At 37.5% G+C, this 124,847-nt stretch overlaps 2 protein-coding genes across 19 annotated transcripts; one reads left to right on the top strand and one right to left on the bottom strand.

The window, feature by feature from the left end:
• Nucleotides 1-13,210: 13,210 nt before the first annotated feature.
• On the bottom strand, nucleotides 13,211-22,169 carry LOC147369935 (uncharacterized). 3 transcript variants are annotated; one of them, XM_086412957.1, is made up of 4 exons: nucleotides 21,938-22,169; nucleotides 21,483-21,804; nucleotides 17,624-17,778; nucleotides 13,211-13,468 (listed from the first exon to the last, which is right to left on the bottom strand). In XM_086412957.1, exons 1-4 carry the CDS (start codon nucleotides 22,035-22,037, stop codon nucleotides 13,452-13,454), a joined length of 594 nt encoding a protein of 197 aa, XP_086269083.1. In that variant the 5' UTR covers nucleotides 22,038-22,169; the 3' UTR covers nucleotides 13,211-13,451. The 3 variants fall into 3 exon arrangements, with proteins under 3 accessions (XP_086269083.1, XP_086269082.1, XP_086269084.1); XM_086412956.1 differs by lacking the exon at nucleotides 13,211-13,468 and having other exon boundaries at nucleotides 17,423-17,778; XM_086412958.1 differs by lacking the exons at nucleotides 13,211-13,468; nucleotides 17,624-17,778 and adding an exon at nucleotides 20,983-21,145 and having other exon boundaries at nucleotides 21,549-21,804.
• On the top strand, nucleotides 21,655-96,866 carry TMEM161B (transmembrane protein 161B). Of its 16 annotated transcripts, XM_086412945.1 has the most exons (13): nucleotides 21,655-21,794; nucleotides 46,121-46,224; nucleotides 57,004-57,069; nucleotides 60,748-60,831; nucleotides 62,926-63,023; nucleotides 66,466-66,622; nucleotides 85,567-85,718; nucleotides 86,141-86,201; nucleotides 86,704-86,844; nucleotides 89,542-89,655; nucleotides 92,871-93,045; nucleotides 94,297-94,393; nucleotides 95,574-96,866. In XM_086412945.1, the coding sequence occupies exons 6-13, from the start codon at nucleotides 66,576-66,578 to the stop codon at nucleotides 95,849-95,851; spliced, it is 1,065 nt and encodes a 354-aa protein (XP_086269071.1). In that variant the 5' UTR covers nucleotides 21,655-21,794; nucleotides 46,121-46,224; nucleotides 57,004-57,069; nucleotides 60,748-60,831; nucleotides 62,926-63,023; nucleotides 66,466-66,575; the 3' UTR covers nucleotides 95,852-96,866. The 16 variants fall into 16 exon arrangements, 13 of the variants coding, with proteins under 13 accessions (XP_086269071.1, XP_086269073.1, XP_086269070.1 ...); XM_086412954.1 differs by lacking the exon at nucleotides 94,297-94,393 and having other exon boundaries at nucleotides 21,658-21,794; XR_015168116.1 differs by lacking the exon at nucleotides 57,004-57,069 and having other exon boundaries at nucleotides 21,661-21,794; nucleotides 86,704-86,904.
• The last annotated feature ends 27,981 nt before the right edge of the window (nucleotides 96,867-124,847 follow it).

Below are 124,847 nucleotides of genomic sequence, written 5' to 3'. Positions count from 1 at the left end.
TGTGGTGTTAATATGCATTTTCCTACTGGCCAATGATGTTGAACTACAATAATGTCTTACAGAAAGTTTTGCATTTTTATAATTTTTTTTAAACATCTAAACTAATTCTCATAGGAAAGTGTGATGTATTTCAAGTGATAAGAGGCTGATATAAAGTAAATCTGGAAAAATCAGTCAAATGTAATTACCCCAATGCAGAATCAAAACAATTTAAAACTCAAAAGGAACATGGAGATAATTTAGTCAAACTTCTCCATTTTACAGAGAACTGTCCCAGAAAGGTTAAATGACTTCTCACACAGTTGGAATTTTACCAAAAGCCACACTTCTGATACTTGAATCTCTTCCATAATGTCCAGTCAAGTAGGTGACAATGTATGCTTGAATCCTGCAAGTGACTGGAAATTCACTCATTTTTTGCCCCACTCCGTTAGTAAGTGTTTCTTGACATTGAGCTGAAATGGCCTATAAACAAATAAAGAAGTTTGTTCCTTTTTGACATTGACCTGAAATGGCTCACTATAGCTCTTGTCAGTGGGTCTAGTTTCATCCTCTGAGACATTCCTAAGGAAGTATGAACCCTTTTCCTTATGACAGTACTTCAGGTACTTGAAGACAGCCATCATGCTCTCACACATAAACTCCAGGCCAAACATTCACATTTTCCTCCAGTCCTTCTTAGATGAGCTTGTTTACCAACCTTGCTTGTGTGGAAACTGGTCCTAGATCTCCTAGGGTGAAAAATACTGAACAAAACGTTTCTAGTCACACAGCCAGAATTATATAGGCATTTTCCAATTATATGAATTCGCTACAGGACTTAATAAATTTTTCTTGCTTTTCACTTAGTGTATTTCCTTCCATCATTAGAAATATTTGTAAGTGTAGTTTTAAAATTTTAGGCTAAATATTTTTATTTTTAAACGGTTTCTTTTTTGGATGTGTTACATTCATAGGGCACAAAATTCAAAAACTTAAGGAGGTTTATGGGCTTCTCAGGTGGTGCTAGTGGTAAAGAACTCATTTGCCAGTGCAGGAGACATAAAAGATGCAGATTCAATCCCTGGGTCTGGAAGATCCCCTGGAGGAGGGCATGACAATGTACTCCAGCGTTCTTGCCTGGAGAATCCCATGGACAGAGGAGCCTGGTGGGCTACAGTCCATAGGGTCACAAAGAGTTGGACACGACTGAAGCGACTTAACACACAAGAAGGTTTGCAATGAAAAGTCATGATCCCTAGCCTCCTAGTTGAATATAATGTAATATTGATATTATATAAAACAACATAATATCAATATTATATTCTCATAAGACACATGATTCTAATTATGACATTCCATTTTAAGACTATACATTAAAATTTTTTATCTTAATTTTTTATTAATATTATTGTGGGCTTCCTTATGTATATATTTCATATTATTTCTTAAAGTAGACTCCTAGAAGAAAATAGCTGCATTACATAGTATGACTTGTCTTACTATAACTTTCCACAGAGTTGCCATTTTATATACTTAAAATGTTTATAAATGTACACCAGCAGTTTATGTGTCCATTTCACCACACCTTTACAAGCATGGAATGCTATCATTTATTGATTTTTTCAAATTTGTTGTCCTGATTTGCTTTTAATTGAGAATGAATTTTTTAATGTTTTTATATCTCTATTGACTTCCTAGTGGTAAACATATCCTAGTGATAAAGAACCTGCCTGCCAATGCAGGAAACATAAGACATGCAGGTTTGATAATTGGGTTGGGAAAATCCCTAGCAGTAGGAAATGGCAACCCACTCCAGTATTCTTGCCTGGAGAATCCCATGGACAGAGAAGCCTGGTGGGCTACAGTCCATTGGTTCACAAAAAGTCACGCACGACGGAAGCGACTCAGCATGCATGCACACATTTCTATTGGCTATTTGTATTTCCTCCTTAGGGTATTTAAGTCATCGCTAATTTTTAGAAGATAAACTTGTATGAGCTAGAATGAGTATCAGCCCATTGATACTTAAAAAATACTGTTTCGTCCATCGTATTAAACTATTAGATGTGTTTTACAGGTGCTAATGCCAGTCTATCCCAAACAATTAAATGTAGTTAACTTAAAAACTTTTTTTCCTAAATATCAGGCCTGACAATGCACATTTATATTGTAATATATCTTATCTCTTTACAAGTCTGTTTCGCCTACCAGATTTCAAACTAGTGTAATCCGAGGGCAATACCCTAATCAGCTTTCTAAAGCCTGATGGAGACATATACAAAGAATAGACGTTCCCTAAATGTATTTACTTGGCTGTACTGGATCTTAGCTGTGGCATGCAGGATCTTTAGTTGCAGCCATGCGGGATCTTTCAGTTGTAGCATGTGAACTCTCAGTTATGGCATGTGGGATCTGGTTCCTCGGCCAGGGATCGAACCTGGGCCCTCTGTATGGGAGCACTGAGTCTTAGCTACTGGACAGCTTAGCCATTGAGTCTTAGCCACTTCACACACTAGAAGTCCCAGATGTTTCCTAATTTTATGATATCTAAATGAGTAAATTAACTTAAAATTTTTCTATTAGTTTGCTGGGTCTGTATGGTTACAGATTCCCCCAATTTTTAAAATTCTAATTATGACTATCTAGAATTTAGCCCAGAGTCAACATCAAGCTGTTCTAAAGTTTGTTAAATCCCCTACCCTTCCCAACTTTGAATCGGATAAAAATTTGATAAGTATGGGTTTTCTCAAGTCAGTGAAATACAGTGTTGAGCCATAAAGGGACAGTAGTTCTATACTGAAAACCTCTGAGAGGCTGAGTGCCTCCAGGAGTCAGTGCCCTTTGGGTATTAGCCACTATCTGAAGGCGCTATCTTGTAGCCCTGCTTCCTCCCCAATTTACTTGTGAGTTTATGATGAAAAATGTCAATAATGCTTGTTGGGTACAGATAAATATTGTGTACTGCATTTTATTGGTGCACGGGTCTAGAAACCCTGTCAGGAAGAAAATAAAATTAGAGAAAGTCTGGTTGATAAACCCATACTGTGTTTGATTGACTGTGGCTTTCTCTTATGGGCTTCCCTGATAGCTCAGTTGGTAAAGAATCCACCTATGATGTAGGAGACCCCAGTTTGATTCCTGGGTCAGGAAGATCCACTGGAGAAGGGATAGGCTACCCACTCCAGTATTCTATTCTTGGGCTTCCCCTGTGGTTCAGCTAGTAAAGAATCCACCTGCAATGAGGGAGACCTGGGTTCAGTTCCTGGGTTGGGAAGATCCCCTGGAGAAGGGAAAGGCTATCCACTTCAGTATTCTGGCCTTTGCGATCCCATGGACTGCATAGTCCATGGGATCGCAAAGAGTTGGACAAGTCTGACTCAGCGACTTTCACTTTCACTTTTTTCTCTTATAGATGCTCCTGGAGCATCCTGTTAATTCCTTCTAGATTCTTGCCTAAGATCAGAGTACTCCTGGTGGAGGGTTAGAGGTGTTAGAGACTCTCAACTGAATGAATAAAATCCCAATCAGGTCAAGATTGAAGGCAGGGTTTCCAAATGAAGTGGATTTCCATTCTATATCCCTGGAACTCCTTTAGTTGTCCATGATCTTTTCTCTATTTCTGAGGGTTTGAGACTGCCAGCGACTATTGAAAAGTACCTTTTCCTATGAATAGTTTGTACATGATTATGAAAAGTATTGGCATACAGACAGCTGTAATTCCTGCAACAGATCAAGAGAGTGGGAAGCATTTGTCAGTCCAACAAACTGTCTGAGGACATGAAATACTCTTTGAATATTAGAATATTCTGCCACATGGTTTTCTGGTTCTATTCAAGCATGGTAACCCTGTCAGGTCTCTTCCAAACTCTGACACACACTGTCAAAGCAGACTGTGGGATCTGTGATTTGCTAACTCCATCCTGCCTCATGTATTTCCTCCAAGGAGTCCGTTAGACCTTCACCCTCCAGCATCCATTTCACAACCCTCTATTCCCTCCAATCCAGGGAAGACTAATATTGAGATTCCCTTTAAACTCTTTGTATTAACTTCATAGGGTTGCTGTACCAGATTACCACACACTGATGGCTTAAAACCATAGAAACGTATTCTCTTACCGTTCTGAGGCCAGAAATCTGAAACTAAAGCGTCAGCAGGGATGCACTTTTGGAGGACTTAGAAGAGAATCTGCTTTTTGCCCCTCCCAGTGCCTGGGAGGCGCCAGCACTTTTTCACTTGTGGCTGTGTTACTCCCATCTCAGCCTCGCTGTCACATGGCCGCCTCTTCCCTGTGTCTCCTCTTCAGTCTGTCACATAAAGATGCTTGTCATTGAAGTTACAGCCGATCAGACAGTCCAGGGTGACTGATCTCTTCATCTCCAGATCCTTAACTTAATTACATCTGCAAAGACCCTTTTTCTAAATAAGGTAACATTCACACCGTTCCAGGGCTTGAGACATGGGCATTATCTTTTTGGGTGCTACTATTCAACCCACTGGAGAAGGCAATGGCACCCCACTCCAGTACTCTTGCCTGGGAAATCCCATGGACGGAGGAGCCTGGTAGGCTGCAATCCATGGGGTCTCGAAGAGTCGGACACGACTGAGGGACTTCACTTTCACTTTCATGCATTGGAGAAGGAAATGGCAACCCATTCCAGTGTTCTTGCCTGGAGAATCCCAGGGACAGGGGAGCCTGGTGGGCTGCCATCTATGGGGTCGCACAGAGTCGGACATGATTAAAGTGACTTAGCAGCAGCAGCAGCATTCAACCCACTACATCTTGCTTAAGGATACAATTTTTTTCTTCTTAAGTTTTACCTCTGGAAGTTTTGAGGAAATTCAAGAAATCTGTTCTTTCTTCATCACCTTAGCTTTGAAGACTGTGCCTTCACATTGTGCTCTTCTTTGGAAAATTCAATCTACTCCTTTGTTTCAGCTTTTTTTTTTTTTTTTTTTTTGATTCCCTCTTCCCTGGGCAAATGAATATTACACTAACGGGAAGAAACAGCCCCCCAAATTCCAGGTTTTAGATTTCCACGTGTCACCCTTAAAGCAGACATTTGCCCATGTCATTCTAGCAATATTCTGTTTTCCATAATTCCTCAAAGATGGGAAAAATTCTCAGGTCTTATTTGTACCCCTCGCCCTTCCATCCCCCAAATCTGCAGTACAAGCACTTCATATTAGATGATGGATTCTAAATTGGCACTGTTAGGTACTTTCTTACGATTCCTTCTGTTTGGGAAGAGTACTGTTTCCTGTCACTATGTATACTACTCTTTTGAGTAATATTAGTAAGTTCCTATTTACTTGAGTCACTACTAGGAGCCTGGCTCAGTGTTTTGAATGCATTACTTCCATTACTCAGAACAATCCTATGAGAAAGAAATACTTTTCTCCATTTTACAGATGGGGACAAGGAGACCCAGGTTAATATAACTGAGTATTGAAACAGAAAATTATATCCAAGTTTGCCTGACCTCACAAATACACAGAGTTTTTTCTACTATGTCAACCTGCTTCTCAAGTTTCCTTTGTAGAGAATGAAGAAAACAATATTTAGGAAGTCTGCTTTCTCTCTCAGCTCTAACCTTACAACAGAAGCTGTAAGCGGGCTTTCCCTTTCTTGATCTTCTGCCTTTGAATAGAATTTTAAAAAGCCCCTTCTTTGCCTTCTCTTAGCAATTTTTTTTTTGTTTGTTTTGCAAGTCTCACTTCATTTGGGAGCTTCAGGTTTCTTGACACTATATTTTAAGGCCCATGTTACCTTCTTATAATTATCCTTGGTATGTGGTTGTTCACTCCCAAGGTTTCTGTCACTTCCAATTAGCCAAACAATTCTTCCTTGTTGGTCAGAATTAGGCTCCCCAGTTGTTCTGCTGGGACATCAAATCATGAGAAAGGCAAATCAAAAAGTTGTCAGATGTTTTGCTTTTAGGCAATGAAACTTTCAGGTATCCAGCTATTTGAATTTTCTTTTGGATTGTTGCATTGCTGCAGGTATTGACAAATAGTATACTGTAGGGTATGGTGGTGTCAATAATGAATTCTTTATGAATAACTGCACGTGGCAGTACATGTTTGGAATCACTGTTGAACCTCTTAAATAAAACACTCTAAAGCAGTTCTGAGATTCCCATTGTCTGTGTGTATACCTAGTCATTCTAACATATTCCCCATTCAAGTTCATCACATAGAGAAATATTATTTTATTTCTAGTAAACTAGTTCTTGTATCTCATTTTGAGTGTAATCCCAAACCAGAAAGTGAGAGGCTAAGGAATATGACCTCTCTGAAGTAAAACAGATGTCAGCAAGTCTATGAATTGAGGTCTTAAACAGAGTTCTGTGAATTTTGATGACAAAAATATTATAACTTAATTTTTGCACACCTCTAAGTGAAATTTAGCATTTCTTTCAATTGTGAACATAAGCAACAAACCAGTGTTATCAGAAGTAACAATGATTTTTTTTACCAATAAAAATCACAAATATTTCCCCATTGCATTACTATAGCTGTAAACATCTCAAGAAGTAATTAACATTCAGTACTTTAAAATTGGGTATTATTTGACCCTCTGCTAGATTTTGTTTTTCAATGTGTTAATAAAGAAGCACATTTACAGGACATTTTTGTTGAATAACTTGATTACTATATTTTATATGATTGGGCAGAAGCATAGCAGCTGCGACAGAGAAGCTCTATACAGTCAGCAAAAACAAACTGGGAGCTGACTGTGGCTCAGATCATGAACTCCTTATTGCCAAATTCAGACTGAAATTGAAGAAAGTGGAGAAAACCACTACACCATTCAGGTATGACCTAAATCAAATCCCTTATGACTATACAGTGGAAGTGAGAAAGATTTAAGGGACTAGATCTGACAGACAGAGTGCCTGATGAACTATGGACGGAGATTCATGACATTGTACAGGAGACAGTAATCAAGACCATCCCCAAGAAAAAGAAATCAAAAAAAGCAAAATAGCTGTCTGAGGAGGCCTTACAAATAGCTGTGAAAAGAAGAGAAGCAAAAAGCAAAGGAGAAAAGGAAAGATATACCCATTTGAATGCAGAGTTCCAAAGAATAGCAAGGAGAGATAAGAAAGGCTTCCTCAGGATCAGTGCAAAGAAACAGAGGAAAACAATAGAGTGGGAAAGACTACAGAGATCTTCAAGATAATTAGAGATACCAAGGGAGCATTTCATGCAAAGATGGGCTCAATAAAGGACAGAAATGGTATGGACCTAACAGAAGCAGAAGATATTAAGAAGAGGTGGCAAGAATACACAGAAGAACTGTACAAAAAAGATCTTCATGACCCAGATAATCACAATGGTGTGATCATTCTCCTAGAGCCAGACATCCTGGAATGTGAAGTCAAGTGGGCCTTAGAAAGCATCACTACAAACAAAGCTAGTGGAGGTGATGGAATTCCAGTTGAGCTACTTCAAATCCTGGAAGATGATGCCATAAAAGAGCTGCACTCAATATGCCAGCAAATTTGGAAAACTCAGCAGTGGCCACAGGACTGGAAAAGGTCAGTTTTCACTCCAATCCCAAAGAAAGGCAATGCCAAAGATTGCTCAAACTTCTGCACAATTGCACTCATCTCAAATGCTAGTAAAGTAATACTCAAAATTCTCCAAGCCAGCCTTCAGCAATATGTGAACTGTGAACTTCCAGATGTTCAAGGTGGTTTTAGAAAAGGCAGAGGAACCAGAGATCAAATTGCCAATATCCATTGGATCATCAAGAAAGCAAGAGAGTTCCAGAAAAACATCTATTTCTGCTTTATTGACTATGCCAAAGCCTTTGACTGTATGGATCACAGTAAACTGTGGAAAATTCTGAAAGAGATGGGAATACCAGACCACCTGACCTGCCTCTTGAGAAACCTATACGCAGGTCAGGAAGCAACAGTTAGAACTGGACATGGAACAACAGACTGGTTCCAAATAGGAAAAGGGGTACGTCAAGGCTGTATATTGCCACACTGCTTATTTAACTTATATGCAGAGTACATCATGAGAAACGCTGGACTGGAAGAAGCACAAGCTGGAATCAAGATTGCCGGGAGAAATATCAATAACCTCAGATATGCAGATGACACCACCCTTATGGCAGAAAGTGATGAAGAACTAAAGAGCCTCTTGATGAAAGTGAAAGAGGAGAGTGAAAAAGTTGGCTTAAAGCTCAACATTCAGAAAACTAAGATCATGGCATCCAGTCCCATCACTTCATGGGAAATAGATGGGGAAACAGTGGAAACAGTGTCAGACTTTATTTTTCTGGGCTCCAAAATTACTGCAGATGGTGACTGCAGCCATGAAATTAAAAGACGCTTACTCCTTGGAAGGAAAGTTATGACCAACCTAGACAGCATATTCAAAAGCAGAGACATTACTTTGCCAACAAAGGTCCATCTAGTAAAGGCTATGGTTTTTCTGATAGTCATGTATGGATGTGAGAGTTGGACTATAAAGAAAGCTGAGTACCAAAGAATTGATGCTTTTGAACTGTGGTGTTGGAAAAGACTCTTGAGAGTCCCTTGGACTGCAAGGAGATCCAACCAGTGCATTCTAAAGGAGATCAGTCCTGGGTGTTCATTGGAAGGACTGATGTTGAAGCTGAAGCTCCAATACTTTGGCCACCTCATGCCAAGAGCTGACTCATTGGAAAAGACCCTGATGCTGGGAAAGATTGAGGGAAGGAGGAGAAGGGGACAACAGAGGATGAGATGGCTGGATGGCATCACCAACTCAATCGACATGGTTTTGGGTGAACTCCCAGAGTTAGTGATGGACAGGGAGGCCTGGAGTGCTGGGGTTCATGGGGTCACAAAGAGTCGGACACGACTGAGCGACTGAACTGAACTGAACTGAACTTATACTATAAGGAAGAATTATACAATACCCTCCATCTAGGTGAAAGGGAAAAAAGATATTTTAAAAATGATGAACATATATTTTATTTTCCAAACTAGGACACTTTTGAGAGTGAAAGAGGGCTATTAGTTATTACACCAGGAAAATAGGCAAACAGGTCTGTTATGAGTAAATCAGCATGTATAATCACACTACTTCTATATTCCTTGTATCCCCCTGCCTTAGTCCATTCCTTTCTTTCTGTAGCAAGAGACGATCACTACCTTGATTTTGTGGTTATCATTCTGTTGCTTTATAGATTTACTTCTTATGCTAGTACTCAGAATATTATTTACTTTTATGGATTCTTTCATTTATAGAAGTGAAAGCCTACTGTACTATTCTTTTGTGAGTTGCTTTTTTATTCAACACTGTTAGACAGTCATCCATGTCCATGGATTTGTGATACATTTTCCTCACTGTTGTAGTCTACTGTATATGTAGTATATGTAACCACTCTACTACTGATAGACAGTTGGGTTGTTTCCATTTTTTACTGTTATAATACTGTTAGGAATTTTCTTGCTCATATACCCTGATACACATTTCTCCTGAGTCATAAAAAACACTTGTTTTTTAAATGTTTACTGGATAATGCCAAATTGTTTTCCAAATGGATATACCAATTTGTTCTCCAACCAGTAATGTATAAGTGTTCTGTTAATATTGTCAGACTTTAAAATTTTTATGTGGTGGGTGTGAAATAATAATGAGCATGTGGCTGAGCATGTCTTCAGGTTTCCTCCTTTATGAGTTATGTTTATAGTGTGGTAGTTAAGAGCATTATCTATTTTTTTAAAATTTACATTGTAATAATTCTTTACACAATTTGAGTATTAATTCCTTTCCTAGTAATATGGGTTATAAAGATAACAAAGCCTATGTCTTGTCTTCTACTCTACTTAGGATGTCTTAAAATGTTTTTTTATTGTGGAAAACTTTAAGCATATATAATAGTATAAAAGTATGTAGAACAATCATCTCTGATTTATCTACCACCCTGCATCAATAGTTATCAACTGATAACCAATTCAGCTTCATTTATACTACTACTCACTTTCTCTCTAACATTTTAAAGTATATCCCAAATATTATACTGTTATATCTCTAAATATTTCCATATACATCTCTAAAAAATAGGGATCTTTAAAAATTACTATAACACAAAAAATTTACAATACTTCCCTAGTATCATCTAGTATTCACTAAGCCTCCAAATTTCCAGTTATCTTAAGTGTGTGTGTGTGTGTGTGTGTGTGTGTTTTAAACTTTGTTTGAATCATGATCCAGATAAAGTCCTGTGGTAGCAGGCTTCGAAAATGGTACCCAATGATTCCTTCAATGTAGAAGGCATGGTGGCTTCTGTCTCTTTCTTTTGGATTTCTTGCTTAATGGGGAGCCAGGCTGTTCTGTGGAGAGGTATATGGTGAGAAACTGAGGCATTTTGCCAAATAACTAATAAAGAACTGAAGCATCCTACCAATGAGAATAAGCCATTGTGGACATCTAGCATTATTTAAGCCATTAAATGATTGTTGCCCCAGCTGACAGCTGGACTGTTACATCATAAGAGACAGTGAGCCAGAACCACTCAGCTAAGCCACTCCTGGATTTCTGACCCTCAGACACTGTATGAGACAGAAATGTTTTTTGCTTTAAAAGTTATGTTTTGTGGATAGTTTGGCTATAAAGTGATACAAAACTAACAAAGATTTGGGTACCTGAAAGTGAAGTTCCGACATAACAAAAACCTAAGATATAATAGTGACTGGGACTTCTATGGTTCGATGGTTAAGACTGTGCTTCCACTGCAAGGGACATAGGTTTGATCCCTGGTTGGAGAAATATGATCCTGCATGCCATTGGTGGAGATGAAAAAAAAAGGGAGTGGATTTAAAGTACAGTGGGCAAAAGGTGGAGGGACTTGGAAAGCATTAGTGAAAGTTTGAAGAGGTTTGAAGAAATTATTTATAAGTGCATAATAACTTTGAGGAGGCTGCAGATGAGGTCTTAACAAATTAAAAAAATCTTATTGGAAATTAGAGCAAAGTGGCAGAAGGTTTAGCAGATTTGTCATCTGTGGTTATGTGCAAAATAGAAAATATGCCTAATGAACAGGGTGACTTGGTTAAGGCAATTTCCAGCCAGAGTAGTGTTTAAGATGTTACTTGGTTTTTCATTGTTGCTTTTAGTAAAATGTGAGAGGGGAGAGATAAGTTAAAGGAAGACCGTTAAACAAAAAGGAGCCAGAACTTTGGGGATTTGAAGATTCCCAGTCTCTGTAGGTGACAAATGATGTTAAAATTAGTAAATGGCTCAGAACAAGAACAAATGCAAAGCACTAACAGGAAAATATGAAGTTGGGGATGTAGTTTTAAAGCCCTTTAAGAGCTCAGAAAGATCTAGTGTGGGGCTTCAGTGTTTTATTCAACATAAAGAGTGTGCCTGACAAAATCTCTCAAATTACAGGGCTTCTAAGAATTTTAAGGGTGTGGTGCATCAAAAGCCCAAAGTAGAGAAGGGTTTATATGGAAGATATTTACGGGCATTGTTTTGTCTAATGGCGAGAATTCAAATAAAATTCACAGAAGATCCACAATGTTTATAAAGGGATTATATCAGCAGAATATAATGTTTTAAAAGAGACTTTTAAAAGAGAACTATATTAGTAGGCTGTTTGCCAGCCTGAACTGGAAAGGATAGAGCACCAAATTAAGAGACTTTCGGACATACAAGCTTCTACAGGCACACAAGTATATAGCTGTAACTATGGAAAACCGAGGATAATTCAGTGGGTGGATCTGAGGACCAGAAAGTAGTTAAGAGCCCTGAAGATTTACTCTGACATTTTGAATCTTAATCAGGAAACTGCCAACCTGTTCCCCGGTGGATTTCAGAATTTCTGTGAATCTGTGGACCTAACTTCTGCACCTAACTTCCCTCCTTTTAAACACACATCTGTAGTGGTTACCCTATTTTATGTTAAGTTGTGGAGGCAGATACTGTGTGTCTTATTCCCTGATGGCTCAGATGGTAAAGAATCTGCCTGTAATGCAGGAGACTTGGGTTCGATCCCTGGGTCAGGAAGATCCCCTGGAGAAGGCAGTCTACTCCAGTATTCTTGCCTGGAGAATCCCATGGACAGAGGAGCCTTGGCGGGCTAGTCCATGGGGTTGCAAAGAGCTGGATATGACTAAGGAACTAACACTTTCACTTTCAGATCAAAAGGAACTCTAAAGATCAGTGTTTAATGAAGTGTACCTGAAAATCCTCATCCACACCTAGACTTTACCTTTCTAGACTTTGAGTTAATGCTGTCATAGGATGAAAGTTTGGGGGAGCTCTGGTGGAGGTTGAGTGTATTTGGCATACTGGAAGAATGTGACTCTTTGGAGGTCAAATTTGGTAGACAGCTTCTAGGTAGGCATGCTGTTGCATAATTTCCTCCCACACTGTTTCAGGGATCATCTGACAAGAATGGTACACCATTCTGAGTGATTTTTAGCTTGTCTTGGATCACTCTCTCTTGGATTACTTGCTTTGGGGACGGCCAGGTGCCATATTATAAGAACACTCAGGTAGCCTTGTGAATGAACCATCTTGGAGGTGAATCCTCTATGAACAGTCTTCAGAAGACTGCAGCCCAGTTAACAGCTTGACTGCAAACTCATGAGACCCTGGGTCATGAGACCCAGCTAAACCACTCCTGGCTTCCTAATCCTCAGACTCTGTGATACATCTTTTCAGTTTTAAGCTGTTAAATCTTGGGGTAACTTGGTACACAGCAATAGTTAACTAACACAAGTTCACACATTGCTTCATATGTCTTTTAGGGTGTGTCTCTTTTAATCTACATTTTTTTTCCATCTTCTCTCCCTCTGGCAACATATTTGTTGAAGTTAGTTTGTCCCATGACTTCTATAGATGAAATTTTTCTGATTGCACATTCACTGTGTTTAACATTCTCTGTATTTCCTAATGATCAGGTTTGATTTTTCTGGGCAAAAATTCTTAATAGGTGATGGTGTGTTTTTCCATTAAGAGGGTTATAGTTTCTTTATTTGTCACGTTAGTAGCTGTTGATATATTGATACAATGAATAAACCTGTTTATTCATTAGGAATCTTAAAATGTTATAATTTTATTATTCATTCTTCACTTATTAATATATTTATGTAGAAAAACTTCCCTTCATTTACTATTTGCTTACCTGTGGTACAGTTCATATAGGAAAGATAGGACAAATAATTGACTTTTTAAAAATTTGTTTTCAAAATAATGAATGATTCTATAACATCCTTCAATGTTGACCAATTAGATGCTTTTTGTTGGTTTTATTATTAAGAACTCATGAATTTGAGGACATTAGATAATTACAGATATTCCAATCCACTGCATTTGGTATGTTCCAGTGTGCACTCGAGGGGATTTCAGGATTCCTATAAACCTGCGTGTCCTTATTGATACTCATTCATTCCATCTCTGGCCAGAGGAATGCTTTTCAGTTGGCTCCTGAATCATTTGATGTGATCCTGGTAGACTATGACAGTTTCCTTCCTAAATAGAACAACAAAATGTTTCAGGCTCATTGTGTACATTTCCTATACCTAACTGAAATTAACTACTACTCCAAGGGCTTATGAGGTCTTCTGAACAGAGTTTTAAAAATGTTCAGTTCAGTTCAGTTGCTCTGTTGTGTCCGACTCTTTGCGACCCCATGAATCGCAGCACACCAGGCCTCCCTGTCCATCACCATCTCCCAGATTTCACTCAAACTCACGTCCATCGAGTCGGTGATGCCATCCAGCCATCTCATCCTCTGTCATCCCCTTTTCCTCCTGCCCCCAATCCCTCCCAGCATCAGAGTCTTTTCCAATGAGTCAACTCTTCGCATGAGGTAGCCAAAGTACTGGAGTTTCAGCTTTAGCATCAGTCCTTCCAAAGAACACCCAGGACTGATCTCCTTTAGAATGGACTGGTTGGATCTCCTTGCAGTGCAAGGGACTCTCAAGAGTCTTCTCCAACACCACAGTTCAAAAGCATCAATTCTTCAGCGCTCAGCTTTCTTCACAGTCCAACTCTCACATCCATACATGACCACTGGAAAAACCATAGCCTTGACTAAACGGACCTTTGTTGGCAAAGTAATGTATCTGAATGTAATTTTTTAAAATAGATTTTGCATTTACCTAGTATAAAGGCACGGCTTTTGAACTGTGGTGTTAGAGAAGACTCTTGAGAGTCCCTTGGACTGCAATATCAAACCAGTCAATCCTAAAGAAAATCAGTCCTGAATATTCATTGGAAGGACTGATGCTGAAGCTGAAACTCCAATACTTTGGCCACCTGATGAGAAGAACTGACTCATTGGAAAAGACACTGATGCTGGGAAAGATTGAAGGTGTGAGGAGAAGGGGACGACAGAGGATGAGATGGTTTGATGCCATCACATACTCAAAGGACATGAGTTTGAGTAAACTCTGGGAGTTAGCGATGGACAGGGAAGCCTGGCGTGCTGCAGTCCATGGGGTCACAAAGAGTTGGACATGACTCAGCGACTGAAGGGCATGGTGCTTTCCTGGTGGCTCAGTGGTAAAGAACCCACATGCCAATGCAGGAGATGGTTTGATCTCTGGGTTGGGAAGATCCCTTGAAGAAGAAAATGGCAAGCCATCCAAAATTCTTGCCTGGGAAATTCCATGGACAGAGGAGCGTGGCAGGCTGCAGTCCATGGAGTCAGACACGACTTAGCGACTGAGCACATACACACACACCACAAGGGCATACAGATATCTCACCATCTTGTCTTCTAAAGGTTTAATAGGTTTTCTTTTCACATTTAAATCTTTTAACTCACCTGGAACCGACTTTTTCTGTATAGTGTTAAGTGTGTGCACATGCTCAGTCGTGTCTGACACTTTGGGACCCCATGGACTGTAGCCTGTCAGGCTCCTCTGTCCATGGGATTATCCAGGCTAGAATAAAGGAGCGGGTTGCCATTTCCTCCTCCAAGGATCTTCCTGACCCATAGACTGAAGCCATACTTTCTATGTCTCTTGCATTGGCAGGCAGATTCTTTTCCACTGATTCTTTGTTGTGCTTTACAGATACTATGTTTTTTTTTCTTTTTTTTACAAATGGAAGGTTTGTGTCAATGTTGCATTGAGCAAGTCTCTTGGTACCATTATTCCAAAAGCATTTGCTCACTTCATGTCTGTGTGTCAAATTTGAGAATTCTCAAAATATTTCAAACCCTCCACCAGCCAAATGATTACAACTCACTGAAGACTCAGATGAAGATTAGCATTTTTTGGCAATAGAGTATTTTTAAAGGGATAGTAATATTCCTTTAAATATTAATAATGCTTATTAATATTATGACTAAATATAAACAATAATCTAAGGACTGTAGATTATTTTTTAAGACATAATGCTATTTCACACTTAATAGAGTACAGTGTAAACATAAATTTTAAGCCACTGAGAAACAAATAATGTGACTCATTTTATTGTGGTATTTGCTTTATTGCGACCTGGAACCGAACCCACAATATCTTCAAGGTATACCTGTGGTCCTTCTTCTGAGAACTCAAAAAGCTGGACAAAATATAAAACACATATCTGAAGGCATCAGAGAGAGCTAATGAGGTAGTAGAAAATCCAGAGAAAGAAAATCCCAGAGTTGTTGAACCCAGCATTTATAATAGCTTATCTGGGGTACCTGCTGATTCTTGAGAAGATGGTTGAGAAGCTGAACAGAGCTTCTGATTAAATCAGTGAGTTAGACAAAGACTGGATTTCAGAGACTGCCCTGGTTAACTCTACAGGCTTCAAGTTTCGATCTCAAACGTCTATACTGAGGCAAAAGTTTGAACTAGAAGCAGACCTTCCAATCGTCTAACCACACTAGGGTGATTCTGGATTACTAGTAGCCAGAACCTCTGCCAGGAGACATAAATCCTTCCTATCAACATCCTAAACCTCAAAGTATAGTTTCCTTCACTAGTTCTGGCATTTAAACAAAAATAACATAAAATAAATTAACAAAACTTTATAAACAAAAAGATATAAAATAAACAAAAATACATAAAAGTAAATAAGATAATATGATAACACACTCAATGAAGAAATAAGAAGTTTCCGGTAACAGCAGATCCCAATGCCACTCAACGTGAGTTTTAAAGTAGTTATGCTTAATATGTTTGAGAAAATAAAAGACCAGAATGAGATAGATTACTGGATAGCTAACAGGAAAACTATAAAACAGAACCAAAGAGAAATGCTTGAACTGATAACAACCAAAAACATAATAACTGAAGTCAATGTTTCAATAAATTAAGTTTAATAGTTTAGAGACTATTAGAGAAGAATGAAATGACAGGTAAGAATTATCTAAAATGAACCACAGCGACAAATAAGTGGAACATAAGGGATAAATTGAAATGATCGAATATATTATACATTTAAGTGGAGTACCAGAAGGGGAGAGGGCAAAGAAGTAGGGCAGAAACAATAACCGATGAGAGCTGAGAACTTTCCAAAGCAGGAAAGACATGAGACCCCAGTTTCAAAAAGCACTACAAACTCAAAAAGAAAACAAATTCTATTTTAAAAAAATACAAAAACATTTGCTGCTAAGTCACTTCAGTTGTGTCCGACTCGGTGGGACCCCATAGACAGCAGCCCACCAGGCTCCCCCATCCCTGGGATTCTCCAGGCAAGAACACTGGAGTGGGTTGCCATTTCCTTCTCCTGCATGAAAGTGAAAAGTGAAAGTGAAGTCGCTCAGTCATGTCCGACTCTTCACGACGCCATGGAATGCAGCCCACCAGGCTCCTCCACCCATGGGATTTTCCAGGCAAGAGTACTGGAGTGGGGTGCCATCGCCTTCTCCGACAAAAACGTTTAGTTACATTGTAATAAAACTGCTTCAATTTTAAGATGGACATCTTATAAACAGCCAAAGGGAAAAAGATTAAAGGGGCAAAAATAAAACCAACATTATTTCTCAAAAAATTTTTTTGGAAGCCAAAAGCAATGGAATATATCTTTGAAATGATAAAATACAGTAGCTGCTAATTCAGCAAAAATGTTATTTGAAAATGAGGTGAAATAAATAAGTTTCAGGATACAAAAACGGAATTTGTTTCCAGCCCATGTACAAAGGAGATACTAAAACTTGTTCTTCAGGAAGAAGAAATAAGATGCCAGATAGAAGCTTAGAAACTCAAGGAGTCATAAAGTACAACAAAGTAAATATTTGAGTAAATATAAACACATATTAATCATATAATGCCTTAAGGAAATATATATTAAGTAGACACAATGTATATAACATGCAGTGAGGCAGTAAATGATGTGTTCTTGAGTCCTTACATTGTCTAGGAAGATGTGTCATATAAATTACTAAATAATACATAAGCTTATGGTGTGGAAGAAATGGAATAACAAAAGATAATCTAAAAGGCGGCAAAAAAAGGAGAAACTCAATAAAAGAGAGATGGGACAAATAGCAAATAATGATACATTTAATTCCATGTATATTAATAGTATTGCATATAAGTCAACTAAACCCTTTAATTACAAAAATATTATCAAATTAGATTTAAAAAATAAATTTGTGCATATAACGCAAGTAAAAATGTAAAAACACTTAGAATAAAATCTAAATTATGGTTGCTTTCAATTGCTTTTAACTTTGCTCTTTCCTACCTGCAAACTTACTCTTCTTGTAGTCACTATGCTTCAACCAGGCAGGCCTTTTTTTGATCCCTAAGATATTCCAAGATAGTTCATGCCTCTGGGTTTTGCATTTTTGTCCCCTCTGCAAGCATTTGTTTCCCCAATTTCTGCAAAGCTGGATTCTCCTGTCAAATAGAAGTTTAAATAACACTCTTTTAGAGGTTTTCTTTAGTCACCTATTCTAAATTATTCACCCATTTTAACTCCCTACCTAGCACGATCTTATTGGAGAAGGCAATGGCACCCACTCCAGTACTCTTGCCGGGAAAATCCCATGGATGGAGGAGCCTGGTGGGCTGCCGTCCATGGGGTCGCTAAGAGTCAGACACGACTGAGCAACTTCACTTTCACTTTTGTGCATTGGAGAAGGAAATGGCAACCCACTCCAGTGTTCTTGCCTGGAGAATCCCAGGGACGGGGGAGCCTGGTGGGCTGCCATCTATGGGGTCACACAGAGTCGGACACAACTGAAGTGACTTAGCAGCAGCAGCACAATCTTATAGTTTATTTATGGTCTATTATCACTAAAATGTAGTAGGGAACATGTCTGCTCTATTTACCACAGTTTCCCCAAGTCTAGAACAGTGACTGGGACACAGTAGATACTCAATAAATATTTAAAGAATGAATAAAATCAGTTTAGGTTTTAAACCTTTCTTACAGTTTTATTCGTCTTGGTGGTGGCTGTTCAAAGAGTGAAAGTGTTAGTCACTCAGTCGTGTCCGACTCTCTGCGACCCCATGAACCAGAGCCTGTCAGGCTCCTCTGTCCATGGAATTTTCCAGGCAAGAGTACTGGAGTGGGTTGCCATTTACTTCTCCAGGGAATCTTCCTGACCCAGGAATCGAACCTCAAGTCTCCTGCATTGCAGGCGGATTCTTCACCGTCTGAGCCACCAGGGAAGCCCCTGGCTGTTTAAAGACTTTCCTGATCCCAAAAGTACCAAATGATATCAAGATGCCATTTATGTATGGTAGTGACCCCTGAAAGTACACGCTATGTAATGTGTAAAATTTGTAGGAGTTTTTCCACCAGTAAGTCAGACACGTAGTATAGTCTTAGATATAACTATAATAACAAGTAAATAAAAGCTTCAAAGGAAGGCTACTGAACTACTAAAAAGTTGCAATACACTTCTGAAGAACATGTTTGTTTGTATGTTTTTCCCACATTAGAAAGGTGAGAGTAATATAGGTGAATGTTATAAAACATAAGTTTTTTATGGGGGGAGGGGGCGAGGCCCCTTTCATCCACTCCTAAGTAAAAAATTGAATTAAAAAAAATTACCTTCTTATAGTTGTTTTAGAGTGGTTATTCCAGTAATGATGATTTATATATTTTGGTTACTTCCTTTTTTACTCTTTGTTTTATACTCAGTTTTTCACATCAAAGCAATCACACCGGTCACATTTTCCATTAGAAAGACTAGCTTAATGGCTTTTAAAAAATAGCTAGATAATACACCACTAAGTGCATATGACAGAACTGACCAATCTCTTAATTGTTAAAGATTGTTCCTACTTTTAAAAAATCATGATTAGTATTCCTACAACTAACATTTTTGTTCATAAATCATTTTAAGCGCAGTTTAACTGAAGTGATTTTGGTCTACAACATTCATTTAAATGGTATTTCTCAAGGGGAAGAGGGTGGGCAACACAAAACGGTCCCAGGCATTTATCTCTAATTAGGAAAACAGTATATGTTGCGGGGAGGTGTGGAGATTACAAAGGCACTGACTGCATAAGCGTAAGTCATTACATTTATTAAAGAAAAAGCAGCAGAAATTTCTTACAGGAGCTAATCTGGAAAACATTTTGCAAAGAGTATGGAGCTGGACTTTGAAAAAAGGATAGGTCTTAATGTTTGGAAATGTTCCAGACAGGTGGAGGTGTTGAAGGAGGAGATAACTATTTGTTGGTGTTCTTAAATATCGGAGAATAGTCCTTACTCAGGACAACTCATCACAAAGCCTGAATAGTGAGCAACTTTGATTTTTTATCAAAGATTGGACTCCTAACTTCCTTGCCAGAAATGACCAAATTTCTTCTTAATCTCCATCATCCACATCTTTGTTCCTCTTTCATCCTTCCCTTTTTTGTTCCTCTGTCAAAGACTCATCTATTTTAAGTAACGGAAGTAGGTAAATTCCTCTTCTCCAAGGCTTGCAACCTTACACAACATTATAACTGTTGCAACCTTAAAACATGCATGCCTTTTAATCTTATAAAAAAAAACACTGCTTGTAACAGATTTTTCACACTAAGAGAATTAGGAACATTCAAGGATATTAACTAAGAGTTATTTATCAACTTGCTCTACACCAAATAAGGAACATAGAGTCACATGATCTATTAAAAATGATTAGCAGATAATGAATAATGACTGTGATTTTCTTTCCTGGTTTTATTCTGGCAGCAATAAATTCCACCCTAATAATTTCAGTCTTATTGCCACATAGGAGGTGATGCTTTGTGAACCTCAACGAGGCTGCCAGGTCTAGCACAGTAAAACTCACGGCGTCAGAAATGAGAGTAAGACTTCATGGGATGTGTTGTCAGTGATAGACTTATAGCCATTTCCCTTTCCCTCCCTAAGGATAGCAGCTGCTTTCCACAGACACCCCAGTCGACAGACTCCAATTCCTCTCTCCCACAGTTACCATCTGCAGATCCCCAGGGGCTTGTCTGTTTACAACCTTGTCCCAAACAGCAGAAGAGGAACCCTCCGAGAAGTTCTGGATTCATCCTCAATAGGACCTGTTTCACAAAATATTTCCCAGCCACCTCCACCTGTTTCCAATGTTAGTACTTAGGATTTCTATATCTTGTCACACTATACATTCCCCAATAAATAAAACTTAAAGTGAAAACTAATATAAAGCAACTGCCCTGTGCATGTTTCTTTCAGATGGCTCAGAACTCTCAAGATTCCCAGGATCTTTCGACCATGTTTAGGTTGGGTATCATGTTCTTCAGGGACTTTGGTAAGAGGGTGAAACTTAACGTCTCTAACTACCCTTGCCAACCCAACTTTGAGTTCTTCTGAAGCCTCCTAGATTCCTGTTCCAATTCCAGCTTTTCCAACAAAACTAGACCCTAAGGCAAAAAGACATCCCATAGATGAAACTGCAGATACAGTCAGGACTTAAGCAAGGACCCCTAAGTGGTGAGATGAATTTCTGGGTTAACAGTACTCCTCTGTAAGTCTGTCACTAACCAAACAAAAGGAGAGAGTTGACAGGTACACTTAACAACACAACATTTTGAAGGTATATGGAAGTTGTCTTTGGGGGAGGGGGGAACACAATATTACATGGAATTCGAAAGTTTGGTGATGGATATTTTTTAATCTAAAAGGAAATCGTCCATATTGGAATATATTAAATAGGCAGAATTCTCTTGCCAGTTTCTCTGCTCTTGGTAGATGTAGTTCTGACTTCGGCTGGTATCTGAACAGTGCAGAAACGTCTCACGATCAAATTCCACTGCCCTGAGGAAGGATAGAGATGGAGGACCCACAAAGCAGAGAGCAGAGTCGACGCAGAGACGGGTCTGTAAGGATTCGGAGTCTCCCAGAAGGGACGGCCAGAAAAATGAGAAGGTAGAAAGAGAAAGAAAGGGCGTGGCTGAGCTAAGGCACTTTCCACGTCGTCTCAGCAAGAGCGCGGCTTAACCGGGGTTTTCTTCCGAGCGAAATCCGGTGGGTCTGGAGTCGACTCTCCCCGTGTCCACGAACCTGTATCTCCATCACCTACTAGGGCCCACACCACCCAATCTACGTCCGGATCCTCGCAGGCGCCGCACAAGCGCGCCGCCCACCCACCTACCTGCGCTGCGCCTGCGCCTCCCCCAACCCCGTGCTCTCAAGGTCAGCACCGCCCCCGGTCTCTAACCTAGCACCCACGGAAGTGGCAATAGAGGACGTCCTGCGTCGCCTCACATCTGCGTGGCGTGGGGTCGCCGGCGTTCGGCAGAGGGGAGGGACTTCCTGTCCCGCCGAGCAGAACTTCCGGCCGAGCCGGAAGATTCTCTCCCTCGCGGTGTCGAGTGGCTCCCGGCTGCAGGGTTGGGAGGGGAGGTCCAGGACGACCCCGGTGTACTCCTGGGCGTCGGGTCCACGATCTTTCCTTGGCGCCATGGTGAGTCCTCCTGTGAGGGCTAGAGTGAGAGCAGTGCGGGGGAAGACGGGGCCAGGAGGTTCTGTGCAGGGAAGCCGGCCGGGTGGCCAGCTGAGGATGGAGCGGGCGGGAGCAATGAGATGAGCGGTAGGGCAGGACCTTACCACCTTCCCCGGGGCGCTGGGGCCCCCGAGGAAGCGACGTCAGCCCAGCCCAGCCGCTGGATCTGTCCAGGAGTTCGAAATAGGTGGTCAGAATATTCATGGCCCCGTTCACTGTGGACGGCCGTGGGGTCAGGTGGTCCCAGGGTTGACCTTGCCCGGTTGATCACCTCCTCCCTCCTCTCAGCTGTAGGGCAGTGGCCAAGAACTTCAGATCTCAGAAATCCTCCTGGCCTTTCCGGGTGGACCCAATACCTCCCCTTCTTATAAAGGATCAACACGTGTCACTAAAGAAACGGCCAAGTCAGTTTATCTTTCAGACTTGGCCCTTGGGAAATTGGAAAAGGTCTCAAAGATAAAAAAAGGTCTGGACTGAATAAGGAGGGTCTTGATTGGAAAGGAATGTTGCAGGGGCGTGGGCGAGGGAACTGTTGGAGTAGGGAGAGTACCCTGACCATAAGATCTGTAAGAGCCTCAAATATTAGGCAAAAGGGGTTTTCTTTTATGAGGAGGAGGAAACAAGGCTAGAAAGAACTGAGTGTGGGGAAGTGAGATGAAAGGGTAGTATGATTGGACTGTATATCAGAGAAAGTTTTACCCCCTAGACCAGACTTCTGAGGAAAAACTGTTGGAGGTGTATCCTGTTTCAGAGTTTGGGTAATATCTTGCTCCAGTTGCTCTATGGGGACAAGCGGTTCAGCTAGTCATTTTTAAAGCAAAGAATGGTAATTTGCAGGTGCTATGTCTGGCCTTGTTACAGGGCTTCCCAAGTGGCTCAGTGGTAAAAGAATCTTCTTGGCAGTGCAGGGAATGCAGGTTGGATCCCTAGGTCAGGAAGATCCCCTGGAGGAGGAAATGGCAACCCACTCCAGTATTGCCTGGAAAATCACATGTATAGAGGAGCCCTGTGGGTTCTAGTCCGTGGAACCGCAAAGACTCAAATGCCACGGAGCACACAGGCAGCCAATTCCTGCATCTTGCTTCCCTAAGTCTTATGGAGACTGTTGGTTCTTTGCAGTAAGCTGTTACCAGAAAGGTGGCGGTGGAAGGATTTCTTAACCTCTGTTGTTTTTCAGTATCACAGGGGTCGGGTTCAAAATTGTCAAGTTACTTCAAATCCTCGTCTGGAGGACGTTCTGCCTTGGAATTTGGAGTTTGCCGTATTTTTTTTCAGGGTCAAATGTTGACACTGTTCAGTTGTGTATGATAATTCACTTTTGAATGACTTACAGAAATGTAATGGATTGTGAAACAAAGGAACTTCAAAATAATGTGGTTCCTAATTATATCAGCCAACCTCTTGACTCTTGAGGCAGTAGTGGGTGTGTATTCTTTAAACCTCAGTGAATAGTATAATTTGTAATTATTAAGAGTTTTTTCTTCCCTTTGTACAGTGAAATTAGACAAAGATAAGGAACAGAAGGACTAGAATGACCCAAAGATAATGACTAGCCTAACCACCTTCCTCTCTCTCCCCAACCCCCAATTTTACAGAGGGAAAAATCTGAGGTTTAGAAAGAGGCAGTGATTTACCTAAAGTAGCAGTAGTTTGGCACTTTTTCATTTTTTAACATATCAAGTAGGTAGTACTTAGAATCTTTTGTCAGTATGTTTGGCCAAATCACAGAATGGAAAGCAGAGCCTTTTTTATTTTACATCTTGATTTTTTTGTTTTAATCAATATAAACTCATGATCCAGATCAAAAATACTGAGTATTGACTCGTAATTTTTTTTTTATGTTGTGAAAATGAATTGTTGTTGTTCACTCGCCTCATATGTCCAACTCTTTGTGACCCCCATGGACTGCAGCATACTAGGTCTCTCTGTCCTTCACCATCTCTCAAAGTTTGCCCAAGTTCATGTTGATTGCATCGGTGATGCCATCCAGCCGTCTCATCCTCTGATAGCCTCTTCTCTTGCCCTCAGTCTTAGCATCAGGGCCTTTTCCAGTCAGCTATTCACATGAAATGACCAAAATACTGGAGTTTCAACTTCAGCATCAGTCCTTCCAATGAGTATTCAAGGTTGATCTCTCTTAAGATTGACTGATTTGATCTCCTTTCTGTCCAAGGGACTCTCAGGACCCTTCTTCCAACACCATAGTTTGAAGGCATCAGTTCTTCAGTGTTCCACTTTCTTTACAGTCCAGCTCTCACAACTGAACCTGACCGTTAGGAGACCATAGCCTTGGCTGTATGGACCTTTTTTGGCAGAGTAATGCCTCTGCTTTTCAACACACTGTCTAGGCGAATAGGCCTGTTGCAGCTTTCTTGCCAAGAAGCAAACATCTTCCGACTGCATGGCCGCAGTTAGCATCCGCAGTGATTTTAGAGCCCAAGAAGAGTAAATCTGTCACTAGGAGTAGTGTGTAGTGTAGTAGTAAGTAGTGTTAGTCTCTCAGCCATGTCCAACTCTTTGCAACCCCATAGACTGGCCTGCCAGGGTCCTCTGTCTAAGAGATTCTCCAGGCAAGAGTGCTAAAGTGGGTTGCCATTCCCTTCTCCAGAGGATCTTCCCGACCCAGAGATTGAACCCCGGTCTGCTGCATTCTGGGCAGATTCTTTACTGTCTGAGCTACAGAGAAGTCCTGTAATCTGTCATTGCTTCCACCTTTTCCCCTTCTATTTGCCATGAAGTAATGGGGCCAGATGCCATGATCTTAGTTTTTTTAATGTTTAGTTTTAAGCTGGCTCTTTCACTCTCCTTCACCCTCATCAAGAGGCTCTTTAGTTGCTGTTCACTTTCTGCCATTAGGGTGGTATCATCCATATATCTGAGGTTGTTGATGTTTCTCCTGCCTATCTTAATTCCAGCTTGTAACTCACTAATCATGATGTGTTCTGCTGCTGCTGCTAAGTCGCTTCAGTCATGTCCGACTCTGTGCAATCCCATAGACGGCAGCTCACCAGGCTCCCCTGTCCCTGGGATTCTCCAGGCAAGAGTACTGGAGTGGGTTGCCATTTCCTTCTCCAATGCAGGAAAGTGAAAAGTGAAAGTGAAGTCGCTCAGTCGCGTCCGACTCTTAGCGACCCCATGGACTGCAGCCCACCAGGCTCCTCTGTCCATGGGATTTTCCAGGCAAGAGTACTGGAGTGGGGTGCCATCAGCGTATAGATTAACCAAGCAGCTGACAGCAGACAGCCCCATCGTACTCCTTTATCAGTCTTGAACCAGTCAGTTGTTCTATATAGCGTTCTGACTTGCTTCTTGACCCGCATACAGGTTTCTCAGGAGACAGGTAAGATGGTCTGGTATTCCCATCTCTTTAAGAGCTTTCCACAGTTCTTTATGATCCACGCAGTCAATGGCTTTGGCGTGGTCGATAAAACAGAGGTAGATGTTTTTCTGAAATTCTCTAGCTTTCTCTGTGATCCAGTGAATGTTGGAATTTGATCTCTGGTTCCTCTTCCTTTTCTAAACCCAGCTTGGGTATCTGGAAGTTCTTGGTTTGCATAATGGTGAAGAGTCCATAGAAAATTTACTAAAGGAATGAAGCTATGTTTTTACTATACTTTTTGAATATTACAGACCAACTTTAATTAAATAGATTTTTACACCATTTAGGTTGATTGTGGGGGAAAAGTAGATCAAACTAGAATTGTAGGAATCCTCATGGCTTATTTTATGTATGTAGCATCCTGTTGTAACTTTACTGCTGGGATTCTGCTCAGTATGTTGGTTGTTTAAAAAAAAAGTTGTGAATCTCTGCCTTAATTGGAGTTAATGAGAGTTTTCTTTTTGGGAAATGGAGAAGGCTGTTGGGAAGAGATAATGTTTTAAAAGTTACAAATACATGACTAACACAGGGGAAAGAAATTCTGATGGGGGGATGGACACACATAATAGGTGGCTTCAACTGAGTTTTGAAAAGTTAAATTAGGACATTCAGTTCAGTTCAGTTACTCAGTCGTGTCTGACTCTTTGTGACTCCATGAACCATAGCACTCCAGGCCTCCTTGCTGCTGCTGCTGCTAAGTCGATTCAGTCGTGTCCAACTCTGTTCGATGCCATAGATGGCAGCCCACCAGGCTCCCCCGTCCCTGGGATTCTCCAGGCAAGAAGAACACTGGAGTGGGTTGCCATTTCCTTCTCCAGTGCATGAAAGTGAGAAGTGAAAGTGAAGTCGCTCAGACGTGTCTGACTCTTAGCGACCCCATGGACTGCAGCCCACCAGGCTCCTCCGTCCACCGTCCATGGGATTCTCCAGGCAAGAACACTGGAGTGGGGTGCCATTACCTTCTCCGGCCTTCTCCCTATCTATCACCAACTCCCAGAGTTTACCCAAACTCATGTCCATTGAGTCAGTGATGCCATCCAACCATCTCATCCTCTGTCGTCTCCTCCTCCTGCCCTCAATCTTTCCCAGCAACAGGGTCTTTTCCAATGAGTCAGCTCTTCACATCAGGTGACCAAAGTATTGGAGTTTCAGCTTCAACATCAGTCCTTCCAATGAACAGCCAGGACTATTCTCCTTTAGGATGGACTGGTTGAATCTCCTTGCTGTCCAAGGGACTCTCAAGAGTCTTCTCCAACACTACAGTTCAAAAGCGTCAATTCTTTTGTGCTCAGCTTTCTTTATAGTCCAACTCTCACATCCATACATGACTACCAGAAAAACCATAGCCTTGACTAGACAGACCTTTGTTGGCAAAGTAATGTCTCTGCTTTTTAATATGCTGTCTAGGTTGGTCATAACTTTCCTTCCAAGGAGTAAGGACACTAATTCTTAATAATTAGGACACTAATTCTCAATTTAAGTTCACATAGGATTCACCTGTGATGCTTGATAAAAATGCTTATCTGGGCTGCCTTATTGAGGGAGTGGAGTCTCATAATTTAATTTTTAATGAGTTTTACAATTAAGTCTCAAACTTGTGGTCCTGAAAGCACTTTGAAGGAACTCTAATGCAGCCATTAGAAACTTTGATAGGGATATTGAGGTTTTTGTGCTGAGTGATAATCATACGTGTGGTTTGTTGATGTGTTAGATTACTTTAATGGGTTTTGGATTGTTGAACTAGCCTCAAATACTTGGAATAAATTCCACTTTGTTGCAGTGTATAATTCTTCTCATACATTGTGGATTTTGATTTCTTGGTATTTTGTTTAGGGTTTTTGCATCTATGTTCATGAGAGATATTGGTCTGTAGCTTTTTGTTTTTCCTTGTAATCCTTTGCTTGATTTTGGTATTGGGGTACTGCTCTTAGAATGAGTTAGGAAGTGTTCTCTCTGCTTCTATCCTCTGATGAAAGAGATCGTAGAGACTTGGTATAATTTCTTCCTTAAATGTTTGATAAAAGCAGCAGTGTACCCTACTGGGCCTGATGCTTTTTGTTTAGGAAGGTTATTATTGATTTAGTTTCTTAGTAGATATAGGCCTGTTCACATTGTCTATTTCTTGTATAAGTTTGGACAAATTGTATCTTTCAGAAATTGGTTCATTTCATCTAGGTTATAAAATTTGTGAGCATAAACTTGTTCATAGTGCTTCTTTATTATCCTTTTAAATATCTTTGGATCTATAGTGATATCCCCCCTGTCATTTCTGATATTAATAATTTATGTCCTCTGTTTTTTCCTTACTTGATAGGGCTAGAAATTTACTGATTTTATAGATCTTTTCAAAGAACCAACTTTTGGTTTCATTGATTTTTCTCTGTTGATTTCTTCTTTTCAGTTCCATTGAAGATAATTCATACTATTTCTTTTCTTTTGCGTACTTTGGATCTAATTTGCCCTTTTTCTTGCTTCATAAGGTGATGCCTTAAGTGATTTAAAATCCCTTCTAATACATGTATTCAGTGCTATAAATTTCCCTTTAAGCACAGCTTTTGCTGCATCCCATAAAATTTGATAAGTTGTATTTTCATTTTCATTTAGTTCATATATTTTCTCTTGATTTCTTCTTTGATTCATGTGTTACCTAGAAATGTGTTGTTGGGGCTCTGTTGTGTTTTGAGATTTTCTAGTTATTTTCTCTTATTGGAGCAGACATTGTATGATTTCTATCCTTTTACATTTGTTAAATGTTTTATGGCTCAGAATGTGCAATTTGAAGGGTGGTTTCTGGTCAGGTTTCATCAGTTTGCCACATGGTGGCAGAGATTTGGGTCTCTTCTCAATTCTCCGACTTTTCCTCCACTTCACTCCTTTCCAAAAGAGGCTTAGTTCAAATAATAGTAGATACTGTTCTCTTGATTAGCATTTAGTTGGTTGAAGGTTGATTCTTGAGACTGATTTATGCTTTGGTCTCTGTCCACTTTTTAGATAATTTGTTTGCTCTGGGATAAAAACTTAAAGCAAATATAGTTGATTTTAGAAACTCAGAACATATTCTAAAGTGTTCGTTTTTTAAGAGAGAATTTATTATTTTCCTGTTATGGTTTTTGAACACCAACTTGCCCTGTTCTTGTTTACTCACTCAGTCATGTCTGACTCTTTGCAACCCCATGGACTGCAGCACACCAGGCTTTCCTGTCTTTCGTCCTCTCCCAAGCTTGCTCAAGCTCATATCCTTCAAGTCGGTGATGCCATCCAACCATCTCGTCCACTGTCGTCCCCTTCTCCTCCTGCCTTCAATCTTTCCCAGCATCAGGGTCTCTTCTAATGAGTTAGGTCTTCGCTTCAGGTGGCCAAAGTATTGGAGTTTCAGTTTCAGCATCAGTCCTTCCAATGATTATTCAGGACTGATTTCCTTTAAGATTGACTGGTTTGATCTTGCAGTCCAAGGAACTCTCAAAAGTCTTCTCCAGCACTACAGTTCAAAAGCATCAATTCTTCAGTGCTCAGCCTTCTTTGTGGTCCAACTCTCACATCCATGCATGACTACTGGAAAAACTATAGCTAGAGGAACTTTGAAGAAATAAACCTGATTTGTAAATTTCGCTGCTACTCTTTGTATACTACCTACTCTTGAGTTACAGGAAAAGAAAATTTCTAAAGTCCCGGTAAAATGAACATTCTCTTGGTTTTAACTGAAATGATTGTCCCTTTTGTTTCACCAAACACTTAAAATTCATGCTCTTACCTCAAAAGTATTTGTTTAATCATTCCTTCATTGTCTGTTAAGCAGTATCTGTATGTCACATGCTGTTCCTGGCAACAGAGACATAACTTTATAAAACAGAGACTTTCTTGTCTTTATGGATCTTAGGTTATATTGAGAGTCTGATGATAATCAGTTGAGATATAATGTTCGTTAGCCGTGGTAAATACAATAAGAAAAGATAGAACAGAGTTAAGGGAATGATCGGGGTGGTGATTTTAGATAGGGCCTTCAGGGAAAGCACAGTGAGAAGGTGGCACTGGGACACCTTTGAGTTCAATATACCTGCTGTCTTTGAAAATCTGTTTATGATTGCACCCAAAGAAGTGTTGTAGTATTAGGTACAAAGTTCATAGTGTCTTTAACTATAGTGTGAATCTTTCAGTAAAGTCATGTATGATTACCTTTCCATATAGTGAACAGAAAAATGATAGAAATGTGTTTTTAAATATCTTACGTTAGTAGGTGATACTACATTTTACTTAATAGATTGCGTTTTTTATGCCACATACTTTTAGTCTTTTACATTATTACAGATCTTGAGAGAATACAACTTGTTCACTCATAAGTATTCTGAGCTTACAGAGTATCTTTTACTTACATTAAATAGACTTAGTAATTCTGTTGTTAGATTAAATATATTTTGTGTTTTGACCATAAACAAAAGATTTAGAAAAACCTGAAATAATTTCAGCTTTTGATACTTCAGTATTGAAGTTCAGAGTCTTGATAGCTGATTATAGTGTTTTATTTATTTTTTAAAAGTTGTGTTAAAACCAACTGCTCAAACATTCATATCTTTAAAAGTGACTTTGGGAAGAGTACAATAAGTGTATGGCATTGAAAGTCTACTTGAACCAGAACTAAATGACCTCTATAGTTTGTTTCAAGGTCTGTGACTCTCAATATGTGGATTTGTGAATATTATTGATGTACTTTTAGTTGAATGTACATTGAGGGGATCAAGGAGGGAATATTCAATTTGTATGGAGTTTAAGAAGGATTTAACAAAGGATTGATTAGTCTTGGTCTTTAAGTGTGAGTAGAAGTATGTTTGAAGAAGGCAATGGCACCCCACTCCAGTACTCTTGCCTGGAAAATCCCATGGATGGAGGACCCTGGTGGGCCGAAGTCCATGGGGTCGCTAAGAGTTGGACAGGACTGAGCGACTTCACTTTCACTTTTCACTTTTATGCATTGGAGAAGGAAATGGCAACCCACTCCAGTGTTCTTGCCTGGAGAATCCCAGGAACGGAGGAGCCTGGTGGGCTTCTGTCTATTGGGGTCGCACAGAGTCGGACACGACTGAAGCGACTTAGCAGCAGCAGAAGTATGTTGGGTGGATAAGAAAGTGAATTTTAAGTACTTTTCCTTAATAGCAGTAGTAGCTACATTTATTTAGAGTTAATATTTATCTGCTCTACTTAACTAAACACTTATGAAGTAATCACTCTTGGGCTCCTACTATTTTTTTTAATCTCTATATTTTACCTACTTTTTTTTTTTAACCTCTGTTTTACAGATACAGAAATGGAGGCACAGTGAGATTAGAGTAGCTCACCCAAAATTGTATATCCAGCGGTGGTGAAATTTGACTTCTAAATCAGGCTATTTGACCACTGTACTGTTGTGCCAATTTTACTGTTTACCTTTGATAAATTTTAGCTTAATGAAAGGATTGAATTTCAAAAACATTCTCCTATAGAAGTAATACTATAATTAGTAATTATATTTCTAGAAAATCCTTCTAACCTATTTACTATCCAGTATCACATCTCATGGTATGAGAGAAATTAATTATTACTGTCATGAAAGCTGTAATGATTGGCATTTCTAACTCAGATGCTAAATACATCTGACTCTGCTGTAGTAAGTCACAATGAGGATTCCTTCATATTCCTTTTACCTTAACTGGCACTCCTTCACACTAGAGCATGAATTTCCCTTAGGCCTGGGGATGAACTTCCAGTAACACTGATAAAGTGAGGAACAATTAGAGAACTGGGGATAAGGACCTTTGGTGAATTGGGATTTCTTCAGTGTAAGCCTGCAGTGTTTCTTCCAGGTGTATCTCGTGTGTCACAGCCCACTTTTCCTGAGGGCTCTCAGGACTGGCTTGCTCCTTTTCTTTTCACTTGGATTACCTGCTGCTTACACCTAGAACTGGGTTTCCCCCTGGAGTTGCAGAGGAGAACGTAGTCTTGTAGAGTATCTTGCCTTCCTTCCCAGACGTTCAGCACGCTCTAGTAAACGTTTTTATTGCTAGTAGAATTTGCAGAAGTCACCTCCCCATGTAACTCCGGACTAACCATAAACTAGTTAGCTAGCTAGCTATTTATTACAAAGATTCTTTAGGGGAAAAAATGGAAGTCCTTGATGATAGTGATCAATCTTTGCAATAAGTTCTTGGGAGTAAGGAGGTTTGGATTGTGAAGGGATGACATGGAAATACTTAGGGGCCTTGGGAGACTTTTCTCCAACAATAGAAATTACTTATGAAGAAGAAAGTTCAATAAGCTCCATAGTATAAATATATGATTATAGATTGCCATCAGTTAATGTCACAGATAAGGCACTTCAAAGGCTATGGCTGTTTTTCCTTTTTAAATAACCTTAATACTTTTAATCTTTTTGATAAGTAATACAACCCTTTGAAATAGCAGTCTTGAATTGCTTATTTTTATGTATAGTTTTTAATGTCTGCCCTTTACACAGTGGTTTGCTGATTGTTGTTATCTTTGACCTGTTGATTGCCTCTGTTTGCCTTCATGCAGTGATCTGCTTAGAAAAAGCAGTGCTGGAGTTTCCTGCTTTCTTTTCCTAAAAGGAAAAGTCATAGTGAGGATTCTGCTCAACCAGAACTTCATTAACTTGAGTGTTTGTTAAGTATTTTTAAGTATTTTTCTCATTTCGGAAGATTTTGGCTATTTTTATGGTGAGTATAAATGACTGACTAGAAAACAGTTCTAGTTCTTTATGGTTTATGGGCATATGTATGTAAGTGTTCCATGATTACAATCATTTGCTTCTGGTTACAGGCTTGTTTAAAAGAGAAGCCATGCCTTTTTTTCCTCAAAAGTTTTGCTTTTATTAATAGCTAATTCATTAGTAGAATTTTACTTCCATTTAAGTTCGTGCCTGCTGCCTTCCTGCTCTGTTCCCTATTTTCTTAATTAACATTAAGACAGTGAAGCCTCACTGTATCATTTATTCCCAGACAGTTTCGTTGTTTGTATAGGTCAGTTGTTTCATGTTGAATATACTAATCTTTCCCTAATCCAATTTTTAAGACAGAAAGGAAGTTGAAAGGAATCTAGAATAGCTGCAATTAGAATTAAATGTCAAAGAAATAAATTTTCAGTCAGGAGGGACAGAAAAGAAAGCTTTGGTTAAAATTTGTTGTAGTATATGTAGTAAGTTTAACTGTGATATTTGTTCTTTAAAACTATTTTTTTATTTGAACTAACACTTATTTTTGATTTTGATAGTTTCTCAGTCATTCCCATCAGAAGTTGTTAAGATCATCGTAGTTCCTAAAAATGTTTTCAGGTCATAAAGAAAACATTTAATAAAAGAGAATTGACCGCATAGCTGAGATAAATTTAAAAAAAAAGAGAGAGACTGAACTTTTGACATTCACAAGTCTCGTAAGAGAAATACTGCAAACCACTTGTTGAGATAATGTTGGGCAGTGGGCTAGGTGTACTTCTTTACATTAACTTGGATGGAGCTCTGATTTCCTTTCAGCGCTCTTACAAATAGTAGCTCATTTAATTCTTAATGAGGAAAGAATAGTTATTTTTTCCCATTGGGAATGACTGCCTACCACAGGGTTTGATGGTGACTTAGTAATGGTAAGTATGTAACTGCAAACAATCTGTTGTTTATTTAATTGAAGTAATTGCAGTCATCATCAGTAAGCTCTTTCAGTATTTTGCAGATCATTTGCCAACTTGTCTTTTTGTAGATAAGGAATGAGTCCCAGAGAAGGTTTGTCTTGTTGCTGTGCTATCACCACTTAGTGACAGAACTATCTTGATTGTGATGTTTTATTACTCAACATATTAAAATATTCACAATGAAACCATTTTCTAACAGTTAACATTAAAGATGTTTTAAGTTTTCTTGACTGTTTTTTCTGCTTAAAACTTAGAGATAAGATGAAATTTTTATTTTAAATTTGTTTAATAAAGCTTTATTAGTGTATTTACAAAAGTTTGAAAGGAAGTATTTGCAACACATATTGCATTAAATTGAGAGGATTATCTTGTAAAACTTGCTACAAATCTTACTCTGAGGTATGCAGAAAACATGATATCTTTCAATCTTAAATAATTTTCTTCTTTATTGAAAATAAAGTTCAGTATTTGGCACGTATAGGAACATATGAATGTAGTGAAGAACTGTGGGCAAATTATGCTTTATCCTCTTATTTCATCTAAAAAGTAAATATTCTACTTTCTTTCCTAGGATTGGAGTTTGGGGCTGAAGAAGTGAAAATGAGATAAATGTAGTTCTAGAAGGGGAGAGACTGTTAGAAGGGGACAGCTGAGCACGATAAAGGCTGTTTTGGAATTACGTGTATGTTTTTTTGTAGCAAGGAAGGTTTTATGGAGAAAATGAATGTGAGGAATGAGAAATAATTAGTTTGAATAAGCAAGATGATTTGTAAATGTCAAATGTAAATTTATTAGTTTTGACTAATAGCTCTTTTGAATATAGATTATAAGGATATTGTTTATATTGTCAGAAAATATTCTTACGGTTATGGAAGAGTTAGCAGAATTTAGGGATGTCTTCTATTGAACCTTTTGTTTGTTACTTATCAGTATTATAATAAAACATTTATGCCTTCTTTGGCTAGAGATAAAGTTGTTAACATCTTTAAAAATACTTCATTTTTCATCAACATTTTAATGACTATATGGCATTACTTTATATGAAATATTGCATAATTTATTCAACCTACTATAACTGGAAAATGATCTTTTAAGATAAACAACTATTAATTTCAACTCTAATACATTAAGATGTTTTCTAAATTATGTTTAATTAGAGTGTCCTCTGTTCTTGTGAAAAAGTATTTTTATCCTTGCCCTCTCTTTGTTGTTGATCTTCCACTTTGCCTTATCAGTTTATATCTTGGGGAAATATCTGAAGTTTTTTTCTAAGTTTAATCAAATTCTGAAAAATGGCTTTATATCATCACCTTTAGCAGAAAGTCTGGAGCTGCTGTTGTTGAATATAGTTATGTGAAATTCATGCATTCTACTATGTGGTTCTCACTAAGATATTTAGGGTGATATTTACCTAGGCATTTTATTGGTTTGTGGGTTTTGACCTTAGTTTTAAAGTACATTAGACATCTTATTCTGAATTGGGAGACAAAAATTTCTGCTTCTACTTTTTTACTTTAAGGAAATTTAAAAGATATTTTGTGGCACAAAACATTGATGTTTTGCAAACTGAACTTACTCTGTAAATGTTTAAATTTGAAAACCCGTGTTGAGTCCAAATCACAGTTGTTGATAACTGTGGTTTTCAACTCCCTTTCTGTCATTTTACCTTTACCTATATATTATGTATATATAATTCTGTTTGTAGTAACAGTTTGAACTATATGAAATTGCTGTTTTGTAGGTCAAAACAGTTGAGTATCTGATTTCATATGATTCAATCAATAAATCTGTATTAAATATCAATAGGTGACTTTATTCAGATTCTTCAGCCACTTTATAAAGTCTCTGAACCTTCCCCGCAGTCACATTGCCAAGATCCTGACCTTGGTGTGGTCATTTTTCAAGATCTCTCAAATTTTGTCCACTTTGGTGATTTTCTTTGGCTCTTTTGACCAGCTACTTAATTATCCTGCAGATTTAACCTTTAACTCCAGATCTTTTATTTCTCTGATGTTGTACCTAAAGCTTCATCTTTTAGACAAAGTTGTTTGGCAATTATTCATTCAATTCTCCCATTACATTTCTGTCAAAATTCTCACGACTTTTGAATTTCTCACAAAATTCCCTCCCTTCTTTTGTTTTATAGATCAGCTCCCCATCCCATCATGGTTTTTAGGGAACGATCTAAGGACTTTGAAATGATATATAGTGAGTTTTCCAAAATGACTATATCCAGTGGAAAGCAGGGCATCAGGAATTCTTGACCTGGTTTCCACCCCCTCCCCCAAGTTATGTAAACTCTAAAGACCTTGGTTTTTAAATTTAATACATCTCTTTACTTTTTTGTGTGCTTCTATTAGGTAAAACAAGGTCTCATGAAGTTTTACTTTCAGCTTAGGCCTTTGGTCTCATCTATTTCTGATTCTTAAACAGTATTCACAGTTAACTCTTGATTAAAATATTTAGCAGTCCCCTTATATTGGTTCCTTCCCTCTGGCCTTATGCATGTATATTAGCAGTCCCCTTATATTGGTTCCTTCCCTCTTGCCTTATGCATGTATATTTCCCCCACTACATATATATATATGTATATATATATATATATATATTTATATATTTATATTTATATGTGAGCCATTCTAGTAACTGTCAGATTCTCCTCTTATTGCTTAATTTCTCCAAAGAATAATTATGCCCATTATTTGCATTTTATCCTTATGTAACCACTTAAGTGTAATCTTTACCTGCTTGCAGAGATGATTATTAATCTCATGCCTATTTCCTTTTTTTCCCCCTCTAAAAATGTTAATTTTGCTCTTGTTTTTGAAGTTGTTTTAGTTTAGGCTTTCATGATGTTTGTTGGACTGTTTCAGTGGATTTGTAATTTAGCTCTTTGCCTCCAGTTACTTTTACTCACCTCTTTACTTTTCCATGGTAGTAGCAGATTTATTCTTCCAAAATATATTAGATTTAGTTGCTTCCAGGCTCAGGATCTGGGACTTCTAAGTACCTACAGGAGAATCCATTGTGTGCAGCCCATACCACAATCTAGCCATGTGTAGCTCAGCTCATGCCATGTACATTCTTGGTACAAATTTGTTGTTGTTGTTTAGTCACTCAGTCATGTCCAACTCTTTGAGACCCCACAGACTGCAGCACACCAGGCTTCCCCTGTCCTTCATTATCTCTCGGAGCTTGCTCAAATTCATGTCCATCGAGTCTGTGATGCCGTCCAAACATCTCGTCCTTGGTTGTCCCCTTCTCCTCCTGCCTTCAATCTTTCTTAGCATCAGGGTCTTTTCCAATGAGTTGGCTCTTCACATTAGGTGCCAGAGTATTGGAACTTCAGCTTCAGCGTCAGTCCTTCCAATGAATATTCAGGATTGATTTCCTATAGGATTGACTGGTTTGGTCTTCTTGCAGTCCAAGGAACTCTCAAAAGTCTCCTCCAGCACCACAGTTCAAAAGCATCAGTTCGTCGGCACTCAGCCTTCCTTATGATCCAACTCTCATATCCATACATGACTACTGGAAAAACCATAGCTTTGACTAGACGGACCTTTGTCAGCAAGTAATGTCTCTACTTTTTAATACACTGTCTAAGTTTGTCATTGCTTTTCTTCCAAGAGCAAGCATCTTTTAATTTCATGGCTGCAGTCACCATCTGCAGTGATTTTGGAGCCTAAAAAATAAAGTCTTTCACTGTTTCCATTGTTTCCCTACCTGTTTACCATGGAGTGATGGGACCGGATGCCATGATCTTTGTTTTTTGAATGTTGAGTTTTAAGCCAACTTTTTCGCTCTCCTCTTTCACTTTCATCAAGAGGCTCTTTAATTCCTTTTCTCTTCTTGCCATAAGGGTATCACCTGCATATCTGAGGTTATTGATCTTTCTCCTGGCAATCTTGATTCCAGCTTGTGCTTCATCCAGCCTGGCATTTTGCATCATGTACTCTGCATATAAGTTAAATAAGCAGAGTGACAATATACAACCTTGACATACTCCTTTCCCAATTTGGAACCTGTCCGTTGTTCCATATCTGGTTTTAACTGTTGTTTCTTGACCTGCATACAGGCTTCTCAGGAGGCAGGTAAAGTAGTCTTGTATTCCATCTCTGAAAGAATTTTCCACGTTTGTTGTGATCCACACAATCATAGGCTTTAATGTAGTCAATGAAGCAGAAGTAGATGTTCTTCTGGGATTCTCTTTGCTTTTTCTATGATCCAGCAGATGTTGGCAATTTGATCTCTGGTTTCTCTGTCTTTTCTAAATCCAGCTTGAACATCTGGAAGTTTTCAGTTCCCACACTGTTCAAGTCTAGCTTAGAGGATTTTGAGTATTACTTTGCTTGCATGGGAAATGAGTGCAATTGTGTGGTCGTTTGAACATTCTTTGGCATTGCCCTTCTTTGAGATTGAAATGAAAACTGACCTTTTCCAGGCTTGTGGCCACTGCTAATTTTTTCAAATTTGCTGGCATATTGAGTGCAACACTTTAACAGCATCATGTTTTAGGATTTGAAATAGCTCAGCTGGAATTCCATCACCTCTGCTAGCTTTGGTACAGATAGATGTATCTGAACTTGTATTTCTTTTCTTTCTGACAGTGGATACTACTATAACCTTGTTACATTAGTTTAGATGTCACCTCTGTGAACAAGTCTTTCCTACCTCCCATGTAGATTTATTCACCCCCTTTGTTGGAATGCATCCATATAATACTGGGCACTGACCTCTACCATATCACTTATCACATATTATTTGTAGGTGGCAGTGAAGGGTGGTTAACATTTTAAGAGTTTGATAAGATCAACATGTGATGGAAGAAGTTGTCCTCTCACCTTGAACTTAAATATGGATTGTTTGCAAGACTTAAGCTAGACTAGATTGTGGCCAAATCAATCATATTCACATGTCAAAAGATAAAGACAAATTTTTAGATAGGGTTTTGTCTAAAGAAGTAGGATTGGAAAGTAGTTTTGTCATTTGAAAGTCTAGAAAAACATGCTTTAAGAATCAGAATTGAACATAACTTACCCAGAACTGTTTAGGGTTGAGAGTATCTTATGCTCTAGACGACTGTTGTGTGTTCGTCAGACTTTATCCCTGCCTGAGTGAAGTGTCCCTCAGTGCTGCCTTTTGCTCTCAATCACTCCTTCCCAAGCAGCCTGCCTGTTATTTGACTTCCAGTGTATCATTAAGACAGTAATGGAATGGCGCAGTTAGTGAACTTGAACATCTGATCCACTTGGTAACTTATGTTTCACTGTATATTAATTGTTAGAACTCTTAAAAACCTGATTATTGCCAGTCTGTCTGATGTAGATCGATTGTGCCAGAGAGACATGTTTTGTGTGTGTTCTGAATGGCTGAGGGCACAGCCTCAGTGGGAGGCCTATGGGAAGCTTGTCAATCCACTTCCTTGAGTTTCCTTCAGTCTGCACCTTTCCTGTCAGTGACTCCAGGGTTCTACCAGTCACCAAAACTAAAATATTTTTGTAAATACCCTTTGAAACATTCCTGTTTTATTCTGTAGTTGTTTTCCTTTTTCATGTTTCGTCATACTCAAAGTTGATTGGTTTCCTACTAACATACTTTTTAATTTTGTTCTTTCCTTCCTAGTTTCAACTGTTTCTACCTTATTAGTCTTAGGGTTGCTCAATATATTGTTATGTCTAATTTTCCTTCTATGTTACTTGAATTATTTTATTCTCCTACCCTTGATTGTTTAAAAGCCTTACAGTGCGATATTTGCAAATACCTCAGATCAATGCATCCTCTTGATTTTAAAGATTTTTAACAATCTAAAATTCTTCTTCATCTGATTTCTCACAGTTCTTTGTAACATATTGATGTCTGCTTTGGTTGAACTAAGTTCTTAGTGGTCCCATGGTTACTCTGTTCCCATTTGTCATTTAACCTGGAATTCCCTTCCTTGGTTTCATTTTAATCATCTACTCTGAAACTTTTCTGTACAATTTTTTGAATTTATATAACCCTGAACCCTTGTTCATAGTACTATGCAATTTTATGTTCCAAAATTGTCTTTAATATATTTGTTGTTACACTACCCTTAATGGCAGAAAGTGAAGAGGAACTAAATTAGCCTCTTGATGAAAGTGAAAGAGGAGAGTGAAAAAGTTGGCTTAAAGCTCAACATTCAGAAAGCGAAGATCTTGGCATCCGGTCCCATCACTTCATGGGAAATAGATGGGGAAACAGTGGAAACAGTGTCAGGCTTTATTTTTGGGGGCTCCAAAAATCGCTGCAGATGTGATTGCAGCCATGAAATTAAAAGATGCTTACTCCTTGGAAGGAAAGTTATGACCAACCTAGATAGCATATTCAAAAGCAGAGATATTACTTTGCCAACAAAGGTCCATCTAGTCAAGGCTATGGTTTTTCCTGTGGTCATGTATGGATGTGAGAGTTGGACTGTGAAGAAAGCTGAGCGCTGAAGAATTGATGCTTTTGAACTGTGGTGTTGGAGAAGACTCTTGAGAGTCCCTTGGACTGCAAGGAGATCCAACCAGTCCATTCTGAAGGAGATCAGCCCTGGGATTTCTTTGGAAGGAATGATGCTAAAGCTGAAACTCCAGTACTTTGGCCACCTCAGGCAAAGGGTTGACTCATTGGAAAAGACTCTGATGCTGGGAGGGATTGGGGGCAGGAGGAGAAGGGGATGACAGAGGATGAGGTGGCTGGATGGCATCACCAACTCGATGGACGTGACTTAAGGTGAACTCCGGGAGTTGGTGATGGACAGGGAGGCCTGGCATGCTGTGATTCATGGGGTCGCAGAGTCGGACACAACTGAGCAACTGAACTGAACTGAACTGAATATGATAATCTTGGGTTTTAAGTTCTGTCAAGACGGTTTGTTTTGTAGTAATGTCATTCATTCATTCAGCCATGCTATGTTCCTTAGAATTATTCTAAATGTCATTGCTCTGAGTATTTGAGATACTTTTCTGTCAGAGGGACAGAAAAGTCCTCTGGCAAGTTTCTAATACTAGCCGGCAAGATATTGGATTAGGCAGACAGCCTGTATTTGTTAATTAAAGTTTTGTTTGCTTTTCCTGTTTATAGATATAAATAATTTCTGTAGTGATGTAATTTGAATTTATAGATTTTTAACATTGTTGGATTGAGACCCTAACTCACTTGTTACATGATGAATAGTGGTTGCTGCCTTTAGTGCAGGCCCTTCTTTCATACCTGAGCAGCTGTCTTAGTGCCGCTGGCCTAGCCCTCATCTAGTGTTTACAAGGAATCCAGAGTGACTTTTCTTAGGTTCTGATGTGGTCGTATGACTTTTCATGGGTTTCTTTATTGTTTTCAGGTTGAACTTAAGTCTGTAGGTTTTGCCCTTCAGTATCTGATTTTGACCTACTTGTCATCCTGTGTGAAGCAGATAGCACTGGTGATTCACCAAGCTGAGTCCACGGAGTCTTAACTTAGCCTTTACTTTCCATGACACCCTTTCACAGCTCTTGTCCCTTAGTATGCACTCTGCATTCTGGTAGAATCCTCTGCCTGTGCTCTCATCACTTTGTATTAAGAGTTTGAGCAAACTCCGGGAGATAGTGAAGGATAGAGAAGCTTGGCGTGCTGCAGTCCACGGAATTGCAGAGTCAGACACGACTGAGCAACTGACCAACAGCTATTTACTCTCCTGTTGGCCTGACTTCTCACTGGTGACAGGGACTGTGCTGTTTCTCCCTATTGTGTGCAAGTGGTTCAGTGCATGTAGTTTGTTGCCCAGTAAATGTTCATTGAATGCCCTGAAACAGAGGAAAAAACATTAGGTTGGATTAGGAATCTGGGTTCTAGATAAGTTTGTGACTGGGTAGTTCTATGGGGTTTGCTATTTGGACCCTGATAACCTCATTTGTAAATTGTTGGGAGATGGTTTGCTTAAATGCTCAATGTGTGAATTCTAAGTTTTATGTAAATCTAGATTGAAATAATGAAGTTCACACCTTCTTTTGTAGTATAAATTATTTCGGTGTCTCTAAGAAGTCTGTCTCAATATGTCTAGCTATCACTAAAATATGTAAAAAGTTAAAAAACCAAAAATGGGAAGGTCATTGGGTAATAGCCCCCCCCCCCCCCCCCCCCCCCCCCCCCCCCCGTCTCATTTATTGGAGAGTGAGTGATAATTAAAACCATTTGGGGTGGTTTGAGTTCAAGTATGTTGCTGATATGCCTTCTGATTGTAAACAGTGTATACTTTGCTTTCAGTCTGTTTGTCAACAGGAGAGCTAGTTTAGTGAAATGAAACAAAATATCAACTCCACTGAGGTTGACATAATATTGTTCCAAGTTTGAATTTTAAAATTACAACATGTTTTTCTTTAGGTTGGGGGTTTTATTGTCAGTATTGTCAAGTAAGATAAAATACTGGTATTTGATATATTTTATTTCTCAGAGAATTGGCTAATTTACCTTGGTAAGAATTTTTTTAACCTACCCAGAAATGATTACTAACAAAAATTGAAATGATCATTCTTCTATAAACTAAAGGCAAATAACTTTTTCTTGCTCTTCATGGCCTCAGGTTAATAGATGTGGAAAGGTTGAAACCTAAGTTGCCCCAATGTTTCACCCTTCTTGGGAGCTTACGAGCTATTTCATAAATGACTTTTCCCAGTTCCAGTTATCAAGAGAATTGGAGCCTAGGGCAACCAATCTGGACAGAAGCCATCTCTTTGGTCAAGTTATTGTTTTGAGGCCCTAATAAAACCATTAAGGCCACTTGGCCAATGACCCATAAGGTCGTGCGCTTAAAACTTCAGCCATGATGGACTTTATTGTATCGGTGCGTATCTACTCAGTTTAATAGTTTTTTTGTGTGAAGTTTATGTTTGTTTATGGTTAAATTTACTTAAGCATTAGCTTTTAACTAAAAATAATGAAAGATATTCAGGGAATTTGGTTTTTACACTAAACATTTCAAAAATTCTGTTTTGTACAAACTTAGATATACATGGGCACTTAAGCTGGTCAGTGAAGGCAGGTTATTAGAATTTGTTTTTCAATTTCACATAAGTGTGTCTCAATTAATGAGTTGAATGTATTTTAATATGTTGATCCCTGACATGTACACTGTGATTGTCAGTTGTATAGCAATGTCTCAAAAGTTGATCTAAGTTTAGTACTAACAACATATTAAGTTGATAATATATAATTCTGTAAAATGGTTGTCATTTTGAAAATGTATTCCAAGGACTCTTTTCCAAATAAATATGAAAAGGATTAACTTTGGGGACATATTCCCCACATAATTTAAAAATTATTTCTCAAAAAAATTAGGTGGATTCTTCTATTGGGAAAAAACAACATTTTCTTTTAATCCACATATACAGTTACCCAGTGGCACCCCACTCCAGTACTCTTGCCTGGAAGATCCCATGGGTGGAGGAGCCTGGTAGGCTGCAGTCCATGGGGTCGCTAAGAGTCGGATACGACTGAGCAACTTCACTTTCACTTTTCACTTTCATGCACTGGAGAAGGAAATGGCAACCCACTCCAGTGTTCTTGCCTGGAGAATCCCAGGGACGGGGGAGCCTGGTGGGCTGCCGTCTATGAGGTTGCACAGAGTCGGACACGACTGAAGCGACTTAGCAGCAGTAGCAGCAGCAACAGCTGATTCATTCTTGGAAGGGTTTATTGACTTCTGTTAGAAAGTTGGAAGAAAACTTATATATTTAACAGTAAACAGATGAGGTTTTGAGAAAGTACTTTCAACTTTATTTTAAAAAGATGGAGAGGGCATAGTAAGATAAGTGAATAGAGTAAAGTTACATTTTTTAATGTTTTTTAGTCAAACATTAGCTACAACATTGAGAATGATGTTTGCCTTTCATGAGGTTGATCTCTTTAGTTCCTCATTTGCTTCAGTATACCATCATCCTATGAATTCTTCAACAATATCTTTAGCATACATTTTTCTTCTTACAACCAGAGATACCATTGTAATTTAAATCATTACCTTTTTTGGTGTGGATCATTGCAGAAGCCTAGTTGCTATTATGCTAGTCAATCCGGTTTTCTGATTTTTATTTGTTTTGGCCTTCACATGGTTTACATTCTTTAGTCCTGGTTTTATCAGCAGTATTTTATTATGCTCAGTGATTTGGAATAAGAGGAGAGAATTTGATAAGATGCCTTTTTTCCCCAGTTCATCACAGTCCATCATATATATATATATATATATATACACACACACACACACACACACATATATCTTGCAGATCAGTCTTTCTGAAATGCCATTTAATACCTGTAACGTTTATTAGATATGACTAAGATACGGTTTCTGCTATTAAGGAGCTTGCTGCTGCTGCTGCTAAGTTGCTTCAGTCGTGTCTGACTCTGTGCGACCCCACAGATGGCAGCCCACCAGGCTCCGCCGTCCCTGGGATTCTCCAGACAAGAGTACTGGAGTGGATTGCCATTGCCTTCTCCATTAAGGAGCTTACACTCTAATAAATTGTTATATATGTTTGTGAGAGATTGTACTAGATGACCTTGAAGATTCTCTGATACTATCAGATTTCTTTCAAGGCTAGATGGAGGTTCACTTTGTCCACAAAACTTTCCCTGATTCCGACTAAAAAAATTATCTTTTGCTTTTACGTCTGTAATCTCAAATAGACTAACCTTCTGACACACTTGCTAATATATTTCTTGGCCTTGTTCTGCCTGAAAGCGTTCTTTGTAATGGCATTCACTGTATGGAGATTGCAGAACTTCTATCACAAACTATATAGAAAATAAGATAGTAAAAGCAAGTGATAGGAAATGTGAAAGAAAAAAAGACAAAAATGTAACGTTTGATGTTAGGAGAATATAAAAATGGTCTGAACCTTAACCCAATTGGTAGAATTTAAGGCATTAAAATATCCACATTGAAACCATAATTGAGGCAGGTTTCAAAGGCATTTTAAAAACAGTCCTGTTTAAGAGCCATTTTGCTCCCTTTTTTAAAGAACTCTGTGTACATATGAAAGAAGGCATTTGTTCCTTTAGTAATTGACTTGTAAGAACTCTATATAATACCTAACAAGTAAATAATACCTTTGGGCTTCCCAAGTAGCTCAGTGGTAAAGAATCCGCCTGCCACTGCAGGACACACTAGTTTGATCTCCGGGTCGGGAAAATCCCCTGGGGAGGAAATGGCAACCCACTCTGATATTCTGGCCTGGGAAATCCCATGGACAGAGGATCCTGGTGCACTACAGTCCAGGGAGTTGCGAAAGAGTCTAAGCAACAATAAATTATCCCTTTATGATATGAGTTACAAATGTCTTTTCCAGTTATTTTGACATTACTTACACTGTTTCTCTATGAATACATTTAATTTGATTTTTCTTAAAACCTCATGTTTTTAGAGCACTTTTAGGTTTGCAGCAAGATGGATCAGAGTAGAGAGTTCCATATCTCCTGTCCTGGCACGTGCACGACCTCCCACACTTTCAGCATCCGCATCATGATAGTCCATTTGTTACAGTGATGGACGGTTGATTGAACAGTTTGTTAAAATCACTGAAATCTGATTTTTTCAAAATTTTTAGTGTTCTTTTATCACTTAGGAGATTAATGTTATTTTTTTGGTATGATTCCATTTATTTTGTTTTCTCAATTTATTTCTTATAGAAGTAATGGTTATTTTTTGAAAAGCCTTCTTTTCTTGAAATTAAAAAAAAAAAAAAACTTATCCCTTAATAGGAATGATAATTAGGACAATAACAAGTATTGGCTGCATTCTCTGAAACAGGCACAATTATTAACCACAGCTTGATTAGTAGGTTGGTTGAATTATTAGCTTCATTTTATAGAAGAGAAAATAAAGAATAAGGGGAAATTATTGTTATTTTTTTAGGAAGGTGAAAGGTATTAAAATACTAATAGGAAGGATTTAAATAGAGAAGAGATCTGATGCGAAGAGCCAACTCATTGGAAAGGACCCTGATGCTGGGAAGGATTGAAGACAAAAGGAGAAGGGGGCGGCAGAGAATGAGATGGTTAGATAGCGTCACTGACTCTATGGACATGAGTCTGAACAAACTCCGGGAGATAGTGAAGGAGAGAGGAGCCTTGTGTGCTGCAGTCCGTGGGGTGGCAAAGAGTTGATCATGATTTAGCAACCGAACAGCAACAGGAGCTGTTCAGTGGTTGAGGTTCCTGAAAATCCGTGAGAGGATGGGCTCTGAAGCACCGAGGGATTTGCTTTACACCGAAGATACTCTGTTGTTATATTTCTAGAGGGTGTATAAGAAGACAGGTGCAGATACCAGTGATTATGAGCTTGTTGGTGTCAAATGAGAGTTCTCATTTGATGCTATTGTTTTGTTCTCTGTGAACTGGAACCTGTCCTCTACTGAATCGAGAGAAGTTCGGAGGGAGTGGATAAATTAGGAGCTTGGGATTAGCAGATGCAAATTGCTATATGTAAAATAGGTAAAAACAAGGTCCTACGGTATAGCAGAGGGAACTATATTCAATATCTTGTAATAACCTGTAATGGAAAAGAATATGTGTGGAAAGTACATGTATATGTATGTGTGTGAAACTGAATCACTTTGCTAGGATTGAATTTTTTTTTTTTTAAGAAGGAAGAAGTTTGAGGGAGGTTGGAGGTGTGGGGAGATGGGAGAAGGTTTGAATTAGGTATTGCAGAGAACAAGAGAGGGATTGATGAGAACAAACTGGGCATGTTTGGACCTTGTTAAAACCCACCCACTGAAAGTTTGTGATGATAAGATGAATTAAATTTTTTTTTCTAGTGACTTTCCACCATCACATTTAGTATAGTTAATGCTCTTGAGTTGTTCATTGCCACCCTAGAATTAAAAAACAGGCATACTGCTTTTAGAGCTAGCCAAGCTGGTGTTCTAAGTGTGTTGAATAGAGTAAATCTGGAAAAGGACGGGGGGAAGAAATCACTATTTTCCGCTTCATTTTGGCACACTCAGGTAATGGAGAAGATTTCTTGGAAATAGATTTTGAATGTGTATGTTCCCTAATTTAACTTTTGTTAATATGGATGTGACCCTTGGATAACTTGTAGAGGATTATGAGGTGAGATCCCATATGGCAGAATAATAGGTGTTTTGATAGTAAACCCATTTTTCTTACAAAGTATAATTTTCGAAATGTATAGAAAGCTTTTCAGCGGTGTCCTTAAATCTAAATTCATTCATTGTTAAACTCATCTGTTTGTTTCTTTACACAGGGTGTGATAGGTATACAGCTGGTTGTTACCATGGTGATGGCCAGTGCCATGCAGAAGATTCTACCTCACTATTCTCTTGCTCGGTGGCTACTCTGTAATGGCAGGTAAGGCAAGGACAGGCTGATTCTGACTAGTACTTTCTTCTCTGTTTACCAGGCTGATTAACCTCCTAGAAGTTAAGTGCTAATTCCAGTTTTCTAAAAACATGAAAAAGGAAAATTACAAGAAAAATCCAGCTTCCTTATTTCTCTTACTTGAGATAGTAGTAGTTTGTTGAGTACAAAGATAATAGGATGATCATTGTCAAGAATTTAGTCTCTTCTTTCTCTATCCCTTTTTGAACATGGCCACTGGAATTAGCACATGACTTTTCTAGTTACCTTTTTTAAAAAAAGTTGGTCAATAAGAGGAAGTGACTATAAATTGAAGTGCTTAAATTTTCACCATTGTTGGAAAAAATGACTCAAAGCACCTGCCCTATTACTGGTGACTTAGTTGAGAGTATTATGAGAGTTAGGAGTTCTTTGTTTTACTGTTAATAAATAATTTTAAACTTTAATTTAGCAAAGAGGGGGTGAAGTTGTTTTGTAGGCTTTTAATTTTGTTTAGTGCACTATAAGCTTACTACTACTACTGGCCCCTCATGGAGAAGAACTAAGTTACCTTGCTGAAAGTTAAAGAATAAAATAAACAGTCCAGAAGTTAAATACAGATATCAGGAGGCAAAAGCAGTAAAACCCTGCATACAGAAATACATGCCACAATCTTGTGTAATTATGAAAGGCAGATTACAGGTTTGGTACCATGACTATAGTTTTTTTACTACAGTTATTTGTCTCTAATAAATAAATAGATTTTATTATTGATTTGTATATCAGTTTTCTATTGTTTAGACCTTTGAAGTTAGAACCCCGGAGAAGGGAAAGGCTACCCACTCCAGTATTCTGGCCTGGAGAACTCCATGGACTGCATAGTCCATGGGGTCGCAAAGAGTCAGACACAACTGAGCGACTTTCCCTTCACTTTAAGTTAGAAAGCAATGGACAGCTATTATCTTCCTAATGATTTCATATACTGCAAGACCAATAATAAGCCATTCTATCCACAAAGCTTAATTTATTTTTCAGTTTTAAGTATATTCTTTGTGCTTTATGCTTATTCCTTATCAGTGTTTAAATATAGGAAAATACTATTTAGATTGTCCAAAAAGGTTTTTTGAACACTGATATGTGCACACACACATGTGTATGGAAAGCGTGAGAGAACAGTGGTTTAAAAATATATATTTTTATTAGTAAAGTAAATAATGACTAAAGTTTTAGCAAAGTTAAAACTTCATCAAAGATATTTATAAGTGAAAAAAGTAAATCATCAGTGACTGGTTTTTAACCATGTAGGTTTATACCCTGTGTAGTCTTGCTTACTTGTTTTGCTTAGCAACAACCCTTTTTTGTAGATCATGAAAGGGTGAATATCTGCTGGGCAAATACCATTAATTCTAAATAAATAGAATCTGAATTAATAAACTAGATAAAATACATATTAAGGTAGCTTATTTTCTATTGAGAATTGCACATTTCTGGTTTTGTTTCCAGTGAGTCTCCAGGGAGCCTTCCTATCCTTTTTGGCTTTAAAGATCTTGGCAGTCTTATCCCTTTTTAGGGAGTTTCTATTTTCTAATAGGTAATCTGCAGCCCATTTGTTTCTATAAAACTAAGACTTCCGGAGATTGAAAACTGATTCTCTTTGTTAATTTTGAAACAATATATTATATTTAAAATTGCTTCTCTTTTGACAATTTATTTGTCATGTAAGTATACATATTGCTAATTTGAAGAGGAGCTCAACCTTCAAAAATAAACATGAAGTTGATAAATTTTGTGATCTTGATTTGCTTTTGTAAATAGATTAACTTTAGTGTTAATGCTGTCCCTAATTCCAAATCAGGTTCCAAGGAATACCAATCAGGATTTTCTAGTGATTGTTTTCTGCTACTTTCATTTCCTCTTTGTTTGTTTTGCTCTTTATTCTTAAGATCATCTATTGATATTTTTCTTTAAAATTTTTAAGTCATGAAGCTATATTCTGACTGTTGTTGCCTAATTCTGTTGAATAAGAATGTTGATTTTATCATTTTGAAATAATTACTGTTTTACAAACCTTTTGTGACATGAAATGACACCTTTTTAATATTAAGAAAATCTAAAATATCTTCTAAATTGCTCATGTAAAAATATTGATGAGAAATGACAGTTTATATTTTAAACCATGTGTTGTTGCTGAGTTGAAGAAAGAGAAAGGGAAGAAGATCTGAGGGCGTTCTTTGTCGTTTGTAAAATGCTTGAAGAAATTTAAAGGGAGAAGCTTATGAGAGAACTTTCAAAATTACAGATAGTGTAGGATGGTTTGGGAGTGGCTGTAGTGAAGAGATTTAAGTGAATAGATGGTGTAGATACCACGATAGTTTAATCACAAGTATGACAGAAGAAACTTTAGTTTTGGTATCTGTTGACTTAATATTTTATCATATATTCAGATTGTAAGTATTCATGTTTTTCTTAAAAGTTATGGCTTCTCTTTTTATCACGTTAATTAGCTTCTGTCCATATCTCTCATCAACTTCTGTCTCTTTTAGAATGGAAGGTGTGAAGTGGCACCTGTTTCTATTATGTTGACTTAACAAGTAAGCCTGCTAATTTCCTGAAGTCAGCACCTTGAAGAAATTCGTAGTTTTTGCTTATATATTAGCCTGTTGATTTTTTATATTAAAAAATTGACTAGTTTTCTGACTCTTGGTTGAATAACATTTTTATTTTTTAATTAATATTGTAGATATCTAGGTGTTTTTTTATTAAGTACATAATCTTTAGCCTGGTTCATTTCCGTTAATATTACCTTTACAACGTTAAAGAAACTTTGTATTGGTAGAATTTTTATTTCTGTTACCCCATTTGCATCTCTACACTCTGAACTTGGAAGAAGACATGTATTGGGGTATTTTATGACCTCCGAAATCTCAGTGTCTGAACTTAATAAAAGTTTGTCAGTCACAGACAGGACAGGAATCAAGGTCAAATTAGGGTACCTGAGAGGGGTAGGGCAACTCTCCGTGTAGCTCCTTCACAAAATGATGATTCAAGTGTTACTTAGGGATTCTAGGCTCCTGCTTCTGTTTGTGGCTCCTCTGTTCCTTCTGCTACTTTGGAGTCCTTTTTGTTAGATGCTGTGCCAGTTGAAAAGACCCTGATGGGAAAGATTGAAGGCGAGAGGAAAAGGGGACGACAGAGCATGAGATGGCTGGATGGCGTCACCGACTCAATGGACATGAGTTTGAGTAAACTCCAGGAGTTGGTGATGGACAGGGAGGCCTGGCATGCTGCAGTCCATGGGGTCCCAAAGAGTCGGACACGACTGAGCGACTGAACTGAACTGAACTGTGCCAGTTGGCAAGTAAAGAGAGAATGGGCTCTGGTTTTTTCAGGAGATTCTAGGGTCCAGGCTTAGAAGTAGATACATCATTTCTGCCCACATTGTATAGTCTGGAGCCCTGTGACTGGTTCAGACCAAAAGTGCATGGCAGGCTGGGAAATATACTTTTCCTTGTGCTTGGGAAGTAAAAGCAGGATTGGTGAGTGCCTAGTCCTTATGTTGTAGGTAATATTGTCTCCATTTTTAGATGAGAAATTGTAGCTTTACTCATGTTCACGTACTGAAAAGTGAAACAGATCCAGCCTCTTACCCTGGAAATCTGACTCATCGTCTAGTAATTATTTGATGTATGGTTATTCATCAAACTCCAGACCCTTGTCCTGGAATGTACTTAAACCGAATTTTGAATTTGGTGGAGGTAAACTTTTCTACAATCACTGTGACTTCTGCTGGTGGTTTACAGAGTAATTTATTTCAGGTTTTCTTTTTTCTACCTTTTTTCCTAGTGTGCTTAGCCTTCTAGAAGATATCCTCAGATTATAGGAAGTGTATGGTTTCTCTTTACTTACTCTTCTGGCTTTTCTAGGACTATAGTCATCTTTTATTCTAAATTTAAAGGCACATCAGGATTTTTCTAATTACCAAAAGCATGCTAAGTGTGAAGTAGAGTTTAAGAAATATCATCTGTTAAAATTATACCTCTCCTCACCATTTGAGATTAAATGTGTTCCACATTACTAAGTCATAATTATTTTGTATTCCATCCTTCTACTTTTTTATAGTAGAAAAATGTTTTTCTCCTAGAAAATGTTATTCTCCTTTTTTTACATGCCTTTTTATTAGACTGTTGAGGCATTCCTGCTTTAATAAGAATTTATGAAACAAGATCTTGCTGTTACCTGTGAGCAAATTACTAACCTTGAAGAACTCAGATGTGGCGTCTAGTGCTCAGGTTGCTCTTCCCATCTCTTCCTCTCCAAAGGAAAGAAGGATTGTGAGAAGTTGGTTTCTCTGTACCTTTACTCTGATCATTTGTTCTAACCATTGCTCAGATCACCTACAGGTGTTAGTTCTTTATCGTGTCCAGCATACCACTGCTTCGTAGCCAGAGTATTCTCTACTTTCTGTTGTAATTAAAGTTCCTTTTTGTTTTGAAGTTTGCTTGGCCCCTCTTTTCATGGAGAGGTAAGTGGTAGGTTACATTCTTTGTACATTTGAATAGTGGGTTTTGCATGAGGAGCAAGATTTGGCTTTTTGTCCTTTATAGCTTCCTTGCTGAACCTGCTTTCTGTGATTGTTCAGCTTAAACCTTATGCATTTTTCTCTCCCCCTTCATCCCCCTAGGCTCTCACTTTGGTCTGATACTTCCCTTCATATGTCCCTGACTCAAAATATATTATGGTTGGATTTATTCTGATTTTGTCTCATCCTGTATTGGGTAAAGAGGATGTGACAACACCCTGTTCATTTGTTTTTAATTCTTTTTGCCTGTTCTTTTTCGCATGTTGCCTGATCCAAGAATTTGCAAATTCCCTTTGGTGAGAGAAACCTACTATTCAAATGCACAGTAGGTGGGACCTATGACCTAAGGGAAAGGTTCAAACCTTCAGCTACTACCCTTACGGAATGCCTGAGTCCTTGCTCTCCTGCCTTAGCTGTCTTAATCCGTTCCAGAATGTCATGATATTCTAGTAAAGTTTCCAATAAGTAACAAGAGAATGTATTAATATATATGTAATAAACAATATTTTAGTTACTTGTACTGAAAGATTTTCTAGGTTTTAGGTGGTGTTTGTTTTCTCTCAAGTTTTTTTTCATGTCTAAATTATTACTTTGAGATTTAGAATAGAGACCAAAACTGTGTTATGACCTATCTTGTGAAAGAGTTTTGTATGATTATTTATGTAGTAAAGCTGTTTTTAGCTTTCTCTCAGTACCCAGCTTTTCCATATTTGTTCATGTTATGATTTTCATTTTAAATTTCTGAAATTTTTACTTCTAAAATTTTTTTAAGTAGTTCACTTTAAATAGTATTACTGTTTAATTTTTTTTTTTTTAATGAATCTAGGTCTATGCATTCTGTATTTTGTAGTATTTTTTTTTTAGTGGTCTTTGAAACTGCCTGATTTGTTTGTAGCCTGATATTATTTTATAAAAGAGGTTTATGTAAGAAAATTACTGAAAAATTATTTCAGTGATTTAGTGGAGTTTAACACAGTTGGCTTTGTTATCTGAGACACTGCTTACTGAATTACAGTGAAAGTAGCCAAAGTAAATGTCAGAAGATACAGTTTAACTTAAATGCAGAAGGTTCAGTTTTGTTGTAAATTCTATTAATACTTACTTTTTAAAAAAAATTATTATTATTAGCATAATATGTGCTTGTGATGTAGAAAAATACAATAAATTAATAAGGAAAAAATAAGAGATAACAAACTGTATTCCTTTCAGCTAAAGACAGTCTCTGTGTAAATTTTGTTGTATTTCCTTCTAATCTTTTCATATTTCCCCCTCATGGATGTGATTATTTCATGTGTAATTTTACATCATGCTTCTTTTAATTAACATGAAGCATTTGTCTTTAATTGTATTTTTGTAACCATTATTCTTAATATCACGTATAAGACTAATAAACTTTTATATCTGTCTTCTAAGCCCATATTTGAAAGGCCTCGTGCATCAGGCCAATTATTGCAAAATTCAGGCTCAGATTGAAGAAAGTAGGGAAAACCACTAGGTCATTCAGGTATGACCTAAATCAAATCCCTTATGATTATATTTTTATTTTCTAGTGTTCCCCTTACAAATTGTTGATATGGAGATGATCTGTGATGTATATGTGAAAATAAATCTTGAATAATGTTGATAATGCCATTTATCATGTTTTAAAAATAGTCCACAGAAATGTTGTTGCCTTACGACATTTAACCTCTCATACAGAGAGTGACTATATGCAGCTTTTTTTAGTTGGATGCCACATCCAAAGACTCATGGCAATATGTTACGTGACAGGTTAAAGCAAAATAAAACAAACAAGAAAACCTGTGAATTTACTTTGGAACTATATATGGTGTTATATATTTACAGGAATTTGATATTTGGAGAGAAGAAAGTACAGTCAGCCCTTTGTATCTGCATATCCATGAATTCAACCAAAGGATGGAAAATATTTGAAAAAAAAAAAATTCTGTGAAGTTCCAGAAAACAAACTTGAATTTTCCATTCTTCTTCAATTATTTACATAGCACTTACATTATACCTGGGCTTCCCTGGTGGCTCAGACAGTAAAGAATCTGACTGCAATGCATGAGACATGGGTTTGATCCCTGGGTCAGGAAGATCCCCTGGAGAAGGAAGTGGCCACCCATTCCAGTATTCTTGCCTGGAGAATCCCATGGACAGAGGGGCCTGGTGGGCTCCAGTCCATGGGATCGCAAAAAATTGAATGCGACTGAGTGACTAACACTATGATTATACAGTGGAGGTGAGAAATAGATTCAAGGGATTACATCTGGTAGACAGAGTGCCTGCAGAACTATGGACGGAGGTTCATAACATTGTACAGGAGGTGGTGGCCAAAACCATCCCAAAGAAAAAGAAATGCAAGAAGGCAAAGTGGTTGTTTCTGGAGGGCTTACAAGTAGCTAAGAAAAGAGAAGCGAAAGGCAAAGGAGAAAAGGAAAGATACACTCATCTTAATGCAAGTTTTAGAGAATAGCAAGAAGAGATCAGAAAGCCATCTTAAGTGAATAATGCAGATAAATAGAGGTAAACAATAGAATGGGGAAGACTCTAGAGATCTCTTTAAGAAAATTGGAGATACCAAGGGAAGACATTTCATGCAAAGATAGGCACAGTAAAGGACAAAAACCGGCAAGGACCTAACAGAAGCAGAAGAGATTGAGAGGTGGCAAGAATACACAGAAGAACTATACAAAAAAGATCTTAGTGACCCAGATAACCATGATGGTGTGATTGCTCACCTAGAGCCAGACATCTTGGAGTGTGAAGTCAAGTGGGCCTTAGGAAGTGTTACTATGAACAAAGCTAGCAGAGGTGATGGAATTGCAACTGAGCTATTCCAAATCCTGAAAGATGATGTTGTTAAACACTGTACTTAATATGCCAGCAAATTTGGAAAACTCAGCAGTGGCCACAGAACTGGAAAAGGTCTGTTTTCATTCCAATCCCAAAGAAAGGCAATGCCAAAGAATGTTCAAATTACCATACAGTTGCACTCATTTCACATACTAGCAAGATTATGCTCAAAATCCTTCAAGCTAGGCTTCAGCAGTACATGAACTGAGAACTTCCAGATGTACAACCTGGATTTAGAAAAGGCAAAGGAACCAGAGATCAAAGCGCCAATATATGCCGTATCATAGAAAAAGCAAGGGAATTCCAAAAAAGCATCTGCTTCTCCTTTGACTGTGTGGATGACAACAAACTGTGGAATATTCTTAATAAGATGGGGATGCCAGGCCACCTTACCTGACTCCTGAGAAATCTGTATGCGGGACAAGAAGTAACGAAAAACTGGACATGGAACAACGGACTGGTTCAAAATTGGGAAAGGAGTACATCAAGGCTGTATATTGTCACCCTGCTTATTTAAGTTGTATGCAGAATTCAGTTCAGTTCAGTTGCTCAGTCGCGTTGACTCTTTGTGATCCCATGGACTGCGGCACACCAGGCCACCCTGTCCATCACCAACTCCTGGAGTTTACTCAAACTCATGTCTGTTGAGTCGGTGATACATGAAATGCTGGGGTGTATGACTCACAAGCTGGAATCAAGATTCCTGAGAGAAATATCAACAACCTCAGATATGCAGATGATACCTCTCTAATGGCAGAAAGTGAAGAGGAACTAAAGAGCCTCTTGATGAAAGTGAAAGAGGAGAGTGAAAAAGCTGCCTTAAAAGTCAACATTCGAAAAACTAAGATCATGGCATCTGGTCTCATCACTCATGCCACATAAAAGGGGAAATATTGGAAGCAGTGACATTTTATTTTCTTGGGTTTCAAAATCACTGCGGACAATAGTGACTGCAGCCATGAAATTAAAAGATACTTGCTCCTTGAAAGAAAAACTATGACAAAACTAGATAATATATTAAAAAGGAAAAACATTACTTTGCCAACAAAGGTCCATATAGCCAAAACTATGGTTTTTCCAGTAATCACATCCAGTGTGGATATGAATTGTACCATAAAGAAAGCTGAGCACCAAAGAATTGATGCTTTTGAACCTTGATGTTGGAGAAGACTCCTGCAAGTCCCTTGGATTGCAAAGAGATCAAACCAGTCAATCCTAAAGGAAATCAACCCTGAATATTCATTGGAAGGACTGGTGTTGAAGCTGAAGCTCCACTACTTTGGCCACCTGATGCGAAGAGGAAAAGACCCTAATGCTGGAAAAGATTCAGGGCGAGAGGAGAAGGGGGCAACAGGACGAGATGGTTGGATGGCGTCACTGACTCAGTGGACATGATATTGAGCCAACTCAGGGAGATGATGAGGAACAGGGAAGCCTGGCATGCTGCAGTTCATGGGGTCACAAAGAGTCTGACACGACTTCACGACTGATGAACGACGACAAATTGCATCATGGGAAGCAGGTTCCAAGTCATTTTGCAAAGGAAAAGACCAAAAATTTAGGTCAAAACTTAAAGTATGCTAGATAGGAATCATATGAAATCAAATTCTACGAAGCAGTGGCTATTGAAGAAAAGTGTGTAACTATACTTTTATTAATAGGTTTTCCTTTGTTTTCACATCCTTCGATGGCTCCTCCATGCAGCCTGGAAGTCTTGTGTGTTGTACTTCTCAGCCAGCTTTTTCAGCCCCAGACCTCTCTTCATTTACACATTCCTGCCTCAGCCTCACTCTAAGCTCTTAAAGCAGGAGCCTCTCTCTCTCTCATCTTCATGCCGTCAAAGCCCTAGCCCTAGGTGCATGTGCAGCCTCTCTTTGTTTTTTATTTTTGTTCTCCCTCTTATCTTCATGCCACTTATGTTTTTTGTTTTTTACTGTTTACATATTTTAATTTTGGCCTATGGAGGATATCTCTTGCTATCAAGACCCAATAGCTTCATTTGTGGGCTGTACCCCATCCCCTCTAACCTTCACTCAGACTTGGCTTCTTTGGCCATTTCCCATCTCTGTGCCATTAATTGCTTTATATCTGTAGGACTATTCCTATTAAAGCACACACACATTTTTAAAATGTTTCCCATTAAAAATAATAACAAACAAAACAACAAATAAACAAATTTGGCCATTTCCCATCTCTGTGCCATTAATTGCTTTATATCTGTAGGACTATTCCTATTAATGCACACACACATTTTTAAAATGTTTCCCATTAAAAATAATAACAACAAATAAATAAAAGAGTCACAACTCTGCCTCCCTTCCTTTTTAAATGGCAAAGCCCCTCCCATATCCATTCCTTAGGTTTGGGTTATTTCCCTGTTTTTACTTCAGTGCTGAATTTGTACATACTTGTTCTCATAAACTCAGTTTTCCCGCTTCCTTATTAACTGTTTAGCCTTCTACTATGTTTTATTTTAGTTAGGTGATCTTATTAATGCCTATGGATTTAAATACCAAAATTACAGGTATTTAGAAAAATGGATTCACACAATTAAATCTGAGAATATTTTAGAAGAAAATAGATCCTAGAAAATGTAGGGGTCTTAAAATATTTCATTATTGTAGGACTGTAAATGTAACTTAAGTTTTCCTGTAGTACTAAGATTCTTTCACTGAGAATTATTTCCTCAAAGAAATAAACAACTAATTTTAGGCTTTATAAATGAGTTATTGCTTATGTGTTCTCCTAAATGTTATATACTCAGTCCTCATTATTTGTAGATTCTGTACTTGTGATTTGCCTAATTGCTAAAATTTATTTGTAATCCCAAAAGTCGTACTTGTGGTGCTTTTGAAGTCATTTATAGAAATATATACAGAGTGGTACAAAATTTGAGTAGCTTGTTCCCAGCTGAGGCCTAGGTTCCCAGCTGAAGCCTTCTTGTTGTACGTCTCATAATGTAATCAGGTGTCCTTTTTGTGGTCTAACTAGTCCATCTTTATACATTTTTGCTTTTTTGGTGACTTTGCTATTCAAAATGGCCCCCAAGTATAGTGCTGCAGTGCTTGCTATCTAGTGTTCCTAAGCTCAAGAAGGTTATGATGTGCCCTATGGAGAAAATTCACTAATATTCACAGATACCAGGAAAATACTATACTTAAGATTACAGTTATTAGATAAGTTTTGTTCACACCTGAGTTTTATTACTGTTGACCATGAATTTAATATTAGTGAATCATTAGTATATATTAAGGTATCTTTAAACAGAAACACACATAAAACAAGAGTTTGTATTGATTGATTGAAGATGTTGTGACTTGGAGGCTCATGGGAACCTAACCGTGTATTTCCCCTAGGAGCAATGGTTCAGTGTTCGTGGCGACTTTATAGAGCATAACTATCGTGAATAATGAGAATCGACTGTAAGTTAAAATTCTGGACTTTGAGTGAAATTTCAGGAAGTGCCTCCTTATCCATGTTAAGTATAGTTTAGGGCATTTTGGGTTGGGATATATATATTTTATTTTAAAACCCTTAAGAGGAGAACTGCATTCATTCATTGATCCTTTTTGAGCACTTACTATATGCCAGTAACTGTACTAGTTTTGAAGTATACAGGAACAAGTAAGTCACAAAATCTTTACTCCACAGATCTATCAGCTAGAGGAATATTCCGTTTTACCCCAATCAGTCTGGTACCAACTGCAGTTCAATTTTGACACTAGCTACCTGGAGTTAGCTCAGATTCCATTGGTTAAAGGCAAAATCCTCCATAAGAATGCACAGGCTTTGGATGCCAGCTGCAAGTTCTTGGAATCCCTGAGCCATACTTTTGAAAACCAGCATTTCCATGACCCCGTCAGGTTCAGTAATTCTGTATAACAATTAGAACCAAAGAAAGTGCAGTGGTTACAGTTATGTTAATATAAAGATTACACATTGGACGAGGTTTGGGAAGGAGCACAGCGTTTCCATGTCCTCTCCCTGCGGAATCAGGACATGTCACCCTCCAGGTACTTCAGTATGTTTAACAGCTAGGAAGCTCCTCGGAGCTTCGGTGTCTAGAGATTTTATGGAGTTTCATTACATAGGCATGATTTTAATCATTGGCCGCATGATTGAAACTTAATCTTCAACACCCTTCCCATTCCTGGAGGTCAGCTGGCTGAAAGTTCCAGTTCTAATTGGGTGGTATTTCTGGTGACCCACCTCCATCCTGAAGCTATAAGTAGGGCAGTAACCAGATGTATTCTTTATTATACCACAGAGAGATCGCCTTATAAAGCATCAAAGTAAATTAGAAGTTTGCCAATAGCAGCACAGGTATTTCAAGCAGAGGGAAGGATATATGCAAAAATGCCAAGGGATGAAAGAATTTGTGGAATAAATGTCACTTAGTCTAGGTAGAAGGTCATGTTCAAAAGGGTGGTTCTATTTGTACTTGGAGGATAATTGCTCTACAATATCATGTTAGTTTCTGCCTACATCAACATTAATCAGCTATAGGTGTACTTATGTCCCCTCCCTCTGGATCCTCCCATCCCCAAAAAGGGAATTCTTGAGTCTGATGAAGTAGACAGTAGATTGTGAAAGGCTATTAAAATAAGAGGTCACAAACTCTATATATGGCATTGTAATGTGTATTTTAGCTTTAATGCAAATGTTTAAACATATACAAAGAACAGACAGAATGATACCATGAATATATAACAAATATAATGAGCTCCCGTGTAGTCATTACAATAGCTGGTGGCCAGTTTGTTTCATCTGTACTCCCTTCTTCTCTTCCCCCAACATTATTTTGTAGCAAATATTATTATTTCATTCATAGATATTTCAGTGTATATCTCTAAAATATATGAACTTTTAAAAAGTTACTGTAATCCCATTATCACAGCTAAAAAATTTTTAACAGTTTCTTTATATCACTAAATATTTGGTCATTACTCACATTACCAGTTCAGCAATATTTTTAAAACAGAAAATCAGCAGTAGCATTTTTTAAAAATTGAGGTATTTCACTTTAAAAATCTAGATTTTTGTGGTTGAAAAATTGGAAGATCTTTCAATATGAAGTGTCTTGTTTCTTTTTCACAACAGGATATTGGTTGGTATCTTTGCTTAGCTGTCTTACTCACTTGTTTACTCTGTGAGGAGTCTTGGAAAGGATTTATGCAGGCATATATGCCTTGATAGGATTTGCATTATGGAAAAAAATAAATGTGGGATTAGAATGCGTTTAGGAGAGTCTAGGGGAAAAGAAGAGTTTTGCCATAGTCAGCTAGAAAGGAAGATATGCTGAACTGAGGTCCTTTCAGGAAGTAGGCAAGTTTGGAACTTTTAAGAGTTAAAGAACAGAATTAATGCTAATATATGGAAAGGGCATGTTGAAGGTAAAACCCAAATATCAAACTTAGGTGGCTGACAGATAGGAAGTTCAGGTGAGACAGGAAATTGTGAATAAGAAGGTGGGTGCTTGGGAAGGAATAAATGACTTGTCTAGATATTTTGACTGGGTAGTGGAGGTAAATACAATCACATGTTTTTGGAGCCCTAACCAAAAAGTCATGTATGGATGCGAGAATTGGATTGTGAAGAAAGCTGAGCGCCGAAGAATTGATGCTTTTGAGCTGTGGTGTTGGAGAAGACTCTTGAGAGTCCCTTGGACTACAAGGAGATCCAACCAGTCCATTCTGAAGGAGATCAGCCCTGGGATTTCTTTGGAAGGACTGATGCTAAAGCTGAAACTCCAGTACTTTGGCCACATCATGCGAAGAGTTGACTCATTGGAAAAGACTCTGATGCTGGGAGGGATTGGGGGTAGGAGGGAGATGGCTGGATGGCATCACCGACTCAATGGATGTGAGTTTGAGTGAACTCCAGGAGATGGTGATGGACAGGAAGGCCTGGCGTGCTGCGATTCATGGGGTCGCAAAGAGTCTGACATGACTGAGCGACTGAACTGAACTGAACTGAACCAAAGAGGGTTAGATGTGGTTAAGAGTAAAGGGTTTTGTTAATACAGCAATTCACTCTAATTCTTACATCAAGTTTGAAAATTCTCCAGCTAAATTAAGGAAGGAAAGAAGAGCAAAGACTACTTGTAGTTTTGGGGGCATTCAGAGGACTCTTTTTAAGACAAATAACAATTCCTTATTAAATTAAAAGAAATTAAAAGACGCTTACTCCTTGGAAGGAAAGTTATAACCAACCTAGATAGCATATTCAAAAGCAGAAACATTACTTTGCCAACAAAGGTTCGTCTAGTCAAGGCTTTGGTTTTTCCTGTGGTCATGTATGGATGTGAGAGTTGGCCTGTGAAGAAGGCTGAGCACCGAAGAATTGATGCTTTTGAACTGTGGTGTTGGAGAAGACTCTTGAGAGTCCGTTGGACTGCAAGGAGATCCAACCAGTCCATTCTGAAGGAGATCAGCCCTGGGATTTCTTTGGAAGGAATGATGCTAAAGCTGAAACTCCAGTACTTTGGCCACCTCATGTGAAGAGTTGACTCATTGGAAAAGACTCTGATGCTGGGAGGGATTGGGGGCAGGAGGAGAAGGGGACGACAGAGGATGAGATGGCTGGATGGCATCACTGACTCCATGGACGTGAGTCTCCATGACTCCGGGAGTTGGTGATGGACAGGGAGGCCTGGCGTGCTGCGATTCATGGGGTCGCAAAGAGTTGGACACGACTGAGCGACTGAACTGAACTGAACATTTCCTTCTGTGTAAATGAAGGATGGGTAGAGAGAATTTGAATGTGTTCCTGCAAGCTTGCCTGCAAAGTTCACACCCTTTATTGTTAAAGTAAGACAGTAGGATCTTAATATATATTCATAGTGTATCAGTTGTAAGAGAAATACCTACAAACAACATTGTAGAGTCTGGCATCTAGTAAGTGCTTGGTGGGTGTTTGTTGAATTTGAATCTAAACCTTTTAAGGCTTAAGCAGTCGGATCTGTTCAGGTTAGAGTTTTTCACCTGATATTTCCCTGCAGTGTCTTCCCAATTAGGAAACTCAATAAATGTTTGTAGAGTAAGTGAATAATTCTGGAGGTTTTAATTCTTTATTTAAAAAGAATTAAATTTTTTTCTTAGTTTGAGATGGTATCAACATCCTACGGAAGAAGAATTAAGAATTCTTGCAGGAAAGCAGCAAAAAGGGAAAAGCAGAAAAGATAGGTAAGTTATAGTTTGTAAAGTGTTAAATATTTTACAGAATTTATGGTAATGTATTTTGATACTTTGGTTAAAGTAACATATACTGATTATGCTATAAACAATTGGAAAATCTGAAATCAAAATCCATGATCTAAAATAATATTGAATTGCCCTTTAAGAGCACCCAATATGTAGTAATCTAATATATAAACACAAAAATGATAATTTTACTTGAAATTGTTAGTGGGGGGTTGAGAGACCCATAACCCATGTCTTTGCAACTCATTTAAAGATACCAGTTGGTTTGGGTTCTTTTCCAGATTTTGCTACCACCCAGAAATTGGGCAAATTCAGTTGCTTTTTACCTCTTTTCTCTCTTTTTTTTTTTTTTAATAAAAGGGGTGAACACTGTAACTTCTTAGATCCTGTACAGGCTCTTAAATATTATATTTAAAGTTTATGAAGAAAATTGCCTATTAATAAACCTCACTGAATAGACTCCAGCAGCCTCATCTGTGAAGGAGAAGGACCAAACAGTAATTTTGAAAGATTCTTCCAGCTTTAAAATTTTATGTCCTTATTTATAGTGAATCTTCATAGAAAGTATATGTCAGTTAGCCTCTCTAAATGGGCCTTAGTTTCCTTAACTGGGGAGAACGTCTTAGGATCTGAATCTGTGATTCTAATATATTTTAAAATGTTGGTGACAACATTATCACCAATTCCTCGTGTATATCATAAAAATTATATTAATGTGGGTGAATAGATTTATAGAGACTGAAAAGTTTTTTTGAACATTAATGATTATTTGAAATTGAAAGTTTGAAAAGTCTTGTCTTTTCTGATTTGGCCACAATTTTCTTTTTCACTTATCATTACAAATACACCTTGAAGGTCATTGGAATATTAAGTGTAAATCCTCCTTCTTTGTATTCCAGTGGTTATATTCTTTAATAAAATATTTCTGTCAAATATTAAAAATTTCAAAGCACTTTTATGCAGTCTTGTTTAATCCATGCAATAACCCTAAATATTCATTATTAATTTATATTTTGCTAGTAAGGAAGGTGTTGCTTAGAGGTGTTAAATGAATTGCTCGAGTTCACATAGCTATTAGAGTCAGAATTTTAATCCAGGTCAATTTTTAGTTTCTACATTTCCTTTTAACTACTCTGCATTTGCCTCTCACAACTACCATGGTCAACATTTGTGAGCTTAGGTAGTATAGTATTTATTTTATAAACATTTGAATTTTTATTATATGCCTTGTATCCAATAATTTTGTTATTTTTATAATAATTTTTATATTTTGAAAATGCTTTACATTTACAAAAAGATACATTAACAGCACTATGCTGTTTTAGTAGCAGTAGTTATTATTGATTTATTGACATGAATTAAAATTTTTATTGAGGTTTTCTCAGTTTATACTTATTAAAGGATAAATACAAAGTCATTTCTTGGTGTTATAATTATTGTTACTGAAACTTAGTTTATTGCTTTTGATTTATGTTTGATTGTGTTTAAAAATTAAATTTGGAAATAAAACACATGCACCTGAAGAATTCTCTTGTTTTCCTCCACCCATGATTCTTTGTAAAAGCAGCTCTGAACTGGCCTTGCACGTTTCTGAATTTCTCATGCAAATAAATCTTCATATATATTTTCAGTTCTGATTTGTTTATAGCTACAGGTCTGTGTATATGTATGTATGTGTGTATGTGTATAATTTCAGAGTGAAATGCATTTTGTCTTCATTTCCTTTTACTTGTGTGCCTCAGGAAAGAGATGTTAGGGCTGTCTTTAAATCCCAGAAGAGAGCAGGAAAAAGGGGTGAGATGGTAAGCTAGCAGTCAAGGTTTTGTTTCTGTCACTAGTATAGATAACTCTTTTCCTGGTAATCTGTGTGTTCTCTTAATAATTTACATCCATATTTTGTAGTTCCCCTTTTGAAATCTACTTTTTAGTGCCTTACCTCCTTTTTGATAAAATATGAGAACTTCTGCCCCTTTTTCGCTATGAAATATATAACCTCATTTGTAGTTAGTTTGATACAAACACTTGAATAACAGTGAGGGTAACCTGTTTTTTGTGTCACTTGTCTGATTTTTATAGGAAATATAATGGTCACATTGAAAGTAAGCCACTAACCATTCCAAAGGATATTGATCTCCATCTAGAAACAAAGTCAGTTACAGAAGTGGATACTTTAGGTAAGGGAAATCTGGGTAAAGTGTTCTGTAAATCTCAGTTTTATATTATGCTAGTGAAAGTACTTGAATTTATCTTTTGTTGTTAGATCCTTTTGTTTTCCTAATCATTAAGTCCATTATACAGACTGAAATCTTTCTCAGAGCTAAGAAGCTCAAAATGACTTCATCTGAATTGAATTTGTTTTTCTATCCACCTAACTTATAGTAAGCCTTATTTTTCCCCATTTTTCAGAAGAGGCCGTCTTATGCAAGTTTGTTACACAGTTTTTGTAAATGCTGAGGTTACCGTTTTTACTATCTCAAATTCTAAGTTGCCATCTGTATCAGTTTTCATGTTTTATAATGTTGCTTGTAGAAAGGCATCTGTATGTTTGTATTAAACTACCTATATTTAAAGCAATTCAACCTTATGTTACACTTAGTAGAAAGGAAAATGGTTTTAGGATGATGAATTGGATTAGAAATAGAAAACTTTACTTATTCAAGATTTTATTGGATATCTCTGAATAAGTCACTCAATTTCCCCCCTGTATATTAGTGTTTAAAATTATGTAATAACTATAATGATTTTAAATTTAAAGTGAAATTTATATGAAATTATTCAAATCCTATAAGAGAAAAGCATCTAAGGTGATATGTTTAGAACACTAGTTTTCAGACCTGGCTGTATATCAGAACCACTTAAGCAGCTCTTTAAAGATAAAGATTCTCTTATACCTACCCTTGATGATTCAGTAAATCTACAATGGTTTCTGGGACTCTGGGAATTTGTGTTGTTTTAAGTATTCCACATGGTTCTGATTTTTTGACTAGGTTTAAGAACTACAGTTTTATATGATAAGTAAGAAATTAAAATGACATTTAAACATAATTTTGGTAATGCTGTATATCTTTATGTAATTTGGTCCTTCTTGGATTAAATCACACCACCACAGAAAAATCTTAGTAGAGTCACTTCACATCTCATAAAGAATTACTTTGTGAAACAAGGTGCCTTCATTACATTTGAAAGTTGATGCTTCATTTACAGGATTGTATGTATGTGTGTATATATATATATATATGGAAAGGGTTTCCTACAAAGTGTCAGTGATGAACAATATACGTTAGTTGTCTAGTGTTATTCAGACTATTGAGACTGGTTACCTCATCCCCCTTTTTTTAACTGTTTTTCATGTAATATTTAAAACATGTAAAAGCACTTGAACTTTTTGATTAGTTATCCCATTTGTTTTGTTAATCTGATAGGTGTGGGTACTTGGACAAGAATACTTATACACATTTCCTGATTTCTATAACAGAATTTTGCTGTTCTTACTAATAACTGATGTGTAATGGATAATTATCAGCTAATCAACCTTAATAATAGTTTAAATTGACTACTTATCAGACATTGTTACAAGTGCTTTATTTGTATTATGTTGCCCTCACAGTTCTATGAGGTATGTAACTATTACTGACTTTTTTTTCAACTTGTTAGATAGAGGAGTTAAATAACTCTGAATGTGGTAGAGACATTTAGCGAGAATTAGGCTACTTAATGAACTTAAAAAATTGAAGTTAGGGGTAATGTGCCTTCAGCTTATTCAGTGTTTTGTTTTACAATTTTGAGCAATAATTGCAAATCGTACTTGTTAAATAACTGATCATGTAACATCAAGATTATTCTAGTTAATCAGTAATAGAGAGAGATGTTATTTATGTTTATATTTATATAATCATTTGTGAATGCATGCTCTGTGTCTCTGTTTAGGTAAAAGTAGAGGGTTTTCTACCTGCCCTTTAGGTGCTCTCAGGAGGCTAATACAAATCACTGGAATTGATGAATTCTCGGTTTTTAGTGCAATATTCTATTGAGAGAATATATGTATATGCATGTATATAATTACATTATTGAATATAGAAAGAAGAATGTAATACTTGAGTTATATACATAACCAAGAATATATATAATTTGTTCTTTTATTGAATGTATGTATTATTGATAGCCCAATAACTATCTTAAAAGTCTTTCAGTTTGTGTTAGCTATCTGTTAGACAAATCTCTTAAAGGACATAAGAACATTTGAATGTCACCTGTCTGTTTGCTATGAATGAGTTCCCTGGGGGAAGCCTGTGTGAATGTGGGCAGGCATGGAGAATTAGAACATTTACTTTAACTTTTGTTAGTAAAAACGAAATAACTTTATCTTTAGATAAACAGGTCTTTGACTGTCTGTTCCATTTCTCCGCCGTCTTTCCAGAAAGTTATTTAAGAAGTTCAACTGAATGACTACAGGGGAGGAGAGGGTTCTACAGAATAGGATTTCTTTAAGTACTTTAGGGTAAATCTTTCAGACTGATGTTCAGAAGTTATTAGGTCTATTACAACAAAAAACCTAAAGCAGTTAAAATAGCTTGAAGGCAAAGTAAGTGTGTTAAATTGACGTGAATAAAGAATATACCTAATTATGAAAGGAACTGGAAGTTTTGCTGTCACCTCATGAAGATGTAAGTTTGGTTAGTTTATTTTTATATTTTAAATAACTCTTATTTTGAGTGGTAGTTTATTTTTAAAAGTCTTTTTTTTTTTTTTTTGTAAATTCAGATTTTAAAATATCCTCAGGTGTTACATATTACAACTAAAATTTTCCCGGAGTAATGTAGATCATTTTATTATGTGCCAGTGAGAACATAGGAAATGGTGTTCTGGTACATGATATATTTCCACATTTCTAGAAGGTCTTTTGCAAAATGATATTGATCTTTGAGACTATTCTCTGGCAGAAATAAACCAGAATATCCAAGAAAAGGGAATGGAATTACACTTTGAGACAGTGTTAATTTTAATGTCAACCCTTAAGGTTGGAATAGTTTGTTGAAGGAGTATGGTTTTATGGAGAGTTGACAGGCATTTCTTGAACTTTTCTTCTAGAGAATAAAAAGTGTATTTACTTAATTTATTATTTTAGCCTGCAGTAACTCACAAAATTATTAATACTCCATTAGTAAGGTTAGTAAAATGTGACATGAAGTCCAACTCTCTTGTTTCATAGAAATGAAAATAAGTAAATCTGTATAGTACTCTATCAAGTTATATTCTAAAGCTAAAATATTATTGCTCAGATTCTTTTTTTTTCAAGTAATAATTTATAATTTCTGTGAAAGCTAATCATTTAAAAAAATACCAACTCATTTTGCAATCATATTTTTAACAACCATTTAAATAATTTTTGGTAATCATTTCAGTTTTATTATTTAATTTACAATGTATTAAAGTTTAGTTTTGGATGGCAGTATTCTCAATCTGTTTCTCACATTTTTAGATTCTCATATTTGCATACCTTACATGGCAAATCATCAAACAATAAAATCTCACATTTGAAGTTAATTATAGATAAATCTTCCTAAAGCTGTTTTTCAGTTTAAGTAAAACTTTCTTTCTTAAACCTTTATTTTTCAGCATTGCATTACTTTCCAGAATACCAGTGGCTGGTGGATTTCACAGTGGCTGCTACAGTTGTCTATCTAGTAACTGAAGTCTACTACAGTTTTGTGAAGCCCACACAAGAAATGAATATCAGCTTAGTCTGGTGCCTGCTTGTTTTGTCTTTTGCAATGTATCCTTCAAAACATCATTAATATTAATTTATGAATTTGTTTTCCTTTTACAGCTAACACTATTAGATCTTGTCTCTGATTTAGAAAGGATTTTAGATCATTAGAGAATGTTTCTTTGTTGAAATCCTCTTTATATACTTGGAAAAAAATTTTTTTAATGGAGGTAGATAGTTTAAAAGGTGAAATACAAGGAAAGAAAGCAGTTCCCTCCCTTTCCTTTCCTGTCTGACTCATGTCACAGAGGGAGCCCCTTTCACCTCTTTTAGGTAGTTCTTTGCAGCTTTCCTTCAGTTCAGTTCAGTCGCTCAGTCGTGTCCGACTCTTCGCGACCCCATGAATCACAGCACGCCAGGCCTCCCTGTCCATCACCAACTCTCGGAGTTCACTCATGCTCACATCCATTGAGTCAATGATGCCATCCAGCCATCTCATCCTCTGTCGTCCCCTTCTCCTCCTGCCCCTAATCCCTCCCAGCATCAGAGTCTTTTCCAATGAGTCAACCCTTCGCATGATGTGGCCAAAGTACTGGAGTTTCAGCTTTAGCATCATTCCTTCCAGAGAAATCCCAGGGCTGATCTCCTTCAGAATGGACTGGTTGGATCTCCTTGCAGTCCAAGGGACTCTCAAGAGTCTTCTCCAACACCACAGTTCAAAAGCATTAATTCTTCGGCGCTCAGCCTTCTTCACAGGCCAACTCTCACATCCATACACGACCACGGGAAAAACCATAGCCTTGACTAGATGAACCTTTGTTGGCAAAGTAATGTCTCTGCTTTTGAATATGCTATCTAGGTTGGTCATAATTTTCCTTCCAAGGAGTAAGCGTCTTAATTTCATGGCTGCAGTCACCATCTGCAGTGATTTTGGAGCCCAGGAAAATAAAGCCTGACACTGTTTCCACTGTTTCCCCATCTATTTCCCATGAAGTGATGGGACCGGATGCCATTCCTTACTCATGTTTAAATAATACATGATAATGGTGTTTTTTAGATTTTAGATATTATTGCACCTTTGTCCTCCTTCCCTTTCCTTCTTTTCTTTCTAAATATGGAGATAATTTTTTTTTGAGAAATCATAAAATATACTCTATTTGGAGTTTGAAATTTTGCCCAATAATTATTTTAAATGCATGAACCTATGTGCACACTCACACACACACACACACACACATAGAGAAGTTATCATTCTGATAGTGGTGCTTGGGAAAGTTGTTGCTTGTGCTTGGCAGATTCATATAGAAGAAGAAATTAGGAAGTCAAATGAACAAAATAGAGGAAAAATATGGTCATTTCTTGACTCTGGGATTGTTGAAGTTAGTGTCTAAGAATATTTTGTGTGATTGGACCTCTTATTACCCTCCTCAAACAGTTTTCTATTTTTATTGTATAGAAGCTAAACTGTCTGTAGAATTCTAAACCTTAGTAGTTCAGATACATCTCTTCTTTTTTTTAAACTGAAGTATAGCTGATATGCAGTACTAGTTTCATATTTATAGCATAGTGATTTGGTATTTTTACAGATTATACTCCATTAAAAGTTGTTATAAGGTAATGGCTGTGATTCCCTGTGCCATGTGATATATCCTTAGGTTAGTTAGATTAGTGTTAGTCACTCAGTCGTGTCCGACTGTTGGCGACTCCATGGACTGTAGCCCATGAGGCTCCTGTGTTGATGGAATTCTCCAGGCAAGAATACTGGAGTGGATTGCCATTCCCCTCTCCAGTGGATCTTCCCAACCCACGGATTGAACTCAGGTCTCTTGCATTGCAGGCAGATTCTTTACTGTCTGAGCCACCAAAGAAACCCAAAGGATGAAACACATCCCTGAGTGGGTTTGAACCGCGTTTGGTTAACAGCTATATCCTTGTTGCATATCTATTTTATTCATAGTAGTTTGCTTGTATCTCCTAATCCCATACCTCTAATTTTCTCCCTCTCCCTTCTCCCCTTTCATAACCACTAGTTTGTTTTCTCTATGTGGGTTTTTTTTTTGTTTTTTTTTTTGGCCATGCCGCATGGCATGCAGGGTCTTAGTTCCCTGACCAGGACTCCCTACAGTGTAAAAAAGAAACTCTAGTTAGTGAGATGTTGGATTTCTTTGAATGATTCTTTAACTTTTATCTCTCCCTTTCCATTTATTTTATACAGTTTTCTTGATTTTTCTCTTACTTTTCTCTTTTAACCCTTTTGTTAAATTTTTATATCAACTTTTTTTAAAAAATTAAGACTTCTTTGAAAGCTCCATTTTCATAGCAGTTGTGTGTCATGGTTGTGTAATATCTTTTTAAGAACATTAATAGCTTTTATGCTTAAATTTGCACCTTGCATTATTTATTTTCTGAGTCTCCCTCTTCCTCCCTTTTTGTTTTAATCACTGTCATGTTCAAGATTGTTCTGGAATGTCTTATGGTCTTTGAGTATCCGTTTATATTTGGAAGGAGGGGTTAAAAATTGGAAGTTTCTTGCAGATGGCTGGAGCTTGTTGATTGGTAGGCTTTTTAGTGGCTAATTGAGTGAAGATCTGGCCATGTCCCATATGTGGGATCTAAGCCTGACATCTAGTGTTATGAGAGCTGATTGGGGAAGGCTCAGAGACTCAACATTTTCAGTGTGCAGGCATTGATTTAAATACATGTCTGGGTCCTCCCCCTGCCCCTGTTCTCAGCTCTTCGTTGTCACCTGAAGTTTTACCTAATACCCCCAAGCCCAGTCTTTTCTGGTTTAATATCTTTAAAATTTAATTCTTCTGGGTTCTGCCAGAACTGGGGGAAAGCCATCACCTTAATCTCTGTGAGTCAACAAAACAGAAGATCTAGAAAGTCTAATTATACTAATACAGTCATTCAACCAACCATCTTGTTTTCCTACGTTTTGCAAGCCTACCTTTAGAGGTCCCTGCTGTCTCTAGTTCCTGACTTTTGTACCATGGTTTATAAATGAATTGGCTTTCTTCTCACTGGGTTCCTTGCCTTGTAGATCTCACATAGAGAAAATTGAAGCCTAAATTAATTACTACTTGTCCATTTACTTAATGCCTTCCAAAATTTGTTGTAATTTTTTTCTACTGTCATTTCTTTTCCTAGTCTTTGTTTTGGGGAGTTCTGCTTTCTTCCTTGTGTGGTTTATTTAGTCAGAGTTGGGGAGTAAGAGAATTAATAGATGTTTTCCATTTTTTATTTCAGCCAGTGACCACTGAACTGTCTTTTAAACTTGTTAGGGGATACCATTTGAAATAAATGATGCGATTTGATATTCAGCACCACTGTGCTATCCTTCTGTTGACTCTTTCGGGTTGATTTAGGTATAATTTAGAGTAGAATAGCCAGAACAAAGCCTTAAGAGTTGACATCTTCACAAGATTTATATTGTACTGGGTATAAATACTGATCATGTGTGTTAGTTGAATAAGACCCCCAGATATTCAGTGGTATACTTATTGAAGAACAGGTTAAATATTTAGCTCTATAGTATTAAATAAGTGAAAAATCATTTAGTCAGAATGAATAGCATCCTTAGACATCGTCATATTAAACGTACTAAAACTATTATAACTTGATAATTAGCACTAGCTGAATATGTCATTACTTTTTTCATACTGTGAGTTTTTATATTCTCTGAAATATTGTTTATTATGATATATTCTTGGTTTTGTTTCATTCTCTTTGTTTTGTAGCTATGACAAATTTATGTTAAAATGCGTATCTTGATACCCAGTTTTATTTAATGTGATACAGCCTTTAATGTCTACTTACCAGAGAAATTAGAAAAATGTACTTCTTAATAGCTATTCAAAGTATTGTTTATGTGAATACATTTTTTACCTTTCATTTCACTCAGTAATGCCCGATAATGTGAGAGCAAAGGTCCTAAGCAGTCTTCAGCACTGAACTGGCTCTCCTCAGTGTGAAGTAGTGCACTTGCAGAAGGCACCACACAATAGCATCCCTGCAGGGATCTGGTCGCTGGCCGTCTCTCCATCCCAGGGAGGACAGAAAGTGGTGAAGGGCTTTATAATCCAAGCTATTTTCTGCCAACTTTGACCCTCCTCAAAGCGGGTAGGGAAGAAGAAGGAAAGTAGAATTGTGTATATGCTTGGGTACATGATTTTCTTTCGAATGTGTAGCATGTGAGAAAATGACCTGCTACCTTCAATGGCATGCAGGAAACCAGAATTAAATGCCTGATATCCAGATTAACTCCAAAGAAGAGTCTGTTAATAGCCTTTTATCTTAGTTATAACATATCTGGTATGCCTTTCACACCCTATGAACAGTCTAGCTGCAGTGACCTCTGTCTGGCTTCTCTTTATTTTCTTATTGTATGTGCCTACTTATTAGTCAAACACATGTCTCCATTGATTACATAGGACAATGGCTCCACTTAATTCCAGAGTCACACATACATCAGTCGATTCAGAAATTCTCTGCAGTTGTTACTGATGAAATAGCCTTTGTTAAAATGGTCTGCAAATTAGACACATATAACTTAAATAATTGGTTCACTTCAAAGTGAGGAAGAAAACTGTCTTACTTTTGTGTTCCTTTTCCTTCTCATCAGTTTTTATTTGACATTCTTGTGTTGAACAACAATTACAATATTTACAGAATCTTGAAAGTTTTGAAAAACAATAGAATGATTTTTTTAAAACATGTGACACTCAAATCTTGAACCCTGGAACTTAAAACTGGTTCATCTCTTGTCATCAGCTCTGCTTCCTTCTTCAGCTGAGATGTACACGCATCTAAGCTATCACACCTACTTCCAGTCTTACTCCAAAACCCATATTAATTCTCAGCTCTACTCTCTTGCCAGTTTGTAATTCTAACCACACTTTGTCCAAGTCTGCATGTTCTGCTGCCATTTATGCCAGGTTTATGTTGTGTAGAAGGTAAGGGGTAAAGAAAGCCTTACAATGAGGATGGAGTAGGTGTAGTGATTGTCTTTCCTGTGTGATGACCCATGAAGTTTTAGTTGCTGGAGAAGTGTCCACTGATTTCATAATACGAAGCATATATTTTCATTTAAGAATAAAAGTATAAAGGTAAACATGGTGCTTGCAGAATTCAGAGATCCTTTGGTAGAAATAAAACTTTTAAAAATTAAAATATTGTACAATTGATGGATTTTTTTTAACCTTTTCTTATGAATAAGCTGTATTGCAGAGTAATACTGAGTCAATTACGTGAATTTAAGTGAGAAGAAAGCTGTTCTACAAAGAATGGAAAAGCTGCTCAGTCATCCTATTATATTTGGTTAAAGACCTGGATCGTTAGTCACATTTCCACAGTGCTTGTATTTCACAGTGTGGATGGTTTAAGGTACAAAACCCCATGACATATATTTTTAAGACTATGTTTTAAAATTTAATTTGCCTTGGTTGCCACACATGCAGATTTTATACAAATCAAAAAGTTGTGAATGGTTTAAATTGAAGTAAATTCTTAGGTTTTCCGTGTTAAATATCCAGTTCTGTATGTAGATTTGTAAAGGTCTACAAATTAAATGCTGTACTTGTTTGCTATAGGAAATAGACAACTATAGCAAAGTAGCATGACTTAGTCGCCGCTTCTAAATTCCTTAAACGATTCTAAATTATTCTTTACAGAAATGTTCTGCTTTAGGTTAATAGGAAAAATGAAATGCTAAACCCTGCAGTGAACTGTGTAAGATATCATGTTTCCCAGTGAAAAAGGAACAGACTCAGGGCTGTTGAATCTGAGCCAAGGTACTTGTTTTGTCTTGAAAATTTGGAAAATCCATAGTATGTCAAAACCTGATTCTTTAACAAACTTTTGGAGATCTTCTATGACATTAATACTGTCAAATTATTCACCTTTCAGGTCAGAAACCTAGCATTATATAGGGAACTTAAGTGACAAGTAGGACTGTTTTTTTGTTTATTAATTTATAGTCAAGTATGACTTTTTTTCTTTCAGCTAGGAAATGGTAATTTTTCTTATGAATCTAAAAATATAAGGCTAACTTTCATTGTTTTGCTTTATTTTAATCAGAAGATTAGTTAATAGTTTTTTGTTGTTTGCTTTTATTTTTTTTTAATAAAGCCAATATCTTTATGCTTTCAAAAATCTGGTCATCATTTTTCCACAGTCTGATTAAGTTGAGGCTGGCTGTAAACTATTTTATAGGATGGGTTTAAAGTTGCATAATAGTTTTTGGCTTTTATTTATCTGAGAGAATTTTAGGTTTGTTTCTTTTCTCTTTAACTAAAATAAAGTAATTGAAGTTTTGTCTCTAAGAAAATATGAAAAAATGTTTTAGTTAAAAATTTATCGAATTTTGTTGGTTTTTTTAAACATTTGAAGATAGGATCAGATTATTATAAGAGGATTTTATTTGGTAGCTCTTAAGGATTATTACTTTATTTAATTTAGTTTTTAGTATCTGTTCTATAGCAGAACCTTAGAGTTTCTAGATTTCTCTGCAGCAAGAATGCAAAGTATGATGTGATTTTTGAGTATTTTGTTTGCCTTTTCTTATGGAAAACTAGATGTGATAACTTTCATCATTTGAATAGGAAAAAACATTAGGTTATTGTTAGTGTTCCCCAAGAATATAATCTTTCACAGATTAGGAAAACTTTCCGTTTACATGCAACTTGTTTACAGTGGAAATGTGATCTGTTTTTAAAAGGTAATCATACATTTTGTGAAAAGGTAATCATACATTTTGTGAAGAACTTTTGAGAAACATCTGTGAAAACCTCTCTGTTTATTCCTTAGGATACTGTGCAATAGATTTGTGTATTGGCAAAAAAACTAGCAACATTTCATATCAGAATATGATTTCTTTGTATTTCTTTCCTTCTCAAAAGAGCATCTAAACATATTGTTGAATAACAATATGAGGTTAAGGTGTAGAATACATTTTCTTAATCCGAGAATTGGGTCTTAAAGGTGTAAATTAAGTTAAAACATGGTAGTACTTTAACACATCTATGTTATTAAAGCTGTTATCCTAGATGAGAGAAATTTGCCATTTTTAAAACAAAAAATTAAGCCTGTTCGCTATTTGAAAGCTCTTATCTCCAGCTCAAAGGTAAGTATATTTAAAATACTTCCTACTAAGTAAATCTGCCGACCTGTCCTTATTCTGTTCTTATTTTTGTATTGGCAACTATAAATTATGACCTAATTACAGTATGAAAAGTGTTGACATTAAATTAGAATTTTAAAAATGTCAAGCACATGATAGCAAAAATGTATTCCATCCCTAACTGGACATGGAACAACAGACTGGTTCCAAGTAGGAAAAGGAGTGCATCAAGGCTGTATACTGTCACTCTGCTTATTTAACTTCTATGCAGAGTACATCATGAGAAACGCTGGGCTGGAAGAAGCACAAGCTGGAATCAAGATTGCTGGGAGAAATATCAATAACCTCAGATATGCAGATGACACCACCCTTACGGCAGAAAATGAAGAGGAACTAAAAAGCCTCTTGAAAGTGAAAGTGGAGAGTGAAAAAGTTGGCTTAAAGCTCAACATTCAGAAAACTAAGATCATGGCATCTGGTCCCATCACTTCATGGCAAATAGATGGGGAAACAGTGGAAACAGTATCAGACTTTATTTTTCTGGGCTCCAAAATCACTGCAGAGGTGATTGCGGCCATGAAGTTCAAAGACACTTACTCCTTGGAAGGAAAGTTATGACCAACCTAGATAGCATATTGAAAAGCAGAGACATTACTTTGCCAACAAAGGTCCATCTAGTCAAGACTATGATTTTTCCAGTATTCATGTATGGATGTGAGAGTTGGACTGTGAAGAAAGCTGAGCGCTGAAGAATTGCTGCTTTGGAGCTGTGGTGTTGGAGAAGACTCTTGAGAGTCGCTTGGACTGCAAGGAGATCCAGCCAGTCCATTCTGAAGGAGATCAGCCCTGGGATTTCTTTGGAAGGAATGATGCTAAAGCTGAAACTCCAGTACTTTGGCCACCTCATGCGAAGAGTTGACTGATGAGAAAAGACTCTGATGCTGGGAGGGATTGGAGGCAGGAAAAGAAGGGGACGATAGAGGATGAGATGGCTGGATAGCATCACCGACTCGATGGACGTGAGTTTGAGTGAACTCTGGGAGTTGGTGATGGACAGGGAGGCCTGGCATGCTGTGATTCATGGGGTTGCAACGAGTCGGACACGACTGAGCGACTGAACTGAACTGAGCTGAATGGGACCGGATGCCATGATCTTAGTTTTCTGAATGTTGAGCTCTAAGCCAACTTTTTCACTCTCCTCTTTCACTTTCATCAGGAGGCTTTTTAGTTTCTCTTCACTTTCTGCCATCAGGGTGGTGTCATCTGCATATCTGAGGTTATTGATATTTCTCCCAGCAATCTTGATTCCAGCTTGTGCTTCTTCCAGCCCAGCATTTCTCATGATGCACTCTGCATAGAAGTTAAATAATCAGGGTGACGATATACAGCCTTGACGTTCTCCTTTTCCTATTTGGAACCAGTCTGTTGTTCCATGTCCAGTTCTAACTGTTGCTTCCTGACCTGCATATAGGTTTCTCAAGAGGCAGGTCTGGTATTCCCATCTCTTTCAGAATTTTCCACAGTTTATTGTGATCTGCACAGTCAAAGGCTTTGGCATAGTCAATAAAGCAGAAATAGATGTTTTTCTTCATGACAAATAGATGTGGAAACAGTGGCTGACTTTATTTTTCTGGGCTCCAAAATCACTGCAGATGGTGACTGCAGCCATGAAATTAAAAGATACTTACACCTTGGAAGGAAAGTTATGACCAACCTAGACAGCATATTCAAAAGCAGAGCCATTACTTTGTCAACAAAGGTCCGTCTAGTCAAGGCTGTGGTTTTTCCAGTGGTCATGTATGGATGTGAGAGTTGGACTGTGAAGAAAGCTGAGCGCCAAAGAATTGCTGCTTTTGAACTGTGGTGTTGGAGAAGACTCTTGAGAGTCCCTTGGACTGCAAGGAGATCCAACCAGTCCATCCTAAGGGAAATCAGTCCTGAATATTCATTGGAAGGACTGATGTTGAAGCTGAAACTCCAGTACTTTGGCCACCTGATACGAAGAGCTGACTCATTTGAAAAGACCCTGATGCTGGGAAAGATTGAGGGCAGGAGGAGAAGGGGATGACAGAGAATGAGATGGTTGGATGGCATCACAGGCTCAATGGACGTGGGTTTGGGTGAACTCCAGGAGTTGGTGATGGACAGGCCTGGCGTGCTGCGATTCATGGGGTCGCAAAGAGCTGGACATGACTGAGCGACTGAACTGAACTGAACATTCTGTTTATTTCAGAAATGAAGATCTTATAAAGCAAAATAAGCTAGCATTTAAAGGAGGTGTTCTATTCAGGTAGAACTGAGGGGTTAATTAAGAGGCTTTTTAGTTCCTCTTCCAGAGAAGGCAATGGCACCCCACTCCAATACTCTTGCCTGGAAAATCCCATGGGCGCAGGAGCCTGTTAGGCTGCAGTCCATGGGGTCACAACGAGTCGGACACCACTGAGCAACTTCACTTTCACTTTTCACTTTCATGCATTGGAGAAGAAAATGGCAACCCACTCCAGTGTTCTTGCCTGGAGAATCCCAGGGACGGAGGAGCCTGGTGGGCTGCTGTCTATGGGGTCGCACAGAGTCGGACACGACTGAAGTGACTTAGCAGCAGCAGCAGCAGCTTAGTTCCTCTTCACTTTCTGCCGTTAGAGTGGTATCATCTGCATATCTGATATTATTGATATTTCTCGGCAATCTTGATTCCGGGTTGTGCTTCTTCCAGCCTGGGATTTTGCATGATGTACTCTGCATATAAGTTGAATAAGCAAAATGGCCATACACAGCCTTGTCATACTACTGTCCCAATTTTGAACCAGTCTCCTGTTCTATGTCCAGTTCTAAGTGTTGCTTTTTGACAGGTTTCTTAGGAAACAGGTAATTTGGACTGATATTCCCATCTCTAAGAACTTTCTGCAATTTATTGTGATCACACAGTCAAAGGCTTTACACTTAAGAGATTGTAAATATACTGTTCTGATTTAAGTGGAGGCTTGTGAACTATTGGATGAAAGCTTGAACCTTTGGCCCTAGCCAGAGCGTGGTATTTTACATCAGAATGTTTGTTTGAGTGTTTACATTATGGGTTATGGAAAGGTTTTGTTCCAGTATGGCGTTCAATAAGTAATTGGTTTGAAGATTTTTCTAGTATGAATTCTGGGTGTAGGCATTATAACATTTTAGGTCTTTGTGGTATAGTGTTATATTAACATATTAATGATATATGATTATACTTCCCACCTGAATTTGATTGCATCTAATTTTGTTGTTTCTTCCTTTAGTGTTGATATACCTTGTAAGTTATTTAATGATTCTGTGGTATCAAAATTTGGCAGTAGGTGTAATCTTTGAGAAATTTCCTTTTGGTCATTTGATACCATTTCTGGCTGAAGATGTTATTTTGCTTTTTAGTGTAAGTGAAGGAGTTTGAAATTGTCTTCTTTATAGACTCTTGTATCCATTTTCAGTAAAAATGAAGCAGTGTTTTTCCAACCTAGACTTGGGGTCCCCCAGGCAATGAGAGAAATCATAGCTAAGTCTCAGAAGCATTTCTTTTGTGGTGTTTGGAGTTTTTATGTTGTGTTTTTAAATATTGCTCCTTTTTCCTTATTATCTCCTAATATGTAAGCCCTTCTTCAGATTGCCAGTAAAGAGATGGACCCATAGTGTTTGGTACTAATAAAATGAACCACTAGCTTTGTTTGTGTTATTTTTAAGTTGTGGCAAAGAGATAGATAAGGAGCATGGGATTCAGAATATCCTGGAGAGAAAAGTTTGAGCACCTGTTTTCTAGGATGTCTTTACCACTTTTTTTACAATTAGTTATTTGACTGTGTCAGGTCTTAGTTGCAGCACACAGGATCTTAGTTTCTTGACGCAGGATCCTTCATGCAGTGTGGGCTCCAGAATGTTTAGGCTCAGTAGTTGCGGCAGGCAGGCTCTGCTCTTGGCATGTGGGATCTTGCTTCCCCAACCAGGCATTGCAAGGTGGATCCTTAACCCCTGGACCACCAGGGAAGTCCCGTGTCACCACTTTTAAACAGTGTTTCATGTTTCATAAAACTCCATCTTGCATGTTAAAAGTTAGATGAAGTTAAAGACTTGTGAAATTGTTCTTATCTTGCTGTCTTAGAAAACTTGGTACTTTACTTCGTTATAAGAAAAGGTACAGTTTGCATGAGGAATAGAGCCAGTAGTCCTCTGTTCAAAAATCAGATATTTTCCCTTTGTTATTTGCATTCATATTTTTTACACTTAACCTGGCTTCAGCTCTTACTGAAGTGATTTATATCACTTCTTAATCATAAGTAAAATTAAGTTGTGCTTTAAAATTACATAATTTTAAAAATAATTGTGTATGGACTCTTATAATGCTGTTCTCTCCTCTAAGGAGTTCAGAATATTAACCAGGGAAGTCTTAACTTTGTAGTTTTTCTTTATTAATTGAATTACCAAAAAAAATCAATCATAATGTAAATTTAAACTGCAGTGTTTATTACTTTAGTTAATTAGAAAATTTGGAGTAGGAAACTATTCCAAGAGCTTAGATTATGCAAGAGGGCTTAGAGTTATGCCTTGTAACCTTTTTTTCTGTCTGCACTGGCAGCTAACTCCTCTCGGAAGCACCTTTCATTACATACAATATATCTTCACCCAGGTTAATGGGATGGGTTTGCACTGAGGGTGAGGCAGGCCCTGCCTTTATTTCCTCTAGCTGGAACTGGCATTTACTGTCATTTTCTTCCTGGATACCTAATCTTCCTAATTTTTTTTTCCCCTCTAGAGTCTTTCCAGTTTAAGCAACTGTAGACTATCAATGTCTTTCATTTAAGAGCATAACTGCAAGAACTCTGAAATGAATGATATTCTAATTGAAAAGGAGAAAAAATAGTAATAGGATGTGTATGCAATGATTAAGTTATAGAGAAGTTTTAAAAGTTCACTTAATCTTTAAATGACATGGAAACTAAATGTGCTTTGTTAAATACCCATTAATCATTTTAATTGAAATTAACATCCTATCAATTTGACAACCTTGCTTAGGCTTAATGTAACAAAATCATGCCAACTTCTACAGTGATGCAGTATACTCTTAGTGCTTATAAATGATTTAGTAGCTGTTAGCCAAAATAGGAAGTGGATTGACAACTATGTTTAGGGAAAACTTAGAGAATAATGTTAGATGATTTAAGAAAGCATTTTGAAGGAATAGCACATGGAAGTACCACAGAATTCTACATTACAAAGTAAGAATTAGAGTGTAAATATCACTCTTTAAATTCTTACTGTAATTTGCAAAGATTGTTAGTTTTGCAGATATATAAGACTTCTAAATTTATTTCCCTTATTAGAAAATAATTTGGCTTCCCTTTTCTCCTAATGTTCAGTATCATAGAAAAACTGACATCTGTTATTATGAGGTTTAAGCTCTTCAGTACAGTTTGAGATATCTGTTTATTGGTTTATAACCAAGAGTCCTGCAGAGTTAAATTGAGCAAGACTGTGTCAGGGTGCTGAGTATTTGGTTAGGGAACTAATGTAAACCAGTGGCATTTGCTTGTTTATTAGTTTTAATTTTTACTTTAAAGAAGTAATTGGCTCAAATACTTGACCATTATACATATATATAACCTGAGTTATGGTGAACATAAGACATTTAGAATGAAAGTAATGTGCCTGGTAAATGTCTTCAGAAGGTGTATGCTGGAGCTCTACAGTATATGTATTTCTGATTATATATGTCCTAAAACATGTATTTGTTATTACAAAGTTGAGATGTTTTTAATCAAAAAGTGCAGAGGTTGTCATCTAGCTTTTCATGCTTGGTTTTCTCTTGTCTGGAAAGGAAATCAGGTATTTCATAGAATGTAGCACTATAACTAATATCTTTATAATAGCCTGTAAGGAAATATATTAAAAAGTTGAAATAAGGACTTCTTGGTTGCCCAGTGGCATAGACTCTGCACTTCCACTGCAGAGGGCGCAAGTTCAATCTCTGGTCCAGAAAGTTCCACATGCCATGTGGTATGGCCAAAAACGAGTTCAGGTAAATTGCTAAGACAGCAGTTTTTAGATGGTACCTCCAACTTGCATGTAGATTGTATTCTGAAATGCTTGGAAATAAAATAATCTTTTAAGCAAAATAATGCTAAAAGGCATTTCCTCCCAGATTAGCCCATGAAAGTTCATTTGATCTGTAACTAGCACATACGGCCACATTATTTTTCAAAGAAAATAATGCTTTTGCTAATAAGTAGTTAGGAAAATAAATATGAGCAAGTGTTTATCTTGAATCATGGTATTTGAGAAAAAGTAACAGAGGTTCATGTGAAAGGAAGATTAGCTAGAGTGGAATTAACCGAGGTGTGAACAGTGAAAGTTGAGAGAGGGGATAATACTGCCGGAAAAGTGACTAGGGTGGTTATTAGTGATACTTCCCATCACACACTTCTGAAGGGCTGATTGCCCCAGGAATAGAAAAATGAGCTATTCTTGTACTTCATTTTTTTTTTTTTTTGACATTTAAAAGGGGGAGCTGTCTTCTAAATAAGCTTTAAGAATACAAAGCCCAAGCCTTTTAATTTAGAATATCCTTTAAATTTATAACCCCAAGTGGTAAATAATTTATATTTTTGTTGTTACCACGGATGAAAACAGATCTTAGAGTAAAACGTCTTCTTTCTTGTTTTTCACTTTGAGTATATTATCCCAGAGAGTTACTGCTCTTGATTGTTGTTATTGTTCAGTCTCTAAGTCATGTCTGACTCTTTGCGACCCATGGAATATATAGCACACGAGACTCTTCTGTCCACTTTCTCCCAGTGTTTGCTCAAACTCATGTCCATTGAGTCAGCGATGCCATCCAGCCGTCTCATCTTCTTTCACCCCCTTCTCTTGTCCTCAATTTTTCCCAGCACAGGGTCTTTTCCAGTGAGTCGGCTCTTCGCATCAGGTGGCCAGAGTAGTGGAGCTTCAGCTTCAGCACCAGTCCTTCCAGTGAATATTCAGGGTGGATTTCCTTTGGGATTGACAGGTTTTGATCTTTTTGCAGTGCTAGGAACTCTCGAGTCTTCTATAGTACCACAATTCGCAAGCATCAATTCTTTCACATTCAGCCAACTCTCACATCTGCATATGACTATTAGAAGAACCATAAGTTTCACTGTACTGACCTTTGTAGGCAAAGTGATATCTCTGCTTCGTGACTGCAGTCACAATCTGCAGTAATTTTGGAGCCCAAGAAAATAAAATCTGTCACTGTTTTCACTTTTTCTCCATCTGCCATTAAGTGTTCGGACTGGCTTGCTAGCATGCGTAATGAGCACAATTGTGTGGTAGTTTGAAGATTCTTTGACATTGCCCTTCTTTGGGACTGGGATGAAAACTGACCTTTCCCAGTCCTGTGGCCACTGCTTGGTTTTCCAAATATGCTGACATTCTGAGTGCAGCATGTTAACATTATCATCTTTTAGGATTTTGAATAGCTCAGTTGGAATTCTGTCACCTCCACTAGCTTTTTTCGTAGTAATGCTTCCTAAGGCCCACTTTGACTTCACACTCCAGAATGTCCTAGATGAGTGGCCACATGGTGGTTATCCAGGTTATTAAGACCTTTTTAGTACAGTTCTTTGTATTATTGCCACCTCTTCTTGATCTCTTCTGCTTCCATTAGCTCCTTACCTTTTCTGTCCTTTATCATGTCCATCCTTGGATGAAATAAGTGTTCCCTGTGCTGTGTGCTTAGTTGCTCAGTCGTGTCTGACTCTGTGACCTTGTGGACTGTAGCCCGCCAGGTGCCTCTATCCATGGGATTCTCCAAACAAGAATATTGGAGTGGGTTACCATCCCCTCCTCCAGGGGATCTTCCCACCCCAGGGATTGAACCCAGGTCTCCTGCATTGCAGGTGGATTCTTTACTGTGTAAGCCATCAGGGAAGCCCTCTAAGAGCTGTAATAATGGTAGTTATTATAGAGGGGCTAATACATATTCTTATGTTCACCATAACTCAGGTTATATATATGTATAATGGTCAAGTGTTTGAACCCTGGATATCTCCAATTTAAAGGTCTATTAAAGGTCTATTTAAAGGTCTATTAAAGCATAGAATTAATACTGTTTCAGCTTACCTGGATTACCATGTAAAACATTATGGCAAAATTTGTTATTGGTTAGGTACCTACTTTATTTTGGGGGGCTCCAAAATCACTGCAGATGGTGACTGCAGCCATGAAATTAAAAGATACTTCTTGGAAGAAAAGTTATAGCCAACCTAGACGGACTATTAAAAAGCAGAGACATTACTTTGCCAACAGAGGTGTGTCTAGTCGAGGCTATGGTTTTTCCAGTGGTCATGTATGGATGTGAGAGTTGGACTGTGAAGAAAGCTGAGCACCAAAGAATTGATGCTTTTGAACTATGGTGTTGGAGAAGACTCTTGAGAGTCCCTTGGACTGCAAGGAGATCCAACCAGTCCATTCTGAAGGAGATCAGCCCTGGGATTTCTTTGGAAGGAATGATGCTAAAGCTGAAACTCCAGTACTTTGGCCACCTCATGCGAAGACTCATTGGAGTCATTTGACTCATTTGAAAAGACCCTGATGCTGGGAAAGATTGAAGGCGGGAGGAGAATGGGATGACAGAGGATGAGATGGTTGTATGGCATCACTGACTCAATGGACATGAGTTTGAGTGAACTCTGGGAGTTGGTGATGGACAGGGAGGCCTGGCGTGCTGCAGTCCATGGGTTCACAAAGAGTCAGACACGACTGAGCAACTGAACTGAACTGAAGTACCTACTCTGTGCCAGTCACTTTTTGGTGCTCCATCTGAGCAGTGAACAAGAGACAAGAATTATTGATAGGAAGTTTACATTCTAGCAGAGATTTATTTCAACTTGCATTTGGAAGATCAAAAAAATCACCTGTCTTTATTACCTTCAAGTTGGCTTACTTAGGGTAGATGCCTATAGCTAGAGCAGCTGGGACTCTATTTACATTTATATCCAGTATCGTAGGTAGGATCCTAATAGAGAATGCATAGTAACTATATTAGCATATTTTGAATAGAATCAAAGGACAGCTTCCTTTTAAAGTGGAAGGACAAGGGTCCTTATCCTTGCTTATCTGTTCCTGAATAAGAATTCTTCTGACTATGAGAATGTTTGAACAAACCATTTACTGCTGCCAAGGCAGCTCTATTTTAAAATGATTTCATGTGTTATTGCTAAACTATCTTGTATCCTAGGTGCTTTAAGCATTTCCGTAGACACAGTATACAAAATTGTTAGCTTAATGTACTCTGGATCCAGACAACTTAGATTTAAATCCCAGCTGCCTCTAATCTAGGTTTATGATCTTGGTCAAGTGTGTGCATGCGTGCACAGTCCCTGGGATCACGAAGAGTCGGACCTGACTGATGTGACTTTGCATGCATGCATGCACGCACTTGCCCAAGATCACGCAGCTAATCCCTTATCAGTCACATCATTTGCAAATATTTTCCCCCAGTCTGTGTGTTGTCTTTTTGTTTTGTTTATTGTTTCCTTTGCTGTGCAAAAGCTTTTCAGTTTTAAGTAGGTCCTATTTATTTTTGCTTTTATTTTCATTATTCTGGAAGATGGATTTAAAAAGATTTTGCTGTGATTTATGTCTGAGAGTGTTCTGCCTATGTTTTCCTCTAGTAGTTTTATAGTGCCCAACTAACGTTTAGGTCTTTAATCGATTTTGAGCTTATTTTTGTGTATGCAGTTAAGGAATGTTTTTATTTCATTCTTTTACATGTTGCTGTCCAGTTTTCCCAGCACCATTTGTTGAAGAGACTGTCTTTCCATATTTGTATAGTCTTGCCTCCTTTGTCATAGATTAGTTGGTGGTTTTGGTGCATGGGCTTATTTCTGGGTGTTCTGTCTGTTCCACTGACCCCGTATTTCTATTTTTGTGCCAGTACCATACTGTTTTGATGATTGTAGCTTTGTGGTATAGTCTGAAGTCAGGGAGTCTGATTGCTCCAGCTCTGTTTTCCTTTTCAAGATTGCTTTGACTATTCAGGGTCTTCTTTGTCTCCATACAGATTTTGAGATTTTTTTGTTGTAGTTCTCAAGAAGATGTGGTGTGTGTACACACACACACACACACACACACACACACACACACACACAATGGAATATTACTCAGCCCTTAAAAAGAATGAAATAAGACCATTTGCAGCAACATGCATGGACCTAGAGAGTGTCATACTGAGTGATGTAAGATGGAGAAGGAGAAATATCATATGACATCCTTTATATGTGGAATCTAAAAAGAAATCATATAAATGAACTTACTTACAAAACAGAAAGAGACTCATGGACTTAGAAAACAAACTCATGGTTGCTGGGGGGAGGACATAGTTAAGGACTTTGGAAAGGTAACACACACACTGCTCTATTTAAAATGGATAACCAGCAAAAACCTCTTGTGTAGCTCATGGAACTCTGCTCAGTGTTACATGCCAGCCTGGATGGGAGGGTGAATGGATACATGTATGTGTGTGGCTGAATCCCTTCACTGTTCACCCTAAACTATCACAACATTGTTTATTTGTGATAATGCTATAATTAATTGGGGTTAACTGCTATACCCCAATACAAAATGTTTTTGGTGTTAAAAAATAAAAATGAATGCTAGCGTGGATTCCCACGCCCTCTTCCAGGGAATCTTCCCAACCCAGGGATCAAACCCTTGTCTCTTATGTCTCCTGTATTGGCGGGCGGGTTCCTTACCACTGGCAACACCTGAGAAGTCTGAACCTGCCTATGCCACAGTTTTTTTTAAATCTGGAAAAGTAGTGATAATAGTTGGCTAATGTAGGGATGAAATGAAATAATTGCTGATGCTTAGCACTTGGCAAGTACTAAATGACAGCTATTATTATTTTCCATGCTTGACATATAATTTACGTAAAAGTTGCTTTTCTAGATTTTTTGGCAAACAACTTATTTTGTTGGGTGGGTTTATGCTTTCCAGGAGAACCATTTGATATAACAGAAATCTGGATTCTAGCTATGGATCATCCACTGATCTTGATTTGATGAATTCTTAAGGGGGGGTCAGCTGGATGGCATCACTGACTCGATGGACGTGAGTCTGACTGAACTCTGGGAGTTGGTGATGGACAGGGAGGCCTGGCGTGCTGCGATTCATGGGGTCGCAAAGAGTCGGACACGACTGAGCGACTGATCTGATCTGATCTGATCAGATAAAATAATGTATTTAGTATTTTCATATAAAATTTAAATATTTTAAAATAGGTGAGCATGTTGAGTCTTTGGTTGATTTTGAGTACTCAACAGAAACCTGTTTTTTGTTTCATCGTAGTGTGAAATGGTGATCCCAGATGCTCAGTTTTTGTACCGAAGCTTACCAATGACTGTTACAAAAATTTTTGTAATTCTCAAAGTTTAAATTAGTGGATGATTTACAGATGATTCCTGTGATGTGTGTTCTAAATTCAAACTACTTGACAATCACGCCCAATAAAAATAAGTTCCCCAAGATGCTTTTCATGTCACCAAGACCCTATTTCATAAAATTATTGTAATAACCTCCTAATGAATTTGAGTTAGAGAAACTGGAAATACATTATTTTCTTAATTACAGTGTAGTATGTATATGTGCATGTTTTATTTTAAAATGTTACAAACTTCGCTTAGATTTGCTTTGTTTTTATGTCCTATTTTCTGAAAGACTATTCAGATTTTCATTAGTTTTTCACTTCCTTCCAAAAGACACCTTGTAGAGAAATATTGTAGAATCAAAATGAATGTTGTAGTCAAATTTTATTGGAGTTCAGGTCCTGTAAAGATGGTTGTGTTTAACTTCCACAAAGTTATTTGTTGTTTTTCCTGAACTTTTCCTTTTGCAGCAAAGTTCTATTTTCATTAACTACACACTATTTTAAAGTAGAAGATGGTGGTGAAAGATCAGTCTGTGTTACCTTTGGATTTTTTTTCTTTGTGAAAGCAATGGCTGTCTTGATTGTAACAGAAAACTATCTGGAATTCGGACTTGAAACAGGTAATAATTATATAAGTTCTTAAAATTAGGTTTATATTCTGAAATGTTCTAAATAATTAACCTTTATTATTCTTAAGATTTTTTTTTTAGCTAAGTTTTTTCTCGCTTTTTCCAAAAATGCTCTCCCGTCCTCATTTTTTCCTTAAACTTAAATAAGTGTTTCTAATGTTAATGTTTACTCACATAGATAAAGATGCAGATTATAATGTAAATTATATGGAATGTATATATATATATCAAAGGGATGTTTTCAAAGGCTATTTCTCCTAATAACTAAATTTTATTGCATTATGACATACTAATTAGCACATGAAAGAGCTAAGCTTGTCACTTCAGAATTTAAGATACTCTAGCATTTTATTTCCAAAGAAAGATTCTGTATTTTACTCCTATGATAAGAGTAAATTTTCTTCCCCCTACAGGGTTTACAAATTTTTCAGACAGTGCGATGCAGTTTCTTGAAAAGCAAGGTTTAGAATCTCAGTAAGTTTTTTTTTAATTAAGTATTATTCAAGTTAAATTTTTCCATTTTTAGTAAAATAGCACTTACTGTAAGTAGTTCTTTGTTTTTAATCAGTGAAAAGAGTTCTTTTTTAAGTAGGACTGTCTCTTTTAGCAATATCCTTACTCATATTTTTTACATTTGTATAAACTTAGTATCTTTTATAGAATTTGGATTTGAATTTGCTCTTATTTAACTTAATTCCTCTTCCATCAGACAGTAAACGAAATTCATGAGTCACATGTTATTTTTTTGTTGAATATGTAGGTAAGATTGTTAAAACTGTTGCTTAAGAGATGTCTGATTAAGTTCATAATTCACTAAAATCCCTTATAGTGGTAGAATAAGAACTGTCTTTCTGTGGGAGTTTACTTTGTATTATTTATATTATTGTGATTTATAAAGTAATTAATTAGAAGAAAAGAAACTGCTAGAAGGTTCACTTCAAAAACTTACCAGCTTTTTAAAAAATTTTAATTTTAGGGGTCCTGTTTCAAAACTTACTTTCAAATTTTTCCTGGCTATTTTCTGTTCATTCATTGGGGCTTTTTTGACATTTCCTGGATTACGGCTGGCTCAAATGCATCTGGATGCCCTGAATTTGGCAACAGAAAAAATTACACAGTAAGCGGAAAATGTACATAAGCACATGCAGATAAATATATGTTTTCCATCTTAATGAAGGTATATTATTGTAATGAAATCATAAATTATTGTATTGAAAATTAATAACCATTTGATGTCACACTGCTTCCTCTTTCTACTATAAGCAAATTTCTTCCATTCTTTTCTAAACTTTAAGTCCTGTGTAAGAAAAAACACTAATTATTAAATTTCTTTTCTTCCTGTTAAAATGGAAATATCAATATTTATGTTCTTTTGAACTCAGAGTTCAATGTTTATGATATTATAATCTCTACCACTGATGTGAGGATTTATGGGAATTTCTTTCAATTAGAATTTTCAAGTTAAAAGTACTTATTTAAATTTCATATAAATGATTTGATTTAACTTAATTTTGTATTTAAAGCATTTTATTTTAAAATGTTTTGAAATTAAATCTATGTACATAAGAAATGTTTGTTTTCCTTATATTACTGACCTATTTGTAAGCTTATTTTACTTTGGGATTACTAATACTGTATAGTGTTAAATTACAGTTTACTATTTTAGTTTTCAAATAGAGAAATTGTATTTGAATCTCTATGTATAAGTCAGAGCCCACTTACTATATTCTTTGTGATTGTCAGAGATTCTTTTCTTGGTGTAGACACCTAGGCAGAGGAACAGATTTTTATCTTCATCATTTCATATCCAGATCCAAATTTCCAAGTCCTCTTTTTGTTTTGCAGTAGAAGCCCAAGTTGAGAATATTCCATTTTGATATATGTATTTATATGTATTATATGTATATATGTATATATATGTATTAATGACTATTAAGTTTCTCTTAATAGTCATATTTCCTAACATTTCTGCTCTTTAAAAACCTACATTTAATGATGCTGATTCTCTGTCTTTTCATGTTCTTCTCTCTCCTACCTCTGTCATTTTCCTTTATTTTAATTTTGAAAATGTTTTTGTGTTTTTCCTCTCCTCCCTTTTTTCCTGCATATGCTTTGTGTGTGTTTACTTACTCTCACCTCCTAGTACACACTCCTTCATTCCTCTCTTTTCCGCTCCTTTTACTCAGCATGCTCTTGGCTACATCCTGCTTTTCTCCCACCATCCATCTCTCTAATGGCTTCTTTTAAAACAAAACCTGGTTCTCCCCCTCCTCTCTACACACACACACTTCAGTCCACTAACCCCAGTGTTATGATTTAAATAAGCTGAAAGGGTGGGTGGAGGGGAGCCCTTCACCAGCTACTGAAAGCGCTGTGGGCTGCTCCTTGATACTAGAGTGTTCCCTAGCAACACTGCATACCTAATACTGCTGCTTTCTTCCCCCGCACCCGATGGTTTACCCAGGCTGTGGGATGAAAGAATCACTTTATAAAAACATTTAAAGCATTTAGTGGTAGTTTGGGATTGGAGACACTGAGGGTTGGGGGTGTGGGGGGCACATTTTCTTTTCCTTCTCAGAAAAATGTAGCTTCTTACGATTTTTCCCTTTGGGAATCTGGAGTTTTATTTTCCATGTATTACAAACGGCCCCCTCACACACACACACACATTGTGTTGTAGCACTCTGCCCGGATCCAGGGTGTGGCAAGCTAGTTTTGTAGTGAGAGCAGCAGACTGGCGCAAAGAGCTGCATTCTCCTCACCCCCGTGGCCAGGCAGTAGTACTTGCTTTAGGGCCAGAGCTTAGAACCAGAGTTCCACCTCTGCCCGGTCAGGTAGGTCTTCATGGTTTCCTGAGCCAGCCGTTTACTCACAGAAATCACTATCACTTACACTGCAGTGGTATTTTAAAGTGTGTGTGTGTGTGTATTTTAAACCCTCCAGTTTAGTCTCTTTTCCTCGCATGGTTTGTAATGAAAACAGTACATGGTAATAAAATAGTCTGAAGAACGTCTTTCTGAAACAAGGACAGTCTTTATCAGTCACCTGTCTCTGTAGGGTACAGATTTGGGGCAGGAGTTAACAATGACGTTACATCTCACACCTGAAACCTTTCGCTGTATTGGGTATATTGCCTTGTAGGAGTAATGTGAATTTCTCCTGGTTTGTATAGGATAGGGAAATTCATGTCAGATAATGTTCATAATTCTTCAAGAAGAAATAAAAATGTGAATCATTTATGATTTTAACAATTAATTAAAACATACATGATCATTACAAATGCAGTGGCTTCCACCTGCCATGTCCCGTCTGGTATTTTGGACCTCGTAATAGGTCTCTTATTTGTAAGTAATCAGAAGCCACTTTGTGTCTGCTGGACTGAAAAATATCAAAAGATGACTCCTATCCTGAAAATCCATTGGATTCATTGATTGTTTAGAGAATTGTTCAAGTTCCGGTGTATTAAATCAGGGGTACAGTAGGAGATTGTTAAAGAACCCTAGAGTGGGAGTGAACAGATTTAGATTTTAGTGCTTAATCTCTTTCTCACCTGTAATATTACCATGTGCAAATCATTTAACTTTCCTCAATCTAAACATTCTCATCTGAAACATTAAAATAATGAGTTGTTTTTATAAGGGCTCAAATTAGTGTTGAGTGATAATGATGAATATAAAATAATGGTGGCAACAATACCTTAATATAGAATACTGAAAATAAAGTTCCTACCTTCATTTTTTAAGTCCCAAGTTTCTGTAGTTGATTCGTGTATTTTGCTTCTGGGTTTTTATGTTTATTTCTTACATACTTTCAGAACATTACTTCATATCAACTTCCTGGCACCTCTGTTTATGGTTCTGCTCTGGGTAAAACCTATCACCAAAGACTACATTATGAACCCACCATTGGGTAAAGAAAGTGTCCCTTTGTAAGTATGGGTATTTGGGGGCTAATTTTTATTTTATTATGTAATCAAAACTTTTCTAAAATGTTTTTTACTGTGTTCATGTTTTTAATTATAATATTAAGTTTGCATTTTTAAAACAATATTATTATCTTGTACAGTTGTAAGTTTTTCTGCTTTTTCACTTGATATCCAGTTGATATCTGAGATTTTTCTTTTTTTTTTGATAGCACTTGTTTTTAAGACACTTTGTACATTTCTGTTATTTTTTCTTAATGGTGAAAATTATAGAGGAAAAATTTTATAAATGAAAGTTCATCTATTCAGCCCCTTAAGAGTTATTAATATTTTCCTTATTCAGTTTTTTGTTTTATTTTTTGATAAAGTATCTTTTCAAGTAAATCAGAAGCATAACATTTTTACCCTTAAGAACTTCAGTATGCCTCTCTAAAAAATAAAGATATTTTCCTACATAACAGTGTTGTCATACCTATCAAAATTAAAAATAAAGCTTTAACATTATTATCTAATAGTAAGTCCTATTCCCCAATTAAACAACTGTACTTTAACAGAAGAAGAAGAAGGAAACAAACAGTTTGTTAAAAGGCATTAGTAACTGTACTTGATATGTTAGCTCATTAGCCTAATGGAACTATATTAGAGTAATAAAAAGATACAGGCAGAGCTGGTTCAAACCCCAGTTCTGATCCTCACTAAAGCTGTCACTTGAGGGAGATTATTTAACTTCACTGAGCCTCTGTTTCCCTATCTGGGAAATGAAGATAATAGTATCTACCTCGCAAGGTTATCATTGGAATTAAATGAACACATGTAATGCAACTGGCTAGAAGTAAGTGCTTAATAAATGTTCCTTCCACTGCTTTGCCTTATCAAAATTAAAATAGAAAAACTTGACTAGTCATTGATTCCACAGTATGCATTTTACATTATGTATTTCTTATAGATCCTGGTACAGATTTGTGTTGGAATAAGTGTAGAATCAGTGATGACCATGATTTGTTTTTTTTTTAACACTTAACCTTATTGAACTAAGAAAGTATACTTTGAAGTCATTACATTTTTTCCCCACATAAGTAAGCTTTAATGGTAATTTCAACTTGACAGGTTTGCTCTGAGTATTTAAAAGTTAATCCTAAGGATTGTAGGGTTCTAGACTAAGGTAGAGAATCTGCCTGCAGTGCAATGTGGGTGACCCAGGTTTGATCCCTGGGTCACGAAAATCCCTTGGGGAAAGGAATGGCAACCCACTCCAGTATTCTTGCTTGGTAAATGAAGGAAACAAAATTATAGTCTTATCTGTGCTCCATTTTATTCCTTTTTTATTTGTTAGATCATTACATTAAGCGATTAGACAGCAGTGGTTTTTAATTTTTGTTTAAAATCCAAAGCCCATGTGGTAGATTGAGAAAGAATGGCTGCCCATTAACGCAGGTCCTTCGTCTGTCACATGGAGTAAATGGTTGGTCAAAGGCTTTTATTTGTAGTGACAAGCAAAAATGGTTAGAATGTAGTTTCAACCCAGAAATGTATTTAAACTCATCCATCCATGTGTTCTGCTTGGGCATCAAGAAATGAAATGCAGGCAGAGTCCATGCGTGCTTATAACCTCTTAAGAAAACCAAAAGAGAACATGTACAGTGGTACCTAGAATGGCTTCAAGAATTTGGAGAAATTTCTTCTGCCTTTTCTTTACCTGCATATTTTGCCCCAGGTCAGACTCTTTCCTGAGATACCCTATCGTATCAACTGACCAAATCCTTATGAAGTTAAGTAAGCAATCTGAACTAGAGGTACTAATCAGATAACTATTAGTGGGACTGTTACCTAAATCCTGAACTCCTCGTAAACAGGGCAGATATTTTTTGATTCACTGCCTCGTACCATTCCCTTCCTTTGTATTACCTGTCATCCTCAAAGTGTATATACTAGCTGTCTACCAGCCAAGCTGCCTGGTTGCACCACACCAGGGAGCACAGTATTGTCTGTAGGCCCCGGAAGGTTCAAGGCTGTGGACGGTCCTAAATCTTTGTGTACTCTTATTCTCACGTGACTGATGCTTTAATCTTACCGTTCATTATAATGTAAATGTATTGATAAAAGTTGGCCTTTATGCTTCCTAACCAATGTGCATTTCTCATGGCCTTGTAAAAAGGAAACCCCAAAAAAGCATGCATAATAAAGCCTTTGTTCCATCCCTCTATCACCTCTGTTTCATAAGTAGTTCAACCAAGACTGTATCCTTTCCCATCTTCTCTGCCTTTTCTGTTTCCTGTACTGTTCTTCAACTGTATTTCCTCAGGCAGCTTTTTCTGTATTGTAGTGTTAGTCCCTTTCCTAGGTGCTTACACTGGATGGAAGACAGGGATGATACCAGAGCCTATTTTGGAGCAAAGTGTTGGTTTTATATCTTTTCCCGCTCATTCTTCTTTATAGCCGTCCAGTCTACCCTCTTAGTCTTTAAGAATTTGGGGGAGACCCTTGTAAGTTCCACATCCTGTCTGGCAGATCACTAGACACATTTCAACAGTCATATGTTTAACTACCTGATGTGTACTAGAAATTTGAATAGAGTCAGGCACGGTGTAAGCATTATCTTCAAATTACAATGTTATCTTTTATCAAAGCAGAAACCATGGTCTTTTTAAAATGTTAAACCCCTTAAGGACATCAGAATTTACCTCTTCTTTCTAAAGTCCTTTAAAGAACATCTGATTTTAGTGTATTATATCAGAATTCTTGATCCCAGTCAGAAATTCAGCAGAGTGAAAGATCCTACTCAGGTGTTTATGTGATCAAACAAAACTGTAGCCAGAAACAGATGGGTTGTTAACTTGATAGTTCACGGGCAAGCTCCTGGGGTTTCCTTCCTTCTTTCTTGTAGTCTCCAGTTTAAGAACTCCCAACTTCCCTTTTTGCTTAGAGTCATTCTCCTACCCCCATGCTGGAGGATGGATAGAGAAGGGAATCCCAAGTATTACTCTACTTTTTTGTTTTAGGCTTATCTGGTACTTCTTTGTTTCATGATGCATTTATTTGTTATGCAAGTGAAAGTATCCTGTAAGTCTGTGATAGAATGGGACACTTTTCATGTCTCCAGTTGTAACTAAGTCTAAGTTTACTTGTATTAAATATCTTATCCAATGAACATTAACACATATAACTAGCATGCTAGCATTTGTTGGTCTTTGAGAGCACCATATCAACTTTTTGATCTGTAGAATGACAGAAGCTACGTTCGATACTCTGCGACTCTGGTTAATAATCGTGCTCTGTGCTTTGCGGTTGGCCATGATGCGTAGTCACCTGCAAGCTTACTTAAACTTAGCCCAGAAATGTGTGGATCAAATGAAGAAAGAAGCAGGCCGAATAAGCACAGTTGAGCTTCAGAAAATGGTAAGTTTTACACTGTAGTCAAAATGATAATTAGCAAATACTGATGGCACTAGCAGTAAAGAACCCACCTGCCAATGCAGGAGACCCAGGTTTGAACCTGGGTTGGGAAGATCCCCTGGAGGAGGGCATGGCAACCCACTCCAGTGTTCTTGCCTGGAGAATCCCATGGACAGAGGAGCCTGGCAGGCTGCAGTTATGGGGTTGCAAAGGATCAGAGACGACTGAAGCAACGAACACCACATGCACAAAAATAAAAGTGCTTGATTTCCTTCAGTAGTACTTTCATTCCATGATATTCTTATTATGAACAGATAGAATAATCTTAAACTGACAGATGTCAGAGACCTTGATCTGATTATAGTGTTAGGTGAGGAAAGGGTCTCAGTGCCCCTTCCTGCCTTAAGTACTTTAAGTATCATACAGTTTGGGTTACAAAGCTGTGGTTTATCTACGTTTGCTAAATGGGACTCCCCTAACTGATCTGAAAGACATCACAGTATATTGTATAGCTTTTGTGACTTAAAGAATAGGAAATACTAGTTTTAGTGACTAAATGTATTCCTTTTAACATTAATCCAAGTACTTGAACGTGGAACATAAGTAAACATAAGTTTACTTAATGGAGAGCCCAGAAGAGGAAGGTGCTAGGAATCCAGCCACTGTTGTAATGGACTAGGCCCACAACCTGATCAAGTCTTTCTAAAGAAACATGGTGTCAGATCCTCTTGTTTTTTACTCTGGACCTCCATCTTGACTCTATCAAGATTCAAATAACTTTTTATGTTTTACCTTTCATGTATTTTCATACTTTGAATTTTACTTCAGTCTAATGTAAATAGGGATTAATATTTTTATTTATGAGGGGTTTATGTTCATATATGACTCTTATTGTTATTTACTTTGATATTTTAGGTGTCTTCAGAAATTTTAGCATTTTGTTTTATATTTGAAATAAGTGAATATATGCCGTTTGAATTTCAGTGATTTTGTTTCTCCAATTTGTATTAATCACTTAACTATTTTTAAGGGATTTAATGTTTTTTTCACATCTTAAAGAACCTTCAAACTTAGCCTTTCTGAAGTCAGTCTGGGGGCATTTATAATGAAGTACAAATTTATTTCCAGTTAGCTTTCTTCCCATGGAAGGATTATTTATCTTTTAAGCGATTCAGTTTGATGATTCAGTTTGATACAAAAGTTTAACTCACTCATAACATGTCAGCTGTGTTAGAACTTAACATGTTGTTTCAGGTCGCTCGAGTCTTTTATTACCTTTGTGTCATTGCGCTGCAGTATGTGGCTCCTCTGGTCATGCTGCTTCACACAACCCTGCTTTTGAAAACTCTAGGTAGGCATATCCTGGCAGCTGGGACGCTCACTGCTCTACTTTCTACCTGTAATTAATAGTGTTTTCTGTTACCTACAAAGAAATATGCCTCTTAAAATTGATTCTCTCTTTAGAAGTTTTATGAGGGAACATGGGAGCCTTTAAGCTCTAGAAGTTGATTCATTGATTTATCTTCTTGATTTTGAAAACTCAGACCCATATGGTTTTATAATGTTAAAAGAATTGTTTGCTAAAGTTTAATTCTGAGTAACTTGAGTGAACACTTTTTAATCTTAATATTTTGTATTTTAAGATTGTGTTAGTGCATAGCGTTTAAATTATTATGAGGTACTTTTAAATTTATGAATTGTAGGATCTTTTGGTGGGTTCTACTTCAGATAATTTAACGTGGATAGAATAAAGATTTCTTGGTGGCAGAACAAAGTTCTTCTATTAAGTCTGTTCACTAAGCAATCAAGCCCCTCTGTGGTGTTACTCAAGAATTATCTATTACCCGAGTTGATTATTTCTTTGCTTAGATCTGGCAGTCTGCCAATGTAGGGGTTTTAGAAGCCCAAAAGAATTAAAAGCATTGTTGGGTGGACTTACAGATACTATAGAGCTGATGATAGATGTAAATAATCTTTCAGGAATCTATGGAACATAAAAGAGTAGCTCAGTGGTGAATTATGTGACTCATATCCTATCAACATAGGAAAGTATATGACGAAAACACTTCTGGAGCTATTAATAGTCTCTCACATTGGGATCACAGATAGTTTCTGAGAAAGAAATTACTCTGATATTCTAGAGGTAGAAAAGATTCTAAGAAGTTACAGAATCTATTCTGTCACTCCAGTAGAGGTAGTTGATTCATGGGTTATATAGGGAAGAGAATGTTTTTGTTATTTTACCAGATTTTAATGCAGTTAATTAAAAGTAAATTAGTTTTTGGCTTTTATGTGTAGTTCTACTGAGAAGGTTAGATTATAGTCTGGTCAAGTTAAGTGAATTTTCCCTAAATATGTAGAAAGCTTATTATTTTACTTTATTTTCAGTACTTTATTTTCAACATAAAATAATTTGTTGTGCCACTTCTTATTCTTAATTTGAAATATAAGTTAAGGAATTTTTTTTTTTTTAATAAGAAGCTTTGGAGTTACTTACTCTTCAAATTTTATTTGCATCTTTAATTTTCTAGGTAATCATTCCTGGGGGATTTATCCAGAATCTGTGTCTGCCTTGCCAGTGGATAATAGTCTACCCTCCAATTCTGTTTACTCTGAATTACCATCTGCTGATGGGAAGGTGAAGGTAACTGTTACCCAAATAACAGTGGCACTGAGCAGCTTAAAAAACATTTTCACTCCTCTGCTTTTTCGAGGACTTCTGTCTTTTCTGACCTGGTGGATTGCTGCTTGTCTCTTTTCTACAAGCCTTTTTGGGCTTTTCTATCACCAGTATCTCACTGTGGCATGAATCTCAGTTAACAAAAACGGATATCAAAGTCACACTTTGAATTCAAATATCGTACCCTTGAAGGGCCAACGAAAACCAGAAGAAAGCAAATACAAAGGAAAGAAACCATATCAGAATATCTTGTTTTAAATACTTCCTCTGTATTCTCAGGGTGGATTAATGGTATTAATATTTTAAATTATAGAATAGGTTGTTAACTGCTATACTATGGTATTGAAATTTTAACTCCTTGCATTAAGGGATGTGAGAGGGCTATCTGCAGGTGTAATACTTCCAATGACCTTGGTTTACAGAAACCTCCATCAGTCTTTGGAACTTCTCATATGACTCCAGTTATTGATTGGTTCTGTTAATGGTATTAAGGTACTGTTGATATTCATAGTAGCTGCCTATAGAACAGTCTTCAAACTGAGCCATGCTTTAGGGGAGGGAAGGGAGTTAAAGTCACTTCTGTTGGTAATATACCACTCTTCAAACAGCAACAATGACAAAATCCAACAGAAAGGAAGAAATAGCTACTGTATATTACAGTAAAGAAAGCTGCATAGAAATTTTAAATTAAATGGAGATGTACATGCTTAATATTTACAAGTACTGCTGCTTGAGAGTAGTGAGAGTATTGCTTTAAAATGCATTCTATCCAACTTGAGAGATCTTTTACATGATTGGCTACGTGAACATTTGCGGTCTTGCCATTAGGTTTGGACCTCCCATATTTTATTTTATTCTATGATCCTAAGTATAGTTCCTTTTAATAGTCTAAAAGTATTTATCAATGTTGATCAGACTTTTAAAAAATTACTTTGTAATCCTGCTGACTACCTGTATGTATTGTACATATATATATTATATATTAAATATATAATATATTGAGATTATAAAAGATGAAAATATTGGATTCTTATAATATTTTAAGTTGCTGAATGTATGTTAAAATGTGATTGAATGAGATGCGTTTGTATCTAGAAATTTTCTTTCTTCCTGGAATGAGATTAAAATACATTTTGAAAATTCATCCGAGTAAGCAGTTTATTTGCATTGCCTATGTGTGAGAGTCTAGAGAAGGAAATGGTCTTGCCTGGAGAACGTCCGTAGGGTCGCAAAGAGTCAGACACAACTGAAGCAACTTAGCACACACACATGTGAGAGTATTCCCGATTTTATAAATACTTAGGTGATTGCTCCCCAACTAAAGTTCTTTTTCTATCATTAAAAAAAAAATTAGAACCTTTCCCAATCTAGACAAATCTGGTATCATTTAAGCCTATGTTATATAGGACTTGTTGTAATTTTGTAGAGATTTTATTTGCAGTGTTTTTCCTTTATAGGACAGAAATTGAAGTAATTTGAGAAATTCAAAAAATGGGGGGGAAAAGTAAATTTTTTTAAATGCTTTTTTACATGGGGAATGAATATAAGAGATAAACAGATTCCGGCCCCCCTCAAATGAATAGAATTTATTGGTAAATATTCTTGCGTTTAACTGTCTTGTGAGGCTATGTATTATGTTTCAGTGCTATTGTCACTGTTGAAAGCAGTTTTGAGGCTCTTCCTTCTTTTGGCATTGTTTTCAAGGCTTGTGGTTCATATTCATTTGAATAATCTCAGTATAGCAAATTCCTATCTTTTGGTGTAGATTAAATATTTTGAAAATAGCTGATATTTTGAATAAGACTAAGTAATAAAATAAGTGCTTAAGTTGGATAAAGGTCTTTGAAGAATTGTGAATATAGCCTAATGATAGTTCATGTGTGTTTCCAAAAGAAGCATGCCAAATATATCTTGAGATATCAGCATTACTGAAATAAGTATCTTATAACAAGATTACAGTGAAGTATGACATTCATTTTGTATATGAAAGTTCTCACATGTTGGACTTGGAAAAAATCTCTCCTGTTGTTTATAACCATTCTAATTTTAAAAGTTATATTATGAAAGTTACAATTAAAGTTATTTTGATTTTCAAAGATTGTATAGTGGAGTTACATGGAGGAAAGGAATAGAATTCATTATTAGATGGACTAGCATGTATTTCTGAAATACTATTGATTTCACTCTTTTTAAACTTGAATTCTCCCTAAGTATACTATGAATTTATAGAAGCCACTGGTTAATTGAAGTGGTGGCCTTAATTTTTTTAGCCTTTTAAAGCAAATTTTGAGAGAGAGATGATTGTAACTACTAACTGGTTAATTTAAACATGTCTGTAACTACTAACTGGTTAATTTAAACATGTCTTTGTATCACGGATTATATTAAATGCAAAAGGGTTTGTACTTTATGTAAACCAAGTAATATTTTGAAGTCGAGATATAATTCATATAAAGTTGTAGTGTAACAGTGGTTTTTTTGATATATGTATATGTTGCAAAGTGACTGCAAGTAATATTTTTGAATATCTCAAATTAGGTCAATAGAACTATTTTTTACATTAGACTCTAATCAGTATAAATGCTTCAGAAATCAGTTATTTTTATTTTATATTTTTGCCAGATTAACTGGGAACCCATAAAATCTTGCTTCCTATGATCTGTAGAATATTACTTGACAATTTGTTGGTTCCTGCCCCTATCCCCTGGCCATTGCACTGTAAAAATTAGAGCTCTGAAAAAAAAAAAAAAAAAAATAGAGCTCTGTTCTACTCCCATTGATTTGTTCAAAATGAAAAGCATATTCTGCTGCTGCTAAGTCACTTCAATCGAGTCCGACTTTCTGCAACCCCAAAGACAGTAACCACCAGGCTCCCCCATCCCTGGGATTCTCCAAGCAAGAACACTGGAGTGGGTTGCCATTTCCTTCTCCAATGAATGAAAGTGAAAAGGGGAAGTGAAATCGCTCAGTCGTGTCGGACTCTTAGCGACCCCATGGACCGCAGCCGACCAGGCTTCTCAGTCCATGGGATTTTCCAGGCAAGAGTACTGGAGTGGGGTGTCATCGCCTTCTCCATGAAAAGCATATAGTTCTATCTTAATATTGTATTTATTTTGATAATCTTTGGTTTTTCCCCAGAATTTCAGTTGTTACGCATAAATGGCCAATGCATCCTTGCAGTGTGGACTCACTGTCTTATTGTTTCTGATATAAATATCATTGGTAAAATAGTGACATTTCTTCTTAAGTTATGATTCAGAAGAGATATTCATCTATTAGTGGAATTGATAGGTCCAGGAAGCAATAAGTAGAATTCATTATAAAGTCTGTAATGGGAACTTAACTGGGTAGATTTTATTCTTTCAAGTGAAAGATTAAATTCTCAGTATTGCAAAGCTTGGGGTCTCAACATTCTCTGAATTCATACACACTTTCTGAGCTATCTTATAATTGAAAATGGTCTATCATCGTATATGGCTATTCAGCAAAATAAAACTAAGTGATTTTTGAATGTCGATCATCCTGTGTCTTCACAGAGCTTTAGGTGGCTTAAAGAATCAGATTTAAACACACTGTCCTAGAGCTTGAACCCAGTGTCTCAAATAGTCCTACATTCTCATCATCTAATTCCCATTTGTCTCATTATGTCTGTACTCTTGAGTTTATAGCTGAGCTGATTATATGCCATGAAAACTCCAACATGGACATTAAGCATTAAGGATGATCAAAGAGCTGATGTCAACCTTTCCCTTCCTTTTTTTTTAAATCTTTAATGATTCAGAGAGTTGGCATTTTTTCTGTTCTGTTGTTCTGTGTTTTATTTCTTTTAAAACTCCCTGTATGTAGTTATTCCTCCCCTTTCTCCCATTTGGCAGAAAGCTACCCATTTTATTAAATGAAGTAGCATGATTTTGTAGCAAGAATGTTGATCTTAGAATCAGGAAGCATTTCTTTGCATCCCATTTCTACCTGCAATTAGTTTTTTTTTTTTTTTTTTACACTTACTAGACATTCAATCCATACTAATTAAATAAAACTGAATTGTCATCACTGTTGACCTCAGGGGTGTGTGTGTGTGTATGTGTGTGTGTGTGTGTTAGTCTCAGTCTTGTCCTACTTTTTACAACCCTGTGGACTGTAGCCTGCCAGGCTTCTCAGTCGATGGAATCCTCCAGGCAAGAATTCTGGAGTGGATTGCCATGTCCTTCTCCAGGGGATAAAACTCAGGTCTCCTGCATTGCAGACAGATTCTTTATTGTCTGAGCCACCAGGGAGAACCTCAGGTTAATCATATGTTAAATAAAGTAAATAGTTTACATTAAATATGTAACTATGTATTTCCAAATCTGATATTAACTTCTGTTTATGTTAGCATGAGAAAAATGAATAACTACTTTTGGCTTCAGGAATGGTTACATATCATATTAGTTAGAAGACATTCATTTATTGTTAGTTGAGAATGACTTTACAGAGAATATTTTCTCCAGGAGTATTTTGGTTTGTACTCATTTAATTCTTTGTTCAATTAATATGAATTCAGTTCAGTTCAGTTGCTCAGTCGTGTCCAACTCTTTGCGACCCCATGAACTGCAGCACACCAGGCCTCCTTGTCCATCACCAACTCCTGGAGTCTACCCAGACTCATGTCCATTGAGTCAGTGATACCATCTAACCATCTCATCTTCTGTCATCCCCTTCTCCTCCTGCCTTCAATCTTTCCCAACATCAGGGTCTTTTCCAGTGAGTCAGCTCTTTGCATCAGGTGGCCAAAGTATTGGAGTTTCAGCTTCAACAGTAGTCCGTCCAGTGAACACCCAGGACTGATTTCCTTTAGGATGGACTAGTAGGATCTCCTTGCAGTCCAAGGGACTCTCAAGAGTCTTCTCCAACACCACAGTTCAAAACCATCAATTCTTTGGCACTCAGCTTTCTTTATAGTCCAACTCTCACATCCATACATGACCGCAGGAAAAACCATAGCCTTGACTAGACGGACCTTCGTTGACAAAGTAATGTCTCTGCTTTTTACGCTGTCTAGGTTGGTCATAACTTTACTTCAAGGAGTAAGCGTCTTTTAATTTCATGGCTGCAGTCACCATCTGCAGTGATTTTGAAGCCCCAAAAAATAAAGTCAGCCACTGTTTCCCCATCTATCTGCCATGAAGTGATGGGACCAGATGCCATGATCTTAGTTTTCTGAATGTTGAGCTTTAAGCCAACTTTTTCACTCTCCTCTTTCACTTTCATCAAGAGGCTCTTTAGTTCCTCTTCACTTGGTGCCATAAGGGTGGTGTCATCTGCATATCTGAGGTTATTGATATTTCTCCTGGCAATCTTGATTCCAGCTTGTGCTTCCTCCAGCCCAGCGTTTCTCATGATGTACTCTGCATATAAGTTGAATAAGCAGGGTGACAATATACAGCCTTGATGTACTCCTTTTCCTATTTGGAACCAGTCTGTTGTTCCATGTCCAGTTCTAACTGTTGCTTCCTGACCTGCATACAGATTTCTTAAGAGGCAGGTCAAGTGGTCTGGTATTCCCATCTCTTTCAGAATTTTCCACAGTTTATTGTGATCCACACAGTGAAAAGCTTGAGTGGGTAGTATTCCAGAAATTGCCCTACATACATCGGTAAATAGCACATCAAAATTCTGCCCTCTAGGAGATTATAAACAAAGAAGAATATGAATCACATGTGGAATAGGTTAGATAGTGAGTGATAGCTCACTGAGCTACTGAGCAGGAGTTTGGTGGAGGGCAGTGGGTAGGGCATCAGGGAAAGGAGAATATGAAGTTGGAGGGTTGGGGTTAAAACTTTAGAGTCTTGAGGGAAAGCCTCACTGAGAAGGAAATTTCTAAATAATGCTTTGAAGGAAATGAGCACCATCATAGTGTTTTTCTTATATTGCTGTGGTTCATTGGTCAACAAAACATCCTGATTACTTGGATTTTTCTAAGGGTGAGGTCACTCAAGAAGTATTTTAAGAAATGAACAATATTGTGTATTCCCCTTTTCAATTGGTGCATAGTACAGGAAGGATTATAACCATTTAATCAAATGCCTCTTGTTTGCTAATGAACTAAAATATGCAATAAGTATAATCTGAGTCTACTTTTTCTGTCAAATGCTTTTTAACTTAATTTGGACATTTAAACATTTTATTTCAGTAGAACTTTTTAAAAGACTCAAAGGGTTTCTAAAGAGTTGAAGATGTGTCCGTTTGGTAGACAATATGATGTGCATATGACAGATTTTACCCATAGTTCATAGTGTTAGATACTGTTACACAAAGGTAACATAGCTGATGATGAATTTGGATTAATAGTATCAACAATTTAAATAGAGAGCGCAGTTTGAGTATATTAAGTACCCATTGCTAAAGAATTAAATGTGAGGGAGATATGTTTTTTAAAATAGTACTCTATACAAAACCTGGCTTTAACATCTATTTGGTTTATTTGAAATGTATTCTCTTTCTGAAATTCTACAGTGAAACAATTTGTACTTAATAGAAATTCCAAAAGACAGAACAAATGAAGCTATGTTAGTTGGCTTACTTTAAATAAGTGGCAATGATAAGATTAGGAATTACTGTAATTGTGTTTGTTTATATGTGTATACTTGTTTCTTTTCTATTTTTAACAATTACTTAAAACATGAAATGCAGTTTTTCCCCACATATTTAAATTTCTGTCATTCTAGTCCATGGTCTGTGTACTTGTTTTGGGTAATATTTTTAACAATTACTTAAAACATGAAATGCAATATTTTCCCACATATTTAAATTTCTGTCATTCTAGTCCATGGTCTGTGTACCTGTTTTGGGTAAGTGACTGATGTCTAAAGTTGATAACCTGTCAACTTAATAGTCTGTTGAAACTGAGTATCCCATCAAAGAAAGAACTGAAGTCTAGTAATAAACAAAAAATTTATTTTAAAAATTTAATAACAATTTTTAATTTAATAGTAAAATTTTCAAAGAGCAACAATGCAACTTTAACTGTTGTCACTAGAGTAACGGTATCCACATTAAAATAGTGAATAAAACAGTTTATTCATTTTTAAAATGAATCCATATGTCATACTACACACAAAAATTAAGAGGGACTGTAGTTTTCACTGTAAAAGATATAACCATAAAGTTTTTAAAGGAAATAGAATATTTGATCATTTTAGAAGTAGAGGTTTCTTAGGACACTGTTTTAACCAGAAAGTTTAATGGTAAAATTTCATAGAGATTAAGTTTCTGCTCAATAAAAAATGTGTTAAGAAAATAGGCATGTCATAGTTTGGTAAAATATTTGCAAAACATTAGACAAAGGACTCATGTTCAAGATAAATGAAGAACTACTAAAAAAAAGAATGGGCAAGAAATATAGATAACTTCACATTTAAACAAAAAGTGCATGAAAAAGTACTTAATCTGTAGAAATTTTAATATCATCCCTTGTTATAGTTTCTCACATTTATTGCACTGAGTTCTTAGATCACTAGGTTTTTATCTCAGGCCAAGTTAAAAACTGACTTAATTTTCCCATCCTGAGGAAAGAAGTAGAAATGCAGTTGCATTGCATTGTTGGATTTTACAATAATTTTTTTGATAGCTCTTTCTGCAGAAAAAAGTGTTGAAAGAAAAGTATGGTAGATCTTTACAAGTTACCTGGGTCAGCCACAAAAGGCTTTTCAGTTACATGGTCAAACATATGCAGTAAATTTTATAATAGTTTTCTTTGCCTTTTAAAGTATTGTTTCTGCTTGAGAATATTAAAGTTCTTGGCAGAAGTAGGAGATTTCTGTTTTAGCATTTTAATGGAAGACGGCTCTGATCTTGTCACTTCATTTGAGAATTTGGAAGTATCATTTTTGTACTTACTCAACTGGCTTGCAAAACAAAAATTTTTTATCTGTTATTTTAAAAAATTGAATTTGTCCCACAGCTCATTGATACCCTGTTCATTTTTTTTCTAGTTTTGTTTTTCCCCCTCTGTTCCATTTTGGATAGTTTTTATTGCTATGTCTTGAAGTTCACTTTTATTTTTTTTCCCCCTGCAGTGTCTAATCTGGTATTTAACTCACCCAGAGTATTTTTTATCTCAGGTTCAGATTTTTTTTTTTTAATCTCTAGAGATTCAATTTGGATCTTTATTTTCTCCATGTCTCTCTTTAACATGTTCATATTTACTTTCTTGAACATATAAAATATATTTATAACAGCTGATTTAGTGTCTATGTCTACTAATGTTATCTTCTGTGTCCAGATACACTCTGGAACTTGTATCTATTGATTGGTTTTTCTTGTCATTGGGGTTCATATATTCTTGCTTATTTGCATCCTGAAAATCTTGGACTGGAAGCCAGACAATGAATTTTGTCTTGTTGGGTGCTGGATATTTTTATAGTCCTTTAAATATTTCTGAGCTTTGTTCTGGAATGTAGCCAAAATCTTGGAAACCTAGGAGATAGTTTGATTCTTTTGAGACTTACTTTTAAAATGAGAGCACCCTTTAAGTTAGTGATAATTTTTACCCGTTACTGAGGAAGTACTCTGTTGAGTACTCTACCAATGCCCCACATGTTACAAAGCTTTTTCACTTTGGTCTGATGGAAACAGGAACTACTCCTACCTCTCTCTGAGTCCTAAGGATTTTTCTGCCTGTTCCTTTCTGCTGATTATGCTGCCAGCATTGCGTGATTTCCTCAGAAACATCTATTGATCAGAACTCAGATGAAGATGAGAAAACTCTGCCAGTCTCTAGAGCTCACTCTCTTTGCAGCTCTCCTCTCTGATACTCTGATACTCTTCTACAATTTCTAGCTGCTTCCTCACCGTTGTGGTCTTCCTCTCTAAAATGTCGAACACTAGTCTAATCCTGAGAAGAACATCATAGAAATCCCAAGTGAGAGTTCTACAAAATACCTAGCTAGTATGTCTCAGAACTGTCAAGAATACCAAAACCAGGGAAATCTAGAGAAACTTAGAACCAAGCAAAAACTAAAGAGACATAACAAATGAAATGTGGTATCCTAGCTGGGATCCTGGAAAAGAAAAACGGCAATTGGTAAAAACTAATAGAATCTGAACAAAGGCTAGACTTTACTAGGTAATCACAGTGTACAGTATTGGTTCATTAGTTTTGATAAATGTCCCATACTAATGTAAGATCGTAATAATAGGAGCAACTGGGGTTAGTGTATACAGAGCTCTCTGTGTATTATACTAATGTAAGATGGTAATAATAGGAGCAACTGGGGTTAGTGTATATAGAGCTCTCTGTATCATCTTTGAAATTTTTCTGTAATCTAAAATTGCTCTAAAATTTAAATGTTTGTTTAAAAATAACATTAATATTAGACTCCAGAAATGCCAAGTGAGTAAGATCAGAGCTCCCAGTTGGGTTTCAGAATGTAACTGACGATGCAGTATGTTTTTCATGAAGCAGAATTGGTAAAATTTAAAGAACTTTTATTCATTTTAAGATTGTTTCTTGAGTTTGTGATGTTGAAATATCTTTTGCTTTGAAATGATGCTGATAGTGGATTTGGTCTACTTACTATACTACCACAATAAAAAGTTTATTAGTCCCCAAGTCTGAGAGTCATAAACTTCACCAATTCATTTCCTGAAAACTGTTCCAGAAGTTTGCTCCTCCTCCTGGATAGAGCCAAAATACTCTCATTTTATGGTGGTTCTCTTACATCTATCTCTACATACTTGTAAGAGTCTAGATAGGTTTCTGACATTTTCTAGCAATCTTGAGCAAAGGAGATATTTAAAAGCAGAAGAACCAAATAAAAGCCGAGTTCCCACAGTCTCAGCTCTTCTCTAGCAGTAAAAGGAAATACCAGAATCTTCCAAAGTTCAGAATCCAAGAAAAGAGCATTATCAACTCCCTCTCAGTGAGGTAGGAAATGAAGACTCTGGAGAGTACAGCATCTGGAGGCAATGGATTCAGAAGGTGAGTGGTAGAAATCTCCCCATAATGAAACCCCAGAAGCATTAATCGTGGGTTTTTAGTCTGGGTTTTAGGGTGGAATGAGCTGGGGTTTTTTTTTTTTTTTTTTTTTCTTTTTTTTTTCCTCCTAGATTACATGAATTGAAAGTTCCACTGACTAATCTTTTGAGTTTATCTGAAAATAATTTAAACCTCCTTATGTGTCAATAGCAAGTTAAACAAGGCAGGGTTTCGAGTGTTCTCATTAATAGTCACACCTCTATAAACTGAGTGCATGTTTTTTGTGATGTGTATCTTTCATTCAGTTGTGTATTAGTTTACACAGCAAACATTTAGTGGTTACTGTTTTCCACTGGAATGTGTGATGTGCATTTAAATGAACAATACAGTCTAGTCTTTGCCTTGAAGTGGCTCCTAATCTAGTTGGAAGACATGATTGCCATACAGGATGGTAAGTGCTTTGTTAAGGATTGGTGTAAGTTTGATTTTTAGGGAAAACTTCATGAAGGACAAAAATCTGCCTTGAAAGAGTTTGTGTGGCTAAATTGCTGAATGTTAAGCAAATCAAAATCATAAGAGTTATCAATTCTCTTAATGTTAAGAGCAATCAAGGCTGAACTTAGTAGTTGGCATAATATTGAAAGGAAAAGATATATTCTAGAATCAGAGATAGGGATAGCAATATGCAATACTATTTAAACCACTCTTAGAGAAGTCTGGGAATCTGAATTAATTCCTGCTTTGAGCAGGAGTGCTTATAAGATGAAGGGGGGAAAAGTAGATGATATATCTCAGAATCCCTCTCCTGAAACTTACTTTGTTTTATAATTTATCAGTTTTGTTTATTTTATTTTTCAATTGAGGTAAAGTTGGTTTATACTATTATGTAAGTTTCGTGTGTGATGACATTTTATTTCAACTTCTGTACTTATTTAGTGCAGCATGCTCACCCCTGGAAGTTCAGTTTCCATCTGGCACCATACAGTGGACCCCCTGTAAGCATTTCACCCTCCCCCAACACCCCTTCCTCATTGGTAATCACTACTTTGTTCTCTGTATCTGTGTGTGTGTTTTATTTGGTTTTTTGATTTTGGTGTTAGTCCACATATGAATGAATTCATAATGTTTGTCTTAATCTGTCTGACCTGTTATAGGTAGCATAAAATAATACCTTCAAGTCACAAATGGCAAGTTTTCATCTTTTCTAATTGCTGAGTAGTGTCCCATTGCATACTTAAATACCACCTCTCTTTTATTCACCCTTCAATGGGCACTTATGCTGTTCTGTATCTTGGCTGTTGTAAATAATGCTGTGTTGAACATAAGCATGCATATATCTTTCAAATTAATGTTTTTGTATCTCTGTGTAAAAAGCCAGAAATGGAATACCTGGATCATATGGTGGTTCTGTTCTTAATTTTTTGAGGACTCTCCATATTGTTTTCCATAATGGCTACACCAGTTTACCTTCTCACCAACAGTATGTGTTGGTTTCCTTTTCTCCACATCCTCTCCAACGCTTGTTATTTCTTGCCTTTTTGATAATAGTCATTCTAAAAGGCATGAGGTGGTATCTCATTGTGGTTTTGATTTTCATTTCTCTGATGATATTGAACATCTTTTCATGTATGTGTTTGGGCATCTGTGTATCTTCTCTGGAAAAATGTCTCTTCAGATCCTCTGCCCATCTTTTAATCAGATTGTTTGGCTTTTTTGTTGTTGAGTTATATCAGTTCTTTATATATTTTGGATAGTAAGCTCTTATTAGATATGTGATTCACAAGTATCTTCTCATCAGGAGGTTGTTTTTCACTTTGTTCATGGTTTCCTTTGCTGTGCAGAACCTTTTTAATCTGATAGAGTCCTATTTATTTTTGCTTTTGTTTCCCTTGCCTGAGGCCAATGTCAATGAGAGTACTACCTATGTTTTCTTCTAATAGTTTTATGCTTTCAGGTCTCAGACTATTTTGCATTAATTTCTGTGTATGATGTAAGCAGTGGTGTAGTTTCATTCTTTTGCATGCAGCTGTCCAGTTTTCCCCTAACCATGTATGAAGAGGGTATCCTTTCTCCATTGTATCTTCTTTGTTCCTTTGTCCTAAATTAATGGACTGTATGTGTGGGTTTATGTCTGGGCTCTTGAGTCTGTTCTGTTCATGTGTGTGTCCATCCTCCTGCCAGTACTATTCTGTATTGAGTACTGTTGTTGTTGAGTCGCTCAGTTGTGTCCAACTCTTTGCAACCCCATGGACTACAGCCTTCCAGGCTCCTCTGTCCATAGGATTTTCTGGGCAAGATTACTGGAGTGGGTTGCCATTTCCTTGGGATTTTCCTGATCCAGGATTGAAACTGTGTCTCCAAGTCTCCTGCCATGCAGATGGATTCTTTACTGCTGAGCCACCAGGGAAACCAGTTTTTAGTACTATAACTTGGTAATATAATTTGAAATCAATGACTATGATACCTCCAGCTTTATTTTATAATTTTTTTTTTCTTCTCAGAAAAGGGGTCTTTTGGGGACTGGCAGTGCAGTGGCTCAGGCTCCCAGCTTCTACTGCAGGGGATGAGAGTTCCATCCTTGGTCAGGGAACTAAAATTCCCATGTGCTGTGGCATGGCAAAAAGAACAAAAAGGAGTCTATTGTGGTCCCATATAAATTTAGATTTTTAAATTTTATTTCCATGAAAAACAGTCAATAAATCTCTCTGTAGTTGCTAAGGAAACAGAGCAAAAAACACTAAATGTACAGGGCATACATTTGTCCAGAGACAAAGCTAGTGGAGCCTAGAGGTGGGCTCTAGGCAGAGCCCTGAACAGAAGAGAGGGGCAATCAAACAGCAGAGCCTCTTTCTGCATTCATTGCCAAGGCAAAAATCATGTGATAGTCTGAGATAAAAACAATTATTTGCTAATAGACAAAAGAAAGTTGTAGCAGCTTGTTTTCCTGTATCTCTTTAATGTTAACATTCTCTGCAAAATGTGCAGTTGTTTAAGATAGCTGGCTCAGACTCAGACTTCCCTTGGTTGTACTGTACCTGAGGTTGAATGGTGTTGGAGTGGCTGGGACATCCAGTTAAGGGGAAGCAGAATTATAGATACACACCCTTCAGCTTTAGTGGGGGGTGTTTACGTGGCTTTCTGTCTGTTCCCATGCACAGCTATTGCTGGCCATCTCTAGGTCTGGCTTCTAGAATATTCCTAATTCCTACTGTGCTGACTCATCCAGGATGAGATGTCAGCCAGAGGTATGTCATCTGATGGAAATATGATTTTTCTGGATTTGGGGGCATTTGTATTATTTTCAAGCTTGTAATAGTGATTTGATGTGATTTTTCATTCTCAATTACTTCACTTTTTAACCTGATTTTCTATACATAGTTTTATATGTTTCTTAAAGAGAGTCCCCGAAATTGTTTATGCTTCAGAATCCACAAAACTTGAATCTGCCCATGTTAAATTTATCTATGGGACTGCAAACCATTCACTCTTCTGCTCCAGTAGTCAACCAATCAAACAACAATCATTTGTCCATCTGCCTGCTAAAGCATAGACATACAAGGCAAAAATTTTTATTCCACATTTAGACATACAAATCTTTAAAAAGGAAATGCCTGGTTGAAGTAATGTTTTCACCTGATTGACTTTCAGTTATGTGTAGCCAGTTACTCCAAAATTCTTCCTGACTGCCATATAGTTCCTTCTTTGTTTAGTACTGAGAGAGGATGAAGGGTGCAGGAATGGTTCTAGAGAAGAGGGCGCTTTGTTACCCAGGGGGTTAACAGGGCAGGAGGAGGAGGCTGAGTGCTGAGAAAGCCAAGCCCGACCACTGCCCTAGGTATCATCAGTGTGGTAGTTATGAACGGGAACTGTGGACAAAGGAACCATTCCTCACTGAGGAACTTTTAAAAATAGTTTCCCAGAAACCTAGAAGTTGGACTAGTTTTTAGGAAGCTGCTTCAGGAGACCACAGAGCGCAAGGATAACTTAGAATAATAATTCTGTAGCCCCCGCGAGGCCTGGCAGCTTTCCTCAACTTGATTTTTCTCAGATGAGTGAGAAAATGGTTAAATGACTTGGCATGTTGACACTGATTGGATGGATGAAGGCTGAATGTAAGCCTTTAGATTTAGTTGAGTGAGCTTTGAAGCCTCTTTGGAGGTAAGAATATGTAGGTGAAAGGACCTAGGGAAAGAAAGACACATTGATTCCTGTCCCAGCAGTACCAGTTCACATGGCCCAGTTTCCTCATCTGTTTTATGAAGAAAACAATACCTTCCATGCAGGGTTGTTAGGAAAATAAAGATGAAATTATCGGTGATTGACACCTAGGAGATCAGGGCTTCATAGTGTGAGGTACATGAATGACCTTGAGAAGGGAGAGTGCTCAGCAAACTCCTTAAAATTTCATGGCAATGTTTCTGGGTGTGAACATTTTGAGGAGAAAGTAGTTTGTAACTTTTTATCAAATTCTCCGATCTGTGACTACAAATAGGTTAAGAATCCTTGAAGTAGGAGCTCATTTCTGTTTGAGAATGAGTTGCAAAGGGAAAAGTCTGAAATTCTCTAGAATAGTCATCAAAAAGAACTGGGACAGAAGAGAGTGAGGCTTACAGTGGGGGGGAAATCAAGTGGACATTGATTAAAGTAACTCTATATTTGTACTGAGTATTTAATACTGCTCTTAATTTGTAAATATATTTAGTTCTATGACGAAAAGAGTAGAAAATAATTTCCTCTTTTTCCTGCCGTGATAACATGGCTGATATATTTTCAACACGAGTAATTTTAAAAAGCATTGGATTCCTCAGTGTGTATGCCCAGCAGTGGGATTGCTGGATCATAAGGCAGTTCTATTTCCAGTTTTTTAAGGAATCTCCACACTGTTATCCATAGTGGCTGTACTAGTTTGCATTCCCACCAACAGTGTAAGAGGGTTCCCTTTTCTCCACACCCTCTCCAGCATTTATTATTTGTAGACTTTTGGATCGCAGCCATTCTGACTGGTGTGAAATGGTACCTCATAGTGGTTTTGATTTGCATTTCTCTGATAATGAGTGATGTTGAGCATCTTTTCATGTGTTTGTTAGCCATCTGTATGTCTTCTTTGGAGAAATGTCTATTTAGTTCTTTGGCCCATTTTTTGATTGGGTCGTTTATTTTTCTGGAGTTGAGCTGTAGGAGTTGCTTGTATATTTTTGAGATTAGTTGTTTGTCGGTTGCTTCATTTGCTATTATTTTCTCCCATTCTGATGAATGGATAAGAAAGCTGTGGTACATATACACAATGGAGTATTACTCAGCCATTAAAAAGAATACATTTGAATCAGTTCTAATGAGGTGGATGAAACTGGAGCCTATTATACAGAGTGAAGTAAGCCAGAAGGAAAAACATAAATACAGTATACTAACGCATATATATGGAATTTAGAAAGATGGTAACAATAACCCGGTGTACGAGACAGCAAAAGAGACACTGATGTATAGAACAGTCTTATGGACTCTGTGGGAGAGGGAGAGGGTGGGAAGATTTGGGAGAGTGGCATTGAAACATGTAAAATATCATGTAGGAAACGAGTTGCCAGTCCAGGTTCGATGCACGATGCTGGATGCTTGGGGCTGGTGCACTGGGACGGCCCAGAGGGATGGTATGGGGAGGGAGGAGGGAGGAGGGTTCGGGATGGGGAACACATGTATACCTGTGGCGGATTCATTTTGATATTTGGCAAAACTAATACAATTATGTTAAGTTTAAAAATAAAATAAAATTAGAAAAAAAAAAGCATTGGAGTGGGAGGTTAAAAATTAAGGACAGTCTTGGCCCTGCAACTGAAAAATGATGTGAAAATTGAGCAAGTCATTTGCCTCAGTGTTCCCAAGTGCAAAATAGTAGACATAAATTGCTCCCTAACAATAATGCTTAAAATTTGACTAATTCTTGGAAATATGTTGAATTCCTTTGACAGCAGGAGCTATGTAAGATCAAGATGTCATAACACTTTTCTTTTAAAATTTAATTTACTCTTTACACATGTGTTAAATCCCTGGTGGCTCAGATGGTAAGGAGACTGTCTGCAGTGTTGGAGACCCTGGTTCGATCCCTGGGTTGGAAAGATTCCCTGGAGAAGGAAATGGCAACCCACTCCAGTATTCTTGCCTGGAAAATCCCATGGACAGAAGAGCCTGGTGGGCTACAGTCCATGGGGTCACAGTGTCAGACAAGACTGAGCCACTTCACTTCTTCACTTTACTTACATTATTGTTAAACAATAATAATATCTCAAATTCATTTTAATCATTTATTGAAAAGCTTAAACTATTGGTATCTACACTTTAAAGTCCTGTGATATTAGTGGTAGATATCATAAAAAATCAGGTTTGCTGCATGTCTGGTGATTTTTACACAGCTTTATCATATCAGCAAAGTCCAAAAATCTCCATGCCCCACAGCACACACACACACTCATTCACCCATCATCTGGCTAATCCTGCTCATCATTATATCCTTAGCATAAAGATCACCTTCTTGGGGGACCTTCCTTCACCCTCTGCAGCTGAACAGCTTCCTCTCTTGCACTTATAATTACTTGTTCAACTCTTATTTTCCCTGCCAGCCTAGAAACATTAAATGGCAGGAAACAGATTTTTTTCCTATTACTGCATCCCTAATGCTGCTGCTAAGTCACTTCAGTTGTGTCCGACTCTGTAGATGGCAGCCTACTCGGCTCCCCTGTCCCTAGGATTCTCCAGGCAAGAACTCTGGAGTGGGTTGCCATTTCCTTCTCCAATACATGAAAGTGAGAAGTGAAAGTGAAGTCGCTCAGTCGTGTCTGACTCTTCCCAACCCCGTGGACTGCAGCCTACCAGGCTCCTCCATCCATGGGATTTTCCAGGCAAGAGTACTGGAGTGGGGTGCCATTGGCATCTCCCTAGGACTTAGCAAATAGCCTGGTTTATAACAAACCTTTAAAAAAAAAAAGTTTTTTTCCCACCTGTGCTGGGTGTTGCTGCATGGGCTTCTCATGGCAGTGGCTTCTCTTGTTGCGGAGACCCCGCTCGAAGGCTTGGGCTTCAGTAGTTGTGGCCCCCAGCCTCTAGAGCACATGCTCAACAGTTGTGGCTCATGGACTTGGTTGTCCCCCGGCATATGGGATCTTCCTGGTTTCTTTTAGTGGAGAATGGTATTTGGAAACCATTAGCTTTTGGATTGTCATCGTTCCCAAGCTCTCAGTGGACAAGGGATAGAGCTATGAATATAGGAGTATGAGGACATTAACACTTGAAAACATACATACATACACAATATGGAGTCATTTATTTTCATATCCATCAATATATATCAATATATACTGACAATGGCAGGGCTCCCCCTCTTACCAGCATGGATGCCAAACTTGCTCTGCCCACCTGGTGCCTTCATTTGAGAAGAGGAAGGAATCAAAGGTTACTTTTTAAATGTCTGAATTAAAAACTAACGTAAGATGTTATTAACTTTTATCTCAAGTTTCTCCAGTCTCTTCATGTGTTTTATCTCTTTCCAGACGAATCTGCATTTCTCCGGATATGTGATAGGGAGAGTTCTGCTTCATTCGAAGAAGAATATAATAGAGTCCTTGCTTGATTTATTTTATCCTAAGTTGTCGCGTGTGTTTAGTTCAGTATTTTTGGCAGGAAATGCTTTACTGTAGGACTGTCCCACACACTGCAAGACATTTGGTATCCCTGACTCCCTACTCACTATTGCCACTGAAGGTCCCCTGCTAAAAAACTTGGGGTAATTAAAGAGCAAAAACAAAGAACTCCTACACATTTCCAGCTTCCTCCTAGGAAGGCACCCTCCCCACATTTGAGAACCCCTGGAGCTCTTTGCAACTTGTGTAATAGCTGTTTTCTGCTATATTCTTTCTTTTTCAGGATTTGAAAGAGCTCAACTAACTTACATGGAAACTCAATGTGGAACAGTTCCACTACATCAATCGGTTTACATTGAGTGTGTTAGCCTTGCCAAATGAATGTTCTTTTTTGATCAAGAAAAATTACATGCTTTTGGGTTGGTAAATGTCCCCTGTTGATTTTTGGAGGGGGCTTCAGAGGCCCAAATCCAAATGCTGCTTTGAAAAGAGGTTTTCTTCTGTTATCGAAATGTCTCTTAAGAAGTATACCAAGCCATAAACACAAAGCTGCCTGAAGCACCTGGGTTATCAATGTTTAAATTAAGGCCGCAATACCATATATAGGGGGCTTCCCAGGTGTTGCAGTGGTAAAGAATCCACCTGCTAATGCAGGAGATGCAAGAGACATGGGTTCAGTCCCCAAGTCAGGAAGATCCCCTGGAGGGGAGGGCATGGCCACCCACTCCAGTATTCTTGCCTGGAGAATCCCGTGGACAGAGGGGCCTGCTAGGCTACAGTCCATGGACTCAGAGAATGAGACAGGACTGAGCATAGTACAGCTGCTCCTAAGTCAGTCATGTCCGACTCTTTGCAACCCCATGGACTGTAGTCTGCCAGGCTCCTCTGTCCATGGGATTCTCCAGGCAAGAATAATGGAGTTGGTGGCCATGCCCTCCTCCAGGGGATCTTCCCAAACCAGGTTTTGAACTTGTGTCTCTTATGTCTCCTGCATTGGAGGTGGGTTCTCAAAGAGTCGGATACGACTGAGTGACTTTCATGTCTTTAACATTAGCACCACCTGAGTAGCCCACAGCACGACACCATATATAAAATGTGTGTTACTGGCTTGTTTGGAGAAGGCAATGGCGCCCCACTCCAGTACTCTTGCCTGGAAAATCCCATGGATGGAGGAGCCTGGAAGGCTGCAGTCCATGGGGTTGCTGAAGGTCGAACCTGACTGAACGACTTCACATTCACTTTTTACTTTCATGCATTGGAGAAGGAAACGGCAACCCACTCCAGTGTTCTTGCCTGGAGAATCCCAGGGATGGGGAAGCCTGTTGAGCTGCCGTCTGTGGGGTCGCACAGAGTCGGACACGACTGAAGTGACTTAGCAATAGCAATTGGCTTGTTAGCTATATAGTTTTCAGAGCAGTGGTAGAGTACTTGGGTTTGGGCAAGTCAAATTCTGGTTAAGAGCCAGAGCTACACTTAACAGACTTATCCGTAGAGAAAGTTCTTTCCTGCGTGGCCCAAGTCTGTCATACCTACTGAGGTGCTAAAGGCCGTACTCCGTCTCTGACTGGACACGGAAGGGTCACGTTTTTCTCAGGCTCCACAGGCTGGAACAGGTTCATCCCCCTTCCTCACCACTGGTGTAAACAGTAGCCAACCTGCAGTAGAAAGAAGCTAGGCCCTTCAGCTAGCCATCTTTCCTGCTGTGTCTTAGTTCGTTTGGGCTGCTATACAGAATGCCACAGAGTGGGTGGCAATGTATAAACAACTGATTTATTTCTTATGGTTCTGGAGGTTGGTAGCTTGAGATCAGATACCTACGTGGTCGGGTTCTGATGAGGGCCCTCCCACAGAATTTCAAACAGCCATCTAGAGCTGTGTCCTATCACCGGCTTGTGGGAAAAGGGACGAGAGAGCTCATGGGGATCTTTTTTATAAGGGCATTAATCCCGTTCATGAGGGTTCCACTCTCAGGACCTAATTACCACCTCCCAAAGTTCCCACTTCCTATCACATTGGTGGTTAGGATTTCTGCATAAATTGGGGGACATATTTAGTCCATTGCACATTGGGATTCAAAAGAGTAAAAGCTTGTTTGTGTCTTGCCCTTATGAATTTGAGCTCTTGTTTAGATGGGAAAAAAATTCTAGTTCCACCAACTACATAAGCAGAGGAAGGAAAAATAAGGTTTAACACATGTTATGTTTGAAAAAAAATCATATTAGACTCGAGAGTAAGTTCTATATGAACACTTGGTGTGATTTAGAAAATTAGTGATGGGGACTTCCCTGGCAGTCCAGTGCTCAAGATTCCACGGTCTGATCACAGAGGATGCCAGTTCAATCCCTGGTCAGGGAACTAAGATAATTTCCAGCCGTCCCAGGACGTGGAAGACAGTATTACACTAGTCTGGTGAACGCCCTCACTTAGAACGTAATGTGTGGATTTATCTGGTTTGGAGGTGAACAACTTTGAACTGGGGCTGATATAATTCTTGAAGGATATAATCTAAATGGGATCCATTCCAGAATATAAAGACAAAAGTAAACTAGAAAATTGTGTTGACATGACACTTTTAATGCTCTTCAGTTAGTGGTTTAAGCCATAGGGAATTAATTTTAACTCAAAAAGAAACTCATACCCTGTAAAGTACATAACCCATTTCCTTAGCTATCTTACCTCTTACTTTCCCTAACACAGAGCATGTTATTGCAGGATCATGCCCCAAAACTTGCATCAACGGTCTTCTTTGTACCTGTGAATGGCCTCTTTCTGTTCATTTAGGTTCCTGGACAGACGAAACACACACACCCACACACACTCTCTCTCCCTTTAGGGGAATCTTACCTAAAAATCAAGTCTTTCTTAATCTGAGAATATCTTAGAATTTTGATTACTTGATGCTCTTGAAAAACAGAATTTTTTTGTATCGTGTCCTTATGACCTCTTTTTTTCCCCCCAACTTGGTGAACAACAAAAACAAGGAGAAAAAAACACAGAACAGTTTCACACCTAAAATTGAAGGAGTTGATTACTGTCATTTTGATGATGTGCCTTTTATAAGTTTGCAATGGTTAAGAAAGACTTTATGGTTTTGGAGCATGAGCACTTTAAAGCGATTCAAAATTATTGAAGAGTGACAAATTTTATAAAGTGCTTCAATTTGTTACTGACTACAGCTGCAGTGGAACGATTCGGCAGAGCTTTTAGTCCTATGCACAGCCTCCAAATTCGCTCATAATCTTCCCAGGTGTAGCTCCTTTACACGCAGGGGCTCTGAGTGTTCTGCCCAGAGATAATGTATTGCTAACAGCTTCTGTTCTGGAGACTTGCACACCACAAAAGAAGCGCTCACACATGGGTGTCCTTTTGGCAATGCTGCAAACCAGCCTTCTGTTGTTTGGCTTTGCCAGAATTATAAAATGGTAGTGTAAAAAACTACTGGGATACTGGTGTCTGAATGAGTGTAGGTGTATGAGGAGTGGAAAAACAAGTGGGATAAGAGTGGACAAGGTGGCTGAGACACTGAAAAACGAGAAGATAACCTTTTAGTCCTTTGAGACACATAGAGACTCATGTTTAAACAGCTAATACTTTTGAGAGTTGGTAACTTTGTAATAGCAGGTTTGAACCATATTTTTCTGCTTTGCCATTAACTTGCACTATTTTGCTGGACTTTAATTTGCATGTTTAGAGTGTCAGTAAGCCCTGTTTATGTGAACGTAGGAAAGATAAGGCATCATCTTTGAAATTTAAAATGACCAGGTGGTTTGAATACTGACTTGTAGTGTGGGGTTCCAGTAAAGCACACGGATAATTCTGCCCTTTAACATGGGTTTAGACAGCTGAGATGTCCTGCCTAGTACATTTTCTTCATGTGATGGCTATAAATGGCACAACATTTAATTTCTTTAGAATTAGAGTTGTAGAATTCAACTAGTTCATTAAGAGCATAATCTTACATCAGAACAAAGCTAAATGCAGAGAAGTCAGTTTAAAAGCGTACCCAATTCAACAGTGGAGTCGGGGGAGGGTGGCCTTTAAATAGCTCTTTAGTATGCAACTATTTGGCAACACTAAGTGTCTGAAAAAACCTTTGTCCACGTGGTAACTTCACACAGGTGATTCTTAACCAAAGCTAAGGGTAGAGTCCGCGTTTTCAACTCTTCTCTCACCAGTCTGCTTTTTACCATCATGCTCTTGATCCTTCATTCTATTTAAGAGCATGAGGTAGCTCTTTCAGAAAAGGATTTAACGTGTTAGAATATAGCTTATAACTAGGAAAATAAGTTTGCTTTCTAGGAAAATAAGTTTATTTTCTGCCTCCTTCTGCTTGCCTCCTTTCCTTAAATGAATTTATACATGTAAAGAACTTAGAATGCTTGACTCTTGTTACCATTCTATTATTTGTTTTCTTATTTCCTCCTCTTCTCTCCTTCTTTACATTTTTTTTTCCCCCAAACAGCCATGTGTATCCCTGTCTTTTTGACATGCAACTTTCTCTTATCAGAAAAATTGAATTGATGACAACTCTCAACTCTACTGCAGTGGGGGCAGCAGATACTACATACCGTGGCAGGTGTGTGTACCCACCCGCTCTGAATGCCACAGTTTGTTGCTGGCAGTGCTTTACTGCGGATTTTCATCCAGTTTCATTTAGCTCTGCCTGATCCCTGTTTGTGTTTTATTTGATTAAAATGCAAGCACCCAGATATTTGTAAACAAATATTAAAACATCCTGGCATTCTGTTTTTATTCAGAAAATTTAAGAGTTGTAAATTGAAACTGCCAAAACTTAGTAAAATAATGAATACTTAGAGATATTCTTATTTCCAAAAAGCAGACAAAAAAGCCTAAGTAAGGGACATTTGAATATTGAATTAGCAGTATATTTTAATTCAGCTCCAAAGCCAAGCAGATGTGGTGTGAAGCTCTTTCCCCTTGCCTCAAGAATGTGGTTTTATATACCAAAATGATTATGTATAAATGTCTAGTCAGTAACTTTGATCTAAGGAGGAAAATCTGATCTGCCTGAATTCAGTGCTTCTTTATGAAACTATTACTTCTGAAGTCTGTAAGTCAGGGTTTTGTTTTTTAAGTTAAATATATTGAATGAGTACAAACATTTTATAAGCTCGATTATTATTTTGACTTAAACCCTTTATTCCATGTAAAGCTCTTCCTTTCTTCTTTCTCCTATCAAAATCTCATCCCTCATTTTCTGCTTGATATTGCAATCATCCTGGCTTAGAGCAATCTTTCCTTCCTTTGAATGCCTATTATTGCACTTGCTCAGGTGACCCCTATGATATTTATCACACACTGCAGACTTTTACTCCTAATACATCTTAATACATCTAATTTCCCAAACCTGTCAGTTTTAGAACCTCTGGACACATAGTCTGGACACATAGTTCATTCAGCATTTACTTGATGCATGTTTATCAACTGACCACAGTGTGCAAGAGCTGTGCTAGGCACAGGAGAAGCAGTGGCGAAAACCAGATGTGACCATAGCCTCTACGGAGCTCGTCTATAAAGTGAACAAATGAATGAGGGCCAAAGAATGTGTATCATTTGCATTATCAAGTAAAACGCTGTGGTCATTGTCAAGGTCCTAGATACTTTTGAGGAAGAATTTTAATATTTTGTGTTGCTAAGCAAATTTACATCTGTCTAGTAATGGTATGCCAGTTGTTGGTGTATATGCTTTTGCTACAAGTAGGATTTTTAGCTTCTTTAAGTAGCTTTTGAAAATATGTGTGGTATAAATAGATTTCAATAAATCCAACATTATCTTTTCTAGGCTCTTGACATAGGACCCCCTAGAAATAAATATTCATATCCATTTTGTATTACAAAGCATAAATTTGAAAAAGAGTTACGTTTGGCCATTTAAATCATCAAAGCTTGTTTCTTAGAACTTTCTTTCCAATTTATACTGTAAATTAGACTCAGGTTCATGATTAATTGGAATCTGCCAATAAAAAGCAATAAATCAGGTGTAGTAAGAAGTATAAACAATATGAAAAGGCTTCAAAATGTTTAAACATAAACATCCAACTCAATATGGCAGTCTGACCTTCCTAAACCATTAGTAGATTATAGAAAACCATCTTTAAAGGTATAAAGTAAAGAACTTAAGAGTTTTAACTGCAAAAGAGAGATTTTGAAATGTTCTAGAAGTTGAAAAACAGATGCAGGAGTGGCCTGAGGCACCAGGGAGGAAACCTCCATTACCTAGAATATATGCCGAAGTGACGCAGCCAAAGATGGGCCAGTCTGCCCTGCGGAACCCTGACAGGCTCAGAACTCAGAACCTGCAGGTGTGAGGGAGGGTGCGAGTAAGATGTATGACTAAAAACAGGCATCTGACTGATTACATAGGATACAATCAAAGCCCCCATTCCCAGGGCACAGAGTACAGGAAATTATCCCATTTTTCAGGCCGTACAATGAAGAACATTCTCAAGAGCAATTGCCAGAATGGCTCTAGGGAAGCTTGTGACACCTCAGACCAAGGCAGTGACACCCCAGAACAAGGCCTGTCAATTGTGGCAGGTGTGACTGTTTCCACAGAGTAGCAGCTTTCCAATCACATTTCACTTACTGAACTCTTAGTGAACAGGATCCTACAAGTGTTCAGAGAGCTACCAGTGAGCCATTTTAGTGTTTCCTAATTATAAACAGAAACGAGTATCTCTAATTGCTTGAGAAAGGCCAGCAATATGAGTGAAAAAAGCCAAGAGAACCAGTCATTTAAAAAAAGGGAAACGGGCAGGGAAATGGCAATGTTATGAAGGAAACAGGTAACTCGGAAGGACAGCCACAAAAACTTACATTCTAATTCATACCACAGAAAGATTAGAAAACATAAAAATCCATAAAATAAGAACAAGATGCTATAAGAGAGAATAGGATGCTATGAAAAAGAAATTATGCATCAACTGAATGCTCTCATTATTTAAAAATGTGATTTTCAGACTAAAAAAATCAATTGGTTGAAAATTATAATTAGTGAATTTTTTTTTTTTTTTTGGCTGCACAGTATATAGGATCTTAGTTCCCTGACCAGGATCAAACCCATGACCTCTGCAGTGAAAGCTTGCAGTCTTAACCATTGGACCACCAGGGAAGTCCCAAGATTAAGTGAATTTAAAGGAAAGTAAAGCAAGTAGGAAAATACAATGGAAATGCAAGGAAGAAAGAATTAATCTCAAAAACCAACTCCCCCAAAATAGGAATTTCAGAAACAAAGGAAAAAAGACAAAAGACAGGAGCTAGAATTGAAGGCATGAGTCAGTTCAGTTCAGTCGCTCAGTCGTGTTCGACTCTGCGACCCCATGAACGCAGCACTCCAGGCCTCCCTGTCCATCACCAGCTCCCACAGTTGACCCAAACTCGTGTCCATTGAGTCGATGATGCCATCCAGCCATCTCATCCTCTGTTGTCCCCTTCTCCGCCTGCCTTCAATCTTTCCCAGCATCAGGATCTTTTCCAATGAGTCAGCTCTTCCCATCAGGTGGCCAAAGTATTGGAGTCTCAGCTTCAACATCAGTCCTTCCAATGAATATTCAGGACTGCTTTCCTTTAGAATGGACTGGTTGGATCTCCTTGCAGTCCAAGGGACTCTAAAGAGTCTTCTCCAACACCACAGTTCAAAAGCATCAGTTCTTTGGCTCTCAGCTTTCTTTATAGTCCAATTCTCACATCCACACACAACTACTGGAAAAACCATAGCCTTGACTAGACCTTTGTTGGCAAAGCAATGTCTCAGTCTAATTACATGGACCACAGCCTTGTCTAACTCACTGAAACTGTGAGCCAGGCTGTGTAGAGCCACCCAAGATGGATGGGTCATGGTGGAGAGTTCTGACAAAATGTGGTCCACTGGAGAAGGGAATGACAAACTACTTCAGTATTCTTGCCTTGAGAACCCCATGAACAGTATGAGAAGGCCATGAAAGTATCTACTCCATGTTGAGAACAATGAATAAATGCAAACTCATATTTGATACATTAATAATAAACAGTTTCAGACAGGAAAGGACTCAGAAAAATTGTCTCCTGCATTCTTAGGAGGTTAGGAGGCTACTTGAGCAAAATGAGGGGTAAAATGAGGAGGTTACTTTGAGCAAAAAGAAGGAGTGATACAAAAAGAATGACTTGACATCCTATGTGGAAAACATTGGCTACAGCCCACAAAGTAATGAAAGAATTGCTTAGCCTTAGCCTGGCAATTGTGCAGAAAACTTGGAGAGAATTTTGTCAAGATTGGAGTAGAAAAGGAGAGGCTTAGGGAGGGAGGTTTTAGACAGAGTAGATTCTAAAGATATGATACCATCTTAGATACAGCAAAAATTTTGGAGGCAGTAGATAATTGAAGAAAAAAAGACAATAGAACTTCCAAGATAAAAATAAGATGAAATATCCTTATGGTTGTACAATTAATGTTTACACTGTCACAACGATTTAAAAACTTTATTGATTTTGAATTTTATATTTAACTTATAAACGGTTTGTAAACAACAAAAAAGCAGAAGGTAATGTCATCCATTTTGGCAAGAGAAATGCAAAATACAAAGAATTCTCTTTGGGTAGTAAAAGACAGGAGGAGAGCTAAAGTGTGAAAACAAAGGATATTATCTGAGGTGCTTGTATCAAGAAATATATGTGAAAATTTAGAATTTAAAAGGCAATGTAGAAACAAATGGGGAAAGGTATGGAAGTGGTATAGGTAACTCATATCTGCATTTCCCATGATAGATATAGAAACATATTGTTTAACAGTATGGTGGTAATCATCAGAAAAAGAACAACCGGGAACAGTTTAAAACATTTAAAGAGACTCTTGATGGGGGACTATAATGGAAGTAGAGTAAGTTAGGGCAGGAAACTTGTGGCTTTTCATTTTAAGTCATTCTGTACTGTTTTGTAGAAACAGGTATATGCTTTGATTAAAAGTTTGAAGTATTATGGGATTTCCCTGGCAGTCCAGTGATTAAGAATCAGCATTTTCACTGCCTAGGGCCGGAGTTCAAAACCTGATCCGGCAACAGAGATTCTGCAGGCTGCATGGTGGAGCAGAAAAAAAAATGATGTAGACCCAGCTCCCTGACTGTCCGGTCCACGTTATGCTTCCTGCCAATCTATCTACTTACCTACCTACCTATTTGCCATTAATAGGATAAGTGTAATCCTTGGATTCTTGGAAGCAAGTATCTGCTATTTTTGAGTATTTCTGTAGTTTTCATGTTTGTATATTTCTTTCAACAAGCTATTGTCTAATTGCTGAGAGCTCTGTCTCTAGAATTAAAGTGCCTCTATTTTGAATCTCGGCTCCAACATAGACCAATCATCTGTATCATATGATGCTGAGCAGTAAGTTAGCCTTTACCGGCTTCAATTTCCTCGCCTGTAAAATGGTCATAATAGTCCATATCTCAGAGGGTTTTCCCGGGAGATTGAGATAATCCACACAAGCGCTAAGAACAATGCCAGACGCTATCACCTTCTGATCTTCCCAAGGAAGTTTAGATTTTACTTACCCTATTTCCATCAGTCGGAAGACTTTTAGAAATAATTTTGTAATGAACTGCTTGATAATTTTATTTCAGATTTATGATATGTATTTAGTATTTTATTGTGTTCATTTTATGTTTTTCATTTGAGAGCACTTACCATAAAGGACCCATAATAGGAATCACTAAAAAGCTGCCACTTCTCCTATGGTTCCAAGTAGTCAAATAGACATTAGATAGCTTGGCCTGCACATTTATTCCTTAAAATTTGCAATTTCACTTGTTCTCTGAGCCATGTGCCAGGTAAGGTGATGGGAATCAGGTGAAGACATACCAGCGTTCTACCTCTGTCAACAAAAAGGCAGGCAAATCATGGTGCCCAAGTCAGTATTTGATCTTCTGTCTTGTGTGAATCTGGCAGTGGTAGGATTTAAAATAATGGTGTCTGGAATTTCTGACTGTGCCTCCGTTAAGTCACTTGTAATCTGTTAACATTTAACAATTAAATGGTTGTGAACTAGTGTAGCAGAATGGTGCCCAAAATCCTGTCAATGAATGCAAGAGGATCTTAAGCGGCTTATTGAAATTTAAAAAAAAGGGGGGGGGGGTAAAGTTTCAAAAATGGTATTCAGCCTTTATTCTGTGATGAGGACAAAAATGCCAATGCTTTAATTGCAAACATGATTTCCTGAAGCATTCCAAGTTTTCCTCAGAGACTTTCAAGGCCAGAGATTGACTATTTCTGTGCCTGCTTGGAAAGAAAAGAGCTTGATAAAAGTGCTATGTCTGCTGGCACAGTTTAATCACTTAATACCTTGTTCAATTGAAAACATAACCCAACCCCATTCAGAATATGGAGCACCTACACTTGATCTGTCTATGGCTTGTAAAGTCACTGATATTTCCAAAGGAAGTCTTGTAATGGTTGGCACAGAAATTAATTTCATAGACTTGGGGTCAAATTAAAAAAAAAAAAAGAAACTCACTGGTGTAATTTGCTGCTGCTGAGTCCTGAAAATGTTGCTCAGATTAAATGAGCTCATGTCAGCCTGGAAGAATGGGCCCAAGTGTGGACTGGGTGTTGGGAATAGAGGAGAGATGGGGGAAGAGGAGGAAGAGAAAAGAGAAAAAATTATTGATGGAGAAAAAGACAACTTTGAGAACTTTCTAGAGACCGTAGTTTCTGTGTAGTTTGTGATTCTCATAATTGCTGTAATAAACTAGCTGTCTTCCAGGTATTGCTGTAAAGTTATCAAAGGTATTAATTCACCAACTTCAATAGCTGGAGGAAAGATTTAAGCTCTTTTTAGGGGCATACAAGTCTTAGAGATAACACCATTCCCAAGATGGTTTCCACAGTGAGATGGAGTGCTATTTTAGAAGTTCACATAACATTTGGTGCTCTTCAATGACTATAAAAAGCAACACTTTCATACATGCAAAGGAATGCAAATGCAATGACGGTGGTGGCTGTGTTTTTGCTTATGAATGCTTCCAGGGTAGATCAGTTATTCTTAAACTTTTTACAATCATGAATCTCTTTGGGAATTTAGAATCTCTTTGGGAAGATGTGGCCTCATTTACAGAAGAATAGATATATGCTTGTGTGCACACCCTCAGTTGTGTCCAACTCTTTGCGACCCCATGGACTGTAGCCCACCAGGTTCCTCTGTCCATAGAATTTTTCAAGCAAGAATGCGGGAGTGGGTTGCCATTTCCTATTCCAGGGGATCTTCCCGACCCAAGGGTCAAACCTGTGTCTCCTACATTGCAGGTGGACTCTTTACCACTGTGCCACCTGGGAAGCAGATATATTGATAAATATATAAAATTATTTATGATCCTTCCTGTACATTCATGGTCCCTTAGAGTGTTAAGGGTAATGGATCATGTTAGAAAGTTTTCTTAGACTGTTAGAACAGAATATTGCATAGAGAATACAGTTTAAATATAGGCTATTTGTGTAAAATATTTATTTTATATTAATATTTTACTATTATGTAACCACAAGTTACATTTAAGTA

Source organism: Bos grunniens, chromosome 7, assembly GCF_055505025.1.
Source record: "Bos grunniens cultivar Pamir isolate PY7600 chromosome 7, Bosgru_T2T1.0, whole genome shotgun sequence".
Taxonomy (NCBI): domain Eukaryota; kingdom Metazoa; phylum Chordata; class Mammalia; order Artiodactyla; family Bovidae; genus Bos; species Bos grunniens.
Note: the sequence above shows the minus strand (reverse complement) of the source record. Positions and strands in the feature narration are given on the sequence as shown.

Bases quoted from the DNA above. Each gene is read 5' to 3' on its own strand.
- TMEM161B (XM_086412942.1), top strand. The intron at 63,024-66,465 runs GTAAGGGAAATC...TTTATTTTTCAG, and splicing joins TACAGAAGTGGATACTTTAG to CATTGCATTACTTTCCAGAA. The intron at 93,046-94,296 runs GTAAGTTTTACA...ATGTTGTTTCAG, and splicing joins CAGTTGAGCTTCAGAAAATG to GTCGCTCGAGTCTTTTATTA.
- LOC147369935 (XM_086412956.1), bottom strand. From the start codon at position 22,037: ATGAATATTCTGACCACCTATTTCGAACTCCTGGACAGATCCAGCGGC. The intron at 21,805-21,937 runs GTAAGGTCCTGC...TAGCCCTCACAG, and splicing joins CCAGCGCCCCGGGGAAGGTG to GAGGACTCACCATGGCGCCA. The intron at 17,779-21,482 runs GTAGGTGGGTGG...TCTATTTGACAG, and splicing joins GAGGCGCAGGCGCAGCGCAG to GAGAATCCAGCTTTGCAGAA.